Genomic DNA, 144,179 nt, shown 5'->3' with positions numbered 1-144,179 from the left:
CAAAGCTAGAGGTATCTTATGTCTTGATTTCAAAATATATTACAAAGCTACAGTAATCAAAACTGTATGGTACTGGCATTTAAAAAGACATTCAGACTAATGAAACAGGAAACCCAAAATTAAATCCACATATATATTGTTTACTGTTCTTCAACAATGAAGGACAGTCTCTTCAGTACATGATGTTGGGAAAACTGGATATACACATGCAGAAGACTGAAAATAGACCCTCATCTCACATCATAAAAAAAAAAAAAACTCAAAATTGACTAAATACTTAAATGTAAGACCTAAAGCTATAAAATTACTACAAGAAACACTGGGAGAAAGCACAGGCAAAAAAATAAAACAAGAACAGACAAGTGTGATTTCATCAAACTAAAAACTTCTGCACAGCAAAGGAAATAGTCAACAGAAAGAAGAGATAACCCACCTTACAGAATGAGGGGAAAAAAATCTGAAAATCATACATCTGATAAGGAGTTAATGTCCAAAATATTTAAAGTCCATAGCCAGATGGCTCAGGTGGTTGGAGCATCATCCCTGTATATCAAAAGGTTGCAAGTTTGGTTCCCTGCATGTGGAAAGCAACTGATCAATGTTTCTCTCTCACATCAATGTCTCTTTCCCTCTCTCTGTTTCTCTCTGTCACTCCCACCCCACTCCCACTCTCTCTTCTTGTCTCATTAAAAAAATCAGTGGACATATCCTCCAGTGAGGATTAAAAAAAATGAAGAACAAAAAATATAAGGAATTCAACTCAAAATAGCAAAAAAATAAATAACTCAATTTTTTTAAATAGACCTGAATAGACATTTTGCAAAAGAAAATGTAAAAATGGCCAACAGGTATATGAAAAGGTGCTCAACATCACTAATCATTTGGGAAATACCAATTAATACATTGAGGTATCATCTCACACATATTAGAATATCAAAAAGACAAAGGATAACAGGTGCTGGTAAAAAATATAAAGAAAAGTGAAATCTTATGCACTGTTGGTGGGAACATAAATTGGTGTCATCATTAAAAACTAAAAATCGAACTACCATATTATCCAGCAATACCACTCCTCATTCAAAGGAAATGAGATCACTGTCTCAAAGAGATCTGTACCCACACATTCACTATGCATTATTCATAATATCCAAGATATGGAAACAGCCTAAGTGTCTATCAACAGATGGATGAATAAAGAAAACGTGCTCTATATATTCAATGGAATACTACTCAGCCTTAAAAATATGGAAATCCCACCATTTGCAATGGCATGAATGAACCTAAAGGACATTATGCTAAGTGAAATAACCCAGACACAGAAAGATAGATAATCCATGATTCCACTTATACATGGAATCTAAAAAAGTCAAACTCATAAAAATAGCAGATTGGTGGTTGCCAGAGACTAAGGGGAGAAGGAAATGGGGTGATATTGGTCAAAATGTATAAAGTTTTCAGTTATGAAGCACAAATAAGTTCTGGAGAGCTAATGTATAGCATGGTGACTATAGTTAATAATACTATATGGGGGAGCAAAAAAAAGCAGGAATTATCTTCTGGAGGGTGGGCCCCTTCTAGGACAGGCCGCCCCTGCTAGATGAATGTTCTAGGAACCCATCTGTATCAGTGTACCAGCTGGCATTGTTTTGAGAGGCTGTGTTCTGCTTCGGTGAATATTTTTTGGAAGACTCTTTCAGCACACTAGCTCATTTCATGATGACTGATTTACAAGCACTACTGCCCACACCACGCTGAGTGTTCAGCAGGTGTTTTTTTAAATAATTTATTGTTTATGCTATTATAGTTGTTCCACTTTTTCCCCCTTTGCCTCCCTCCACGCAGCCTATCCCCCACTTCCTTAATCAGTCCCCTTGCCATTGTCCAACTTTTGACCAAAAATGGCATGACCCCTGTGCCCCACCCTCCCTATTCACACGATCTTGCCCTGAGCAACTTTTTTTGTTTCCTCAGATAAAAAAGGCCTCAAAGGAAACATTTTGCTAATGTGAAAGAGGAGAAATAAAAAATAGCAGATGCACTAAAAAACATCAAAATTGACAAATTTAAAAACTGCTTTAAGCAATGGAAAAAAAAGTCTCGATAGGTATATTGTATTAAATGGAGAATACTTTGAAGGTGACTGAAGTTTAAATGTAAGGACAAATACACAATTTTTTATAAATAAATTCCAGTTTTTGGGGGGTCCTCATATTATATACTAGAAATTTGCTAAGGGACTAAATCTTAACTGTTCTCACCACAAAAAAATAATTATGTCAAGTGATAGATACGTTAACTAGTTTGATTATAGCAATCATTTCACAATATACACATATATCAAAATATCACATGTATACCCTAAATATATACAATTTTTGTCAATTATACCACTTTAAAGCTGGGGGGTGTAGAAATAAAAAGCAAAATGAGCACCAAAAAAGGGAAAAAAATAACAGATGACAAAAATGTTTTCTTCATTCCAGCTGCTACAGTCCCTCATTTCACTCTCTAAACTTCACTTGGATGTTCCTGTTATGTACATAGTGCTTTAGAATATAAACTAGAATCATCTCTGGCTGGTGCTAAGGAAATAACTACGACCCAGATCTGACAGAGCCTTCCCTAGAGGTCTTCACCACTTAACTGTTTGCCTGCAGGATGAGGGTCAGAATAACCTAACTCACTGCAAGACTAGCCCTTGAAGACTTAAAAAATTGGAATAGCTATACCTATTAGGGCTCTGCCAACTGCCTTATCATTTGTGCACAATGAAAATGAAAACTTTTAATTTTTATGATTATCATTAATATATATTGCATATATTTGTTTCCTTTACAAATAAAAACTTTTCAATTAGTACAACTTAACAAGCATAGATTTTTCCAGTGAAGAAATCTTATTGTCTTCAGTACAGCCACTCATTCTACATGAAAAGAGGTAATATTGGTAAAAGTACTAAGGATTATGTAGACATGTCATAAATGCTGCTATTACATGATAAGTCAAAAGTAAGATTCATGCATATATACTTTGTTGCTAATATGGCATGGTTCTTTCCTCATGTAAATGATTCATCTGTTTAAAACCTGAAATAGAGAGAGTGATGGTGAAGGAGTATTTCAGACTTCCTATCAGGGGAACTAAGCCGGCTCAATCCTCAATGACTAAGTGACATGTGATATCCAGGTAATCAAGTCAGCTCTAGCAAGAATATGAGTTCTGAATCAAAATAATCTATAATCTCCATAAAATAGATCAAAAGTGGGGACCTTTCATGTCCTAAGGAAGATAAGAGGCTCTCTTTCAAAGTGTCTATCTCCCTTCATCTAGAGATGAAGTAGAACACTCCTGACAATTAGACATAAGCATTTCAATGTTTCTGTGTGTACTTGCATAATAGGGGTGACAAAATGTTAAAAGCACCATTTTTATTTTTTATTCAATAATGTGAATAAATTACAGAAATTAAACTTCACTCCCTCACTGATGGAGTCCTTGATCCCTACCCCCAGAGACAGGTTCAGTAACAGGGTAGGGCTCAAATATACAGTAATGATACCTGCTCTGTACATTACTTAGAGTAATTTTTCAGTCAAGTATTTCATGAGTTTTTAAAAGAAACCTGAAAATATCTGCAAACAGCCATCTACAACATTACATAACAATCAATAGGACACAATCCACATAACCTATCAGATACTGAATCTCAATTTTTTTAGGGTGACATAGCAAATCGATATTCACCTTGTAAACTTTTCCCAGCTTTCTTCCTGGGCAAGGGGAGGGGCATTTGAATTTGGTGAAAGATCCTGAATCAGCACAGAAAACATCACCAGAGATGGATGCTTTGTAATTGGATTAAACAATATCACCTGCCCTGGGCTAAAATGGCTTATCTGATAAAGCACAGGATTCTGATATTGAAAGGTGATTAAGGAAATCAGCAGCATGTTAAATATTAAGCATTTCTTGGAACATGAACACTATGCTAGAGGTTACATCATAGAAACAGAATCTTGAAAAGATCTCAAGGTCTTTGTTTCTAAGATTCTGCTAAAGCACAAAAATGTCAAAGTATCTAAATGGGTTCCAGAAATGATTCTAAAAGGAAACGTGATTGCTAGGGTGTGCTTTATTCTCAGATTCCCAGGTATTTTCCATTCCACCTCCAGCACCATTGCCCTCAAATACATTCAGCTTTTGGGAAAAAGAAATAAAGTTAAATCCATCAAATTAAGACTCAGTTTGACTCTGTATGTTGTTCTTATTTGAAAATTTTTCTCTCCCTCTTCCATAATATCATCAGATCTCTCTGGCTCTCCATAATGCTAGAATGAATACAAAGTATACCTATTTATTCCTTAAATACTTTTGAGTACCTACTATATGCCAGGTTCTGTTTTATGCCCCAGAGAGGTTAATCAGTACTATCAGACCCTTTCACCCCTTGTCAAGCTATTAAAACAATGACTTCACCCATATTCTATTAGTTCTGCTTCAAGTCCATGTTGTGTTCCTACATAACTCTGGGGCTGTTTTTTATTCCCTGCCACAGATACTATGTAACTCATATCCCTCTAGCCTGCAAGGATTACAACACCCATAGCACCTAATGAGCCCTTCTCAAACAATAGTGGTCTAATATACTAGTTTCCATTTCAAAAACTTCCATTCTCAACTAACTACCAGCATAAACATTCCCAATCCTCTGTGTGCAACATCCAACTTGCTACCCACCCTCTCAGATATGCTCATTCCAACTTTTAACCACTGTGATCTTGATATAATTCATGATTAAATAACATGTCTTATTTCAAGATAAAATTAAAGATCATAAATTTTATTATTTATAATTGACCTTAATAGCACTAATGACACTCCCATTTATTTGTGGCTTGATATATAGAAAAACATGTTTGCTTATCATGTTAGCATTATTCAAGCGCATTCTTTTCCTTCTGGTTCTCCCTCCTTCTCCTTTTCCTCCTTCACGTCCTCCTCTGCTTTATCTTCTCTTGCTGCGTCTCCTCCTCCTTCTTCTTCTCCCCCTCTTCTCCTCCTCCTTTTTCTTAGAGAACATTCTGAAAGTCCAAATTCTCTATAAAAGTTTTTTCACTACCTTTACAATTAATTATTTTAAAAACCAGTATTGATATGGTACCAGCACACCCCAAAATACTTATATTTTGAAAATATATTGTATGTGTTTATACCTGAAGGAAATTCTCATGTTTCTGATAGTAACTTAAAAATGTTTATGTTCATTAATCCACTCTATAATAGTGTAGAAAATTTCTTATAAGATTACTTAGTAAATGGTAATTGCTATTCATTACTTTAAGTGTGAAGGGTAAGAAACAGGACATGAAGGTTAGAAAGAACACCTTTCTGCTTACCTCTTATACCACTTCTATGGAAGTTGAGGACTTGGAAGATAAAAGACACTCTTCAAAAGAAAAAAATTAGCAAGGGAAGAATTCTCATCTTGGGTTCAGTTAGTGTTGGATTTAGGGAGAAGGAGGTCGGAGGGATTTTTTTTGGAAAGGTAAAAGTCTTTTATCTGTTTGTTTTTATCAGATAGAACACAGAATGCAGAAAACTTGGTTTAAGTCATGGATTGCCTGCTAAAACTCAGCACCTTTGAAAAACCACCCACATCTCTGCAAATCAACTCTTTATGTATGTAAAATTAAAGGGTTATGCTAGTTGGTTCTCTGATCCCCACTCCCAGAATATGTTATTTATGGTTTCTTGCAAACTATACAACTTACTTATATAATGACCTAAGCAGAAAAGTATGTTGAGATCATAATCTCCTCAACCTTCAGTTTGTATCTACTGATATTCCAGGAGTTGGAAGATCTTCTAAGGGCTTCAGAACATTCCATTGGTGATAAGCAGTAACAAAAAAAGCGGCATTAAAAAGGAGTTTTGTTCCATTGAACCTTTGTGCATGATCTAAGAATCAAATAAGGTAGTGTTGGAAGCTCCACTTAATGAACAATGAATTACATTGCATTACCTCCTGGGTAACATTAACAATTAACAATGCAGGGAAAGAATGAAATACTCAGAATTGTGGATGTTTCAAAATAGGACATTATCACCATTTAGATAAATCCACATATAGATGGATATTGGAAAAATTAAAGGTCATTTCAAGTTTTCATCTAGTTATTATACAGAGTCAAAAAGACAGAAGATAAAGGAGGGGGTGGGTAGGTGTTACGAATAGCAGTCCTTGCTTTGATCTGCAGTTCGGACTTGGAGGTAAAAAGGGAGACAATAAAGTACTGTATGGAGGATGTATCCGTTGAGGAAACATAAAGGAAACCAGCCTCATCTAAGTGGAATTCTTCATTTAAATTTAGTAAACACCCACAAAGTATTGGATCTAAACCCTCCATTCCCAGTTAAAAGAATGCACAAAATATTGGTCCATGCATTTTGTGAGCTTGCAGTCAGGTTGGTGAGACAATGAAGTAATGCTCAACCCACAGTTAGGAAAATTATGAAATGATAAATTCTTAGAGATTCACAAATTCAAATAAATCCAGAGAGAAAAAGAAAAAGAATACCATATCTGGAATTATTGGGTTTCCTAAAGAACAATGGAGTAAGTCAAAGCATTTGTATTTACAAAGCATTTGTAAAGAAGCCATGTGCCTGGCTTCTTTAGTGCCCTGGGTTGCCTATGTGATGAGAGGCAACTTCTTCTATATGATAAATGGAAGTAAATGAATATACAAGTTGAGTAAATGAACACTTTAAGTGCTATGGAAGAAAAACATAATACTTGGTAATGGAGATGATGGTAACTAAAGGAGAAAAGGATAGCAATTTTGCCAGGAAAAATTTCAATTTAGGATGGCTTTAGTCTAGCAATAATATCAGGTTCTTCCTGCAGTTAAGAGACAGACTCAATTAGGAATGTGCCCTGTGGGCATTAAGTGCAATTGCCATCCTTGGGACAAACTGCACTCAATCAGCACAGAAAGTATTGCTACTATACATCAAGTGCTTACAGTTCAATTCACTAACCCAGTAAAAGCCCCATAAGGAAGAGCACCTAAAACACTGGTAGTTTCCATTAACAGTTGAGTCAGACACATAAAAATGGATTAATCTGTAGAGTTATTTGCACAATGTAGAGTCTAAAAGAAAAAGAATAGCAGCAGTTGTTTTGGAACCATGCTCCAACTAACCCCTTCCAGGCCCATTCCATTGCATGGAATGGTCTCTTAACTGGTCCTTTCATTCATTCTCTCTACATTCCCAACCTTCATTCTTACTGCTGCTAGACTAATCTCCCTAAAACAGGGCTACAATGACACCTCTACCATGCTCAATAGCATTCCATGATTCTCAGCCCTACCCTATAGTGTCTAAATCCCTTCCTCCATATTTCCTGTCTTATTTCCCACTATAATCTTAGTGTTAAGCTCTTCAAACTGGATTATCTCAAGTACCCAGCACATATCTCCAAGTAGTCATCTTTACCATGGCCTGCTCTCTCATCAAGTTGGACGTTCTCCCCTTTACCTACCCCAACCCCATTGTGAAGGTTTTAGAAATATATTCACAAATATGTTTATATTCCTCTTTTGAGAAGTGGAACATAACTTCTCTCTTTTGAATGTGGGATGCGCTTAGGCTCACTTCTAACCAATAGAATAAAGCAGAAGTGATGATAGTGACCCTCCCAACAAGGTCATAAAAAGGTTTCTCTCTCTCTCTCTCTCTCTCTCTCTCTCTCTCTCTCTCTCTCTCTCTCTTCTTCGCCCCCGCCCCTCCCCCAGATTGCTGGCTCTGGTAAAAGAAAGCCAAGTGCCCTCAGGTAGTCCTATGGGTAGGCCCATGAGAAACTGAAGCCTCCTGACAACAGCCATGAGAATGTGCCATCTTGGAAGCAGACTATCCAAACTGTCAAGCCTTCGGGTTGACTGCAGCCCCGGCCAACAGTTTGACTGAAAACCTTACAAAGATCCTAAGAAGAACCCCCTTCTAAGCTGCTCCCAATTCCTGACCTACAGAAACTGTGGGAAAAAATTATTTTGCTGTTTTAAGCCACTGAACTTTTGGAGTGATTTGTTATTCAGCAATAGATAACTAACAAATAATAATAATAGCTAATAGTAACATAACTAATAAATACCTATGAGATAATTGACCCATTTCCAAGTTTCTAAATTTTAAATACAATTTTTGAATGTATCCCAAAATAAATGCCTCCTCCTCCACACATCTCTCCTGGCCTACTGGATAAAACTAGTATCTAAAGTCAGATAAGGCTGGATCTGCACCTGTTTTATAGAATCTCATCTCTCTGCTATAGTGACAAGTACTACTTGCACATTTTTCTCCCTAATTAGATATTAAGTTTCTCTAGGATCTCGTTCCAAATTTTTCCTATTATCACAGGAATCAAGCACATTTAAAAAATGATGTGGTCAATATTTGTTGAGAGAATGAGCAGCCTGATTCTAAATTAAAGTTTTTTTCCTTGTTTTAGCAGGCGGTGGGCTAGGCAGAGGAGGGAAAAGGGGGGAAAATTGGAACTGTAATATAATAAATAAGAAATTTTTTAAAAAGAAAACCTATTTGTGTTTATTTTTATTTTTTAGTATGGAGTTATGTACAACTGAAGACGCAAGACACAATATAAGAAGCACTTAATTCCTTCACAAATTTTACAAAGGAGAAAATTATTCAGAGAAAAGTAATTATCATGATCAAATTTACCAAACAGATTAGGTGAGTGGAATTAAAACATCACAAGTTTTATATGAGTGCTTGTCCAAAACTGATGCAGAATGAAATTAGAGGCATGGGAATCTAAAGATGATTATATTCCTGCCCAAATAACAAAGTCCTCACCAATTTTTCTCCCAACTGAAGACAGAAACTTTTCTCTTTTACATTGTTTGTGAGCTGACATCATCCCCTAGACCACTTCCATCCTCCTTCCTGTGGTCTCCAATTTGTTTTGTACAATATTAACTAAGAATCAACAGCAACATATGAAAAATGAATAACCATTTTTGATTGTTTGTATCTCACATTCAGGCTTCCCATTTCCTCTTAATAATGAAAAATGTGAAAACTGATTATGAACTGAGCTTGAAATGTTCAGAGAATTTGGCTTTTAAAAATGAAATCACAAAAATTATTATGCTTTTCTGGAGCTCCCTAGATATAATTACATGAAAGGAAGGATTCTTCCTGCCAACCTTCATCTTTGCCATTTGGTAAGAGGACATGCTGTCAGAGCCCATCTCTCTGTTTCTTCTGACATATTTCTAAAGTGTCTACTATCAGTCAATGTTCAGCAGTCAAGGAAGCTCAGAGTCAGGCAGTAATATCCTAAGTAGGCAAATCATGCCTTTCTCTTATGCAACCAGATTTGATCCTTGATCTAAAGCAACCACAATAAACCCATAGAGACATTTTGTACAGGGATAATTGTTTTTATAGTAAATCAGTATCCATGTACAGGTTATTATATACTGTAAAACAACTAATACATTATTTATGTGTCGACTATTACGCACTCTTGGCCTGTAAGACATCAATTCAGCTGACTCCTCTTTCCTAAGCAGCAGTGACAACAAAAAATCCTGAGTTCCTAAGTGTCATTTGTTTCCAGCTTGCTCTCAAATGTTAAGATAGATTTTTTTTCAATTGAAAATTCTAATTAGGTAATAAAACAAGTGTCATATTCTTAGTTTCCAAACTGCATCCTTAGATTTTTTACCACCACTGTTCTCATTTGTTACTCTCAAAATGGGGGTAAAACTTTGAGAGACTGAAAACCCTTGGAGTAGCATTATTCACACAGCCAAGTATTAGATCATAGAGCACTTCTGCATTATTTTCTATACTAGGTGAATGAAATAAAGCTTTAGGCAATAACTCAGGGGATTTAATCAATGTTAGCTATCAATACAGGTGATTCAAGACAATATAATTTTAGCCCTTGGTGTTAAAAATTTTAAGCCTATATTTTCTAGGTAAATAACTCTACATTTATTATTGTCAGAATGGACAAATTTTGTAGGGGAAACTACTTTCTTTCCATCAGAAATACCTGCCATTCAAATCACCACTCTTAAAGCAGCATATTCTATCCAAACCAAACTAATGGACTCTAATGTGCTGTTATTAATTTTTCCCATGGATAGCGAAAACAGGCTCTCACATTCAACCTCTTGGTTAAGTTAATCAATCTCACTTCAAGTCTTATGGAATTTTAACTAACCAATGAAAGTCATCAAAAGCACAGCCATAGATTAAAGCAATGTTTGTCATAATACAACTTCCCTGAAGTAGAAATATGAAGAACCAGGACAACAGAAAAATAGTCATTGAACTACTATTCTGAGGGAAGTCAAGAGGAAGAAAAAAGTCACACAGGAAGTATGTAAGAACTCAGTGAGGTAATTCAGCATTTCTATGAGTGTCTGAGAAACACTATAGGAAAATGACTGCATGCACCTGATGTATGAGTAACAGACACTGACTAGAGGTAATTCTGATGAACTATGTTTTTTCAATCAGATTTTTTTCAAAAGCAATTACAGGTAAACCATAAATATTTTCACTAAAAAAGAAAATTCAGTAACACGCTGGTTTGTTAATTGCTGCACATGCGGACACTTACTATCGGAAGGAAACGTATATGCTGGCCAGCCTGGGATCATGCCTGTGCTTCTGCATAACAACAGTGTCACCCTTGCCCTCACAAATGCACCAGCTTGGAAAACAAATAATCTGTTTATTTTGATTTTTAGTGGGTTAGTATTTAAAGGAAAAAAATGACATTAATACACATAAAATCCTAAAACCATCTCATCTATCACTCTCATTCTGATATTCCTTAGTCTGGTTAAGAGTTACAAGTAAGTATACCATTTCTCAGCAACCTTGAATCTGGCCCTCTAATCAAGCTAAGACACACACCCTTATACAGGTGTGGTACTGCCTTTACATATTTGCCAAAACTATTCTCAACTGACTCTTGTTTGCCAATCAATGAATCACTTTATCCAAGACCAAGACTCTCACTCACTTTTTCTTGTTGATCCCACTTCATTTTACCTCATGGGAGGCAGATTCTAAAGATAAAGATACATTATTTAAAGTTTATTGCATCGATTTGCTCATAAGTAGCTGTACATTACATTCAATATCAGTAACAAAATGCATTGCCCAATCCCTGATGTACTTAAGAAAATTCTGGCTGTTGACCAGTAGCTCCACTGCACTTGTAGGGGCTCACAAGGTCCCTACCCTTTACTTGAAGGGCACAGTTCTAGATACCATCAAGTTACAAAGAAAATTCCTTGGCCTCAATTTTCCCCTATATTTTTAATATATTCTATTTTGCTACAAACTCCTTATACGTCTTTTTAAATCTTTCTGCCACAATGTGGGAAACACACGAATAATCAAAGATGGTCCTTGCCTCATAGACCTTAAAATTTAGAAGAATAGGAAAACAGAAACAATAGAGCTATAGTACAGAATATTATACAATAAGTTCCATGAAGTAGAAACAACATGCTATATAGGTTCAAAAGAAGGAAGAAATCACTTCCATGGGGTGAGGGGTGTGAAAAAAACAAAATAATTAGTGGATAGCACATCTGTGGAATGAGTTTTGAGGTTATATAATGATGTTATATGATGGCAGAGATGTTGAGACAGAGGGATGCCTAGTGGGAAAAGCATAAATAAAGGTGTAGGGGTTGGAAATTAGAGAGTATAATTGAGATAAAATAGTAATTTAAAACAGCAGAATGACAGTTTTTAGGGGTAAGACTTATCCTGTCTAAAAAGGGCATGCCTAGTATATCTAGAGAGATCAGATTGAGAAAGAAACATGTATGTGTTCACAACATTTGTGTAAGTGCTTGAGTGTACCTACAATTTTATTGAAAATATACATGATTATTAAGTGTTCATTTGCAAAATGCAGGGATTGAATAGAATAGTCTACTGCTGTTTACTTTTGCAAAATGGCTGTTTTCTGCTCAGATAAAATCAACCAGGAGCTTGAAAGAGGTCTACTCTCCAGCAAAGATTCAAACTCTCTGTAAGAATCAGGAGACAGAATAGCCCCAGGTCCATGCTCCTGTAGATTTTCGTGTTTATGTTCAGCCACTCTGATAAGGATCAGGCCTCCAAGCTCAGATCAGGCTGCATTTTTGGATCAAATGTTGGAGGAAAATGGAGGACAGCGGAGGGAATCCTTATACTGAAGCTGAGATATAGTAATATCTTCTGGACTCGGTGACAGTCTCACTTTTCCTTACTCTAAGTCTCAATCAGTTTGACTCATGCACATAACTGTTCCTCTCTTCCCTGGGGAGGGAAGGGAGAATAAAGTACAATATTGTAGAGCAAGAAAGGGGTTTTATACACATTTTAATTTTCAGTGATGGAGAATGAATAAAAAGAATAAGAATTCTAAGTGGCAGAGAAAGGTTCAAGGTTAATTTGATCGGCAATATATGAAATGCCACTTACCTCAGGCCATTTCAAATTGCCCCTCATATCTCTACAGTGAATGAAATGATTCTTTCCAAAGACAGGGACATCAATGGATAATGGCTGCTGTTACATATTCATACACCACTTAACACTCTGTAGCTTACTTGGCAGGAACTCTTACAAGTCTCTCTTCACAGATGCCTTGTCAGAGAGGTGAGGTCTGGATTGAGTAAGCTCTCACTGGCATTTCTTAGTGGACAGTACAAGGGGAAGAGAACTTCACCCATGGCATGCAGGTGATCTATGCATCCATTGCCTGCCCTCTCAGTACATTCAGAGAAATGTACGGTCTAAAGACAGTACTTCATATGTCATTTAAGGACCCATTTGTATAACATAGTTTTAACAAGGAGTTCTTCTCAGTACTGGGAAGATAATGAAAAAAAAAAATCATTGTGTGTCTTAGAACAAATAATGTGAGACAGTTCTCTTTCCACATTAATGATTTCCTCATCAAAGAGAAACTAAGAAGAAATTTTTATTTTTAAAAAAAGACTAAAAAGGGAAAGTCGTATCATAATTTTTATGTGCAGTTGAGTTTTCAAGTTGTGATATAACCAACACAAACTTCTCTGGAGCACCAGCCCAAAGAAATTAGGGTTAAGTCAATTCAATACTCATTTGCTCTCCAATGTACATGAGGCACAATGTTGGCAAGTTTCATTTCAGTATAAGCCAGTTTACTCCACACAACAAAGATGTGGACAGACAGAGTTACTCAATACAACCAAAGGAAATCTGAAAAGAATATATGGATGGCTTAGTGCATACTCATTCCACTTTAAAGAAAAATAAAACTCGGGGATTACTTATGCAGAATCATTAACTTCACATTTTTAAACCATAATATCTCCTCTCTCTCTCTTTCTCTTTCTCCCCCTCTCTCTACCTCACTCTCTTCCCCCCATTTTCTCTCTCATTCTCCGTCCCTGTCTCTTTCTCTCTCTCCTCAGTTATTTAGTGATATGGTCAATTGCTGAATTGCTTTTCATGATTAACTCTCTTCATTCAAGGTCAATGACTGCCTTGAGTGTGATGACAGTGCTCAAGGTAACGCACAATTCAGATAAACCCTGAAATGTTGACCTATCATAAGTTCAGTGTAATTAAAAGGTGTGCCTATGCCTAAGCCAACTGTTTAAAACATGTTTTCTAGAAACCTAATGTCTCTGAACTTACACAGAACATCTGTTCATAAATTTTCTTCACAGGCCCATACTTCAGGGTAATTTTTATAAAGCAGTAAAAATTTGTCTCAAATTAATGACAGAAAATAAGCTTGAGCTGATTTTTTGTTAACTTTTAATAGCAACTTCTGATTTAAAATTAGGGGGAAAAGGATTTTCTATTTATATACTGCTGGAGGATGTGAGGTGGATTCAAATATTTTAGGAGTAAACTACTGTCCCATTTGTGGAGTCTGTGTTTTGACATGCAGTGACATTTCTTGAAGAACTGTTCCTTAGTCTTGTTCTGACCACAACTGTTTTCAGTGTGATTGATTTTTTTATTCCTAATGGGATTAGTGCTCTCAAATACATAATGTAGAGAGAGAAAATAAGAGAGAAGCATTCCCTCTGAAACTATTCTAGAATGATCTTGTCTTCCTAACTCTAAATATCATTCCAGGACATAAAGATTCATTTTGGCAATTTATATCTCACAGGGTACTCAAGGGCATTGTCTGAGAACCAAGAGGCAAAATTCTTACTCCATGATTCATCCAGGTTCAACAGTAAATCAACTTGAAATGATTGAAACTGAAGAAGGAATAATGCCAGGAACAAGGAATGTGGCTGGGTAACTAAATTAATTTTGAAAAAACCACCTATTTAAGGGTTTGTAATTTAAAATAGAAAAATATCTAAAACACCTATATCACCCAAAGTGGTAAGGCCAAAAATGAATGTAACTATGTTCTGAGAGAAAATCTTGCCCAGGTAGGGACTATGGTGATCTAATCCTCAATCTATCAGGTCCAGCAACAAGGAAGAAAGTAGAATTATAGTTACTAAATTATTCTGTAATTTCTAATGCATGAGCTCAACTGCATCAATTATGTTATCTTTCTGGCTGTTCTTCAAACTGAAACACTGTTACTCACCTAATAAATGAAAATAATAATACCTATCTACTAGGGTAGCTGTGGGGATTAAAGGAATATACAAGTAAGCCTTAGCACCATGCCTGGCATGCAATAAACTCTCAACAAATGAATACTGCTGTAATCACGCTCACAACTGTCATCTTTCACCATTTAGTATTTAGCCATGAACAATATTTTATTGGAAAAGATGTATATTTGACCATAATCCTTTTCTTCTATTCATCAGAATAGTATGTATTGAGTTGCTGCTATCTTTCAGGTATGAGACCAGGCAGAGGGATTGAATTCCCAGGTGATGGGACAGAGTTGTGCGGGTGCAAGATTAACTGTGGCCACTGGGATTCTAAGACCAAAGACCAGCCTAGGCAGTGTCAGCTTACAACTTCATGGTCTTGCTGGCCAAACTTCTAGACAGAAATGGGTTATTTTGGTTAAAAATGTAAAGCTTTCATTTTAGGAAATCTAAATAAGGTCCCTCTCAAAAAGATCCAGGTGTAATTCCAAGTAAATATGAGCCAAGTAATCATGTAAACAGTCAATTTAGAAGAATCCATAAGTATCTAAAAGTCAGGAAAATGAAAATATAAATTCACAGAATGGAAAGAAGCCTCAGACAACATTAAGCCATTCAAACTGAAGGTGTTTCATTGCCAAAGATTTTAAAAGATAAAAACACTGTCATAGACCTGTCCTGGGTTTAATCACATTGACCCACACTCACCCCTTTTTACACTCATTCTATTCTGGGTGTCCTATGATGCACGTTTGGCTCAAATATATTTGCCAAGACCTTCAACTCCATGTGGATGTTCTAAATGATAAGCACATGTTTATTTTAGCTTTAGCTAACACATTAAGCCTTAAGGAAAAAAAAATGCATGACTGGTTTTTGTGATCTTTAATACTGACAGTGCTTTCCCTGCTTTTAAAACATTCTTTTTGTCTCATTATTAAAACAGCCAAATTTCATTCACTACAAAAATTTGTTAGGTGAAATGCCATTATCCCCATATAATTATTTATAACATTTTAGGATAGTTTTTGCTGCTTTTATAATGACACTAGCCTTTCCAACCTCTCACTTTTACATTTTGAATATTGGTACAAATTTTAAATCTATGGAACCACCCATGGCCAATCACTGCCTTGCATTAAAAATCTTGTACTTTCCCTTTATATCAATTTACAACAATTCTCTCTTTATCATTTGAATATGTCTTATATTTTTTATTTTTAAAAATTTTTCAATTACAGTTGACATATGATGTTAGTTTCAAGTATACAATACTTAGACATTTATATAACTTATGAAGTGATTACCTTAATAAGTCTAGTACTCATCTGACACCATATATAGCTATTACTCTGTTATTGTCTATATTTCCTATATACTTTACATTCTTATAATGTATCCCATACATTTTAAAATTCCATCTTTTATCTGCATTTATTACTAACTTTTCCATTTAGATTCTGCTTTTGTAAGTACTCAAAAAATCCATAGTAATACCAAAGCAGAAGCTATTTATTAAATGGAAATGTTACCAATAATGTGAATGAAGAATAAAATTTAATAGCAAATTGTAGGACTTTTTCAGTACCACGCAGAAAGTGAAGGACTTTACATGTATTATCTCATTTAACTTTAGGACAATTTTATGAGGAACTGGTGTCGTCAAGCCCATTTACAGATGAGAAACTGAGGTTAAGGGACATTAAGACACTGACCAACGTCACATCTAGGAAGAGACAAAATTTAGGGCCCCATCTATATAGCTCCAAGACCTAGACTCTTAAGCATTACACCATGTGCAGAAAATTTTATGTACTCTTTTATGTGTGTGCTTTTGTACAAAATACTTTTCAGTGCTAGGTTAGCCAAAGGAAATCCACACAAAATGGAATAAAGGCTTTGGCACTGTTAAGCCTCTTTAAACTTTCTTTTTTCCTTTTAATGTACCACTTGCTATTGTTTGGTTTCTATTCAATCACAGTTAGAATGCCATAAAAGAGGTAAGAACATAAATGATACTTAAATAATACACACAACCAGAGCAAAAATCCGTGAGGAAAACAGAACAACATGAAAGCAAAGTCTGAAGGCCTTCACCTTTTGGTGGCTGCTGCGTGCCCAGCACCCTGGTTTCATGGCAATCAGCCACATACATACCACAAAACAAAAATTTCAATCTCTAAGCTGTTATTATGGGCCTTGTAGGACAATCTGTGTAAGGTCATATTTGCATAAGTCAAGTGTTCCACAGTCTGTAGACCATCTTTACCTAATGCAGGACTAAATCACTGGTGTGGATTATAATTAACCCTCCAGATTGCCCTAAATGCCAGCCAGCATTCACTTAGAGAAGAGTGGTTGGAATATGGAACAAGTGAAGCATAGAACTGCAGTCAACCTCTCCAGCACTAAAGCCACCAGAATTCACAAATCATTCAAGAAAGAAATATTCTTCTATGCACCAATGTCCTTTTACTTAATAAGTTAGTACAAACAAGGGAAAAGTTAGTGGCTGAATTGGCAACAATGAGAAATTCAAAGGACCTTGCGTAATATCACCAGACTGTCATCAATGCAACACAGACATCCTTTAGTCCAGTGGCTCCCAAACTGAATTTCCAGAATCCTTGGCTTCCTGCTGTTTTAGAAATGAGAGAGAAAGACCCAGTTAGGAGGCTACAAGCTTTCAATCCTTTCTCTTAACCAGTGTAATTTCCCTCTTATTTAACAGGCATTCCAGAGTTTCATGCATGATTTGACTGGAAGGAGTATCTGATGCTTAATATGAAGTTGGAAAACCACTAATTCAGGGAAACTTCCACCTTTTATCTACATGCAGACTGGAACCAAAGTATTCAAATACCTGGTCCAGCGTTCAACTTACCACACCTTGAATCTTCTTCATGCATTCCTTCTTCTGCTTCTTTCCACTCCACCCTGAGATGTCCATTGTCATTTCCCCCAGTTTTAATAAATGCATAAATGTGAGATACACAAATTGTTCCTCCACCAAACCTTTAAAAAGTGAGCAGACCTATGAAACATATAAGGCATGTGGTCTTTGGAGCAGAGGTGTCTTTGGTGAACTGTGCCTACATCCAAATTCTGCACATATAAGGTCTGAGCATGAGCATGTTAAGCTGACTTAATTCCTTCAGCAATTATATTGTTTAGTGCTCTAAGATTTACCAAGAGTATGTACATATCTGTCACCAAAATAAGAAATATTTCATTTTTTGAAGTTGGCCCTTCTGCAGAGTAGTGAGAAATTATTTCTCCTACTGGGAATGTTGGATTTTATGGCTAGATAGGACTTTGCAGATGACCCAGCCCAAGTTTTTCCATCTATGTAGTTTTCAGACTACAAGTAAGAAAACTGAGATGAAGAAATGTTAAATGATGTCATTAGGCCATTAGTATCTAAGCCAAGAATATAGACCACATCAACTAATTCCTGGAACCCTTCTCACTAAACATCCCAGTCATGTGCAGTCACACTTAAACACTGCAATAGGCCTTAATGTTCTTTAAGATTTTGATGAACCCACTCATAGCAGAACACATGTGGATATTTTGTAGCTCAAAGCAAGGCTTCATTGTATGAGTACCTCTAGGGACCTTTGCTATACATTCTCATAAATCCTCATGCTTTCTTTCCTGTTACCTAGCACAATTTTGTGATTCTTATGTTTTAATTTATTTAAATGCATTAATTAAATGCATTTACTTGTTTATTTATTTAATGCTTTTCTACCCCATGAAAACATAAATTCCATGAGAGCCGTTGCTAATTTTGCCATGTTTAACACTGTTATTTCCAGACACTAGTATAAGGGCTAGAACATCGCAGAAGTTAAATAAATGAACAAATGAGTGAATGAATAGATTTCATGATACCCTGAAAATATTCCTATGACTGTACTTACAGTGTTTAAACTATGCATTCACCTTCTATCCCCCAGATTGGAAAGGGTCATCAAAGAACATGTATAAAGGACCCAGGGACAAAACCAAATAGGGGTAGGATTGAGGGCAAGAGGTATAGGTGGATGACGTAGGGGAAAGTGGTGGCAAGAAAATGGAGACAACTGTACTTGAACAATAAAAAAGAGAAGAGAAAAAATAAAAGTAAACTATGCATTTATGTTTGAATGTACTAGGAGCTGCTTGAGAGTAGTGTCTGTGTCCTGCTGTATTGGCAACTAGTGCATGCCTTATTATTTCAAAGATGGCAGCCAATAAATATTCATCTATAAATAAATGTATTCATTCATCAATAAAATCTAATAATCCTAAGCATACAATACATACAATAAGTACTCAAACACACTTATTGCTTAACAGGTAGGTTGGTTGATTATTTGGTTGGCTGATCAACAAAGCTCCATAAAAATAAGATATTTTCATGGTGGAATTTCTAGGGAGCCTCCTAACCATCATGAAATCTAGTATTTTTATGAGAACCCAAAGATATTGATTTGAAATATGATTCCACTAAATTTCATTCTTCTATCTGTTCTTTTCTTCTTTACTATTTACAACAGAAATATATCTACTTTGTGGAATAAGCTTTTACTTCTGTTCAGGACAGTGTACAAAGGTAAACCATTAGGGAACAGGTTAGAGCAGCCTCCCTCTATTTACGTCACTTCAAGTTCATTGATTCATAACTTTGAAAACCAAAAAGGGGACAAAGTTCAAGGTAACCACTTATGACTGTAAGCATCACAGCATGTAATAAAATAGTCATAGAGCTACTGTTTATTGGATTTGAGAAGGTCATTCTGAGTATGGCTCAAGGCTAAGTGCCTAAATGTATCATGGGTAATGCCTTAGATTTGTCTGCACCTTTTAAGAACATCTCTACAAAGCAGGTTACAGCTGTGGAAAAGAGAACACACACAAACTTATACTGATCTTTTCCACTAGCATTTTGGCTTTACTTTTGAAATTTTACAATGTCTATTCCACAAAATAGAACACAACAGAGATAGTTTCTTAACAGCTATTGAGAATTGAATAAGCAACAGGAGTTAGTCTTTCATTTCTACCGTACTCCAAGTGGAAGAAAAAGAACATGGTCTATTTGGAAACTGGTGTTTGTGTGAACATATAGGTGTTTATATATTTCATCTGTTGTTATCCTCAGGCTCAGGGAAAACAAGGGGTTGATGGAAAATTGAGATCAACCACCAATTTTAAATATTCACTTCATGTAATCATCTTACTCTTGTCCTTCACTATTTACCTTGCTATAATGATATATAAGCTACTTTCTCTCCCTGTTTCTGCTCTTCTGTTGGTGAAGTAGTTTAAAAAGCATGAACTTACCATGAGATAGGCACCATGACATGATAAAATGAAGATAAAATAAAGGTCTGAATAATATATAAACTGTCCCTCAAAGACTGCATTGTCAACAGTTATCTATATTGTGGATCTGTCACCTACTGGATGAACTCCTAAATGAAGCATACAATAATCAGAATGTTGGAATTCCCTATATTTTGGGTCCCAGAATGAATCTAAGCTGATAGTCACATGTATAGGGACACATCCCGTGAATTAGTGAGCTCTTCAGGAGCTTATTTGGAAGAGCTACTCAGAAACTGCCTCTTAGAGATGTCATCAAAAGGAAGAGAAGGTAGGCAGAAAGAGCACATCTGGAGGAATGCCTCAGCATTGGAGCATTTTCAGCACAAGTTCTCTTACTGATTTTGTCTCCTGACTCAGCACACACTTAACATCAAACAGAGGCCTGTGGAAAGAGAGAGTATTTTGAGGCCGAGGATGGCAACCCAATGGAAAAGCTATTTCACTAAAACCACCGCTTAGAAAAACACCCCTCTTCCTCTTACCAAAAATGATAATATGATGATGGTGATGATGATGATGATGATGATAAAAGTGAGGGGAAGAATAAGACAGAAGTGAGAGAGAGGCAGTCATTCTCTACTTCACATTAAAATATAATCAGTTTCCATCTCCACAGCTCCATCCTGTGGTTCTGATCTGCAAACATAGCAAAACCCAGAGGCTGCCTTGTTAAAGCTGAGAGGTCACGTTAGCATCTGGCAGTAATAGACATGCTTATAAGAACAACTAGGGAATTTCCAAAGTATTCAATGTCTTAGGTACACATCATGTGGCAAATGAAATTCGACTGGTTCCTGTTACAGTGCCCTCATTTTTTTCCCACAACCCAGGGAGGCCTGAGGAATCTCAGGATACACACACACACACACACACACACACACACACACACACATAACACACGCACATATACACACATATACATACATGTGTATATATAATATATTATATTAATGTATTATAAAGGGTATATATTATAATATTAATATATGTATATATATTAATATTATATATTAATGGGATACATACACATATATATCCATTTAAAATACATTTTTAAAAATTAAATAATGATTAGATATATATGAGTTGGGATCTATAGCCCATATGTTCATATTTAGATTGCAATTTTAAAAAATTTATTAGCTGTCTGCTACATATAGAACACTGTGCTTAGTGCTGTATGGGACTTAAAAGATTTTTAAAATATGGTACTTTTTTATATTGAATATGGTATATTTTTTACTATATATATGCATAGAGTTGTATATGAGAATCCACACTCAACTTCTACTTCTGGAACTCTAGACATTCAGGTCACTGTTATCAACCAAATAAATCAATTTAAAAGGCCTAAAAGTTGCAAAGGAAATTGTCAATAAGTCCCTGCACTTTGCTGTCAAGAAAAAAAGAGTCTTCCTGAAGTCAGAAGCCACAAGGCTTGCATGATATATAAACTAAGTCACTGATGTTAAGTTTAGTGACCTGCATTCCCCTGGCAGCCAACAGCATAAAAAGTGACAACTAACAGCAAGGGAGACAAGATGAAGACACTAAACACTATGAAAACTCCACGTCCCAACTTGAATGATGGGCTAAGTCACCTGCATGACACTTGGGACACAAACGTGAAAAAACGCACCCATGTAGTGTTTAAATAACATCTCTGAGTCATGACAAAGAGGCATGTTGCATTGCCTCTTCTGGTAACCTAGGCAAAATATAGATACATCATATGTAAAATTCTCATAATCTCTTTAAATGTGTATTCAACCAGGGAGGGCAAGATAGCAGAGGAGTGAATGGAAGTCGCATTGACCTCCTCCCAGTACTGATCTGGAATTACAACTAAATTATGGAGAAATAACCTGGAACAAACAACTGAACAATAGCAACAGAGGAGCCTTCTAACCTCAGAGAGACAGAGGAATCAGCTTTAGCACAACCTGACTGGTAAGGAGTGTGATGGAGACTGGAGGAGGTAGGCTAGGCACCCAGGAGTGGTAGTGCCACAGGGATATTTATCAGCCACTTGGATACCCCTGAGAAGAGTGGGGTCTAAACCATAAGCAGGGATCTCTTGCCTACAGTACCAAGACCCAAAAAGTACATAGATAACAGCCAGGTGAGAAAAGTGATAGGGTTGCTCTCTGCCACAAACGAGTGGCTGGAGATGCAAAGAGCCATTTAAAGGGCCAACACATAAATTTTTACTTGTAGCCCCTTACCTTTGGCTCCAGCAAAGGTGGGGGAAGAGTGGGCTAGAGACGCCTGAGGAGAGACTGGGGACAGAGACTTTGGGGAGAGAACTGAGGAAATTGCTGGCAGGATCTGAGGGCTGACTCATCCCCCATATGGCAGCAGCCATCTTGCTCAGGTAGACCACTCCCCTGAACAGCAACAAAATAAGAGGATACAATAACCCTGCCCCTAGGAGGGACTGGCTCTAGCTGGTAGTGCTAAAACCTGACAGCTGAGTACAGAGTGGCAGTCACAGAGAGTAGATACCTGGCTAAAGGGGGTGCAGAGTGGTCTACAGGCACTTGAGGAGAGGCTGGAGATGGAACCTTTGAAGAGAGAACAGAGAGTAGCCACTGGGATCCCAGTGCTGACTCCCCCCTCCCCCATAAAGCAGCAGCCATCTTACTCGGGCAGGATACTCCCCTGAGCAGCAGTGTGGGAGGACACAATAACGCCGCCCCAAGGAGGGACTCAGCCCCACCCTGTGGTGCCTAAGCCTGATTGCTGACAACAGAGTGACGAGAATAACAACTGAAGGAGACAGCCACAGAGAGTAGAGTCCTGGAAGTGTTGAACAATCTGCCTAAGGTCAGACAGGGTCAACATCTGATATCATCAGAAGTATATCCAGGGAGAAAAAAAACAGCAATCTCCTACCATAGAAGTTCATACCACAAAGTGAGGAAACAAAGACAGATCAATTTAAGAAGCAGAAGCAAAAAAGAATAGTGTCACATATAACAGGAAGACAAAGAAACAACCCTCAGTTGAAGAAAATGGAGTAATCCCCAGAAAGAGAATGAAATGAAATAGAGGCAAGTAAACTATCAGATATTCAGTTCAAAACAACGGTTCTAAGTAAGCTCTATGAGCTCAGTGTGCTTAGGGAGAATTACCAAAATCTACAGGGAAACTACAAGGAACTTACTGAAAACTATATCAGCATGAAAAAGGACATAGAAACTATCAATAAGAGCAAGAGGAAATGAAGCATACAATTTCTGAATTGAAGAACACAATAGAAGGAATCAAAAGCAGGTTAGATGAAGCAAAGGATTGAATCAATGAGCTAGAGGACAAGATAGAAAAAAAGATCCCAGAAAGAGCAAGAAAATGAAAAAAGACTCAAAAAGAATGAAGAGGCATTTAGGGAAATAGAGGACAACCTGAAACATAATCATATCTGTATAATACAGATACTAGAAGGACAAGAGGAGCAAGGGACAAAGAACTTGTATGGAAAAGTAATGAGGGAAAACTTCCCTAATTTGAGGATAGAAAGAGTCACACAAGTCCAAGAAACACAGAGGGTCCCATTCAAGAGGAACCCAATGAGGCCCACTCCAAGACACATCACCATTAAAATGGCAAATATCAAAGACAAACAGAATCCTAAAGCAAGCAAGGGAAAACCAGGTAGGAATATACAGGAAGCCCCGATATGGCTAGCAACTGACTTCTCGACAGAAACACTACATGCCAGAAGGGAATGGCAAGAAATACTCCACGTCATGAAAAAAAATGGCCTGCAACTGGAAGACTGGTCTACCCAGCAAGGCTCTCAATTAATATGGAATGTGAAATGAGTTTCCCAGACACAAGTAGGCTAAAAAAATACACCTCCACCAAACCAGTATTGCAAGATATGCTAAAAGGACTGCTTTAAGAAGACAAAGAAAGAGAGTGAGAGAGAGAGAGGGACACAGGTACAAAGGGAAAAAATGAATTAGTACCTATCAATAATAACTTTAAATGTAAATGGATTAAATGGCCCAATCAAAAGACATAGGGTAACTGAATGCATAAGAAAACATCACCCGCACATATGCTGCATATAAGAGACCCCCCCTCAGAAAAAAAGAACTACACATGCTGAAAGTAATGGGATGGAATAAAAATTCCAAGTAAATGGACAGGAAATAAAATTTGGGGTAGCAACACTTTTATCAGGCAAAATAGATTAAAAAACAAAGGCCATAAAAAGAGACACAGAAGAACATTTCATAATATTCCAGGGAAGAATCCATCAAGACAAACGTTGTAAACATACACACATCAGACATAGTAGCAACCAAATATATCCAAATACTTGGAGGACTTCAAGAAAATATAGCAGCAATATGCTAATAGTAGGGGATTTTAACACCCCACTGTTGACAATGAACAGATCTTCCAAACAAAACATCAACAAGAATATTGTGGAACTGAATGATGCATTAGGTCAAATGGATTTAACTGACATGTATAGAATATTTCATGCCAAAGAATTCTTTTCAAATGCACATGGAACATTTTCAAAGATAGAGCACATGATAGGACACAAAACAAGCCTCAACAAATTCAAGAAAATTGAAATTATAACAAGTACTTTCTTGGACCACAATGGCATGAAACTAGAAGCCAACCTCAAGGAAAATACAAAAACATTCAAATTCAAGGAGACTGAATAGCATGCTATTAAACAATGAATGGGTCAGTAAAGAGATTAAAAAATAAATCAAAAAGTTTCTGGAAACAAATGAAACTGAACACACAAGCATCCAATACCTATGGGACACAGCAAAGGCAATCCTGAGAGAGAAGTTCATAGCAATACAGGCCCACCTAAAAAAGATAGAAACATTTCAAATCAACAACTTAACCCTACGTCTTCAAGAACTAAAGAAACAACAACAAACAAAGCCCAGAGCTAGTAAAAGGAAAGAAATAATCAAGATCACAGCAAAGTTGAATGACATAGAGATGAAAAGAACAATTCAAAGGATCAACCAATCCAGGAGCTGATTCTTTGTAAAAATAAACAAAATCAACAAGCCTTTAAGCAAGGAAAAAAAAGAGAGGACCCACGTAAATAATATCAGAAATGAAAGAGGAGAAATAACAACTGATACCACAGAAATACAAAGGATTGTAAGAAATTACTATGAACAATTATATGCCAAGAAATTGGAAAACCTGGGTGAAATGAACAAATTTCTAGAAAAATATAACCTTCCAACACTAAGTGAAGAAGAAGCAGAACACCCGAACACACCGATAACAGCTGGTGAAATTGAAGCAATAATCAAAAACCTCCCATCACATAAAAGCCCTGGACAGGATGGTTTCACAGGAGAATTTTATAAAACATTTAAGGAAGAGCTAACCCTTGTCCTTTGCAGACTATTCCAAAAAGTCCAAGAAGAGTGAAGATTCCCAAACTTTTTTTATGAGGCCAGCATCATCTAATCCCAAAACCAGATAAAGGCACAACAAAGGAAACTATAGGTCAATATTGCTGATGAACATAGACACTAAAATCCGCAACAAAATATTGGCAAACCATATCCAGCAACACATTAAAAAGATCATCCACCATTATCAAGTGGGATTCATCCCAAGGATGCAAGAATGGTCCAATATCGGCAAATTAGTAATGATAACGCATCACGTAAAAAAAAGGAAAGACAAAAATTACATGATTGTATCAATAGATGCAGAAAAACTGTTTGATAAGGTATGGCATCCACTTATGATAAAAACACTCAGCAGAGTGGGAATAAAGGGGGCACACCTCAACATAATAAAGGCCATATATGAAAACCTACAGCCAACATCATACTCAATGGGCCAAAACGAAAAGCTTTCCCACTAAGATCGGGAACAAGACAAGGTTGTCCACTTTCACCACTTCTATTCAACATAGTACTGGAAGTCCTAGCCACAGTGGTCAGACAAGAAAAACAAATAAAAGACATCCAGATTGCAAAGGAGGAAGTAAAACTGTCATTGTTTGCACATGACATGATAGTGTCCATAGAAAACCCCATAGACTCCACCAAAAAACTATGTGACTCAATAAGGAATTTGGCAAGACAGTGGAATACCAAGTCAATATTCAGAAATCAAAGGCATTTTTGCACACCAACAATTAAGTATCAGAACAAGAAATCAGGAAAAACATCCCATTTGCTATAGCAGCAAGAAAAATAAAGTACCTAGGAATAAACTTAACCAAGGAAGTAAAAGACCTGTACTCCAAAAACTACACAACACTGAAGAAAGAAATTAAAGAACACACAAATCAATGAAAGCATATACTGTGTTCATGGATTAGAAGTTTTAACATCATCAAAATGACCATACAACCCAAAGCAATTTATAGATTCAACGCAATCTCTATTAAAATACCAATGACATATTTCACAGATATAGAACAGACGTTTCAAAAATTTATATGGAACCATCAATGACCCCAAATAGATGCAGCAATTTTGAGAAAGAACAGAGTAGGAGGGATCACAATACCTGACATCAAATTTAAAATACAAGGCCACTGTAATCAAAAAAGTGTGGTCCTGGCATAAGAATAGATCAATGGAACAGATTAGAGAGCCCAGAAGTTAAGCCATTTCTGTGTGGTCAATTAATATTCAACGAAGGGGGCAGAAGCATAAAATGGAGTAAAAATAGCTTCTTCAACAAACGGTGTTGGGAGAGCTGGACAACTACATGCAAAACATTGAAATTCGACCACCCACTTACACCATACACAAAAATAAACTCAAGATGGATAAAAGACTTAAATATAAGTCACGACACCATAAAAGCACTAGAGAAGAACATAGACAGGAAGCTCTCAGATATGCCATGCAGCAATATTTTCACTGATATGTCCCCTAAAGCAAAGGACATAAAGGAAAGAATAAACAAGTGGGACCTCATCAAAATAAGAAGCTTCTGCACGGCTCAAGAAAGCATCAGCAAAATGAAAAGGGAACCCACCATGTGGGAAAAAATATTTGCCAATCATATTTTATACAAGGGTTCGATCTCCAAAACATAATATATAAAGAACACACATGACTCCACTCCAGGAAGACAAAGAATCCAATTAAAAAATAGGCAAAAGAACCTGAACAGACACTTCTCCAAGAAAGAGATACAGGGGGCCCAGATATATATGAAAGGATGCTCAGCATCACTAGCCATCAGAGAAATGCAAATTAAAACCACAATGTGGTACCACTTCACAGCAGTCAGGATGGCCATCATAAAGAAATCAACAAACAACAAGTGTTAACATGGTTGTGGAGTAAAAGGAACCCCAGTACACTGTTGGTGGGAATGCAGACTGATGCAGCCACCATGGGAAAACAGTATGGAATTTCCTCAAAAAGCTAAAAATGGAACTGCCTTTTGACCCAGTGATTCCACAGCTGGGATTATATCCTTAGAATCCCAAAACACCAATTCAAAAGAACCTATGCAGCCCAATGTTCATAGCAGCACAATTTACAATAGCCAAGTGCTGGAAGCCACCTAAGTGTCCATCAATAAATGAGTGGATCAAAAACTATAGTCCATTTACACAATGAAATACTACACAGCGGAAAAAAAGAAGGAACTCCTACCATTCCCAACAACATGGATGGAACTGGAGAGTATTATGCTAAGTGAAATAAGCCAGGTGGTGAAAGACAAATACCATATGATCTCACCTATAAGTGGAACATAATCAACAAAACAAACAAGCAAGAAAAATCTAACCAGCAACTTTGAAAGAAAAAAGAAATTGACAGTAATGAGAGGGAAGCAGGGAGGGGAATAACAGAGAAAAGAAGGGGAAGGGTCAAATCAAGGAACATGTATAAAGGACCCATGGACAAAGCCAAAGTGGGGAAGAATTGAGGATGCAAGGTGGGGTAGGTGGTGCAGGGGAATGTGGTGGTGGGAAAAAGAAGACAAATGTATTTGAACAAAAAGAAAAAAGATAAAAATGTATTCAACCAATCACTAAAGGCTAAAACCCAGGAATATTCTTCACAAAACTGTAGTGACACATGTGGAAATGAATACCTATATCTTGCCTGAGTTAAACAGCAAGTTAGGAATAAAACCAAAATGAGAATCCAGGTTTGAGACCTGACTGTGATATGAAAGGGAATGAGGGACCTTAAGAACTCAATGGAAAAGAACAAGATATTCATCTCCAATCTCACACTTGCAGGTAAAATAATTGAGATCTAGAGAAATAAGTAACTTGTTCAAGGTCACAATTCAATAAAGAGTAGAAATAAGAACTATGATCCCAAGGATTCTAGTATTATATATAGTCTTTCCATCAAAATATACTCTTTTCTAAGGTAATTTAATACAACTTATATCCCACAGGCTAAAAACAGTCATTCTCTATTTCACAACAGGTGTACTATTTGAAGTAGCTACAACTCCTGCGCGTCTTACCTAAATAGAGAGAGAATGAGGAAATTGACCGCATTAATTCACTATAAGCAAAAGTACAGCTTTCAACACTTAACGTAGATATTTTTAAAAACTGCTGCCACTTATGTTTCAATTTTAGAGATTTAATGAGAAGAAATTATGTGCTACCTCTCAGGAACAAGAGCATTAAAGGAAATGGGGGACAAGCATATATGCATCTTCCTTCCCAATATTTCAAACATCTATTAAGAACCTACTATGTCTGAGAACTCTGCCTATACTTCAAGTATCCTGAGTTCTTAAACATAAATGGTGCAGAGTCTCAAAAGAGTAACCTCAAATCTTCTAATGGTGCTTGTGAAATTTAATAATTGAGAAGTTAACCAAATCTCATTTATTGCTGCTTTAAATTAAATAGATCACAGTTAATAAAGAAACTGCAAATTAAAGTAACCCAGCAGTCTTAACTAGCAATTAAAATAACTTTTTTCCTATCAAAGGTGAAACCATGTGCTGGAGGACATTTTTGTCATATACATGATAAATGAGCAGTTTTGCTCAGTGAGGAATAATTCTAGTTCCTACTGAAAGATCAGTTTCAATATGAAAATCCTGTTCGCTCAATGTCAAGATTCTGATACTGATTACCCGAAAACACCTGAGTTCAAGAGCCTTCCCTGTGAGAACAAAAGCACAAAGTAGGTGTTCACCTCATTTCTTCCTAAACCTTCAGAGTAGAGAGGGTGCAATTTGGATTCCAATATTATCTAGGTTGTAATCAGAACCTAAATGTTAACAAAAGCCTAAATAAACTGAGTCTCACCCTCCTCACTGGTATTTATGGGCACACCCAACACAATTATAGAAGTATGTAGGAGATGGGGAGCAAGCTGAGAGAAAAATGTTCATGGCAACATTGACTAGATTGATGTCCATGTTCACTTGGCCAGAGGATCCCTAAGGACATGTTGGAAGGGATAAGATGGACTCTGGGAAGTGCCAGTCATCTTCTAGGAGGAAATAAAATGGTGATCCATGAAGCTGGACACAATTCACACATAATGTTAATACAAAGTAGTCAATACCTTGCAAGCTCAGCTTTTTGGAGCATTTCTTCTCAAGTACCTGACTTGCCTCTATATCTTCACTAGCATTTATGGAAAAGGGAGTAGAGGTAGTGAATGGCATATCTAATGAGAAGACAAGAAATAATTACTTATATCAGAAGACAGAAGAAAAGACAGGTAGAAAGAAGGTTAAATAAATAGGTGACAGATATACAGATGGATGGTTGGATGGATAGACAGACAGATGTTAGATAGATTTATACACATATATTTATATCTACATGACAGTGGGCATGGGATGGACCAGCGAATGATTGATAGGGAAGAAGGAGCAAAGACACATTTCTTAGATACCTACCTGGTTCTGGTTGCTGAACTTCAAACTTCCTATACATCATCATCTCATGTAATCCATCTGTGGTGGCACTGCTATTTTGACTATTTTGCAAAAAAAAATTAATTACTAAAAATATTTATTAAAAAACTGTTTATATTTTAAAAAACCTTTAACAGCAGAACATATCAGGGTTAGAGTTAAAACCCAGTTCAATATAGCCACAAAACCCTTGAGTTTTCCAATATCCACACCACTTTTCATTCAAGGACATGCTAAAATTCAGAAGACACTGCATTAGAAAACAGAAGCAAGTTATATAGATTTGCTCTATACCCTCAGATGTACTCAATCATTAAACATGTGCCTTCCACTGAATACTAGGATAAAATGACAGAACAGCTCAAGAGACTCATCATAAACCCACCATAACTTGATGGCAAGTAGGTGAGAAGCACATTTCTGTCCAATATTGTCTTTTAATACCCCTATCCTCCACATTCTGCATGTTCTCTACACCCCTACTTCTCAGCCACTTTTTTATCCCAGCAGTTCTCACCCTTTAAGGTACATGCAAATTGTGTAGGATTTTGTTATAATGCAGATTCTGGTTCAGAAGATCTGGACTCAGACTCAGCAGTTCTAACAAGTTCCCAGCTGATGCTGATGCTTCTGAGGACCACACTTTTTTAAGTAACTAACATCTGCTCTTTACCCCACTGTTAAAGAAAATCAACATGTTCATTATAAACTATTTAAAAACACCCCCTGGGCACTAAACACATATACTATACCTGATAATAAGAAATGTAATGTAAATATGAAAGATTTGAGCTGGATATATATTTAAAGGAGGAGGATCTCTAAGTCATAGGATCCTCCCAACTCTACCTCCAAATTACCCAGGCACAGTTTTATATCAATAAAACAAAGAACTGTGCAGTAAAGAATAGACGCCATCTTGCCCTGGCTGCGTGGCTCAGCTGGTTGGTGTGTTATGCTGCACACCAAAAGGTTCCTGGTTCAATCCCCAGTCAGGGCACATACTTAGATTATGGGTTTACTCCCCAGTCAGGGTGCATATGGAAGACAATGAATCGATGCTTCTCTCTCACATTGATGTTCTCTCTCTCTCTCTCTCTCTCTCTCTTTCTCTCTCTCTCTTGGCCCTCCCCCGTTTCCCCTCCCTCTAAAATCAGAAAGCATATCCTTGGGTAAAGATAAAAAAAATAGATGCCATCTTAATGCTATTTAAATATATATTTACTTCTTATTCATGATCTTTCACCCATTCAATTTTCTCTGAGAGATTATTCAGGTCAGTTTTTAAGTGAGTTTTAATGTTTCCAGGGCTGTAGCTCATTATGAAAATATTCACAGCAGATAGAATCTTGCTTCAGTTCAACACTATATTTGAGCTGGCAGACACAGAAATTGGTATGTGGATATTGTACATAAACATTAATTTAGTATTATGTGGAAGGTTAAATACATAAGCCAGGAAGCCTAATTTAACTCTTAATTCCTTTTTTTTATTTCAGAGAGAGGAAAAATTAATCTATAAGTGTTGATTGATTGGGAGTTTTAGTCTCGTCTAGACAGCAATGGAAAGTGACTATGAACCTAGGACTTTGCAAACTGCAGCATTTGCAAAATAAACCTGATCAACAAATTTCATCACACAGTGATTGATGCTCAGAAAAGAAAGGTTGAAGTGATCATGGAGAAGAATATGTTATCATCTGAAGAAGCAGCTCACCATGCAAAGTAAATAAAAGTGAAAGAATTAGCAAATGTTTTCAGCTCAGAGGTGGACACAAATGAAAAAAAATACACTTAAAATTTTTAAAAATTAATGAGCATTAGTAGACTAACAAATTAGTATTAGTGCATTGCATTCTTAACAATGTACAGAATATCAACATATTTAGCTGCTGTGCTCTCACTACAAATATTGCATGCTGCAAATAACCAATTTACAATCTTGTCATCATTAAAAGGTCACATTTAGCACCCAATGTTCTATATCCAGATTTGAACAGTGCTGATCTTTTTCTAAAAACAAGAGAAACATACACATCTTTCTTTTTTTGAAGAGTAGAAATTAAGCTGAGCAGAGCAATTCTTATGAATTAGACCTGCATCGTCTTCCTGTGACTGTTTTTTCTTTCTAGCTCATATTTACACAATGACAATCACGGCCAAGTTCCATGCCCTAAGCTACAGAAAGCTGACATCACCATCATCGATGCTACTTACATTTAGTGTGTCCATGGAAGGAAATGAAAGGAAGGAAAAAATGTAACATTTGAGGACCTGCTGTAATAAGAACTTAAATATTATATCCAAAGATTCTGGTCAAAGTTCTCAGATCAACCCTTTGTTTTATTTTATTTTTTATTGTGTTTTCCATTACCATTTAACCCCCTATACTCCCTTCCCACCTGTAATCACCACACTGTGCATCAACTCTTTGTTTTACTAATCTTATTTTACAAATGAGAAAACTAAAGGTTAGGGATGTTGGTAAGACTGGCCAGCGTTGCAATAGCTGTTAAGTGATGGAGCCCCATTTATGCTGGTTTATGTACATGCTTTAATCATAATCTTTCTATAGCAAGTGTCAGAATGACCTTCATATCTTGTTTAAAAAAAAAATTGTTGGGCTCCACACTCAAAGTTTCTGATTTAACTCATAAGTTTCCTATTGCTGCTGAAACCAATTACCACAAACTTGGTGACTTTAAAACACAATTTTGTTATTTCACTGTTCTGTGAATCAGAAGTCCAGATACAGCATAGTTCAAGTGGGTTCTCTGCTTAGTTTCACAGGGTTGAAATTAAGGTGTCAACAGCACTGCATTGCTCCCTCGAGCCTCTAGGAAAGGTTCTTTTGAGCTCATACAGGTTGTGGACCAAATTCAGCTCCCTGATGTCACCACTTCCTGTCTGGCTGTCAGTCATGGATTGAGCTTTGCTCTGACAGGCTGCCTGGATTCCTTTTCATGTTCTCCACGTGGCCCCCTCCAGCAAGGCCACCCCCCTCAAATTTTGAATTTCTCTGACTTTCTCTTTTTGCCTATCTTGCTGACTCCAGCCAGAGACAGTTCTCTACTTTCAAGGACTCTGTGTCATTAGATTGGGCTCATTGGATTATCCAGAATAATCTTAAAAGTCCATAAACCTTAATTACATCTGCAAAATTTCACTTATATGTAACATATTGATAGGACCAATGGATTAGAGGGTAGACATGTTGGTTGCAGGGAAGCATTCCATTTACCACAGTCAGTGTAGACTGGGGCTTCAGAATCCTTATTTCCAACAAGTTTTTAGGTGATATGGCTGGTCCAGGGACCACTTTGAGAAACTCTGCTCTAACTTCTACTCCAAGTCTGGCCCATGGCACTACTATCACCTAGAAGCTTGTTAGAAATGCAGAATCTCAGGCCTCATCCTAAACTTGGTGGATAGAGGCTGCAGTTTAACAAGATAGCCAGGTAACTTGTGTGCACATTAAAGTTTGAGAAGCATTACTCTAAAGCAGTGAAAAAAAATGAGAAAAAAAATAAAGTACTGTTTTATTTATTCTCAAAATCTTTTGGAAAGTTACAGTTCCTCCTTTGTCCAGTTATTGCCCTTTTTTTTCTCTTGGCAGGAATGGAGGGAAGTATCTTACCTATAAAGTTGTACTTTTAAAGATTTCTGAACTTCCTCTCTGAGTGGTTTTATTTGCTCATCCCTACTCCCAATTTTAATTCAAAACTAGGGAGATGAGGATCCAAGATGGTTGCAAAGTAGCTAGAAACTCCATCCACTTGCTCCCAGACCTGGACCTGTCTTGCAGCCTAAGCACAGAGCAATCAAGTCAAAAATCCAGCAGAGAGAGAATGAAAGCTTGAGTGAGTGTGTATGCATGCAGACAAAAGCTTGGAGAGAACACAAGGGTGGGCAAGAGCCTACCCCAGCCCATGTTATAGTAGAGCTATGGTGCCCTTCCCAACACCACCCAGGAAAGATCCAGAGAGAAACTTTATCTAAAACTGTTGGAGTTTCTGACAGGTGTTGTCCAGCCCTGACTATGAAAGACTCCGTGATTTTTGGAGAGGGAGAGCACATAGAGAACAGACTCTCCACCAAGGGCTTGGTGCTGCAGCATAGGGGCGACATGGAAAACCTTCTAAAAAGGGAGCTGAAACAAGGCCCAAACTTGCCAGAGACCTGAGACTCTCATGCATGTGTGCACAACCAGAGTATCATTGCTAACAGAGAACTCAGAGTGATAGTCACAGTGAAGGGACTGTGTGTCCCACCCAGCAAAGTTGATGAGCATGGGGTTGTTTGGAGTGGAGAACTTGGGCCCAATCCTCCTGTGAGAGAGCAACAAGCTGGAGTCTTGAAGGCCAGAAGCTGAATGCCTGAGATTTGCTGCAGCCAGCCAGATCCCCTCACAGACAGGTGACCCCAACTACCCCCCAACCTGTGGGATTAGAAGCTCTGTAGATCAGTGAGGCGAGGCTCAGGAGCATCCTGCTGGGTGCATTTATTTCCACAGGAGAAAGAAGCAAAAGCTGTGAAAGGGCCCATAACCAGACACTCCAAGATGCACTGGTCCTTGGGCCCTGATCCACTAAACCCAGTAGAGCAGAGAGAATAGAGATAGGCACAACAAGTGGGGTTTAGGACCCCAGACAGCCTCATTGTCTAGACAGAGCTGCTGCCTGTGCCAAGCAGGAAAGAGCTGCTCCTTTTACACAGATTGACCCCTCACAGGAAACAGTCAGCAAACTCACCAAAAACCATACATTATAGGAAAGAATCTGAGACACATGAAGATGTGTGGAGAGGGGGTGAGGAAACACTGCCACCATCTTCCCTGTAGACTGAATAGTGCCCTTCAAGGGTTACCCAGGGTTGCCACCCACCCAATTGCAACATAGGACCCCTCTGGAGGCAGATGGAGAAGGTACAGGTTATTAAAAGAATCACCACTGGGCCCAGTGCTGATGGCAACCCAGCAGAGCAGAACAGTGGGGTCCAGCCAAATCTGAAGGAGACAGCCACAGGCTGTGGATTGCCGGCAGCCTCAAACAGGCTGCCTAGAGCCAGGCTAGGACACCATCTGACATCACCAAAGACAGATCCAGGAAGACAAGACAGGGGTAAACACTGGATTCTACTGAGATGAATTCCACCACAGTGGTCTTCATGATTTGCATTCTCTCTAGCATAACTTTTGAACATTCATTTCTTTCCCTTCAATTTAGTGTCTATTAAGTCACTAGTTTTTATATTATAATTTATTCAAATCTCTTATTTTGCTCCTCCCTTCTCTTATTCCGCTTTACCTTCTTCCCTCTTCTTATTTCTGCTTTAAATTTTACTTTCTCTCTTGGTTTGACTTGTTTCTATTCCACACTCTTACTATTTCTCCCCGACCCAGTCTCTCAAAACCATTTTTCTTGTCATTTGTCACCTCACATTCTTTTACCAGTTCTTAAGTACCCTTATTCTCTCTCCACCTTTACCAACTTTGCTTGTTGGTTCTGGATACAGTGGTGGTGGTTGCATTTCTTCAATTTTATTTCTAGATCTTCGCTATTTTTGTATTTCAAATATCAAGTTTTACCATTCCCTTCTCCTACTCCATTTTTGTCTTCTCCTGCCCTTTCTTTCTTTTTTCCTTTTAAATTTTAAATTTTCCCTGTCCTAGTCTTATTTTCATTCCTCATCTTAGTATTCTTTCTCCTTCTGTCCTCTCAAAATCACTTCTCTTTCCTCTAGACATCTCCTAAGCTTTCCTTTCTTTCTTTTTTTCCTATTATTCCCATCCCACCTATACTAATGTGTGGTCATTTATTGTTGATATTGCTGTGGTGGATCTTTTTCACCAATCTGGTTCTTTTTTTTCCACTATATTTTTAAAAATCTTTGTTTAAACCTAATGTTATATGATTCCTCCCTCCCTTTTTTATTTATGATGTAAATTTTATTTTCTTTCTCTTTTTGCCTTGTTCCTATTACCAACTCTTATTATTTCTCCTTCCTTTACCCTCCCAAAATCATTTTTTTTCAGTTATCTCATATTCATTTTTCCTGTATTACAATAGTCTTAATCTCTTCACATCTTTATTCATATTTGTTCATTTTCTGTTGATAATGTGCTTGTGGTGGGAGTTATTTTTGTAGGTGTGTGTTTGTTTTCCAGGCTATTTAGTTTTGTTTTGACAGCACCTGTACATGGTGCTATCAGCATACAAAACATGGTGGGTAGTGTGACTCTCAGACAGCCAGCCACAGCAAACACCCACCAAAGAATGGCTCAACAACAATCAAAACCCAACTACAACCAAAAAGTCCACATAAATGGCATAAAGGGCATCCCAAAAGCATCAAGATCAGGAGATCAAGAAGACTGCACCACTGATTCCCAGGGGTCTCCTACCACTAAAGGTCATACTACAAAGACATAGAGTCAAAGAAGACCAATATAATATGCAGAAACAAAGAAGAATCACCTAAAATGGGGAGACAAATGAAAACACCTAATCTAAAAGAATGGGGGAATCTCCAGAAAGACTGCTCAATGAAATTGAGGCAAGCAAATTATTAGAAATTGAGTTCAAAATAATGGCTTAAGGATGTTTGAGAAGCTTGTTCAATGGTTTAGGGATGTCCAGAGAAGTGACAAGGAACTTACTGTGGACTACACCAGCATGAAAAAGAACATAGAAGCTAACAATAATATCCAGGGGGAAATGTAGATTGCAATATCGGAAATGAAGAACACAGTTGAAGGAATCAAAAGCAGGTAAGAGCAAGCAGAAGATTGATTCAGCCAGCTGAAGAACAAGGTAGAAAAAAATCTCACATGGAGCAACAAAACAAAAAATAACTCAAAATGAATGAAGGGGGTTTAAGGGAGCTTCAGACAACATTAAATGTAACAATATCCATATCACAAGGATACCAGAAGGAGAAGACGAGCAAGTGGAAAAAACCTGCTTGAAAAAGTTATGACAAAAACTTCCCTAACTTGATGAGAGAATCACACAAGTTCAGGAAGCACAGAGGATCCCATCAAAATGAGCTCAAAGAGGTTCACTCCAAGACACATCATAATTAAAATGGCAAAATCTAAAGACAAAGAGAGAGTCTTAAAGGCAGCAAGGGAGAAACAGCTACAGCTAACAGTAACATACGAGGAAGCCCAATAAGGCTAACAGCTAATTCCTCAACAGAAACACTACAAGCCAGGAGGGAATGGCAAAAAATATTCCAAGTAATGAAAAGCAAAGGACTACAACCAAGACTACCCTACCCAGCAAAGCTCTCATTTAAAATGGAAGGCAAAATAAGGACTTTCCCAGTCAAAAAAAAAAAGTCTAAAAGAATACATCTCCACCAAACCAGCATTACAAGAGATGCAGAAGGGACTTCAAGAAGATGGGGGGTGTGGGAGAAAGAGAGGAGCACAGATACAAAGGGGAAAAATGGCAACGAATAAGTACCTATAAATAATAACTTTAGATGTAAGTGGATTAAATGCTCCAATCAAAAGACATAGAGTAGCTGAATGGATAAGAAAAAGTAACTCACAAATATACTATCTACAATGGATCCACCTCAGAACAAAACATCTACACAAACTGAAAGTGAAAGGAAAGGAATAATAATCCAAGCAAACAGACATAAAAAAAAAACTGGGGTAGCCATACTTATATCAGAAAAAATAGAATTCAGAACAAAGCCCATAAAAAGAGACAAAGAAGGGCATTTCATAATACTAAAGGGAATCACTAATCAAGAAGATATAACCCTTGTAAACATATATGCAGCCAAAATAGGAGCACCCAAATATATAAGGAAAATCTTGGAGAACTTCAAGAAAGATATTGACAGCAACTCACTCATTGTAACAGACTTTAACATCCCATTATCAACATTGGATAGATCTTCCAAGCAAAGACTCAACAAGGATATTGTCACATTGAACAACATTCTAGATCAAATATACTTAGTTGATCTATACAAAACCTTCCACCCCAAAGAAGCAAAATATACATTATTTAAAATGCACATAGAGCATATTCAAAAATAAGCCACATGACAGTACACAAAACAAGCCTCAAAAAGTTCAAGAAAATCGAAATCATATCAAGCACCTTCTGGGCTTATAATGGCTTGAAACCAGAAAAACATCAAGGAATAAAACTCGAAAACATTCAAATACTTGGAGACCGAAATACATGCTATTAAATAATGAATGGGTTACCGATGAGATCAAGGAAGAAATCAAGAAGTTCCTGAAAACAATGAAAATGAACACAAAACAGCCCCAAACCTATGGGACCTAATGAAGGCAGGCCTGAAAAGAAATTTCATAGTAATACAGGCATACCTAGAAAAGGAGAAAAACCTCAAATAAATAACCTAACCCTACATCTGCAAGAACTAGAGGAACAACAACAAACAAAGCCCAAAACAAGTGAAAGGAAGGAAATAATCATGATCAGAGCAGAATTTAAATGACATACAGACTAAAAAAACAATTCAAAAGATCAATAAATCCAGAAGCTGCTACTTTCAAAAGATAGACATCATTGACAGACATTTAATGAGTCTCATCAAGAAAAAAAGAGAGAGAACCCAAATAAATAAAATCAAAAATGAAAGAGAAATTACAACTGATATCACAGAACTACCAAGGATTGTAAGAAATTACTATGAACAATTATATACCAAGAAATTTTACAACCTGGAGGAATTAACAAATTTCTAGAAACACATAATCATCCAAAACTGAATCAAGAAAAAGCAGAAAGCCTAAATAGACTGGTAACAACTAGTGAACTAGAGAAATTTAAGCAGTAATAAAATAAATAAATTAATTACTTAATAAATTAATAAATAAAATTTAAAATTTTTTTAAAAATAAAACCTCCTGGCACACAAAAGCCCTGGACCAGATGGCTTCACAAGCAAATTTTACCAAACTTTTAGGGAACAGCTAACACCTATCCTCCCAAATGATTCCAAAAAATTCAAGAAGAAGAAAGACTCCCAAACTCTTTTTATAAGGCAGTATTATCTTAGTTCCAAAACAAGGTATAGACAAACCAAAGAAAAAAAACAATAGGCCAATATCACTGATGAGTATAGATGCTAAAATCCTCTACAAAATACTGGCAATCCACATTCAGCAGTACATTAAAGAGATCATACATCATGTCCAAGTGAGATTCATCCTAGGTATGCAAGGATGGTATAACATTTGCAAATCAATAAATGTAATAAACCACATAAGCAAAATGAAAACAAAAATCACATGATCATTTCAGTAGATGCTGAAAAAAGCATTTGATAAAATGCAGCACAAATTTATGATAAAAACATTCAGCAAAGTAGGAATAGAAGGAACATACTTCAACATAATAGAGGCCATATAAGAAAAACATACAGCCAACATCAAACTAAACAAGAAAAAAATAAAAGCTTTCCCCCTAAGATCAGGAACAAAAACAAAGGTGTTTGCTTTCACCACTTCTATTCACATAGTATTGGAAGTTCTAACCAAAGCGATCGGATAAGACAAAGAAATAGAGGAATCCAAATTGGGAAAGAAGAAGGAAAACTGTCATTATTTTCAGACAACATGATAGCGTACATAGAAAAATGTTCAGAAATTGAAGGCATTTTTGTTCATCAACAATGAAATATCAGGATCAGAAACCACGAAAAATTTTCCATTTGCAATAGCAACAGGAAAAATAAAATACCTAGGAATAAACTTAACCAAGGTGATAAGTGACCTGTACTCAGAAAACTATACAACACAGAAGAAAGAAATTAAGGAAGGCACAAATAAATGGAAGCATATACCGTGTCCATGGACTGGAAGAATTAACATCATCAAACTGTCCATACTACCCAAAGCAATTTATAGATTCAACACAATCCCTATTAAAATACAAATGACATATTCCACAGATATAGAAAAAACATTTCAAAAATTTATATGGAACCATAAACATCCCCAAATACCTGAAGCAATTTTGAGAAAAAAAAAAAAAAGGAGGGACCATAATACCTGACATCAAAGATTGTTACAAGGCCACTGTAATCAAAGCTGTCTGGTCCTAGCATTAAGGACACAAAAATAAATTCAAGATGGATAAAAGGCATAAATATAAGTCAGGACACCATAAAAGTCCTAGAGGAGAACATAGGAAGGAAACTCTCAGATATCCCATGCAGCAATATTTTTACTGATACGTCCCCTAGAGCAAGGGACTTAAAGAATTAACAAATGGGACTTCATAAAAACTTGAAGCTTCTTTATGGCTAAAGAAAACATCAGGAAAGTGAAAAGGGAACCCACCAAATGGGAAAACATATTTGTCAATGATACCTTGGACAAAGGTTTGATCTCCAAAATATATAAAGAACTCACATGACTCCACATCAGAAAGACAAACAATCCAATTAAAAAATGGGCAAAGGACCTGAATAGACACTTCTCCAAGGAGGACATAAACTGGGCCCAGAGACATATGAAAGGAGGCTTAGCATCATTAGCCATGAGAGAGATGCAAATTAAAACCACAATGAGATACCACTTCACACCAGTCAAAATTGCCATCATAAACAAATCAACAAACAACAAGGGCTGGTGAGGTTGTGGAGAAAAGGGAAGCTTGGTACACTGTTGGTGGGAATGCAGACTGGTGCAGCCACTGTGGAAAATGTTATGGAATTTCCTCAAAAAACTAAAATGGAACTGTTTTGATCAAGCAATTCCACTACTGGGATTATGTCCTAAGAATTCTGAAACACCAACTCAAAAGAACGTATGCCCCACAATGTTCATAGCAGCACAATTTATAATAGTCAAGTGTTGGAAGAAACCTAAGTGCCCAACAGTAAAGGAGTTGATCTAAAAACTGTACTGCATTTACACAATGGAATACTACACAGCAGAAAGAAAGAAAGAGCTACTAACCTGTACCACAGCATGGATAGAACTGAAGAGGATTATGCTAAGTGAAATAAATCAGGAGGTGAAAGACAAATACCATATGATCTCACCTATAAGTGGAACCTAATTAACAAAAAAAACAAGCAAGAAAAAAATAATCAGCAACATTGAAATAAAGAACAAACTGACACTAACCAGAGGTGATAGGGGAGGGAGATAAAGGGGGAAATGAAAGGGAAGGGTCAAATCAAGGAACATGTATAAAGGACCCATGGACAAAGCCAAAACGAGGAAGGATTGAGGATAGGACATGGGGCAGAGGGCGCAGGGGAATGTGGTGGTGGGAAAATGGAGAAAACTGTACTTGGAGAACAACAAAAAAAAATTTGACAATGGGAGAAGCATAAAATGGAGTAAAATATCCTCTTCAATAAATGGTGTTGGGAGATCTGGACGCCTCCATGCAAAAATTGAAACTACCAACTTACAGTATACACCAGAATAAACTCAAGATGGATAAAAGACTTAAATATAAGCTGTGACACCAGAAAAGTCCTAGGGGAAAACACAGGCAGTAAAATATCAGATGTCCCAGACAGCAACATTTTTGATGATATATCTCCTGGGGCAAGGGAAATAAAGGAAAGAATAAACAAATGGATCTACATCAAACTAAAAAGCTTCTGCACAGCTAAAGAAAACATCAGCAAAGTGAAAAAGGAACCAAATGTATGGGAAAATCTATTTGCAAATAATACCTTGGACAAGGGTTTGATCTCCAAAATATATAAAGAACTCACATGACTGCACTCCAAGAAGACAAACAATCCAATTAAAAAATTGGCAAGGATACTCAGCATCACTAGCCATCAGAGAAATGCAGATCAAAACCACCATGAGGTACCACCTCACACCGGTCAGAATGGCCATCATAAACAGATCAACAAATAACAGGTGCTGACGAGGCTGTGGAGAAAAGGGAACCCTAGTCCACTGTTGGTGGGAATGCAGACTGGTGCAGCCACTGTGGAAAGCAGTGTGGAATTTCCTCAAATAGCTGAAAATGGAACTGCCTTTTGATCCAGTGATTCCCCTGCTGGGACTATACCCTAAGAATACCAAAACGCCAATACAAAAGAACCTATGCACCCCAATGTTCATAGCAGCACAATTTACAATAGCCAAATGTTGGAAGCAGCCTAAATGCCCATCAGTAGATGATTGGATCAAAAAACTATGGTACATATACAAAATGGAATACTATGCAGCAGAAAGAAAAAAAGAACTACTAACCTTCGAGACAGCATGGATGGAACTGGAGAGCATTATGCTAAGCGAAATAAGCTGGCGGGGGGGAGACAAATGCCATATGATCTCACGTATAAGTGGAACCTAACCAACCATACAACGATGCAAGGAAAATAAGACCAGCAACACTGAAAGGAAAAGAAATCAACAGAGACAAGAGGGAAGGAGCGGGGGACGGGGAAAAGGAAGGGAAGGGGAAAGTCAAGGAACATATAGCAAGGACTCATGGACAAAACCAAAGGGGAAGAGCTGAGGGAGGGAAGGAGGGAGGGGGAAAGGGAAAGTGGTGGGGGGTAGGCAGAGACAAACATATTTGAAAAAATAAATTAAAATAAATAGAAAAATCAAAAAATAAAAATAAAAATAAATAAAAAATGGGCAAAGGACCTGAACAGACACTTCTCCAAGAAGGACATAAACAGAGCCCAGAGACATATGAAAAGATACTCAGCATCACTAGCCACCAGAGAGATGCAAATGAAAACCACAATGAGATATCAGTTCATATCAATCATAATGGCCATCACCAATAAATCAACAAACAACAAGAGGTGTGGAGAAAATGGAACCTTTGTGCAGTGTTGGTGGGAATGCAAACTGGTGCAGCCACTGTGGAAAACAGTATGGAATTTCCTCAAAAAACTAAAAATGGAACTGTCTTTTGACCCAACAATTTCACTGTAAGGATAATATCCTAAGAATCCTGAAACACCAATTCAAAAGAATTTATGCACCCCTATGTTCATAGCAGAGTTATTCACAATAGCCAAGTGCTGGAAGCAACCTAAGTGCCCATCAGTAAATGAGTGGATCAAAAAACTGTGTTACATTCACACAATGAAATACTAGACAGCAGAAATAAAAAACTCCTACCCTTCCTAACAACATGGATGGAACTGGAGAATATTATGCTAAGTGAAATAAGCCAGCTGGTGGAAGACAAATACCATATTATCTCACCTATAAGAAGAACTTAATGTAAAAACAAATGGGAAAGAAAAATAGAAGCAGAGGCATGGGACCAAGGAACAGATTGACAGTAACCAGAGGGGAGAGGGTCGGGGAGAAGGAAAAAAAGGGGAAGGGTCTAGTCAAGCAACATGTATAAATGACCCATGGATATGGATGACAGGGTGGAGATTGACTGTGGCTGTTGGAGGTGGGTGGGGAAGGGGAGAACAACAGGGGGGAAATTGGGATAACTGTAATAGAACAAAAATAAAATAAAAGTAAATAAATAAAAATAAAAATAAAAATAATGAGAACTCTCTGTGAACTCAGTCCTGGAAATGTTTGGTAACCTGAAAAAATGCAGTTGTACTTGATTCATTAGGCAAGTTTGACATAAACATCCCTACTTTGGTAACACCTAGGATTTAATGGGAATAGATTTCAAATGATGCTCAGAGGGGTACAGTACTGGCCATCAATCCTGACCAAAGACAGGGTAAGCAGTGACGGGTGCAGCATACTCTACTTTTATTTTGCCACTAATAGGATTTCCTCAGTCCTGGAAAGAGATTCAGCAATATCTAAGTCTCCCAGAGGAGAAGGGAATATCATTAATCATTTTATTGAGGATGTTATTGGTTTTCTGCGAGTTACCATTAGAGGAAAGTGACTGTAGTTAGAATATATTGAAGGAGACTGCAGAATGATGCAGATAGCCTGTTATTGAACACACAGCTGACTTCTACCTCAGCCTAAAAATGCCTAAATCTAATTATGAAACATCCAAAGAAAAGTGGAATATCTCTCAAAATGTAGACATTAACTGAAAATTAATTATCTCAAACTCTCTTGCTTTTTCTTAATTTAAGATGAGATAAAAAGAACAAAATAAAAATGGAAGGATATTTGGGAGTGAAAATGAGAACATGTGAGTGCAATAAAATGTCATTAAGTAAACTCCAATGGTAAAAGAAACCAAATTCATCCTCTCTCTCTCTCTCTCCTCTCCCTTCTCCTATCTCCCCTCTCCCCCGCCCCTCTCCTCTCTCCCTCTCTCCTCTCTCCTCTCTACACACACAATGCTATTTCTTTTTTAGTGCACCAAACTCCAGATTATAGGCCCGTACTGTCAGTTTAAATTAGCTGATTATTCTAGAATCAGCACAAAGAATCATATAAACCATCTCTTGTTCCTAGCACATTCTCTGCATACTTGCACTTGTTCCCTTTTGATTAGATAAGAATATCATGTGTGTTCCAGTACTAACAATCTTCTAAAATATTACCAAATTTTATGTGGGTACTCAATAATAAAAACTTTTGTGTATTGACAAAGGATGTCAGCAACCCAGAAATGTTAATGAGGCACCTGGAAACATAGGCCATTTATACCAGCAAAGAAGCAAAAAGACAATAGCCATTCAGGCATGACATGGCACAAAAGCCAAAAAGATGATAATCACCCAAGCAACTCTTGAGGAGAAAAACAATTCCCACCTCCCTGATCATGCCATCCTTCCCACCCCATTCCTGGAAACTGTTTACCTCAAGAAGCATTTACCAAAAATAAATAAACTAGTTTCCTGAACTCTGAAGAGCGTTTACTTTTAAAAATCTCCTGGCAAAATAGCCTATGTGCCATTGGCCACTTTGTATGTATGCGGGACGTGACACCAGACGACCCTTCACTGGATCCTTGACCAAATGGGCATTAATCAGGGATTTCCATGCAGGCAATAAACCTCAGAAAATTTTTGCCCTGTGCATTTTCCTAATTCCTTTTGATGAAAGTCAGTCTGTGGTCTATCTCTTCTAATGAGCCTAAAATATAATATTTGCATTTGTTTCATATATTGCTACTCAAAATGTTGCTACATATTCTCTTCTGGATTTTCGTGTGTAGGATTCACTGCAGCGGAAGCCAGTACTGCCGTTTTTCCATCTAAGCACCATCATGAAAAAGATTTTCTATTCCTATCATCACCCTCCTTCCATTCTTTTCAGCTCTTCATCAATATAATTGCTCTCCCTCTTCCCTTTCTTTCGCAATCAATCAGTCCTAAAGTCATTGGCAGGGGCAGAGCATAGTGAGAAACTGCAAAAATCAGGAAGGAGAGGGGACCTCAGGGACCTAAATTGGGCTATCAGGGCCCTTCCCTAGGCAAAACCTACTCTTGTTTTAGAATTTCTCTCTTGACATGTTCCCACTTACCAGGCTTGTGGGACCATTGTGGTCCTTTTCAAGTTTTCCTTTTCCCTTGTCAATTTATATTCAACCAGCGCACCTAATGGGTTGTGGCAAAGAATTAAGTTGAAGCACTTAGCAAAGCACTTATGTCATAGTCCTCTATAATGTTTGTAATTTCTAAAAGCTTCTTCCTCAATCTTCTGCACTGAGTCTGTCAGCACCAACACACAATCAGCGTGAGTCAGATTGTGAACTTGATCTCTCCTCATCTCTACTACTTACTAGCTGTTTGACCCTAGACAAGTTCCTTTATCTCTCTGTCTCAGTATCCTCACCTGTGAAATGAGAATGATAATAATGGTGCAGCCTAATCAACTGCTAAAGGATGAAATGCATTTCACCCCTAAACCTATAGAAAGTTTTTAGTGTGTGCCTGGCACCTAAACAGGACTTTCATAAGGGTTAACCATTACTATTGCTCCTTTGAATCTTCCCTTTTATCATTGTCTCTGCTTGCTACTTTCTCAGTTCTAGCTCTCGCCCTGCTTCAATGGTACAAGTGCCACTACCAGCTAACTTAAATCCAGCCTCTAGCATTACCTCCAAGAAGAAGTATCTTTCCCCTGCCATCAGAGAAATCAGTGCAAGTGCAAAAGCCCCATATACCCTTTCCTACTAAAGGCCTTACCTATAGCCACCTTCCCAAACTGTTTGTACGCAGTCACCAGTGCAGGCCTCTTTCCTTCCATCTCTAGCCACCGCACCTCAGCCACCTTTCTGCCTACCTGCAATGAGTGGTCATACAATACTGCTCCAGTTCCTGATGAAGAGGTATAAGTTGATGCACAGCACTGAACCCAGCCTTCAGAAGGGTCACAACTCCTTCTGCTACAATGGGCTGATTCACTGCAAGACAGTGGGCCTGTAGCAGGCAAAGGTGTATGATGGTCATCATGAAGCGGAGATCCATACAGAGAAAGCCATCCACCTCCCATGCATGGACCACCATCAACAAACAACGTCTAGTCCACCCTGAATAGCATCAGGCACAGGAGCCATGAGAGCAAGTACCACCTGGATCTGTGCATGGCTGCCACTCACAGGGCCAGAACCAATCTCTGCAGCCAGAAGCCTGTGATGGTGAAGAAGAAGTGGGTCCACCCCACAAAGCGCCTCTGAGCACCACCTTCCCAAAGCAATAAAGGTGTCAGAAGACTATCCAAACACACACACACACTTTTACAAAACATAAAAATTAATTATTGGAAAATTTAACATAAAAAAATAAACACAACGTACAAGCCCAAAATTTCTATTATTAGATTTAGCAAGCTTAAATACTCCTTCAAACTGCTTTGAAAGTTTCTAAACACTTATTTCCAATTGCTCTCACCTCTTAATGGACCCATGGCAAACAGCTGCTGAACAGAGAACTCTCCTTTCAGAACTCTGAGAAGCATGATTAGGTACCCTTCATTACCTAGGCTCTGGCTAGTTTCCTGTTGAAATTCCACCAACCCAACTCGTGTGTGTGTGTGTGTGCGTGTGTGCGCTTGTTGCTTGGGAGTTGAACTTCCACCAACCCAATTCGTGTGTGTGTGTGTGTGTGTGTGTGTGTGTGTGTGTGTGTGTGTGTGTTGCTTGGGAGTTCCCCCAACATAAAACCTTTCTATTTCTTTCCCATATGCTATTCTATTTTTCCTTCCCATTTTTGGGACCAGAAAACTCCTGGACATCTTTTAAAATCTTATTCAGGTGTTGCACACCCTAAAGTTGTGCATGTCTACTGTTTGGTACTGGATGTGGCTCTATCTCTGACACTGTGGTTGATTATCATCACTATCCCAACACTCATTTGGCTGCCAGCACTCCAGTTGCCATGATCCCTCTCTGTCTTAATAATTATTGACTGCTAAGCCCTGCTACCTCTACCAAAGCTGCTGTAGCTCTAGTGCTTATATATTAAAGGAAAACTTCCCCACTGAGTGACTAAAGCCACTTGAGACTTTTAGAAATCCTGCTTATTCCATTTTTCTATCTTTTCTCCCAGGGTAGCTGAAATAATAAACATGAAAACTGATCCAGAAAATATTTTAAAGGACATGAGCTTGTATCTTAAAAACTTTGCCAAATGTCTATTCTGTACCTAGTATCCAATTGAATGTGGTAAATACAGAAGGAAAGACTCATCCTCTACAGAAAAAAGCAAAACTTAGGGCAGTTCAAGAAATGCTATAATCAGGCCTGGCCAGGTAGCTCAGTTGGTTATAGCATTGTCCCAATACGCCGAGGGTGTAGGTTTGATCTCCAGTCAAGGCCCACACAAGAAACAACCAATGAATGCATAAATAAGTGGAACAACAAATCAGTGTTTCTTTCTCTCTCTCTCTCTCTCCCACCTCCTTCCTCTCTCTTTAAAAATTAATAAAACATTTTTAAATGCTATAATCATATATACAGGTGGTTAGAGTAATTCAAGAAACAGCACACAACTGGTGACACAGATTTTAGTGCTGGTAGAAAGTTCTGCATGGATTTTATTTTTAATATATTTCATTGATTATGCTATTACAGTTGTCCCCTTTTTTCTCTGCTTTATTCCCCTCCTCCCTGTACCCCCATCCTCTCCGGCATTCCCTCACTTAGTTCATGTCCATGGGTCATACGTATAAGTTCTTTGACTTTCCCATCTCCTATAATCTCCCCCTGTCTATTTTGTACCTACCAATTATGATTCTTATTCCCTGTACCTTTTCCCCCATTCTCCCCTCTCCCTCTCCCTGCTGATATCCCTCCATGTGATCTCCATTTTTGTGATTCTGTTCCTATTCTAGGTGTTTAATTTGCTTTTGTTTTGTTTTTCTTTTAGGTTCAGTTGTTGATAATTATGAGTTTGTCATCATTTTACTGTTCATAGTTTTGATCTTCTTCTTCTTAGATAAGTCCCTTTAACATTTCATATGATAAGGGCTTGGTGGTGATAAACTTTAACTTTACCTTACCTGGGGAGCACTTAATCTGTCCTTCCATTCTAAGCATGGATCTTTCTTATTTTGCACATCTTCTGCAAGAGGTATTAATAGCATTTTCTGTCTTTTCAAGGATGTTTGTAAAATTAATAGCTTTGAAAATAGAAATCTCTCTCCTTTTAGAGCAGAGGGAAGAAATGTTTGTTGTGCAGCGTAACAAAAATATTGTCTTCATCCTGGGCAAAAATTGTTCAGGTTTTCTTTCAGCCCGTTTATTATAAAAGTTCAAAGTTTCCTAAACTCAGGGTTTCTCAGCTATGAAGCAAGACCAGTACATGTACAGCACCCAAGGCCTTCTGTAGTACTTGGGTGGGGCAGTTGGGGGGAAAAAGGACACAAGCCTGAAGCACATGCTGCTTGCTCTGCAAGAAGTAATCAAGTCCATTGTCTGTTACCCTTCAGTGTCATATCTTTTACCAGCATCATGAAATTGTGGTGGGCTAAAGGCGTAGCTTGTAAGTAATGTAAATCTAAGAATATTCACACTTCTTGACATTTAGATGGGTCCAGAGAAGTATTTCATGGGTCCTAACACCCACTTGGGCTGAGACATGCTGACTTTTTTAAGTTAGCCACATGGGCACTCTACAAGCTGAAGTGAAGAGCACAGGAAAGCACAAGAAAGCTTGCCCACAAATGCATTTAGGCAAATCCAAGTAGAACAGGTTGACCAGATCATCATCAAGGATTTTGCACTCAGTCATGAAACTAAATCAATGTACAGTAATTCTTCATTAAAGTTGTTGATGGGTTCTCAGAAACTGACATTAAGCAAAACAATGTAAAATGAAACCATTTTATCATAGGCTAACTGATATAAACAAGAGTTAAAGAGATAAGTTCCAACAATGTATTTCTGCCCCAAAAACATTACACAACTTCTAAATAAAGACCCAAAACACTTCTAATATTAAACATTGAAATAAATATGAGCTATATATACATTTTAAAAAGATTAGTACAGACAAGTAAAATAATTATTTAACAACCCACTTTTTCCAGTTCAGGATTGCAGATAGTGAGCTTATCCTGGCATCTCAGACCACAGGGCAGGCATCTCCCCTGGATAGGACACCCTTCCATCTCAGGATGTACTCACAAACACCCACACTCACTCAGACTCAGATATTTATTTATTTATTTACTTATTTATTTACTTATTTATTTATCAAACTAAGGAAGTTTATTGAGAAAGTCACAGAGATAGAAGAAGTAAACCATAGAAGAATTGGGTTTAGGAAACAAGTTACAGAGGCTTAAAAAAAGAACCCTCTGAGCTTAGGAAAAAGAAAGGTAAAGGTAATGCAACTTAAGGGAAGAAGAGGTTTTAGGAAAGGCAAGGGCATGCACTTGAGAGGAAGAGCACCCAGACTGAAACAAGTTAGACACAATTTACCTCATGTCCACATCTTTGGGATGCAGGAGAAAACCAGAGTCCCTGAAGAAAACCAATCTAGACATAGGGAACAGTGTAAACTCTATACAGATAGTAGCCTCACTGAGGAATGATTTTTTTTCTCATCAACATCATAACAAAATAACGTTGATTGAAATGACATTATTTGAGGACCTTCTGTATTCAGTTTGGCCTTACAGTCTGTTTTGAGTTAAAATTTTTAATAGTATAAACCACAGTCTTTGAATTAGTTAATGCAGTACTTCTTAAACTGATGTTAAAGAAAAACTGTTCTGTGTAGTGTTAACTGACGTACAAAGAAAAATAACCTTTCCTTGCCAAATAAAATTTGTTTATTAGCTGAAAACAAAGCTTAATAGGGTTTCTTTTCCTCTGAAGCACTTCTCAATACTTTAACATAGCGATAAATTTTTGAATTACCTAAGAGGACTTAACAGACAGCCTAGTTCAAGCTAATCTGATCAAAAATCCTTTGTTTGGAGATCCATGATCACCATTTCCCAGAATCATTGATCTGCTCCCGCTGATATGAGTAATATTTGTTTAATCTGTTTAAAAATTACTATAGCATTATAAGCAAACAAATACAATTATAATAGAATATAATTAATCTTTGGCTGGACTTGCTTTTAAACAGTGTCTATAAGGTGAGGATTCTGTGGTCCTAAACCTACATGACCTACAAAACGTGAAATTCCACAAAAACTTACGTGCATCTGTTCTCTGCTCTAATGTCAATCTATTAATTGCAGAGATACTTTTAAGCATTTAAGTCATCCATCTTCATTTCTAGTTGACTAAACTGTTCCAATATCAATTTATACAATACTAAATACATATATATATATATATATATATATATATATATATATTACAACAGAGCACAGCAGGTTTGTGATTTACCAGTATAATTCAGACATTATTTACTTTGCCAAATAATGCACTTAGACTTTTATTACAGTCTATGTTATTGAAAATGGAGCATGACATACTCATGTCAATGTGCATGGATATATAATACATATAATAGTATATGTATTATGTAAGTGTGCATATATACCATACATTTTAGAAATACCCACACAATTTCTTTCAACTCTAAAACTAAAAGGATTAGAAAACAAAGAAAGACAAACAAACAAACAAAGTTGATAGCCCTTTGATTCTTGGCCACTTTAGAGCCAAAACAATGCTTCAATCAATATTACAAGCACATACTACCATATAAATGTAAATATTATTTCCTTAAAATTATAGAGAAAATTGATATTTCCCATGAAAAATTCCCAAGGAAACCTCTCTTGGCCAAAAAATATTTAGAAATTTTTGTTATCACCTAATTCAGTCTACTGAAGAACAAATATTCAATGTGTTGGCTGTCTGCTGTTTGCAAATTCATTATTGAATTTCTTAGCCCTAGCAGAATGTCATCATATGGAAGACAGTTGGTCAATGTTTATTGAATCAATAAGTGAATTTTTCACCTTGTAATTGATATGATAACTATATCATACAATTTTAAGTACACTTGCTGATTTCTATGAAATTCTCTACCACCAATCCATTTCACTTAAATGATTTTAAAAAGTTCATTCAAATAACAGAGAAATGCAAAATAAGTGTTTAAATGATTTATCCGAGTAATTACTAAATTATGGAAATCCTGAGAATTATATCTAAAATGAGTTAAAACAATATAATAAACATAGTGTTCTCTTTATATAGATTTTCCACGTAAATTGAAAAGCAAACACATTATAATTATAGTTTTTCTTTAGTAAAATCATTGACAGTTTAACAATACTCATTTATTTCAATTCTTTGAGCTTTTCAGAGAAAGCTGTGTTTATTTCATCTACTCCTCTAAATTTTAACAAAGAATATTTTGGTATTTCAAATATAATGCTGAGGAGCTAAAAACTTGTGCTAAGATCAATAAAAGATTTTAAACCACATATTTTCTATTCTTATCTCCAAATGACTTCCACATCTCCCTTGTTCATGAGCTTTGTTTCTTCACTTACATTGGTTTTGGTGTAGTCAAGACAATCCTCATCTGCAAAGTCCTCTTCACCAATTTACATATTTGAAGACTCACTGCCACACATATCCCTAACTTATTTGTGCTTAGTAGGCTCACATCATGATCTTTTCTACAGAAAGATAAAAACAATTCTGAACCTCAACAATTTTATAATCTATATGAGAAGATAGTCATATACAAAACTTACCTATAGAATGGAATTCATTTACTTATCCATTTGTTGTCATTATTGATTCATTCAGCAATGTTTATTTAACACATTATGACACAGGTTCTGCAAAAGCTATCACAAATACAATGACTAATAAAATATGGTAGTCAACTGTAGTGTTTCTTAGTTTTGCTATGGTATCTCTATCCTACCCTAATCAAGGCCCTATTGTTCCTCAACAGCCAACAGGAAAATTGTCTACAGTTTTCCCCAGAATTTCCAGCCCAAAGACAGTTATTCATTCTTCTTAATGCACAAACTTATTTAAATAATTCCCCTCTTCACATGCTTTTAATCTACAGTGTAAATTTTAACTTTATTAATTGGCAATAATTTAAGGGGCTGGATATCTGGGCCCCAGTCTTAAAAAGCTAACATATTGAGGAGTGAATTGCATTACCCCAGCCCTTTCACATATATTATTTTATATAATTACTCAAGCCTTTTCACATATATTATGTTCATAACACTAGATTCACAGAACATTGTCATGTGTTTCCCCAAAACTTACTTTTCCTCCTGGGCACACCAAAGTCTTTATTTATAAGCCCCTAACATCTAGGTGGAGACATGTGACTAGTTTTTGCCAATGATATAGATAGATTTAGTTTATGTACAGGACTGGTCCATGAAGATCTCTTCATATGATCTCTTCTCCATTCTATGGTGAATTTGGGCATTGTATTTTAAGAATAAAGGCATCCCAGATAAAGTGCTTGAAAGTCATCTTACTGAGACAGGATAGTAAGAAACTAGGAAAATTCCTTGGCAAGTAGAATAGGGAAATGAAGACAGGCAGCTGAACACAATGGCTGAGCAATTTACAGCCAGATAAAAAATATCACCCCCCTAGAGGCAACATCTAGACCTCAATTGTATTTCAGCTACAGGCCCAGAAAAGGAGCAAAACCAGGTGGGTGACACTAGAACCAACCGCAAAAAGACTCCCAGCTTTGCCAATGACCAATTAGTGGAGACCATGACCTTGAAAGGGCACACCTGGAGAACTGATGAATAGTCTAGTGAAACCCTCCCCTGAGACCTCCCCTAAGATTCCCAACTGCAAGAAAGAGAAAAAAGCCTTAAGACAAAGGACCCAGTGAGTGCGCTCTCCCTCTAGGGAACAGCCTGTGTCATTCCCTTTCCCTCCATCTTCCCCTTCTTTCTTCACAGGCACATGTTTCCTAAACTCTTAGGTAACAGGTAGGTGAAGCTTGTCCCAGACTAATCCCCTGACCTTGTCCCCAAGGTCCCCTCTTCTCTGACTTCCCAGTAAGCTAAGGCAGCCCAGAATAGGCTCTCCTGTTACTTCCTCTATGCTATGTCCTTCTTTGTTTCAACATCCCCAGCTTTAATAAACGCATCTTCATAGTCACCTGGACTACTGTTGTTAAATCATTCCTACATGAAGTCAAGAACCCACACACTACAGCTGCGTTTAGGCAGACCTCCTCAGGGCAAGGCCCCTGCCTGGTAACACTAGAGCAAGGCTCCCATCTCACCCTTCCTCACTGCCACTCTCCAAACCAAATTGGACCAGGATGTTAAAAAATGTTTGATTTTTACTGTTTTTTTTAGTTCACATTCATAATTTTATTAGTTTAGATGTATACCCCAGTGACTAGACATTGCATAACTTAATGAGTAATCATCCCAATAAATCTCGCACCTATCTAACACCATACAGAGTTATTAGAATATTATTGGCTATATTATCTATGCTGTCATTTATATTCCTACAACTATTCTCTAACAACCAATTTGTACTTCTTAATTCCTTCACATTTTTCACCCATTTCTCCAAACCCCTCCTATCTGGTAACTGTCAAAACATTCTCTGAATCTATGATTCTGTTTCTGTTCTGCTTGTTCATTCTTTTAGTTCTGACATATTTTCCTTTGTACAACTTTATTTTTTTATCTTATTTTTTTTAGGTTTTTTATTGTTCAAATACCTTTGCCTCCATTTTCCCACCCCCACTTTCCCCTGCCCCAACCACCCCCACCCCCCACCCTCAATCCTTCCCCACTTTGGCTTTGTCCATGAGTCCTTTATGCATGTTCCTTGATTTGACCCTTCCCTTTCTTTTCCCCGTTACACCCGCCCTCCTTCACTCTCATTACTCTAGGTTTGTTTTTTCTTTCAATGTTTCTGGTTATACTTTCCTTGCTTGCTTGTTTTGTTGATTTGTTCCCACTTATAGGTGAGATCATATGGTATTTGTCTTTTACTCCCTGGATTATTTCACTTAGCGTAACGCTCTCCAGATCCATCCATTTGTCACAAAGAATAGTAGCTCTTTTTTTCTTTCTGCTATGTGCTATTCCATTGTGTAAATGTACCATAGTTTTTTGATCCACTCATTTACTGAAGGGCACTTAGGTTGCTTCCTATACTTGGCTATTGTAAATTGTACTGCTATGGATATTGGGGTGCATAGGATCTTTTGAATTGGTGTTTTGAGATTGTTAGGGCTTAATCCCAACAGTTGAATTGCTGAATCAAAAGACAGTTCCATTTTTAGCTTTTTGAGGAAATTCCAAACTCTTCCATAGTGGCTGCACCACTATGCATTCCCACCAGCAATGTACTAGGGTTCCCTTTCCTCCACTACCTTGCCTCCACTTGTTGTTTGATTTCATTATGATAGCATGATGACCAGCATGAAGTGGTATTTCATTGTGGTTTTAATTTGCATTTCTCAATGGCTAGTGATGATGAGCGTCCTCCAATATGGCTCTGGACCCTGTTTAGGTCCTCCTTGGAGAAGTGTCTGTTCAGGCCCTTTGCCCATTTTTTAATTGGATTGTTTGTCTTCTTGGTGTGGAATCATGGTATTTGGAAACACCCCATCTGGTTTCAGGAACTGCGACCCCTCTAACAGGTGAGAGGGCCCCAAGGCTGGAGCTAATCAAGGAGCCCTTGGGAAAACAGGTCACTGAGGAGACAAAACCTGTCCCCCTGGCAAGGCTGCAGCCCCTGCCTCCTCCACCTCACCCTCCTTGGCCCTGGAGGATGGCTGGTCAGTCGATGATGGGTAAGACCCCTTGATGGCAGTGGTAACCTAAGACAGGCACAGCCACATGGACATCAGGGAACTACTTGAGGGACATGGAGAATGGACAAAAACACACTCACCCCTGGGCTTTGCTATGGCCAGAGTCTTCATTCTTCTGAAAGAAGTCTCTTTATCTCTTAGAGGCTCTGCCCCACCTGCCTGGCTTAGACTTGAAACAACATTAAAGGCAGGTACAGCCCTGAACTAGATCAGGTGGCTTAAGGGGAAAATCAGGCCTAGAAGTAAGTTCCTTGAAGTATGCTCTGTTCTTCCCTCAAAAGCTATGATAACCAGCTCATACTGGGAAGGAAATTTACATTATTGACAGACCCTGACCTGAGGCAGATCTCTTTTGTTCCTTCAATTGTTATCTATGAGTTCTATCTGTTTGCAGTAACCATAGTCTTTGGGCATTGATTGATGAGCTTTGCTGTATACCCCTGAAAATATGGTTCTCAATAATCCACTTCAAGAGTAGGGCTCAGGACCTTCTCCACTAAAGGGAAGTGCCACCCCTCTCCTGGCAGACTGAGAGAAAAGCATTTGGAACAACTCATTTTAATTCCCCCAATCCGTGACAACCCAGACCATACACTGTGGCACAGAGTTAATGCCTCCATCTCATCATGGGAGTTTTGTATATATTGTGGAGATCAAACCTTTGTCTGAGGTATCATTGGCAAATATGTTTTGCCATAAAATTGGTTCCCGTTTCATTTTGCTGATGTTGTCTTTAGCCGTGCAGAAGTTTCTTATTTCGATGAGGTCCCACTTGTTTATTCTTTCCTTTATGTCCCTTGCTTTAGAGGACATATCAGTGAAAATGTTGCTGTGTGGGATATCTGAGAGTTTCCTGCCTATGTTCTCCTCTAGGACTTTTATGGTGTCGCGACTTATATTTAAGTCTTTTATCCTTCTTGAGTTTATTGTTGTGTATGGTGTAAGTTGGTGGTCAAATTTCAATTTTTTTGCATGTAGCTGTCCAGCTCTCCCAACACCATTTGTTGAAAAGGCTATTTTTATTCCATTTTATGCTTCTGCCTCTTTTGTTGAATATTAATTGACCAGAGAGTCATGGGTTTATTCCTGGGCTCTCTATTCTGTTCCATTGACCTATGTGTCTATTTGTATGTGCCTGTTTTGATTACGGTGGCCTTGTAATATAGTGTGATGTCAGGTATTGTGATCTGTCCTACTTTGTTCTTCTTTCTCAAAATTGTTGTGGCTGTTCAGGGTCATTGATGGTTCCATATAAATTTTTGAAATGTGTGTTCTATATCTGTGAAACACATCATTAGTATTTTAATAGGGATTGTGTTGAATCTATAAATTGTTTTGGATAGTATGGACATTTTGATGATATTAATTCTTCCAATCCATGAACACGATATATGCTTCCATTTATTTGTGTCTTCCTTAATTTCTTTCTTCAGTGTTGTATAGTTTTGTTCATACAGGTCTTTTACCTCCTTGGTTAACTTTATTCCTTGGTACATTATTTTTCTTGTTGCAATAACAAATGGGACATTTTTTACTGATTTCTGATTCTGATAATTCATTATTGGTGTATAAAAATGCCTTTGATTTCTGAATATTTGTTTCATGCTGTTTTGCTAAATTCACTTACTAGGTCAAGTACTTTTTTGGTGGAGTCTATGGGGTTTTCTATGTACACTATCTTGCAATCTGCAAACAATGACAATTTTACTTCCTCCTTTCTAATTTGGATGACTTTTATTTCCTTTGCTTGTCTGATCATTGTGGCTAGGACTTCCAGTACTATGTTGAAAAGAATTGGTGAAAGCAGACAACCTTGTCTTCTTCCCAATCTTAGTGGGAAAGCTTTTAGTTTTTCCCCATTGAGTATGATGTTGGCTATAGGATTTTCATGTATGACCTTTATTATGTTAAATTATGCCCTCTTTATTCCCACTTTGCTGAGTGTTTTTATCATAAATGGATGCTGTACCTTATCAAATGCTTTTTCTACATATATTGACATGATTGTGTGTTTTTTGTCTTTCCTTATGTTTATGTGATGTATTACATTTATTTATTTGAGAATATTGAACCACCTTTGCATTCCTGGGATGAATCCCACTTGATCATGGTGGATGATCTTTTTAATGTATTGCTGGATGCGGTTTGCCAATATTTTGTTGAGGATTTTAGCGTCTATGTTCATTGGCGATTTTGGCCTGTCATTTTCTTTCTTTGTTGTGTCTTTATATGCTAGATGATACTAGCCTCATAAAAAGATTTTGGGATTCTTCCCTCTTCTTGGATGCTTTTGAATAGTCTGAGAGTGACAGGGGTTAGCTCTTCCTTAAATGTTTTGTAAAATTCTGCCGTGAAACCATCCCGTCCAGGGCTTTTGTGTGTCCAGAGTGTTTTGATTACTGCTTCAATTTCACCAGCTGTTATCAGTCTGTTCAGGCTTTCTGCTTCTTCTTCATTCATGTTGGAAGGTTTTATTATTCTAGAAATTTGTTTATTTCATTGAGGTTTTCAAAGATCTTGGCATATAGTTCTTAGTAATTTCTTAGTATTGTTTGTATTTCTGTGATATCAGTTGTTATTTCTACTCTTTCATTTCTGAATATTTATTTGGGTCCTCTCCCTTTCTTTCTTGATGAGTCTGCTTGAAGTCTTGTCAATTTTGTTTATCATTACAAAGAATCAGCTCCTGGATTTGTTGATCCTTTGAATTGTTCTTTTATTCTCTATGTCATTCAATTCTGCTCTGATCTTGATTATTTCCTTCCCTCTACTTGCTCAGGGCTTTGTTTGTTGTTGTTTCTCTAGTTCTTGAGGCTGTAGGGTGAGGTCATTTATTTGTAATTTTTCTGTCTTTCTTAGATACGTCAGTGTTGCTATGAACTTCCCTCTCAGGACTGCCTTCGCTGTGTTCCATAGCTTTTGGACTGTTGTATGTTCATTTTCGTTTGTTTCCAGAAACTTTTTTATTTCTCCTTTGATCTCATTATTGAGCCATTCATTGCTTAATAGCATGCTATACAGTCTCCATGAGTTTGAATGTTTTTCCCTTGAGGTTGGTTTTTAGTTACAAGCCCTTGTGGTCAGAGAAAATGCTTGTTACGATTTCAATTTTCTTGAATTTGTTGAGGCTTGCTTTGTGTCCAATCATGTGGCCTATCTTTGAAAGTGTTCCATGTGCATTTGAAAAGAATGTATAGTTTGCTTCTTTGGCCTGAAAGATTCTAAGTGTGTTAGTTAAACCCATTTGACCTAATGCATTATTCAGTGCCACAATACTCCTGTTGGTGTTTTGTTTGGAAAACCCATTGTTGACAGTGGGGTCTTAAAATCCCCTACTATCAGAATGTTACTCTGTATATCTTTCTTGAAGTCCTGCAAGATTTTCCATATATGTGGGTGCTCCTATGTTGGGTGCATATATGTTTACAATGTTTATGTCTTCTTGATGAATTCTTTCCTTGAGTATTTTGAAGTGGTCTTCTGTGTCTCTTTTTATAGCCTTTGTTTTGAAATCTATTTTGTCTGATAAAGGATTGCTACCCCTGCTTTTTTTTTTTTTCCCTGTCCATTTACTTGGAATATTTTTTCCATCCTTTTACTTTCAGTCTGTGTTGGTCCTTTGTACTGAGGTGTGTCTCTTGTAGGCAGCATATGTGCGGGTAATGTTTTCTTATCCATTCAGCTACCCTATGTCTTTTGATTGGGCCATTTAATCCATTTACATTTAAAGTTATTACTGATAGGTACTTATTCGTTTTTTCCCCGTTGTACCTGTGTTCCTCTCTTACTCTTTTTTTCATCTTCTTAAAGCAGTCCTTTTAGCATATCTTGTAGTGCTGGTTTGGTTGAAGTGTATTCTTTTAGCCTACTTGTGTCTGGGAAACTCCTTATTTCACATTCCATCTTAATTGAGAGCCTTGCTGGGTAGAATAGTCTTAGTTTCAGGTCTTTGCTTTCCACAGCTTACAATATTTCTTGTCATTCCCTTATGGCTTGTAGTGTTTCTGTTGAGAAGTCAGCTGCTAGCCTTTTCAGGGCTCCCCTGTATGTGACTACCTATTTCTCCCTTGGTGCCTTTAGGATTCTCTCTTTGTCTTTGTCATTTGCCATTTTAATGATGATGTGTCTTGGAGTGGGCCTCATTGGGTTCCTCTTGAATGGGACCTTCTGTGCTTCCTGGACTTGTGATACTTTTTCTCTCCTCCAATTAAGAAAGTTTTCCATCATTACTTTTCAAACAGGTTCTCTGTCCCTTGCTCCTCTTCTTCTGATATCTCTATTATACAGATATTATTACATTTCAGGTTGTCCTGAATTTCCCTAAGTGCCTCTTCATTCTTTTGGAGTCTGTTTTCATATTCTTGCTCTTTCTGGGAGCCTTTTTCTACCTTGTCCTCCTCTCACTGATTCAATCCTCTGCTTCATCAAGCTTTTCATTCCTTCTACTGTGCTCTCCAATTCAGAAATTGTATTCTTCATTTCCTCTCATCTCTTATTGATAGTTTCTATGTCCTTTTTCATGCTGATATATTTTGCAGTAAGTTCCTCATAGTTTCCCTGGAGTTTATGGTAATTCTCTTTGAGCTCACTGAGCTTACTTAGAACCTTTGTTTTGAACTCAATATCTGATAGTTTGTTTACTTGCCTCTATTTCATTATGTCTCTTTCTGGGGATCCTTCCTTTCCCTTCAGTTGGAGGTGTTTCCTTTGTCTTCCCATTATCTGTGAGACTCTTCTTTTTCACTTCTGCTTCTTAAATTGATCTGTCTTGATTTCCTGGCTTTGTAGTATGAACTTCTATGGTAGGAGACTGCTCTTTTTTCCTTCTGGATCTGCCTCTGATCATGTTGGCTGTTGACCCCATCTGACCTTAGGCAATCTTTCAAACCTTCCAGCAATCTACTGTCTGTGGCTGTCTCCTCCAGTTGTTACTCTAGTCACTTTGCACTCAGCAGTCAGGCTTAGGCACCATACAGTAGGGCAGAGTCGCATGTGTTCGTGGTGTTATTGTATCCTTCCACACACTAGCTTCTCAGGGAGAGTGGTCTGCCTGAGCAAGATGGCTGCCGCCGTATGGGGGAGGAGTCAGCACTGGGATCACACCAGCTATTCCCTCAGTTCTCTCCTCAAAGTTTCTTCCCTAGTCTCTCCTCAGTCATCTCCAGCCCTCTGCCCTGCCTTTGCTGGAGCCCAGGGTGAGTGGCTGCCAATAAAAATTTATGCATTGGTCCTTTACAAGGCTCTTTGCATCTTCAGCTGCCAGTCTCTGGCAGAGAGCCACCCTGCCATTTTTCGCAGCTGGTTGTTATCTCTATACTTTTTGGGATCTGGTGCTGTAGGCTGGAAATCCCCACCTATGGTTCAACTCCTACCCTTCTCAGGAGGATCCAATTGGACATTTAAATATCCCTCTGGCACTGCCACCCATGAGCACCCAGCCCAACTTCTCAAGTCTTTACTGCACTCCTTACCAGTTAGGTTGCACTAAAGCTGATTCCTCTGTCTGTCCTAGGTTTTAAGGCTCCTGTCTTGCTATTGTTCAGTTGTTTGTTCCAGGTGATTTCTCCACAATTTAGTTGTAATTGCAGATTATTCCTGGGAAGATGTCAGTATGACTTCCATTCACTCCTCCACCTTCTTGAAGTCTGATTTTTATTGCTTTTAAGTCATTAAGATTTCTGAAGTTTTGTTTTGTTTTGTTTTGTTTTTTTGCTACAGCATAAACTGCCACATCCTGACAGTACAGCCTTAAATGAATTTTATATACTTTTAGAAATGAGAAAACTAAAGTTCTGAATTATAAATGACCCAAATTTATACAGTTGATAAGTAGGACTACAAATTCAGATCTTTATTCTCTAATTTGATATGTCACCTTGGCTGGAATTGGCGTTGCCTAGATCACTGGCGAAACATTATTTCTTGGTATGTCTATAAGGGTGTTTCTAAAAGGTTTCTAAAAAAGATTAACATTTGACTCAATAGACTGGGTAAAGTTTATTCTCACCAATGTAGGCAGGCATCAGGCAATCCTCTGAAGGCTTGAATAGAACAAAAAGTTGGAGGAAGGGTGAATTTGCTTTCTGTTGGAGCTGAGACATCCACCTTTTCCTGCCCTTGGATATCGCTGCTCCTGGTTCTCAGGCCTTTGGAATAAGATCACAACTGGGACTTATACTGCCAACTTTCCTTGTTCTGCAACTTGCAGATGACAGACTATGGGATGTATCAGCCTCTACAATCATGTAAGCCAGTTTCTATAATAATACACTTTTGGATCATTTAAACTTCCCATTTCGTTATTCCACCTTCCTGAACTCATACAATAATGCCCCTTATTGTATCATTTAGCACCAGCTAAATTGATATGCTTTCTGTTCACTAAACACATAGCACACTTCCCCAACTGAAGCCTTGTCCACAGTATTGACCATGAAGAATGCTTTTACTTCATCTACATGCTTCAAAACTCATTCATCAAGCTTTGACTCAATTTGCTTCCTTGTGAAGCCTTTTCTGAGACCCCTAAGCAGAGGAATTCCCCTCACCAATCTGTTCACATAGCATCTTGTCTATCACTTTTTTATAGCTCTTATAATATCATAGGACTGCATTTCTTATCTCTCCCATTAAACTGAAGGCTTTTCAAGGACAGACACCATGTCTTACTCTTCTTGGTGAAATCGATTCTATCAAGCCCTGTACCTTATGTATGAGGTATTCAATAAATGTAAATAGTTAAATTTACATTTTAAAACCCTTATATATTTTAACATATTTTCTACTTCTATTAATTAGTTTGGACTATCCCATCCCCAAAACATAACAGTCAAGATATCATGATGCTTTTCTTTTAAAGTTCTACCTTTGTAGTTGCATTTTAAAGACAAAAGAGTAAAAAAGGACACTGGGCAGTGTTGGTTTCTCATTGCTTTGTACATAAGTCATTCAATAATCATACTGAATGAGTACATGTGGTAGTTTAACTGTTTATCATTAGTACATATATGGACTTATAGTGAATGTCAACGAAAGTCACTTCTATTAACACCGAAGTATAATAAATGCAAAGGGTCTTCTGTACATGGAGTCCACTTTGATCTCATTTTTAAATACAAAACATTAGTTCTGATATTTTTTATTTATTTTTCAGTATATTTTATTGATTATGCTATTACAGTTGTTCCATTTTATTCCTCCCCTTTATCCCCTTCCACTCAGTACCTCCATTCCCTCCAGCATTATCCCCCTTAGTTCATGTCCATGGATCATACCTATAAGTTCTTTGGCTTCTCCATTTCCTATGCTGTCCTTAACTTCCCCCTGTCTATTTTGTAGCTACCGATTATGCTTCTTATTCCCTGTACATTTTCCCCCATTCTTCCCCTTCCCCTGACCCACTGATAACCCTCCATGTGATGTCCATTTCTGTGACTTTTTTCCTGTTCTAGTTGTTTGCTTAATTTTTGTTTTTGTTTTAGGTTCGCTGGTTGATAGTTTGTTGTCATTTTACTGTTCATAGTTTTGATCTTCTTTTTCTTCAATATCTAAGTCCCTTTAACATTTCATATAATAAGGGCTTGGTGATGATGAACTCCTTTAACTTTACCTTATCTGGGAAGCACTTTATCTGCCCTCCCATTCTAAATGATAGCTTTGCTGGATAAAGTCATCTTGAATGTAAGTCCTTGCCTTTCATGATTTTGAATACTTCTTTCCAGCCCCTCCTTTCCTGTAAGGTTTCTTTTGAAAAATAGCCTTATGTGCACTCCTTTATAGGTAACTCTCTTCTTTTCTCTTGCTGCTTCTAAGATTCTCTCTTTGTCTTTCATTGTTAGCAATTTAATTATGTTGTGTCTTGGTATGGTTCTCTTTGGGTCCAACTTATTTGGGACACTCTGAGCTTCCTGGATTTGTATGCCTCTTTCCTTCATCAGATTGGGGAAGTTTTCTTTCATTATTATTTCCAATAATTTTTCAATTTCTTGCTCTTCCTCTTCTCCTCTGGCACCCCTATGATTTGGATATTGGACTGTTTAATGTTGTCCCAGAGGTTCCTAAACCTCTATTCATTTTTTTGAATTCTTGTTTCTTCAATCTGTTCCAGCTCAATGTTTATTTCTTACTTTTGTTCCAAATCATTAAGTCCCAGTTTCCTTCCCTTCACTATTGGTTCCCTGTATATTTTTCTGTATTTCATTTTGTATGGGCTTCACTTCTTCCTTTATTTTTCAGCTTTATTCAATCATTTCTGTGAGAATCCAAATTACCAGTGTTTTGAACTCTGCATCTGAGAGGTTGGCCATCTACTCATCCCTTAGTCCTTTTTCTGGAGTTTTGATATTTTCTTTCATTTGGGCCATGTTTCTTTGTCTCAGCACACCTGCTACATTGTAAAGGGTGGAGCCTTAGGTATTCACCAGGGCAGGGCAACCTACGTTGCTGAGTTTTGGTGCTGTATGTGGAGCAGGGGTCAGAGAGGAAACAATGCCATTTGCTTGGCTCTCACCCGCTTCACTTCATTCTCTTCCCCCACTGCTTACAAGTGAATTGCACCCTTCCAGGTGCTGCCCTGTTGCTGATTCCCAGGTCGGTGGATTTCTGTATGTTCTAGGACACTGTGGTCCCCTCCAACAGACTCTCCTGAGAGACTGGCAGTTTCTTCTAATGTTGTAACCCCAACAGATTACAGCTAGAGGTTCCGAGGTTTTATTTCCCAGCACTGGAACCCTGGATTGCATAGTCTGTCTCACTTCCCAGTTGTTACTCCTGGTTTTTATCTACATGTTACTGCGAGACTTCCCAGTCTACCAGCCACCACTTCTAGTCCTCTCCACCCCAGCTGCCCATCGCCATCCCTGCTTCCAGTCTGGATGACTGTTTCTTCTTTACCTCCTTGGTTGTCAGACTTCCATACAGCTCAATTTTCTGGCAGTTATGGATTTTTTTGTTTTTAAATTTTTGCTATCTTTCTTTTGGTTGTGCAAGGAAGTAAAGTGTATCTACCTACACATCCATCTTGGCCAGACTCTTAATTTGATTTTTAAGTGTACTTGGTAATCTGATTTTCTCTAATAAGCCACTTGATTACATAAAGCTTTACCTCATGTTTCAAAATTAATTGACACTACATTATCCAGAGCTTGACTCAAGAAATTAGAGTAGCGGAGCAGACTATTAACAAGCAGTTAATCTCAGATGGTTGCATAGGTAAACATGGTTCACCTCTTTCCATAATCATATCAAAATTACAACTATACTATAGAACAGCCATCATTAAAAACCATCAGAAACTGAGCTGAATGCAAGTCTGAAAACTACAGAATTAAAGAAGAAACCACATTGGGACTGCTAGGAGAGGCAGAGACACATAACGGGCTGGTCTCACACCCACGAGTGGTGGATAAAAATCAAGAAGGATATTACAGGAGCAAGGGGTCCCAACCCCACCCCAGGCACCCCAGGCCAGGGTTCTAGTGCTAGGAAGATAAGTCTCCATAATTTCTGGCTGTAAAAACCAGTGGGGATTGAGGCTGTAGAAGACAGAAGCATCTGGAATCCCAGAGAGTTCTTCTTAAAAGGACCCATGCACAGACTTACTCATACTACTCCCTCACAGCTCCAGCACAGGTGCAGCAGATTGAAAGGAATCAGAGACATGAGGTGGAACTGAATTATCTGGCATCAGGGTAAGAGCTAGGAGGAAGCTATCTCCAAGAGACAGTGGGAAGGTACCATATTTGAGAGTCTATCAACCTGGCTCATAGTGTTTGTTCCACCCTGGTGATTCCCTGAGATTCTGCCTTGCACAACTTTCAGGCCCACCCAACCTGTTTCCAGTGGCTTTTCCATATAAATGGCTTACTTGGCACATGCTTCATATTTTCCTAAATTCTCTCAGACAAGCAGCATCTAGGTTCAGTGAGCCCCATACCTCTTGCTAAGTTGTCCCAGGCATGGCATTAGCAGCATATGGCTTTGGTTCACAACCTGGCCTTTCCTGGGCACCTCACCACAAACAGCAGCTATCTGCAGGTCACTTTGTAGCTAATGCTGTATGACCATGGACAGGGAAGAGGTAGTGGCTAACCTTGGACATGCCAAAAGCAAGCAAAGCTCAACTACAAGGAGTATGTACACAGCCCACATAGTAATCACAGCTTGAGTACTCAGCTGGGGTAATAGAAGAGGCTGTGCCACTGGGCCCCATAGGACAGCTACTACATTAAGCCACCCTATCAAACCTGGGAGATGTAGTAGCTCTACCTAAAACTAGAAACAAACACAAGGCTGCCAAATCAAGGAGAAAAAGAAACATGGCCAAAATGAACCAACAGAACAAAACTCCAGAAAAGTAACTGAACAAAAGGGATATAAGCAATCTATCAGATGCAGAGTTTAAAACACTAGTTAAACACCTATATTAAACACTTAGCAAGGAACTAGTGAGGACTTTAACAGCATAAAAAGATCCAGTCAGAAGTGAAGAATACTCTGATTTAAATAAAGAACAATTTACAGGAAATCAACAATAGAGTAGATGAAGGCAAGAATCAAATCAGTAATTTGGAACAAAAAGAAGCAAAACAGAACCAATCAGAACAAGAAGAAGAAAAAAGAATCCAAAAAATGAGGATCTGGACTACTTCAATTGTACCATTTACATCATAGGGGTGCCATAAGGAGAATAGAAAAAACAAGAAATTGGAAATTTATTTGGAAAAAAATAATGAAAGAAAACTTCCCTAATTTAGTGAAAGAAGTAGACATACAAGTCCAGGAAGCACAGAGAGTACCAAACAAGGTGAGCCCAAAGAAGCCCATAGACACATGATAAATAAAATTCCAAAAGTTAAATACAAAGAGAGAATCTTAAAAGCAGCAAGAGAAAAGCACTTAGTTACCTATAAGGGAGCCCTCATAAGACTGTCAGATGATTTCCCAAAAGAAATTTTGAAGGCTAGATGGGATTGGCAAGAAATATTCAAAATGATGAGAAGCAAGCACCCGCAACCAAGATTACTCTACCCAGCAAAGCTATCATTTAGAATCAAAGGACAGATAAAGAACTTCTCAGACAAGAAAAGTCTAAAGGAATTAATTACAACCAAACCAGTATTATATGAAATATTAAAGAGTCAGAAGAAGGAGGAGGAGACGAGAAGAAGAAAAGGAAAGAGGAGGAGGAGGAGGGTATAGGAGGAGGACGAGGGTGTGGGAGGAGGAGGAGGGTGTGAGAGGAGGAGAAGAGGGAGAAGGAAGAAGAAGAAGAAGGAGAAGAGGAGGAGGAGGAAGAAGAAGAAAAATATAGACAGTAAAATGGGAACAAGTACATATTTATCAATAATTGAATCTAAAAAACAAAATAAACAAATGCAATAGAAACAGAATCATACATACAGAAAATATTTTGATGGTTTCCAGTTGGTAAGAGGATCAGGGGACTGGGTGGAAAAGGTGAAGGGATTAAGTACAAATTCGTAGTTACAAAATAGTCATGGGGATGTAAAGTACAACATATGGTATAGAGTAGCCAAAGAACATGTATGTAGGACCCATGGACATGGACAACAGTGTGGGGATTGCCTGAGGGAGTGGATGGAGCTGGGTGGAGGGGGACAAAGGGAGAAAAACTGGGACAGCCTTAATAACATAAACAATAAAATATATATTTTTTTAAAAAGCAGTTATTCTTGTTTTACTTTTGTTACCACAAATCAATTTACTTCATCAATATTTACCAACTAAAAATTTTTGCACAGATTAGAGCATGTCTTTATAAATGAATAGCTTCTAAATAAACTTTAGATGCAATTAGAATTATGATACTTATTATAAAGAGCTGTGTCTCTTTCCATTTGCTGCCAGTGACAAAGGTTAAAAATGCCCTCCTATAAAATATCACATAATTAAACAAAGCAATTTTGTAATTACTCACTACACAACTGGTTAAATTCCAAGTTTTATTATTATTTTAACCTACAGATGATCTACTTGTACAGAAAATAAATCTAAAAGATAAAAAAATAGAATTTCTCTTCAGCACAATTTAGTTTCATTCCTATTTCTCTAAATTTGTTCAAGTGCTCTTTTTTATAAATAAAAATAAAAATAGCAGTTTTCTACTCCTGGTATTGCCCTCCTCAGTAACGATGTATAGATGTGAGTATAGAATAACTGGCTTTCTGCTTGAGAATTGCTAAAACCCACCAAAAACGAGAGTTGCAAGAATAATGCCTCAGGATAAGTTGAAGGAACTCATCATAATAATCTGATAGAGATGAAACTCTCTAAAAGGTTAATCTCTATTTCTCAATAGAATCAAATTACACCACTACATAGGGAAATTCCCACCATGCCAGCTTTCTGTGCTGAACCTCTAAAAGTTTCATTCTGAACTGCACACCATCTCCTCATTGTTTTAAAGTGAGAGAGGGACGGCCTATCTTACCAAGCTCCAGATAAATGTCCAGCTACCTCAGGGTCTAGCCCCACTTCCCCTGTCACACTAAGATGAAGGACATTTCCTGTGGATAACTCTCTAGAAAGAATCTACTCTGCACAATCCAATATACTTTGAGATGACCCGAAAAATCTTTTTTAAAAGCCATTCTTCAGAATTTCCAGGTCTCTGGATGAATTTTAAAATTACAGTGTTGACCAAGTACTTTCATCAAATATCCATGATAGACCTTAGGCATTTTGCTGAGCATAGTCCTAATATCTTAACCAAATTTCACCTTTGAGTACATTCACTTGTTAATTATATAGTCCTTTTACTTTGAAAGTAGTATTCTTGCTATAGGCTGTGAACACTTCCCCACAGTACAATGAGTAAATATTCTTAGATTCCAGGAGGATAGATTGAGTTTCTATAAATGAAAAATCAGAAAAATGATGATACCTGTTGAAGTTGCATTCAGATCTCACTATTAGAACTTGATAATAACTTTTCTAGGTCACTTTTACCTTCTGGAAAAGTGCAAAACAGAACATGCTAACCAATGAGTCACAGGGTCCAAGTTCAATGTTCTTTGGAGACTCACCTCCCAGTCTGAGTATTCAGACCAAGAGAGAACAAGGGTCAATGCGTGACTACAGTAGTCTGGGCAGAGCAGCCTGGACTTGCTTTTAGATTCCTCTCTTTCTGGGTTTTGGTATAAAAACACAAGACTAAATTACCTGATATCTACACAAATAAAACACCCACTGGAACTTTCAACTAGAAAACAACTTGAAGCAATATAAAGAGAGCATATATTTATGCATCATTTCTTATGCCACTACGTATATTATAAAAACTAGCATTTTTAATCCCTATGATGAGACTTCTATTTTGTTTTTTGCATGAGAAATCTGAGGTTCTGAGAGATGACTTTGTGAAGGTCACCCAATAAGAAAGTAATATAAGTGAGCATCTGTCTTCACAGCTCATTATCTTTCTATTCAATACTATGGCATGTTGTGTGTATTAGATACCATTGAGTCAGCTCCAATTCCTGGTGACCATATGAGTGATTGATGTCCACAATGTCCTGTCCTTAACAACCCTGCTCAGCTCCCTGTAGACTCACGTTTATGGCTTCTTTTATGGAGTCAATCCATTACTATTTGGTCTTCCTCTTTCCCTCCTGTCTTTCATTTTTCCCAGCATTATTGCCTTTTTCAAGGAACCCTGCCTTCTCCTGATATGCCTGAAGTAGGACAGCTTCAAATTTGTCATTTGCCTCCAGTGATGTTTCACACTTAAACAAGGACCTATTTGTTCATCTTTTTGACAGTCCCAAAGAGCTTTCCTCCAACATTACACATTCCAAATGAATCAGTGGCTTTTTCCCCCATAAGCCTTCTGTGCTGTCCAGCTTTCACATCCATACACAGTAAATGTGAATATGAGGGTGTGGATAATCTTAGCCTTGGTCTCTAATGACATATCTTTGCTCTTGGTGACCTTCCTAATTCTTCTATTGCTACCCTTCCAAGTCAGCCTGATTTCTTGGCCACAGTCTCCATTTGAATTGATGAGAGTAAATCTCAAGGTACATCTTTAACAATTTTGATGTCTTCATTGTCTATATTAGTGTTGCATATTTCTTCTGTAGACAGGACTTTTGTGTTCTTGATATTCAAATTCAGCCCTACTTTGGCAATTTGTCCTTTCACTTTCATCATAAATTCAACTTCCAGTCAAGATGGAGATGTAAACAGACATGTTTCATCTCCTTGCACAACCATAAAGAATTACAACCAGACCTCAAAAACAGATAACACCCAGAACCATCAGAAAATTGAGCTGTATGGAAGTCTGACGACTAAGGATTTAAAGAAGCCACATCCATCCAGTTGGGAAGAAGGCGCGGAGTCGTGGAGCTAGGGTGGAGAGGATGAAGTGCAGTACAGAAAGGCGGCAGAATGAATTGTCCCACATTCACATGTGGTGGATAAAAATTGGGAGGGATGCCTTGGGAATGAACAATCCCAGCCTCAGGCCAGACCATACAGCCTAGGATTCCAGCACTAGCTGGAATGGCCGCGGGGGATGGGGGGAGATAAGCCCCCATTACCTCTGGCCGTAAAAACCAGTGGAGGTTGGGGTGGCAAAAAACTGCCGGATTTTTGCCACTTAAAGGACCTTCATGGGCTTAGAACATATGCAAACCCCATGGCAGCAGTTGGAAGGGCACCAATTGTATATGGGAAATGGATGAGGGGACTGGAAGTGGGGCAAGTGCCTGGCAGGCCTGCAGAAGCCTGACAGAGGCATTGAACCCTCTCTGAGCCTCCCCCACACCCTGCCACACAGAGACACAAAGAAGTAAAGTAGGTTGCCCCACCCTGGCAATTACCCAAGGCTCCACCCCACACAATTTAAAGGTGCCTTACATGGACATGCTACTAAGACAGGGGGTAAAAGCAGCTCTACTTAATACACAGAAACAAACACAGGGAGGCTGTCAAATTTAGGAGGCAAAGAAATATGGCCCAAATGAAAGAACATAACAAAACCCCAGAAAAAGAACTAAGCAAAATGGAGCTAGCCAACCTATCAGATGCACAGTACAAAACACCAATGATCAGAATACTCAGAGAACTCATTGAATATAGCCACAAAACAAAGAAAGAAATAAAGGATATAGTAAGTGAAATAAATAAAAAATATGCAGGGAACCACAGTAGAGTAGATGAAGCGGAGAATCAAATCAATGATTAGGAACAAAAGGAAGAAATAAACATTCAACCAGAATAGGAAGAAGAAACAAGAGTTCAGAAAAAATGAGGAGATGCTTAGGTACATATGGGACAACTTTACACATACCAACTCCAAATCATAGGGGTGCCAGAGAAGAGGAAGATCAAGAAATTGAAAATTTATTTGAAAAAATAAGGAAAGTGAATTTCCCCAACCTGGTGAAGGAAATAGACATATAGGTCCAGGAAACACAAAGAGTCCCAAATAAGTTGGATCCAAAGAGGACCACACCAAGACACATCATAATTAAAATGTCAAAGATTAAAGATAAAGACAGAACCTTAAAAACAACAAGAGAAAAGCAAAGAGTTACCTAAATAGGAGTTCCAATAAGACTTTCAGCTGATTTCTTAAAAGAAACTTTGCAGGCAAGAAGGGACTGGCAAGAAGTATCCAAAGTGATGTAAAGTAAGGACCTACAACCAAGATTACTCTATCATTTAGAATGGAAGGGCAGATAAAGTGCTTCCCAGACAAAGTAAAACTAAAAGAATTCATAACCAAGTCTTTATTACGTGAAATGTTAAAGGGTCTTATTTAAGAAAAAGGAGATCAAAACTATGAACAATAAAACGACAACAAACTCAAAACTATCAACAACTGAATCTAAAAAAACAAAAAAACAAAAACAAACTAAGCAAACCACCGGAACAGGAACAGAATCATAGATACGGAGTTCATATGGAAGGTTATGAGCCGAGAAGGGGGAACATGGGTGAAAAGGTGCAGGGATTAATAAGCATAATTTCTGGGTACAAAAAAGACAAGGGGATATTAAGAATAGTATAGGAAATAAAGAGGCCAAAGAACTTATATGCATGACGCACAAACATAAACTAAGTTGGGGACTGCTGGAGGAAAGTGGGTACCAGGTGGAGGGTGGCAGAGGAGGAATAATTGAGACAATTGTAATAGCATAATCAATAAAATATACAAAAAATGTTTTTAAAGAGAAAAAGAAAAGGTAAAAAGTAAAAAGTTCAGATTATCACTACTTTTCTGCCAGTAAGGTGGCGTCATCAGCATATCTTAAGTTATTGATATTTCTTCCACCAAATTTCATTCCTCTTTCCTCTGAGTTTAACCCAGTTTTTCATATATCTTCTGCATACAGATTGAACAAAATGGGCAAATAAAAACATATCCTTGACTGACATCCTTGCATATAGGAAACTATTTTGTCCCTCCATAGTCTTTCCTGACACTAACTTCCTGTCCATCAGGACAATTTGCCTCGATATTTCTTTCCTTTTTACTTCTGGCTTTGTCTTTTTGCATTCTTCCCTAATAATATTTCTAGTTACAGTCCAGAGTTCTTCTGGCTCTTGGTAAATTAAATTTAACAATGCAAATCTGTTTTTTTATGTGGACTTTAAATCCATCAGGTATGTTATTTATGTTTTATTTTGGCACTATGATTCTTTTAGTGCTCTTCTTCTGCCTTACACTAGTTTGATATTAACAGTTCATGGTCAGTACCACAATCTGTTCCTGGTCTTGTTTTGATGAAAACAATACAGTGTCTCTATCTCCTGGTTCCACATATAAAGTCTTTATGATTTCTATATTAGCTATCTGGTGATGCCCATTTATACAGCCATCTGTCTGGTTGTTTGAGGCATGTGTTTGTGATCAACAGGTTGCTGGCTTCACAGAAATCCATGAGCTGATCTCTTAGTTTATTTCTTACCCCTAGTCCAAATTTTCAACAACATCAGATTCAGCTTTATTTCCTACTTTTATATTACAGTCACCTATAATTACCAACATGTCCTGTTTTGGTGTGTGATCAATTCCTTCTTGGATAGTTGCGTAAAAGCTTTCGATTTCATCGTCTTCAGTCTCCATAGTTGAAGCATAGACCTGAATGATGGTTATGTTAATATGTTTTCCTAGAATTCTGACTGATATTATTGGATCAGACCTTGCATTATAGCCCCTAATTGCCTATGCTATATCTTGCCTCAGTATTAGTACATTCTGGTTCTTGTGAGTTTGTAATATCCAGAGTAAAACATTTTGTAGTAGCCTGACTGGAAATGACCCACTTTGTTCCATTTTAGTTCATTATCACCAGGTGCTGCAATGTTTAAACATTCGATTTCTAACTTGCATACTATGTTACCCTGTTAGATTTTAAGTTCAAATGCTATTTTAACTTCTACACTTTTTTATTTATCTGCAAAATTGCAACATCCCCAAGGTCACACACAGCTCATAATTGCCAGTAATGGGATCTGAATGTTGGTTTTATGTCTCTTTCAAAATACAGCATTCAAAAGAAACTGAACATTTGGTCTCCCTCTGCCAATTCTTTTCTTCCTCCAGTCTCTTTCTGTCCAAAACATGTGGATTAATACAAAGGCACCTTTCCTCTCAGTGACATGCATCCTGTACATCAGAAAGACCTGATAACTGTACCTTCAAAATATTAGCCAAACCCATCACTTCTCTACATCACCATTTCCACCTCTAATACTAATTTCCATCATCTCTAGCTGAAGCTAAGTGATCTTCCACATCCACCCAGTCATTCCAGTAGAGTCAGAGGGATCTTTTGGATATATAGATCAGGCCATATTACCTCAATACTTAAAACCTTTCAGTGATTCTTTATTTAATTTAGCATTAGCTGTCATGACTTTCATAGTCTCTTGTATTAGGGCACAGGCTGAGCTACAGTAACAAAGGAATCCAAAGAAACAATGGCTTAAGTAAAACAGAAGTTCATTTTTTGGTCACATAGCTATACAGGAGATTTTTCCATCTTCGAAATGAAGCCTCCATCTTGGTATCCAAGGCTGCCATTTCAGTTCTCATCATCTTCTAGCCAGGAGGAAGGAATACAGGGTCAAGGACACTCCCCAAAGTTGGTAAAAATCAATTCTATTCATCACATTGGCCAGCACTTAGTCATTTGGACAAGAGATGATGTAAGAGGAACACTATTTTGGCTTCTGCTTGTGTTAGTGCTCAAGGAATAGCTATTCTTTGAATTCAAATGCTTGTGGCCTCTCATTTTGGCCATTTAGTTTTAGGTTCTCCAGAGTATGTCGTAATACAGGAGAAGCAGATTCAGAAGCTAGAATCAAGATGGTGGAAGAGTGAATGGAAGTCACACAGACCTCCTTCCAAGAACAACCTGAAATTACAACTAAACTGTGGAGAAATCACTTGAAACACACAACTGAACAATGAGAGAGGAGCCTTGTAACTACGGAGACAGAAGAATCGGCTTTAGTGCAATCTAACTGGTAAGGAGTACAGTAAAGGCTCGTTAAGGCAGGAGGGCAACCATGGGTGGCATCACCAGAAGGATATTGAAACAGCCAGTTGGATCCCCTTGAGACGAGTGGGGTCTAAACCAAAGGCGGGGATCTCTAGCCCACAGCACCAGAGCCCAAAAAGTACACAAAAACAGCCAGCTGCAAAAAGCGAGAGGGTTGCTCTCTGCCAGAGACAAGTGGCTGGAGATGCAAAAACTGTTTAAAGGGCCAACGCATAAATTTTTATTTGCAGCCACTTACCCTGGTCTCTGGCAAAGGCGAGAGCAGAGTGGGCTGGAAACACCTGTGGAGAGACTGGGGAAGGAGGCTTTGGGGAGAGAATTGAAAGAGTAACTGGTGTAATCCCAGTGCTGACTCCTCCCCCCAGCAGCATCAGCTATCTTCCTCAGGCAGAGATCACTCCCCTTGAGCAGCACCAGTGTCAGAGGACCCAATAGGCCCACCCCAGGTGGGATTGCACCCTGCCTTGTGCTGTCCAAGCCACCTGCTGAGTGCAGAATAGCAGCCACAGCCCATAGATCCTTGGCTAAAGGGGGCACAGAGAGATCTGGAGACACTTGAAGAGAGGCTGGGGATAGAGGATTTGGGGAGAGAATAGAGAGTGCCTGGCGGGATCTCAGTGCGGACTCCTCCCGCATAGGGCCGCAGCAGGAGAGGATCCAATAACCCCACCCCCAGGATGGACTCCACCCCACCCTGAGCTGTCTAAGGCAGCCTGCTGAGTGCAGAGTGAATAGATTAACAGCTGAAGGAGACAGTCACAGACAGTAGATTTCTGGAAGTCTCAGACAGACTGCCTAAGGTCAGACAGGGACAACATATGACATCATCAGAGGCAGAGTCAGAAAGTGAAAACACGGTCTCCAACCACAGAAATTCACACCACAAAGTCAGGGAATCAAGAGAGATCAACTTAAGAATCAGAAGCAAAAGAGAAGAGTCTCACAAATAATGGGAAGACAAAGAAATACGCCCCACTCGAAGAGAACAGAGCAATCCCGAGAAAGAGACATAATGAAATAGAGGCAAGTAAACTATAAGATATTCAGTTCAAAACAATGGTTCTAAGGAAGCTCAATGAGTTCAGTGAGCTCAGAGAAAATTACAAAAAAACTACAGGAAAACTACGAGGAACTTACTGCAAACTATATCAGCATGAGTCAAGGAACATATAGCAAGGACTCATGGACAAAACCAAAGGGAAAGAGTTGAGGGAGAGAGGGAGGGATGGAGGGAGGGAGGGAGAGAGGGGGCAAAGGAAAGTGGTTGGGGGGGGTAGGCAGAGACAAATGTATATGAAAAAATAAATAAATTTTTTTAAAAAAGGACATAGAAACTATCAATAAGAGACAAGAGGAAATGAAGAATACAATTTCTGAATTGAAGAACACAGTAGAAGGAATCAAAAGCAGGCTAGATGAAGCTAAGGACAGAATCAGCAAGCTGGAGGATAAAGTATAAAAAACCTCCCAGAAAGAGCAAGAAAAATGAAAAAAGACTCAAAAACAATGAAGAAGCATTTAGGGAAATGCAGGACAACCTGAAATGTAATAATGTCCGTATAATAGGGATACCAGAAGTAGAAGAGGATGAGGAAGGGATAGAGAACCTGTTTGAAAGAGTCATCATGGGAAACTTCCCTCATTGGAAGAGAGAAAAAGTCACACAAGTCCAGGAAGCACAGAGGGTCCTATTCAAGAGGAATCCAATGAGGCCCCCTCCAAGACACATCATCACTCAAATGGCAAAAAAGCAAAGACAGAAAATCCTAAAACAAGCAAGGGAGAAAGTGGTAGTAACATATAAGGGAGCCCCAATACGGCTAGCAGCTGACTTCTCAACAGAAACCCTGCAAGCCAGAAGAGAATGGCAAGAAATATTCCAAGTCATGAAAAGCAAAGGTCTGCAACCAAGACTGCTCTACCCAACAAGTCTCTCAATTAAAATGGAAGAGGAAATAAGGAGTTTCCCAGACAAAAGAAGGCTAAAAGAATACACCTCCACCAAACCAGCACTGCAAAATATGTTAAAGGGACTGCTTTAAGATGAAGAAAAAGTTTCTGTGAGTACCCAATACTTGATATTACCAATATTTTTAATACTCATTAATCTGATTATGACAATAATGTTCCTTAACTATTTATTGAAACTAAACCTGTTTTAGTATATTTCTTGCCTATTTCTATTTTTTTAAAAAGATTTAAATGACTTTTTGGTATTATTTATCCATTTTTTTTTCAAATACATTTGTCTCTGCCTTCCCCCCACCACTTTCTCCTGCCCCCTGCCCCCTCCCTCCCTCAATCCTTCCTCTTTGGTTTTGTCCATGAGACCTTGCTACACATTCCCAGACCCTCCCATTCCTTTCCTTTTCCCCCATCCCCCGCTCCCTCCATCCCTCTTGTCTCTGTTGGTTTCTTTTCCTTTCAGTGTTGCTGGTCTTATTTTCCTTGCATCTTTGTATTGTTGGTTAGGTTCCACTTATATGTGAGATCATATGGTATTTGTCTTTAGCCCCCTGGCTTATTTCACTTAGCATAATGCTCTCAGATTCCATCCATGCTGTAGTGAAGTTTAGTAGTTCTTTTTTTCTTTCTGCTGTGTAGTATTCCATTGTGTATATGTACCATTATTTTTTGATCCAATCATCTACTGATGGGCATTTAGGTTGCTTCCAACACTTGGCTATTGTAAATTGTGCTTCTATGAACATTGGGGTGCATAGGTTCTTTTGAATTGGTGTTTTGGAATTCTTAGGGTATAGTCCTAGCAGGGGAATCACTAGATCAAAAGGCAGTTCCATTTTCAGCTTTTTGAGGAAATTCCACACTGCTTTCCACAATGGCTGCACCAGTCTGCATTCCCACCAACAGTGGACTAGGGTTCCCTTTTCTCCACAGCCTCGCCAGCACCTGTAGTTTGTTGATGTGTTTGTGATGGCCATTCTCACCAGTGTGAAATGGTGCCTCTTTGTGCTTTTGATCGGCATTTCTCTGATGGCTAGTGATGCCGAGCATCCTTTCAAATATCTCTGGGCTCTCTCTATCTCTTCCTTGGAAAAACATCTACCCAGGTCCTTTGCCCATTTTTATTCATTTATTAATTAAAGGTTTGTAGAGCTTTTTTCCAAAAGAAAAAAAAGAAAATCTATTAACCATGTTTTAGATGTGTTGCAAATACTTTCCTATTCCGTTTCTTGTCCTTTACCTTTTTATATATATATATTACTATATAGTCTTAAATGTTTAATATAGTCATATTATCAATATTTACTTTATAGTTTCTGGGTTTGAATATTTTACTTCAGGTCATGAAAAATATTCGTTCTATTTTCTTCTAAAACTCCTTAGATTCTACATATTGATTTTTAACTCTCCTGAATATTTCTTGTATGATGTGTGAAATAAGGCTCTATATTTGTTTTATTCCAAGTAATAGTGGTCCATGCACCTTATTTGTTAAATAAGCCTTATTTTACCCATTGATTTGAACTATCAACTCAATCATATATTATATTGTTAGACAGATATATACATTTGTCTCTAGAATGCTCATTATATTTCATTAATCTGCTTGATTATTTCTGTGCTGGTGTCATGTTGGTTTAATAGCCGAGACTTTACAATGGTTTTAAGTTTTTTAATATTTTATAATTAACTTTGACATTTAAAAAATAAATAAAATCAATCTGCATTTAAGAAAGAAAGAAAGAGAGAGAGAGATGGATCTCTTACCTTTTGTGAGAACATGGATGGAAGTGGAGAATATTAAGCTAAGTGATATAAGCCAGTTGGTGAAAGGCAAATACCATATGATCTCACCTATAAGTAGACTCTATTCAACAAAATAAACTAACGAGCAAAATAAACCACAGACATAGAAACATGGAGCAAGCTGAAAGTGACCGGAGGGGATGGGGAAAGAGGAAAATGGGGGAAATAAGGGGAAGGGACTAGACAAAGGACATGTATGAGTGACCCATGGACATGGACAACAGAGTGGGAATTGACTGTGGGAGTACAGGGTGAGGGTGGGATGGGTGGAGGGGGATAAATGTGTAAAAATTGAGACAATTGTAATAGAATAAACATGATGTATAAATTTAAAAAAAGAGATGATGTAAGAGATGATAGGTTTGTGTGATATTCCAAACCAAAACTTACACATTCTATTTCTAAAGACAGGCAGAGTAGACATTGTGAACAACAAGCAGCCTTTTATACTTTCTCTTCACTGGACTATTTTAACTAATAATTATATGTTTATTTAGAACATGATTTGTTCAATGCCTGTCTTCTCTTTTGATTATAAGCTTAATGAGGGAGAAACATTTTACTTGTTCAGATCATTGGGATGTTCCCCATGCCTAACACAGTTTCTGAAGTAAATAGATGAGTCATAAAAACATCATGTGTAATTGCATGAGTAGGTAAGTGTCTTTTAAGAAGTGTGCAAACTAATATGTATCCCTTCCTCTAAATATTTTGTCAGAGGACAAAACATATACACTATGCATTTAGTTATATATATCTCAATTGACCCTGCCAGCTCCTAAGCTTTTCCTAATCTTCAGCACTCATTTCTTCCTGAAACACCTTACCTGAAGCTTATTAACACTCATGACAGTATTGCATCTTTCATGACAAATCAACACCCTATTGTTCTTATAATTCTCTCTGCCTTTGTTTCCCTTGTTAACCAATGGTACTTCTGATTGCCTGACCAAATAGGCTAGCTAAGCTTCTTTCATTTCTCTACCAAAGTGAGGCTCTACTCATTGATATCAAGTCATTCTTTCATTCCACAACTATTTGAATATCTACTCTGTTTACTGTACTTGCCACCAAGAATACAAAAATATAGAATATAACCTCATTTTCCTAAGAAACTCAAAGCCTATTTGGGAGGAAGACTAGAAAATAAACAATTTCTATGCAAGGCTGCAGGTGCTATAAAAGAGGTATGTTTGGAAAACTATGGGAACACATTTATTTAGCTCTTGCTATTTCTTCATTGCATCTGATAGTATTATCATCAGAATAATATTAAAGATAAAGAAGCTGAGGCTCAGAGAATTAATTTGCCCAAAGTCAAACATCTTGGAATTAAGAAAGTAGAATTGCCAGTTCAAGACTACCTGATAGCAAACTCACCCTCTTTTCCCTCTACAAAGTCTAATGCAATTCTACTCTATTCTGATACAAGTTCCTACAAGTTCTTCTCTTAAGGTAGCTCCCATTTTTTCTCTTCTCTTTGTCTGCATGCACCTAGCTCAAGCTAGGCCCCCAAAACATCCATTCTAGGAGACTTGGAAGAAGATTTTAGACCTCTTTTGATCTATCCCTGTGTGTTCTATAATGCCACATCTACTGATTTCGGGTAAGTCTAACTAAGTCAAAAACATCAGCTCAGACTCCTTGGGAGGCAAATTTGACTTTACTTCTCACTGAAAGAAGTAGCAAGAATAAAATTCTTGGCCTTTTTAATCAACTTCATGTGGAATGAGACAAATCTAGGTTCAAATCTCAGCTTTGCCACTTACTGTGTAACCTTAAGCCAGTTATTTAACCATTCTGAAATTCAGTACTTATCTGTAAAGTGTTAAAACAGTATCTATTTTATTTGCTTGATGTGAGAAATAAATGAAATTCAGTGTGTAAAATATTATGTACCAGACAGATGCTTGGTGAAGTTTATGTTTCTTTCCCCATCAGGTCTCACCCTTACTTCCAAGTAGGTGGCAGAATAGAGTTTCTATTAGCATTTGTTAAATGAATGAGTGAGTGAAATTATACAATTTATGGATAATTCATCATGTCACTGGCATATTTAACACACTATTCTTCATGTCACTGTCATATTTAACAATGTAGAGGACCTTAAATCATTAAACAAAGTAACCCAAAGTTCCCTGCTGATCATTCAGAACTCTGAGACCTCCAGACCTCTGCTGCCCCAAACTCCACTCTTTCCCCAGACAGATATAGCAGCCTCCCAACTCTCACACTAGCACAGAAAACTGCACCAATATGTAGGATATGCTTACAAGTATCCCTTGCTGGAACAGAAGAGGAGGCTACTGAAAGAGCTTCCAGTGGCCAAACCTAAAGCTCTCTGAGCAACAAAATTAATAAAATAATGTTGTGTTATAACCCAAATTATAAAATAAATACTTATGAGTTCATATAGATATAAATAATTTATTAAATAAAATAATACATTGTGGAGAAGAGACATATACCCAAATAATCCCTTACAAGAGGTGGAGCTTAACTCCTCACTCATTAACCAGGCAACCTGTAGTAATTTATTTCCAAAGAGAACAGTATGGAAAGAGAGAAACTTGACAATTACCACCTGAGCCAAATGATCAAGGTTAAATTAACATCAATAGCTATAAGTCATGTTGATAGTATACACTCTTGATATGATTTGATGAGAATAGCACTTCACCTCTGTGATAATCCTCTCAAAAATCCATAACTTTAATCTAACCATGAGAAAAACATCATACATATCCTAACTGAAATATGAGTACTTGACCAGTACTCCTCAAAACTCTTAAGGCCATCAAAAATGACAAAAGTCTGAAAAACTGTCACAACCAAGAGGAGTCCAAAGAGACATAACAAATAAAGATGATGTGGCATCTTAGATGAAACTCTGGCATAGAAGAAGGACATTTGGGTTAAAACTAAGGAAATCTGAATAAACTATGGAATATAGTAATAATAATGTCTTATTGTTGGTTCATTAATTGTAACAAATGTATCACAGTAATTTGAGATGTTAATGATTATAGAGAAACTGGGTAGAAATAACTTGGGAAATAATTGAATTATCTTCCCAAGTTTCTGTTAATCTAAAATTGTTCCAAAGATTAGGTTTCTATTGGGGAAAAAAAAATGGCCCTTGCTAAACAGTTCTCTCCCATTCCTTGCACAGAAAGTGCTGATTGCCTTCTGTCATAGTGGTCATGCTGGGCAGGCTCAGCCAGAAGTAGACATGTTTCTGTATTTGAATTGAGTGGAGTATGGGCTCCACAATTTGCAATCACATCTCCATGCTAATAAAACCCACTTCCTTCCTGCATTCCCTTCTGTTCATGCACAATCATCAGCCAGCTCCTTGAATTCAATACTTCAAAGTCAGCCTCTCCTAATTCTGCCCCATTTTCTAAGGCCAGTTGCTTTTAACTCATGTTTTATTTCAAATCCAGTATTTTGACTCAATACCACTGTATTTGTTGAGATCCTCAGCACACAGCATCCACACACATTTATAGTTTTCCCAGCCTCCAGCTTCTCTCCAGTTTCAATCAGTCCTCCAACATCGCCAGAATTAGCTTCTCCAAAAAGGTATTTGAGGAAGGGCAACCCCTGCTTAAAATTCTCCCACTCCTTTCCCATAGTATGCATACATACTAGCATGGATAGAAGGTTCTTATGCTCTAAACCAAACCCACATTTCCTCTTCCCTTTCTACCCCTTCCTCTGATACACCTTATATCGCAGTCATACAAGGCTGCCATTGTACTTTCACAAATACATCCTGAGTTCTCAGAACTTCATGCCTTAGTAGGTCCTGAGAGGTCTGTCAGGAATGCCCATGTTATCCCCTCCCTCTCTTTCCTCAGTTGGTGAACACCTCATTCCACAAACCTCATCTCAAAGGTTTCTTCTCAAAGCTTTCTCTGACCCCAAAGCAAAGATCCTCCTTTATAGCACTGTTCATGTGTGATTGCATTGATTTCCACAAAATAGTCTCTCATGCATGAGGCTGCCTGCCACACATTTGTGTCATCCATGCCTACAACAATACCTTTTGTATGGTGGGTACTCAATAAACATATGCTGGATACTTCCACTCAATGACTCCTCACAGCCCTTAAAAACCACACTCCCAGAAGCCCCTTTTTACCCTCATCATGGATGACCACCTCCTTCCCCCATCAGAACCTTCTTTTAAAGATGACTTTGTCCCTGTTCCTTCAGCTGCTGGTCAGCCAGGACTTTCTGCAGCAAGAGTCAGCAGAATTAGAAAATAAATGGCACCCTGAGCTTAGCCACAGGCAGAAGTGCAAGAGGCAACCAAACTGGTGACTGCCTCTCTCCTGTTAATTAAATATGTCTTTTTGTCATTGTTATATCCTGCTGACTCAAGATGAAGCAGCTGCAGCTATCCAGGAGGAAACAGAAGCTGCTTTTCCTAATAACTAAAGCATCTCATTGCTTTCTCTCTGACTAATCAGTTACAGATTCTAGCAGAGAGTAAGAGAGTGCTCCCTGACCAGTCCCAAGCCCATAGGCTGGGGTCCTACTAGCCTAAATAACATGTGAGTCTTTTCATGACCCTCAGAGTCTATGAAATGCTTCTCCAAAGTAGGTAGAGATACCATTAGAAACATTGGTTCAAAAAATGAATAATAAATCACTTAGAAACCAAATTAATAAGAGGAAATTATAAAGTAAATTTCCTCAAGTAAATTATACAAAATTCAAATATGTTCACAAGAGTTGGTATTAAAAAGTAAGCTTTGGTGTCAGCCTCTGGTCAAGATGGAGGTATGGGTAAATGCAGCTAGTCTCTTCACACAGCCACAGCAAAAGCTACACAACTAAGCTACAAAACAATGGCCCTAGCTGGTGTGGCTCAGTGGATTGAGCACTGGCCTGCAAACCAAAGGGTTGCTGGTTCCATTTCCAGTGGAGGGCACATACCTGGGTTGCAGGCCAGGTCCCCAGCAGGGGGCGCACAAGATGTAACCACACATTGATGTTTCTCTCCCTCTCTTTCTCCTTCCTTTCCCCTCTCTAAAAAAATAAATAAATAAAATCTAAAAAAAAAGACCCTGAGTTGTCAGAATATTGAGCTGTATGGAAGACCAAGAACCAATGAATTAAGGAACTTACATTCATCCAGATGATTGGGAGGGGCTGAGATGTGGAAACGTGAGAAAATGTGTGGGGATGTGGAGACATGGAGATGTGGAATGGGCAGTCCCATGCTCAAGTGTGGCAGACAAAAATCGGGAGAAATATCTTGGTAGTAAGAAATCCCAGCCCCACACCAGACCCAGGGTTCCAGTGCGAGGAAGATAAGTCCCCATAACTCCTGGCTATAAAAAGCAGTGGGGGTCAGGGCAGCGGAAGAAACTGGGGGATTCTCAGGCATCTCCTCTTAAAGGGCCCACAATAGACTTAGGACTTATGCTGACTCACTCCCTTTGGGCTCCAGCACCAGAGCAGCAGCCGGAAGGGCGCCAGTGGCATGCAGAGAAAAACTGAAGTGTCTGGCATCAGGGCAAGAGCTAGGGGACAGCTTCTTCCTGACAAAACTCCAGAGGCCAGGCAGCAGCATCGTCCCTTTTCTGAGCCCTCCCCCACACAGAGTCGCAGAGCAGTAACACCACATAGGAGATTCTATCAACCTCATTCACACGGATTGCCCTGCCTGGCAATTATCTAAGACTCTGCCCAATCCAACTTACCTGAGCTTTTTTCTACAATTGACCATACTACTAAGACAAAGAGTCAAGGCAGCTGTACCTAGTACACAGAAACAAATACAAGGAGGCTGCCAAAATGAGGAGTCAAAGAAACATAACCCAAATGAAGGAACAGAACAAAACTCCAGAAAAAAAACTAAGCAAAAGAGCCATAAGCAATCTATGAGATACAGAGTTCAAAATATTGGTTATTAGGATGCTCAACAAACTCATTGGGTATTTCATTGGGTTCATTGGGTAACCCAGGCAGGAATAAAGGTTACAATAATGAAATAAAGAAACATTTACAGGGAACCAACATTAGAGTAGATGAAGCCAAGAATCAAATCAATGATTTGGAGCATAAGGAAAAAAAAACATTCAGCCAGAACAGCAAGAAGAAAAATGAATCCAAAAAAATGAGAGCAAGCTAAGGAGCACCTGGGACATCGTCAACCAACATCTGAATCATAGGAGTGCTAGAAGGAAAAGAAGATCAAGAAATTGAAAATTTATTTTAAAAAAATAAGGAAAGAAAACTTCCCCAACTTGGTGAAGGAAGTAAACATACAAGTCCAGGAAGATCAGAGAGTCACAAACAAGATAGACACAAAGAGGGCCACAGCAAGATGCATCATAATTAAAATGTCAAAGATTAAATAAAGAGAGAATCTTAAAAGCAGCAAGAGAAATGCAGACAATTGGCTACAAAGGAGTTCCCATAAGACTGTCAACTGATCTCTCAAAAGAAACTTCTCAGGTAAGAAGGGACTGACAAGAAGTATTCAAAATTATGTAAAGCAAGGACCTACAACCAAGATTACTCTATGCAGCAAAACTATCATTTAGAATTGAAGCACAGATAAAGTTCTTCCAAGACAAGGTAAAGCTAAAGGAATTCATCATCACCAAGCCATTATTATATGAAATGTTAAAGGAACTTTTTTAAGAAAAAGAAGATAAAACTATGAACATTAAAATTGTAATAAATGTGCAATTATCAACAATTGAATGTAAAAATCAAACTAAGCAAACTAACAGAACAGAAACAAAATAATGATATGGAGATCATTTGGAGGGTTATCAGTTGGGAGGGGAAGGGGGAGAATGGGAGTAAATGTTCAGGGATTAAGAAGTACAAATTGATAGATACAGAATAGACAGGAGGAGGTTAAGAATAGTATAGGAAATGGAGTAGCCAAAGAAGTTATATGCATGACCTATGGACATGAACCAAGGGGGGGATTGCCAGAGGGAATGTGGGGTACTAGATAGAGGGGAAGAAGGAGGAAAAATGGGACAACTGTAATAGAATAATCAATAAAATATATTTTAAACAAAAGATTGGGCACCTTGGAGGCTACCCAGTTCAGTGTTCTATCCAATGTTTGGATAGTTCATCCAATGCTTATGTGTGCCACAGCATCCTCCTAGAGCACTTCTTATAATGTGCATTTGAGTTAAAGAAAAATGAAAATCAAAATAGGAGAAAAAGTTCTACTGTGCTACTCCTCAGAGACCACAATGTGACACAAAGGCAAAACTTAAAAAAGCATCCCATCAAATTCACAGAGCCAGAAAGATCAGAGGTTAGTGGTTGCCTAGGACTGGGGGTGGGGGGAAGGGGTATGAAAAAAACTAGAGAGTGACTTCTAAAGTGCACAGGGTTTCTTTTTTGGTAATAGAAATGTTCTAAAAATTGATGGCAGTGATGGTTGTACAAATCTGTGAGTATACTAAAACCTACTAAACTGTACATTTTGAAACAGATGGAACGAGTTATAATCAATAAAGCTGCTACCAAAAAAGATTTTTTTAAAAAAGTAAGCTTAAAATTGGCCCCAACTACTGAACAGCAAATGAAAATCAAAGCTATCTTCACAGATTATTTTCCAAAGTTTTTTTTTAGAACTCTATATTTTATCACACTAAAGTCATTTATTTTTTTGTACAGTTTATCTAATAATTTGAATTATAGAGCATATGAGTTTTTCTCCTTGTTTTTGTTTTTTATATATATTATCTCCTCTTTTAAGTGGTCATTCTTCTCTTTTAAACATGTTTATTGATTTTAGAGAGAATGGAAAGAAGAGGGAAGAAACATCAATGTGAGAGAGAACATCAATTGGTGGCCTCCCATACGCACCCCAACTGGGGATCAAACCCACAACCTAGGTATGTGCCCTGACCAGGTATTGAACCCCTAACATTTTGGTGTATGGGATGATGCTCCAACCAACTGAGTCACACTGGCCAGGGCAATAGTCATCCTTATTCTTTAATACACATAAAGCCACTGATGAGGGATGGAGCTGGGGGTAAAGATTGGCACCATATTACTAGAGGCCAGCACTCATATTTGGCACCCAGCTATATTGCATATCAGTAAAATTCTTCCCTTGATAAAGGATACTAATATTTTTCCATTGGAACCTAAACCTGTTCCCTGTAATCCTGATAACACTTAAGGTGGTTCTGTACTGAAATGCAGTGAGCATTAAAGGTCAACATTTCTCTTAACAAGTCCTTATCAAATTTTACTTAAAAGCATGCAAATGTCAAAAGTAACTGATATGTTAATAAAAATAAAAATCAAAATAAAAAGCTTTTTTATTTCAATACACTCTGTATTTGATCATTAGATAGCAGTGATGTAAAAAGTTTTCCCCTTTTTTTTGGTCTCCAAACTAATATTTGCAACTGAGCTAGCAGCTGATAATAGAGAGTATGAAAATTTGGGCTGAAATTAAAATGCCAAAATTGGATCTTCTGGATAATGAGAAACTGATTACCTCTATTACTGAAGAGGAAATGAAAACAGCAATAGAGAAATTTACAAGTAGCCAGCCTCCTGTGACGATGAGTACCAACTGGAATAGGATAAAGCATTTGAGGTAGAATCAAAAGATCTGTTATGCAGGATTTATGGGAACTGTCTACTTATGAGACCCATGAAAGCCCCAACACAAAAGCCTTTGTTCTTATAATCTGTCAAATGTACCAACATTGGTGCTGTTTGTTAATTAATTGCACTGTAAAAGAAAGAAGCCTTCCAGGTAGAAAACCAGATAAAATAATTCAGGTTGAGCTTGGTGGTTGTTTCTTGCATGACTGCACTTATTATATGTGCCAAATTTCTAATTTACAAGTGCTAGCAAATAGATTTAGACCTTCCTATGATAGGAATTTATGAATTTGCACACTGTCATTTAAAAGAAGAATATTTACAAAGGTGTTTAAACAAATTTCACTTTCAAGAACTTTAGTAAATGGAATATAAGGCATGAACCTCTCTGTGAGTACTTCAGTTACCAGTAAGAGTGCTCCTTTATCCCTGGGAAAAAATATGTGGTTTACAGATGACTTTTTGCTTCATTTTATCTGTTAACAAAAGTTTATGTTCAATTCAATAGAGAAGTGATTCAAGGCAAAAGTTAAAAGTTGACCATCCTTGGTAACTGTGTACTTCATTTTATAGTAATGCATTTATTCCACTTTTCAAATTAGTTTTAAAACTTCACTCATCAAAATCACCAGAATATATAAGTAAACACTTAACAACAATAACAAAAGACATGAAGCAAATTTCCTTAATAGTACTTAAAAAATGGTAAAGAATAAAATCCAAATCTCATCACCTACAGGTAACTCTGACAGACAATATCCAAACATTCTGTTAAAACTTTGCTGTTGGTTGCTCATTTATTTTTTTTCTCAAACAACAGTCCCACATTGCCTGTGGATGAAGGAAAAGAGAAAATTTTGTGTTATTTCAGTTGCTCCTGAAATCATTCAATGAACAATACAAATATACACTTCACAGCATATACCTGAAAAGGACTTGGTTATGGTGACATCATAGTCTCTCCCTCATTTTTCATCACTCACTTTTTGTTCTGCTTGATCCAGAAAACCCTTAATGCAGATGAACAATTCAGAATTCAGGTTTCACTTAAGGCAAGATTTCCCAAACTAATAGCTTATTTGACCCAAAACTTGTTTTCCCTTTCCCTCTTTTACAATTAAGAAATTCTACTTCCAATGAAGTAAAAGGTAACTAACATATTAAAAAGTCAGGAATTAGCACCCTCAGGTTCACTTCAGCATTATTTACAATAGACATAACATGGAAGAAACCTAATTTTCCATGAATATATGAATGGATAAAGAAAATGTGGTATGTATATACAAGGTGAGGCAAAACTAGGTTTACAGTTGTTCATATGGAAAATAATACAATAATTAATAAAAATAATACAAGATTAAACTGTTTCACTTACAACTGTAAACCTACTTTTGCCCCACATATAATGGAATAGTATTTAATTATAAAGAAGAAGGAAATGTTGCCATTTGTGACAACATGTCTGGACCTTTAGGTCATTATGCTAAGTGAAATAAGCCAGGCAGAGAAAGACAAATACTGTATGTTCTCACTTATGTGTGAAATCTAAGTAAACAAACAAAAAAATGAAAAATCACAGATAAAGAGAACAGATTGGTGGTTGCTAGAGGCAGGGGTGGGAGTGGGCAAAACGAGTTATAGTGGTCAAAAGGTACAAACTTCCAGTTACAGTATGGCAACTATAGCACTAACTCTGTATTGTGTATTTGAAGAAAGCTAACAAGTAGATCTTAAAAGTTCTCATAATAATAAAAAAAACTGTAACTACTCCATGGTGATAGATGTTAACTAGATCTATTGCAATACTCATTTTGCAATATACACAAATATCAAAACATTATGTCCTATACCTGAAACTAACATAATGTTTTATATCAATCATATCTCAATTAAAAAAGTCAAGAATTAGTAACACTGGATATACTTAAGGGTATACTAAGTACACTTACTAAAAGAATCTTTTAGAACATTAACAATTTTGTTATAATACATATTTGACTTATAAACTGATTTTTTGACAACTTCTTGTCCTCATTTTGCATGTGAAATTAACATCTCTATTTTTTCAAATAGCAAAACTGGCAAAATAAAGAACCATTGTAGACTTTTATGATTATAGGAATATATTGCTATTGCTCTTTGCCAAAACTATAATATTACTGGAGAAGTTGTAACAAGAAACAAATTGCTGAGGAAGCTATTAACTATTTAGTATTTCCAGCCCATATGGAAATACTAATAATATGTATTCATGAGGATATGACAGGTATATTTAGTAGGAGACTAATATTTTCTCAGTGTAAGTTGAGGTGGTTTTTTGTTTTGTTTTTAGTGTTTTGGTCAGATTCCCATAAACACCAATGCCTTTCAGAGTTAGTACAGTTAGGTCTTTCTTGTGATATATCTGTGTTTGGAGGATTGCATTCCAGAACCATTTATTATGGTTATGAGAGCTATTTCAGCAGATTGGCTAACCTATCTAAGAAGAAGTATGTGTCCATAGAATGGGAACAGACCATGACTTAAGGTGTAGCCAGCTTTTTTAAAATGTTTAGGGTTTTATTAGAGGCAGGGGTGGGATTTGGGCTCCACACTTGCCACCCAGAATTATCGAGCTCCAGAGCCTATTGAGCCAGACTCCAAACCTAGAGTCAGACTAAAAGGATTAAAATAAGGGTGAAAGCAGACATAGGAGGGCTATGATCAAATAGGAAATGTTGATGTATGTGTTTGTGTGTGTGTGTGTGTGTGTGTACAGCATCTGTGCTTAACTCTGTCAAAGAGGTGGAAATGTCAGAAGAGGTAACAACTGAGCTACACCTTCAAAAGTGACTAGGAGAATGTCTTATGAGTAAGGACATCTCATAAGAAAGGAATAAGGAGAAGTGTAAAGACACAGAGGTTGAGAAAGCCCTTCCAATTGAGGGACAGTGATATTCAATGCGGCTGGATTATAACATGCAAGGTGGGGAAGGTAGTGGTATAATGTACATAAATTTGTGATATTTCTCCTGGGAGATATGAATTATTCTGAAAGAGCATCCTCCAGGACAGGCTTAGAGTTACTAGGCAGATCATGTGACCATTTAGGTTCCGAAAGGGTGACTTTGGAGAGCAGAATGGTATGTCAGCCCAGATTGTGGCTCAGATTCTGGAAGACACTGCCAGTATTCACATCTTAGGTATGCTCTGTTCCAGCTTTGTGACCTTAGACATGTTACTTATTCATCTGTAAAATGGGAATAGTCACAGGATCTATGTTAGCATTATTGTGAAATTAAATGAGTTCATTATTTGTAAAGCATTTTGCATGAACCTAGCAAAGAGTAAGCATTACCTAAATGCTTAGTAAATAAAATAGTGCTTGCAGCAATTAGTGCACTAGCTCTTTATCAAGAAAACCTGTTCTGGATTCCAGGCCTGAAGGTACCTATTTTTTACAAAAAGATACTCAAAGGATCATTGAAGTCTCTGACTCTGGAATCTTAAACCAATTACTTGCTTCAGGGAAGAATTCCAGTCTTGACACAGATAATAATTGAATTGAGCCTTATGTAACAAATTATGGGGTTCATCTCAAAAGTGGTAAGTATCAGGCTCTCCAACAGAAACTGAATGTGAGTCTCTTGGTTTGATTTAGTGGACAGGCAGAAAAAAAAGGCAGCAGACAGATGATTCTCAAGCAAAGCCAAGAGACTTTTTTCCCCAAAGGGCTCTCTGAAAAGCAATTATTCCTTTTTATAGTTTCTCCAAAAAGAAATACAAGGTTATTAAGAACACTTTTTAATTCACATAGCTTAGATATTTTGGGGTAACTATATGTCATAATTACTGAGTTATATGTCCAGGTTGCATATAAAATAAATTGTTGTATGTAGAAGAACAAATGAAAAATGAACTATAATATTCCTTATAATTGCAAAAATATTAAAAATTTAGAGGAACACTTTGCATTGCACTTTGTCTTCAACTTAAACCTGTGTGACATAAGGGTCATCCAACTTCATTTATATAAGTAGAAGTATAGGATCAAGTGAGACAATTTGCTTGCTAAATTTTTTTAGATTTATATTGCTAACTACCGACCTCTATTCAAAATAATGAAAAAGAAAGTATACCAATTTCATCATAAAATAAATGCATATATGCATGTAATCAACAGACAACACTGACTTTTAAATTTAATTGTACTACTTAATATGTCAGGATGAACATTTATTAAAATTGATAGTTATAGTTAGTAATTTTAGAATAAAAATCTCTTACAGATGTGTACAACCTAGACACTTAACATTTCTTTAAAATGCAAGTTAATCTGAATGTTTCAGCATATATGTTTCACATCACACCATCTCTCCTTCCTAAATAAAAATTTACCTATAAAAATAATGGGTTACAAAACCTAGATAAAATATAACTTGTATGTAATTTGGGCTGGGTGGAAGCCATGAAAGTCTATTACCTTTATATATGATATCTAGAGAAATGAATGCATCAGAAAATCTTTCATTTAGTTAACAAATAAATTGTTTTTTGAAAAAAATAAAGTCAGGAAAATAAAAAAGAAGAATCCTCTATAGAAGAGACTAACAAAAGGCTTCTGATGTCACAAATTATATATTCATTCAATATAACTGTTCTCCCTAGCGGGACTTCTAAAAGGTTCAGTATAAATTTTTTAGAAGTTTGTTTCATGTAAGCATCACCACATATGCCAAATGATCCATTAAGGATGCTCCAATATACCTTAAAGAGTTTTGAGTTAAACACTTAGAGTATCGTGGCCTAAAACACTAAGAAAATACACAGCTCGATTTCATTTGATGTAACTCTGTAGGAAGATATTATCCACAGAACATTTGCTGCATTAATGCAAGCATTTATACAATGCCTTCAGAACTATTTGGATGCTTGTGATCCCACTAAACCAAAGTCTATCTATCTTAAGATTTTGAAAAGTTAGTCAGTTCCCACTATTTACACATGGGATCTGCATATACAGAGCATGAATTATAAACATGCCTAGAGATCTCTGTTTTCACGAAGACTTTCTACCACCAATCCAACCCACTTTCCTGGCCCACACCCCCAAGAATTTCTGTCTTAGGTGTTTCTCAAACTAACAATTTCAGGGTTTAAAGTATGAAGCATTGGAATTTTTCTCCTAGTTATCTTGCTCTTATACGTGCTCTTCCACTGATAGTCAAGTGTCCTGGAAACACCTTTAGACCAGAATAAGTGGTGTGTGCGTTCCTGGAAAGAAAACTGATAGCTGCAAGTCACTGAGAATGTCCTGGACTCAAAACACTGAGCATGTCCTCAAAATGTTCTGCCACATGAGCCCCTGAAATCTGTTCAAAGTCAATAGTGCAAAAACATCCCTGGGGATCTTGAACAAGAGCCATGTTGAGAGAGAGAAATATTTGATATTCAAGAGGGCAAAGCAAAAGGTGCATGTCTTAAAGGTATTTATTTCTTGAAGGAATTTTAGACAGCTTACTTTTGTAAAGTACAGTTCCTTCACATTGGTCCTTTTCATTTCCACTCTTACCAGAAATCACCAAACTCAGTTAGGTAAATGGAAAGGAAGCCAAGGAAGGCAGAGACAAATGTATTTAAAAAGTAAATAAATTAATTTAAAAAAAATAAAAAAAAAAAGAACTCAATTGGTCTGAAAGAAGTCAACAGTGATCAGAGATGGCTGTATAGAACAGGTAGGATGTGAGCATTTATCTTTAGGATTTTACATACGTGCAGGAGAGTGAATGATGGCATTCTAAGTGGGTGATAGCAGGGTGAACAAATCATAAAGACAGGAGTTGCTGTGGAGTATTCAAGGAACAGTGAGCACACCAGCTTCACTGTGTGGAAGATCTGTGTTGGGGATAATGAGGTCGGTTGCAGCCAGAGAGGAAAGGCTCTTAAATATTAGCCTCAGAGTGTTGGAATATATCCCACAGAAATTAGAAGTCATTAAAGGCTTTGAGGTCATGAAAACCACACTTCAGGAAGACTGATTTGATAATGATGTGTAAAAGAGATTTGGAAGAACAAGATGAATCATGAAAAACTGGAAAATGGAAAATATCAGTATGACCTCAGCCAAACCTTTCTCTTTAGCTCTATATGTTGACTTAATCTCAGAGGGAGAAACCCAAGTAGAGGAAAAATGAACAACTTCTCTCATCCAGCGTCACTCTCTCCCCACCCCCTAATGCTGTTTCAACCTATCCCCTAGAACAAGCAGCTGGGGAGAATCCCAAGTCCAGTTCTGTGCTCCTCCTCTCTTACTCACTTACTGGAGACATATAACTAGATAAGGAAAAGACTTTCCTTTTAAGGGAACTGGATTCTGCTTAGCTGATAAGGGCCCTTTGAGATTAGTAAATTTCCACCTGGGATGTGGCCAACTAAATACATCTGAATTGCCCTGAATAAAAGGCCTCAGTCTACAGAGGCTCCTTATCAAAGCCACTAATCTTTCTGAGTATTCTTCATGCTATTCACAGTCCTATTGAAGTTTTCTGCCACTTGCCTGTTAAGTCCAGAATGCTGCCTAATGCCACATCAGTCTTGCTGGTCTCATTCCAACCCTCTTTCTAACAAACCTGTGCTCACCTCGGCTTGCTTGACTTTGGTTTGTTTCTCTAACACTGTAGGGTTTCAGTGGCCACAGCAGCTCTGACCCACTTTCCCATAGAGATGCTGTCACCTAAGGAAGTTGCAGCCAACCAGTCATAAGGTGAGAAAGTCTGAAACCCATTAACAGCAACAGAAGGAAAAAGGAAGCATCAAATAAAGCTTGCCTGATTTCTCCTATCAGAAAAGTGGAATTGATAAAGGAATGCAGTAGAAGATAACACAGGTTTTTGAGGAACTTTGTTCCTAGTATAGAAGATAACTCAATAAATATTCTTTTAAAGGAGAAGGTTCATATAAAACAAAGCAAGATTTTAGTCTACATGGAGCTTATGCATTGTCATTAGCCAAAAACCTTCCAAATGATTACTCATTTTAATGCCTTCATAAATCTCTTTCAAAATGTTCCTGAGTATTAACTTCAAGGCCATGTCTGACCAGGATTAGTAAAGCACCATTCACCAGACATCTCTTATCCAAGCTTGGGGTAATGTCTGTGTCAAACCACTTCTCACCATCTCCACTGCTACCCTTTTCAACCACACATGGCTTATTGCAGCATCTACTCATTTGTCAACCACTGCTCACCTCTCACCTACTCTCAACACAACAGTCAGAGGGATCCTTTGAAATCATTGAGCTGTGTTACATTTGTTCTGCTCAAAATGCTCCAGTGGTTTCCTCTTTCACTCAGAAGAAAAAGCTAAGTTCTCTGAATGGCCTGCAAGACCCTACGGATCTGCCCCCATCCTAATCACTCCATCTTCACCTTCTAAGATCTTCCCCTTTGCTCACTGTATTCTAGTCCCACTGTCTGCTATTCTTTTAAAACTCCCAGAATAGACCTCCCCTAGGGGCTTTGCTTTTACTGTTCCTCTGCTAGGAATGTTCTTCCCCAAGATACCCTCATGGCCATCTTCCCTCAATTGTCTTCTTCTCAGTGGGGCCTCTCCTGACCTCTCCACTTAAAAATGAGGCACAACACTCTCACCTAGAACTCCCAGTGCCCCTGACACTGATCTGTTTCTTTTATAACACTTATCACTTTGGTATATCGTCTACTTATTTATTATTTTCAGTGTTAAATGTTGGTTTTATCACACTAGAATGTAAACTCAATGAGAAGAGAGATTTTTCATCTGTTTTGTTATTTAGTTCTAGTGCCTAGAACCATGCCTGGCACCCAATAAATATTTCTTGAATGAGTGTCAGTAAATAATAAGTGAATTTTTTATTGTCAACAGGAGTTTCCTATGTTCAGGTCTTATCCAGAAATAAAAATATAAGACCAGAAGAACTGTGAGTCAGACTACTGAGACGGTTTTCCAAAACTTTGACCTGAGAGAACATATTGGTATTTCTCATTCAGTCACAGCACAACCAAATCTCTAAGAAAACAAAATTATTCATTTTTTTTCCTTTCATCAATTCACCATTTTTTCCTACATCTTTTTCTCAAGAATCTTTGAGTGAAAAGAATTTCAAGTATTACACACTTTACTTCCATTTAAAGATAAAAAGACATGGTTCTTGTTTTCAAGGAGAACACAATCTAGGTAGGATGACTGGAAAGTGATTACATCTGACTAGAGATAAGAGCTGTCTTCCCAGAGGAGGGACATTTGAGCTCAGTCTTGAGAATAAGAACAAGTTTAGCAAGTGAAATATGAGAGGAGAAAATTTCAAATAGAGGGAAGAGAAAGAATTAAGACCTAGAAGCATAAAGGGACAGGAAGCCACTTCAAAGTCTCATAAGACACTTTTATGTATTAATTACAATGGAGTTAAATGACTTTTGAAAAGTATTTTTAAATGAACAAATGTAAAGAACATTATAATTACTTCTATTTTGCAAATGAATTGTACAATCTGTATCTTATTCCTGAGATATCAAAAACAATATAAGATATTAGGGACATTTTCTTTCTGGTTGACCATAGAGAAACTTAATACCAGCATATTGTTTGCTCCTGAATGAACAGGTTGTGACATTGGAAACTCCTCCTCCCTACTTTTGCTATTTTACCAAGTCCCATATTAACTCCTTCACTGACATCATGGACTCTACAGGGTAAAAATGAAGTGCAGGGAAGAGTGTAAAGCCAAAGAAAAATCTAACAACTGCTTGAAACATTTTTTTCCTACTATTCCATTCTGTTTCTACAGTGGCTCATAATTTTGGTAGGTTTTGGACTTTTTTGAGTATTGATGAAAGTTGTGGATATTCCCTCCAGAAAATTGTACATGTGTACCATTGGCCAAAGTTTAATTCAAAGAACAGAATCCACTCAGAAATTGTAGTGTTTATCTTTCCACCCATTACAGTCTGGGAAGGCACACTAGAATGAGAGAAGGAAGTTAAAAAATATAGAAATGGGACAAACAGAAAGCAAGCCTATAAACATCTGCACACATGTAAACATGCATACATGTAAATGTGCCCATGGGCTCCAGGCTCAAAAACTTCTTCATGAAAATAAAGATATTAAAAATGCCAAGCTGGGATGGAAGAAAAAATGGGGAACAAAACACTCTGCATTGAGCACCAAAAAAAAAAAAAAAAAACCGGAATGTAGATATTCTTTCATGTCAGCCTTTCCAGCTTACAAGCCACTCTGCAAAGGCTGAATTGTAAAACCACCAGGAGACTTCAAGATGAGAGGATACAGTCATATCACTTCAGCATCTACTTCCTCATCTGAAAAATGGGTATAATAATAAAACTCTACCCTTTCCACTTCCTGGCATTGCTGTGAAAATCACAAGAGCATATGTGGAAGAGTTCATAAGCTCTTAAGTGCTTACAAATGATAGCGATTATTATTATGTATGATTTGAGCTATAGATCCCCTTTAAGGAATTGATAGTTACTTTAATAACCCACTTGAAAGGAAAAGTTCTTACCTACTGAATTACTCTAATCAATTAATAGTAAAGAGTCCCTAATAAAATCAGCTGCTTCATCATAAGCCCGTAAGTATTATTTGGTTGATCAAGTAGCATTTCCACTAACAGATATCTATTAAATACAGATTAATCAGCAATATTATTAATGAACAAGTATATGTGGATGTGCCAGATGTGCCAGAAGTGCCAGATGTACAAGCAGATTAAGCAAAGGAAACAGGAGCAGGATCTGAAGTTCAACTTCCATGAGAAATGCACCAGCAATCATCATCCTCCCCTATGCCCAAACTTTCCTTTCCTACTTTCTGTAGTATCCCCTTTAGCCTTAACATGATTTTTGCCTTAAAGCTCATGTTGCTTAGCATTAATACAGTTAGACTATAGCTTTCTTTTTGTTAGATGTTAGCTGGTATATCTTTCTCTACCCATTAATTTTCAATTGTTGTGTGCCTATATTTTAAATATGCTCCTTATAAATTACATACAGCTAGCCAGGTGTTTTCATTTTGGCCTTTTAACTGTAAAGAATCTTTAATATCTCTTGATAATAAGTTGTAAGTTTAATGTAATTATATTTATTACACTTATGTTTGCTACTTTACTGTATGCTTTCTTTTCATCTTTTTTTCTACTTTTCCCCTCATATCCTGCTTTCTATTGGTTGTATTATTTTATTTATTCTTTTTATCTACTCTATTCCCTTGGAAGTTATAAGTTCTATTTCTATTCTTTTTGTGTTTGGTGTTTTACTATTTAGACAAGCTGTCCCCATTTCTGGGTACACAAAATAGGGCAGGTAAATTGGGATGATGGGAATGGTGTCTAGGCAAAGTATGAAGGCAGAAGTGAGATACTTTACTTCCAAGCCTGGCCATTTTCATGTTGTGTGATGCTTCACTCACTTCCTCTTTCACAGTATGTGTAAAAGCCATGTGCTAAAGTCAGTGGTGTCCCAAAAGAGAAGAGGCCAGGATTGCTGAGTCATCACTTCAAAGACAGTTACCCTGTCCGGGTTTATTCATTACCTCAGCATAGTGAAAAGCATATTTAAGGTCCAAAGATAATCAGTATATCTAACCTTACATGATTTTAGAATGATTTAAGCTCAGACACCCCTTCCCCATCTTATATATTATGATTGTGCAGTAATTTCATGTCATCTTGACTTTACTACCCTTCAAATTCATTGCCATTGTTGTTGTTTTACTCAGTTAATGCTTATTCATATTTATCCACATGATTACCATTCTCTCTTACATATCATTCCTTTCTTCTGGGTTCAATTTCTTCTTGAGGTAAATTTATACTGATGTTTTTAATCAAGAGTTTTGTTGGTGATAAAGTACTCAGTCTTTCTTAATCTCTAAATGTTATTATTTTACCCTGCACTTAAGATATAGTTTAACCGAGCATAGAATTTTTGTTAACCACTATTTTTCTTCAGCACTTTGAAAATATGATTCTAGTATATTCTAGTATTTATTTTTTGCTTGATAAGTATTCATCAGTTTAATAGTCATTCTTTTGTAAATGAGTTACATCTTTATCCCTAGTTGCTGTTAATATCTATTTACCTTTGATATTTTGAAATTTCATCAAGGTGTGTTTAGGCTTGGATTTATTTTATTTATTCAGCTCAGAACATGTTGAAATTTCTAATCTGAAGATGCTTGTGTTTAATCAATTTTTTTCAAAGTTTCCATCAGCAAGTCTTTAAATATTTCCCTTCCCCTTCTTTCTCATATTTCATTCCAAAATATCTCCTGGAAATATGTTAGACACTCTAATTCTGTCCTTTACGTCTCTAAAACTCTTTTTACTATATTTCTGCCTCAATATTTTTATGTTGTATTCCCTTTTTTAAAAAAATTAACTTTTAGAGAGAGAGAAACATCAAAACATTGATTTGTTGTTCCACTGCTTTGTGGATTCATTGATTGACGTTTTTCTATGCCCTAATTGAGGATTAAACCCACAACCTTGGCATATAGGATGATGTTCTAAAAAACTGTGCCCCCAGGCCAGGGCCTTATGCTGTATGCATGATAATCTCCTTAGATTAATCTTCACTAATTCTCTCTTAATCTATTCACTAACTCTATTTACCTCTACTTGGTCTTTATCTTATTGAGATTTTTACTTTAATGACTACATTTTTTATTTCTAGAAATTCTATTTCATTCTTTGCCAAATATATCTGGACCATTTTGATAGTCTTGTTCTCATTTTGATACTTGATATCTTACTTTATACCTTTAATCACGCTGTAGTCACTGTCTGATACTTCTATTATCTGATGTACTTGGAGCCTAAGCCCAGTGTTTATCTTCTTCACTGACTTCTTCAAGATGGATTGCTTTTAACTGGTTTAAGTCCCAGTTCCATAATTAAACATGCATGTTATTTTAGGTGAATTATTAAATTCAGTTTCCTAGTCTGCAATGAAATCAAGGATTGAAGCACCTATCTCAAAGTATTATTGCAAGTATTAAATGATGTAATATGTGTATGTACCATAACTTTTTGATCCAATCATCTACTGATGGGTATTTAGGTTGCTTCCAACACTTGGCTATTGTAAATTGTGCTGCTATGAACATTGGGGTGCATAGGTTCTTTTGTATTGGCGTTTTGGTGTTCTTAGGGTATACAATACTATGCAGCAGAAAGAAAAAAAGAACTACTACACTTCGTGACAGCATGGATGGAACTGGAGAGCATTATGCTAAGCAAAATAAGCCAGGGGGCGAAAGACAAATACCATATGATCTCATCTATAAGCGGAACCTAACCAACAATACAAAGATGCAAGAAAAATAAGACCAGCAACACTGAAAGGAAAAGAAATCAACAGAGACAGAGGGAAGGAGGGAGGGGGGGCGGGGAAAAGGAAGGGAAGGGGAAAGTCAAGGAATATATAGCAAGGACTCACGGACAAAACCAAAGGGGAAGAGCTGAGGGAGGGAAGGAGGGAGGGGGCAAGGGAAAGTGGTGGGGGGTAGTCAGAGACAAATGTATTTGAAAAAATAAATTAAAATAAAATTTAAAAAATAAATAAATAAATAAATGATGTAATATGTATAAACCCTTATCATATGAACTCAGATCCAAAAACATAACTTTTGTTACTAGCATTAAGCTCTGGATTCTCTCTAGTACCTATAAGAATGCTTGGCACTTAGTTGCTGCTCAGTAAATGTTTGATTAAAAAAATGTAGATGAAAAACTGAAACTGAAACTGAATAATTATCAAAATACTAGTACTTCTTGGGCTATAAATGGCTAATTTATAAATATTTCAAGAACTCATTTATTCATTCTCTATATAAGAACAGCCAGTCTTCTAGTAGTGAGATACATGGTAATGAATAATACAAAGTTCCAGCCCTCTGGGACTATACCCTAAGAATACCAAAACATCAATGCAAAAGAATCTATACACCCCAATGTTCATAGCAGCACAACTTACAATAGCCAAGTGTTGAAAGCAACCTAAATGCCCATCAGTAGATGAGTGGATAAAAAAATTATGGTACATTTACACAATGGAATACTACACAGCAGAAAGAAAAAAACTACTACACTTCGCGACAGCATGGATGGAACTAGAGAGCATTATGCTAAGCAAAATAAGCCAGGGAGCGAAAGACAAATATCATATGATCTCACCTATAAGCAGAACCTAACCAACAAATAAAGATGCAAGGAAAATAAGACAAGCAACACTGAAAGAAAAAAGAAACCAACAGAGACAAGAGAGAAGGAGGGAGGGGTGGGCGGGGGAAAAGGAAGGGAAGGGGCAAGTCAAGGAACATATAGCAAAGACTCAAGGACAAAGCCAAAGTGGGGAAGGATTGAGGGAGAGAGAGGGGGTAGGGGGGCAGGGGAAAGTGGTGTGGGGAAGGCAGAGACAAATGTATTTGAAAAAATTAATTAATTAATTATTTTTTTAAAAAAAGAAATTCAGAATCTCAGTATGTCTTGGGTATGGATGGATCCTTGTTACTTCAATCCTATCACTGCTATGGCAATGGAAATAAAATGATTTTCCAACCAAAAAAATAAAAAAATTTCCAGCCCTCATGGGATTTGCATTCAGTAGGGAGGAACTGATAACAAAAAATCATCTATTAGAAAAATGATGTTCATGAAGGAAGGAAGGAAAAAAGGAAGAAAAGAAGGAAAGAAGGGAAGGAGGGAGGGAGAGAGAAAAGGAGGGAGGGAAAAAGGGAGGAAAGGGGGGAGGAGGGAAGGAGGGAGAGAGGGAGGGGACAGGAATTGGATCATGATTAAGGTTTAGTCAGAGAATTAAACTAAAGTGACATGTTGGAAAGTAGTTAGGTTAATACTTTACATTGAGTGGACTTACTTTTTAGTGACAATAAGCTGAGACTTGAAGGGTAAAAGGGAACCAGCCATTCGAAGATGTGAATAAGAGCATCTAGGCAAATGGGACAATGAATGCAAAGGCTCTTAGGGAACAGGCTTTGCTCTTTCAACAAGCACACAGACTAGTGTGTTTAAAATGCAATCAGATTAGGAGGAGGATGTTCTGAGATAAATTCTGAGAAGCAGACATGGACCAGGCCATCTGCTTTGTAAACCAGGATAAGGAGTCTGGAGTTTATTCTACCAGTGCTGAGAAGCCATTGGAGAGTTTGAGCAAGAAAATGTCATCATCTGAGTTCTGTTTCTGAAATATCACACTGGTTGATGGATGTTTTGAAGAATTGTTTGAAGAGATGCCATAAAAATGAAAGCTGGGCAGTTGAGTACTTTCTAGATGATCTCCAATTTACTGAAAACTGTTGCAGGAACCACCACCACCACAATGAGCAGGGTGCCTACACACGAAGTTCTGGTCTCATGTGGCCACCTGGTGGCCAACATTGGAACCGTTTGATCCTATACCCTCTGAAAATACCCAGATGCCAGAAAATCCCTGAAATCTTGACTTGGTCTCTAGTCAAATTTTCCCAAGACCTACTTTTTAAAAATACCTGTTATTCAATTTAGTTATTTTATTTTTGTTTTTGCAAATATGAAAGCAGTCAGTTCTTTTTTTTTTTTTTTAATTAATTTATTTACTTTTTAAATACATTTGTCTCTGCCTTCCCCCACCTCTTTCCCTTGCCCCCTCCCACCTTCCCTCCCTCAGCTCTTCCCCTTTGGTTTTGTCCATGAGTCCTTGCTATATGTTCCTTGACTTTCCCCTTCCCTACCCTTTCCCTGCCCCCCCCTTCCCTCTTGTCTCTGTTGATTTCTTTTCCTTTCAGTGTTGCTGGTCGTATTTTCCTTGCTTCTTTGCATTGTTGGTTAGGTTCCGCTTATAGGTGAGATCATATGGTATTTGTCTTTCGCCCCCTGGCTTATTTCGCTTAGCATGATGCTCTCCAGTTCCATCCATGCTGTCGCAAAGTTTAGTACTTCTTTTTTTCTTTCTGCTGCGTAGTATTCCATTGTGTATATGTACCATTATTTTTTGATCCAGTCATCTACTGATGGGCATTTAGGTTGCTTCCAACACTTGGCTATTGTAAATTGTGCTGCTATGAACATTGGGGTGCATAGGTTCTTTTGTATTGGCGTTTTGGTGTTCTCAGGGTATAGTCCTAGCAGGGGAATCACTGGATCAAAAGGCAGTTCCATTTTCAGCTTTTTGAGGAAATTCCACACTGCTTTCCATAGTGGCTGCACCAGTCTGCATTCCCACCAACAGTGGACTAGGGTTCCCTTTTCTCCACAGCCTCGCCAGCACCTGTTGTTTGTGGATCTGTTTATGATGGCCATTCTGACCGGTGTGAGGTGGTACCTCATGGTGGTTTTGATCTGCATTTCTCTGATGGCTAGTGATGCAGAGCATCCTTTCAAATGCCTCTGGGCCCTCTGTATCTCCTCCTTAGAAAAGCATCTGCCCAGGTCCTTTGCCCATTTTTTGATTGGATCGTTTGTCTTCTTGGAGTAAAGTCGAGTGAGTTCTTTGTATATCTTGGAGATCAAACCTCTATCTGATGTATCATTAGCAAATATATTTTCCCAAATGGTTGGCTCCCTTTTCATTTTGCTGATGTTTTCTTTAGCCGTGCAGAAGCTTCTTATTTTGATGAGGTCCCACTTGTTTATTCTTTCCTTTATGTCCCTTGCTTTAGGAGACATATCAGTGAAAAAATTGCTGCGTGGGACATCTGAGAGTTTCCTGCCAATGTTCTCCTCGAGGACTTTGATGGTGTTGCGACTTATATTTAAGTCTTTTATCCATCTTGAGTTTATTTTTGTGTATGGTGTCAGCTGATGATCCAATTTCAATGTTTTGCATGTAGCCATCCAGCTCTCCCAACACCATTTGTTGAAGAGGCTGTTATTGCTCCATTTTATGCTTCTGCCCCCTTTGTCGAATATTAGATGTCCATAGAGACCTGGGCTTATTTCTGGGCTTTCTATTCTGTTCCACTGGTCTATGGGTCTGTTCTTGTGCCAGTACCAGATTGTTTTGAGTATAGTGGCTTTGTAGTAGAGTTTGATGTCCGGTATTGTGATCCCTCCTACTTTGTGTTTCTTTCTCAAAATTGCTGCGGCTATTCGAGGTCGTTTATGGTTCCATATAAATTTTTGAAATGTCTGTTCTATTTCTGTGAAATACGTCATTGGTATCTTAATAGGGATTGCGTTGAATCTATAAATTGCTTTTGGTAGTATGGACATTTTAAGGATATTAATTCTTCCAATCCATGTGCACGGTATATGCTTCCATTTATTTGTGTCTTCCTTAATTTCTTTTTTCAATGTTGCATAGTTTTCTGCATACAGGTCTTTTCTGTCTTTGGTTAAATTTATCCCTAGGTACTTTATCTTTTTTCGTGCTATATCGAATGGTATATTTTTTCTGATTTCTTCTTCTTCTATTGCATTGCTGGTGTACAAAAACGCCTTTGATTTCTGAATGTTGACTTTGTATCCTGCTGTTTTGCCAAATTCACTTATTAGGTTGAGGAGTTTTTTGGTAGAGTCTACAGGGTTCTCTATGTACACTATCATGTCATCTGCAAACAATGATAGTTTTACTTCCTCCTTTCCTATTTGGATGCCTTTTATCTCTTTCTCTTGTCTGACCGCTGTGGCTAGGACTTCCAATACGATGTTGAAAAGAAGCGGTGAGAGCGGACATCCTTGTCGTGTTCCCGATCTTAGTGGGAAAGCTTTCAGTTTTTGTCCGTTGAGTATGATATTGGCTGTAGGTTTTTCATATATGGCCTTTATTACGTTGAGGAATGCCCCATTTATTCCCATTTTGCTGAGTGTTTTGATCATAAATGGGTGCTGTACCTTGTCAAATGCTTTTTCTGCATCTATCGAGATGATCATGTGGTTTTTGTCTTTTCTTTGATTTATGTGGTGTATCACGTTTACTGATTTGCGTATATTGAACCATCCCTGCATCCCTGGGATGAATCCCACTTGATCGTGATGGATAATCTTTTGAATGTATTGCTGGATGCAGTTTGCCAATATTTTGTTGAGGATTTTAGCATCTATGTTCATCAGCGAAATTGGCCTGTAGTTTTCTTTCTTTGTAGGGTCTTTATCTGGTTTTGGGATCAGGGTGATGCTGGCCTCATAGAAGGAGTCTGGCAGTCTTCCCTCCTCTTGGATTTTTTGGAATAGTCTGAGAAGGACAGGGGTTAGCTCTTCCTTAAATGTTTTGTAAAATTCTCCTGGGAAACCGTCTGGCCCTGGGCTTTTGTGTGCTGGGAGTTTCTTGATTACTGCTTCAATTTCCACAACTGTTATGGGTCTGTTCAAGCTTTCTGTTTCTTCCTCCTTCAGTGTTGGAAGATTATACTTTTCTAAAAATTTGTCCATTTCATCAAGATTTTCAAATTTTTTGGCATATAATTGTTCATAATAGTTTCTGATGATCATTTGTATTTCTGTGGTATCACTTGTTATTTCTCCTCTTTCATTTCTGATATTATTAATTTGGGTCCTTTCCCTTTTTTTCTTGATGAGTCTGCTTAAAGGTTTGTCCACTTTATGAATCTTTTCAAAGAACCAGCTTCTGGATTGGTTGATCCTTTGAATTGTTCTTTTTGTCTCTATGTCATTCAGTTCGAAAGCAGTCAGTTCTTTTACTTCTTTTCGTTGTAAGTAAAACAAAGTTTGGATTACATTCAAATGGACCAGTTTACAATCTCATTAGTAAAATTTATTATTAATCACAATATGTTGCATGGAAAAATAAGTATCAAGTTATCCCTGTCCTTATAAACTACTTACAAACACTTCCAGAACATAACTAAGGGGTAAATAAGATAATTTATGATGTTGCTTAACCAAGGAGACTGGAAATCAATCTCCTGTATATATTTTTAGCTCAGAATGTGGACCTAGATGTGTAATCATAACATCTGGAACAGCTGGTATGTGCTGAAAGAAGTTCACAATTTTTTTTCTTAAGAAAGTAGCAATTTGAAAGATGAGGCCTTGTTTCAAATGGGAAAGCTATTTATAACTAACTGTTGCCAATTTTTGAAACTAGCTCTGGCTAAATAAGTATATATTCTCACACATCCATACACACACTGGCTTTTTTAACAGTATAATAGTCAAACAAAAAACTCTCAACTTTTTCTTCACTAATACAAAGCATCTCTTTTATATTAACTTTAAAATATGACACCAAGTCCACCAACTCCCTTTGACAGGATTTTTCACTTTCAATAATGTCATTAATTGCAATGATACAAGGACACCCTACTTCATTACACTGATACTCTCTTGTCAGTCAAATTGAAAGATCTTAAAAGCCATGCTTATTCACTCCACTTTTTTCAGGAAACTTTGACACATTATAGCAAGACTCTTAACAATTTATTTGCTAGGCATTAAGATATCCTGCTTCTAGGTGCAGTTGAAGCAGTGAATTTTTACCCTAGACATAATTAGATTGACTCTTACTTTGGGGATAGTTTTGGTCCATTCCCATCAAAGTAAGATCTGGATAAGAGGTAGAAAAATTCATCTTTCTGGGAAAATTAATTAAAGTGTGATTTTTCAGTAGCTGTTAGTGGACTATAATAAGACAAGCCTGTTGAAAACCACCATGCTCTTGGTAATGATCTTCTTTTTCCCAGCCCAGACTTATTGCTGAATTATCCCAAAATACCTCCTCTCATGGGCATACTCTACATGAAATGAGTTAGGGGTCTTAGCCCTTTTCTTAGCAGAGAGTTGTGACAGAATCTTTCACCACCATCGGCAGCAATTAGCACTAATTGGTACCCCAGGCAGCCGTGGAACAGAAAGGTCAGTGATGGAGTGAGCAAGCAGAACGAATTACCCTTTCGCCTCTGGAAGTGAACTTATTGGTTCTATGTGAAGCTGCTCTGTTCCTGCTATCTCTGCTGGGCCTAGGAGGTGGATTAAGGAGAAATTCATTCTCTAAGGCTGTCGAACAAGAGTATTAGGGAAGGTCAGTTCACTGAGTGGGCAAAACAAAGCTGCTGAGTTATGACAGTGAACAGCCTTAAATAGGTCTCCCCATCTTCGCCCCATTTTTACCTCACTCCTTCCTATCTCTCCCTCTCACTTTCAGTTTCTTCCTATAATATTAAAAATCCAATCGAGGCAAGTGTCCTGTCAGCATTTTTCTCTCCCTTGCCACAGAGCCCACACTGTTTATATTCATTACTGTGTCACTCAGTGGCTGGGAAGAGATGTTGTCATTTGTCTTAGATTTGCTTCTCTACATACTAATCCTACCTACTTCATGAGTGATGAGGGGGTTGGTATGAAAATAAGTAAAGTAAGACCCATGAAAAACTTTTAATTTTATAGAATATTAATTCTACTAAGTGACCATGTGTTTGTCATTCTAACATCTTTGCCTTAGCTACTTTAAATCAGCAGTTTGAGAAATTCTTGAGAGAACTGTCAGGGAACAATTAATAATCTCTTCCTCTGCTACAAGGAACCACCATATGACTTGGCATCACTCACAAGAGAACAGAAGGCAAAAGAATGTTGGCTTTCTGCCACCTTACAAAACTTACTCCTCCCTTTCACTTAACCCAGATGCCAGCACTTTTCTGAAGGCTGAGCAGAGAGAAACAGAAAAGGGAATGGGAATCTGATAAACAGAATCACAACAAATAAAGCAGAGCATCTAAGAACAATAAGACTAAAACTAAACAAAACCTATTTACTTTCCAGCTTTGCATGACTTAGAAAATGCTTTTTATATGAGTTTTTAAGCATATACTTGGGAGAAAAGAACTAAGAGATGGCTGACCTAGAAATAATTCAGCCTTGCAGAGATATCTGAGCCCAGACATTAACCAAAGCCACAAGGGACCCTTCAGGACCATTTATAACGAGGTCAATATGTCAACTGGTGTTACCCACCACTTACTCACGTTTTTGTTGGAATTGAAAGATTAGCCCAGAAACAAAACCACCAGAAGAAGTGTGTAAAAAGATAAATTTGTTCTGCTTAGCCTTCATTTCCTTTCCTAGAAGGAATTCACATGAAGGCAATGACATCTTTTTATCTCAATGACTGGCAAAACACTTAATTGCTAATGCTCAACACTGTTTGCAATATGACAAAAGATAAATAACTGAATGGCCACTTACAGGCTAGTAAAGGAATAGAATTTATAGCAACTAATTGAGTTCATTCCATGCAGCCAAACTGATGCTCTTGGCTAAGGTCCAAAATTAAAGTCTCTGGAACAAAAGGAAAAATGAGTAACACTAGCTAAGGAGGCGACATTCTTTAATTTACTCAAATCAGCAAGCATTTATTGACATCTATGATGTGTCAGACTCTGTGCTAGGCACTTGGGCACAAGAATTAAAAACATAGACTCTCCCTTAGCTAGAGTTCAAGTTTAGCTGAGAGGGTAGAGATGAGAACAGATAATGACAAAGCAATGTGAAATTGTGGTCCAGGCTACATCAGGAGAGGGGTGTTTAGAGTGGAGCAGTATCTGAGGTGGGTCATAGTAGAGGCAGCAGGAAACAGAAATGGGAATGGGGTTCCAGGTTGAGAGAGCAGACAGAAGAGCAAGGAATAGCCTATGAGAGAGCACTGTGATCTTGGGAAACGGTAAGTAGTTCAACAATAGCTTTCTAAGAGAAACCAAATGTAATAGAGAAGAAAGGAGGCAGAAAAGAGAGGAGAGGGAAAGAAAAGTAATAAAGACTGAGAAAGCATGAGTAAGAAAGTTTGACAAGAGTCCGCCTATCTGCCATCTAGAAACAGGGAACCATGAAAGAATTTTAAGTAGAGGAGTGACCTGATTGGATAAGCTGGAGGAAAACGTACCCAATTTGGTCAGCTTAGTCCATGTTCATCTTGTTCCTTATTCAGTGTGTGTCCTTCTGGAAGCTTTGAATGAATAAATGTTTGTGGAGAGATCCTATAAGATTCTGTTTTTAAAAAGGAAAACTGTGGAGAAGGGGTTGGAGTCGATGAAAAGTAAAGTCAGGGAGACTGATGAATATTTTAAGGGTAATATTTAGGAAATAAAATTGATAAGCCTTGAGAGAGAAAATGGACTTGAAAATAACTCTGAGTTTTCTAGTAGGGCAATTAAATGTTTATCAGAGGAAGACTAGAACCTCACTTTGTCATTCCAAAGAAGAGGCACTTAGCTCTCAAAATTTTGATTGCCATTGAACTATTATACTTAAAGACATAAGCAAATGGAATGTTTCCTGTCTATTCCAGAAAATAGAAATACTTTAATACTGATGTGTCTCACAGAGATCAAGGAAACTATTATCTTCAAATATTATAATTTAACAAAGGTATAGTTTTAGGTTTTCTGTGTCTATGGTATATGAGAAAGCAAACGTAACATTTAGAATTAAGGATGAAAATTCATTTCAGTGATAAAGTTTATCAGGAAGTTCACTCTTAACTTCCTGATCTTAAATGCAATTTCAATTTTATCTCATCTAAGAAGAGTGTGCATTAGTTTTCCAATTGAAGTAAGAGCTCAAAAAGCTGTGCAACCACTTAAGGTCCAGAAAAAAGGAACGATGATAGAAAGATGAACCACACTTCATATGGATATAAGACAGACAATGGTGGCAGCAAATGTCTGGGCCAGTGTTGGGCCCCTCCCATGGCCTTGCAGACAGTTGCTTCCTCTGCCCCAGCCTTGGGGATCCAGGCCTGCACGTTATTTGTTTTGCCTTTTGCACCCATCCAGAGAACACACTTTCAAATACACAGGCAGATGGGTGGACATAACTTTGCAAATAGTCCCTTTCCTACTGCAAAGTATACCTCAATATCACATTTTCCCAAGCTTTCCCTTAGACATTTTAAATACTCAAAACAGGGTAAAATTTTTCAATTTATATTTAACAGAGACTCCACTATACAAGAGTTCTATTCAATTCCAAGAAAAGATATTTTTAAAAGTTATAAGCTGCTTAAGTACGGTTCTGCACAAGTTATTTCATTTGGTTTTTAATATGTATCAAAACTATATAACCAGCTCTAGCAAAAGTTTCATTTTATGCTCTCACTCTCTTTTTTCTCACAATACCAGGAAATTAAGGATAAAATGTGCATTAATATTTATGTTACAAATGTAAACACAAGGAAGACAGAAAGTATTTGAATATGGTTCTCAAAGTTATTTTAATTTATTCATGTTGTTCTCATGCAAAATGACATATTCTCCTTTATTTTTTCTAAATATGTAGTTTATTGGGGAACGGATGTGTGGGGATAAATCTCTGCAAAGAAAATCTTTATTTTTGCTTTGGTTGACTTAAACCTGTAAACCAATAAACTGAATTATTAAATTGTTTTAACTAAACATACAGCAAAGAGCTTAATTACTCTCATTGTATTTCTTGGTAATACTTATCAAGATAGCTAATCAAGTTGTAATGGGGTGTAGAATGTAAGTCCCTTGAAATTAGAAAAACAGCCCCCACACTCCTTAATTGGGGAGAGTGGGAAGTGGATGATACGTCAAATAATAATGGCAAGTTATTAGTCATGCCCAGAAGGGAAGAGGGCGGCCACTTAGGGCAAATTGTGTAGTGACTGTGAAAATGCTCAGATACTCATGACATAGCCAGGATATGGCACCTGCACAAAAGGCAGAGGGCAGATGCCCACCTCAGATGCCATGCATCACTGGGAACATTCACCCTGACAAAAATGGCAGCCAAAGGAAGGTAAAAAATACAGGGGAACTGGCAAAAATGGTACATCACAGGAGGGGCCAGAGATAAGGTCACGCAAGAAGTTCTGGGCCTAGCATTTAAATGAGGGCGGGCTATAAGAGAAGAGATCCGCCTCAAACTCTGGTGTATAAGGGGAGAAGCCACACAGTCTGCAGTTAAGAAGAGGTCTGACTGGAAAAGAAGGCTGCAGAGCCTTCTGATGGAGTTGCCGGGGACATACCTAGCCACCTGGATTTGTGAGAGATACTTGGAGCTGAACTGTGACCAAGAATGCTCATCTGCAGACTTCTGCATCTCTGAAAGATGGGCATTCTGAAACTGGCCTGGTTTGACAGAGAGGCAGAACTATGTATTCTTGGGTGGTTTTAAATGGAGCAAGACTTAACAGTAGAAATCTGCCATTATTCTGAATCTGTATAACCTTTAAATAAACAACCCTTTCCTTTTTTCACCAAACTCTTGCATTGGAAGTCACACTTGCTGGTGGCAGGCAGTTGAACCCCACAGCTATTCCAGAACAACATTGGTGGGGTTCTGTAACAAAATAGACTATTCATAATCTACTCTGCCTCCACAAAGCCATATTCTTCTTTCTCTTCAATTTGCCACCTGAAACATACCAAAGATGATCTAAAGCATGGGTAAATTTAAATCCCATATGAATTGTGCCTGACATTTGTATTTTGCTTTACATTCAAAAAGGGATTTCTCTAACAAACTCTCTTATAAGTGAATTTGAAGAAAACAGAAATGAGATATGCAAACTGAGCATCTTGCACAGTGCCTCTCTAACGGAAGACAATTAAAGACATCATCCTACTTAGTTCTACCCGGACTGGATTTGTTAGTGGCAAAAAATTCCCTCTTCCTAAGTCCTGAAAAAAAACATTTTAAGGATCTACCTTCCAATGCAACAGACTTCTTGACATCTAATCACAGCTGCCTGGTTGTATTGCTTATAGTCTATTAAAATTCCAAATCAGTTTATTAATGTCTTTATGTATTCTTCCATGAATAAAAAGAAAAATTCTAACAGAATTATCCTTTTAAATTAGTAACAGAACTGGAAACAATCAAAATGGTAAGGCACAAAAACCTGGAGAATTTAAATCGCTACCAAAGGAGAGAAAAACAAAAAAATGTTGAGGTCAATGTAGCAACAACCTCTCTCCTAATAAAAAGAAAAATGTCCTGCATGCAGATATTGACCAAGATAAAAGAGAGAAATTATGTCTATTAAAGACTTTTCACCTGAATGGCCATTTTCATTTGATGATCTTTAGCATTGTGAGAAAGTTAAATAAATTTAAGGCTACAAATTTTATGTGCCTATTTCCACAAAAGACTTGAATCAGTTTAAAACAAGATAGTATGGTGGATGATCTTTCAAGAGAAATAATTTTTCTAGAAGGAATTAAAGTTAGCAAATAAAAATCTTTCCCTGATACCATTGTGGAGGCCTATGCTCTCCTTTGAAATCTAGTTACATTGTCAATAGAAAAGTTGCCACATGAGGTATCTGCAAGGAGCTGGACATGAAACATAGGCCCCTGAGAACACTGTTGAGGGCTACAATTACTCCCTAGAAAAGTCGGTCACTTCTGTGGTTCATCAGAAGAATCAGAGTCCTATAAATGGTGAAAGAGCACTACCTGCATAATAGTAACAATATCAACTGCCCTGTGTTAAGAACCTTCATTTTTTCAAGACCAAGCAAGTCTCTGGAATTCTTGAACAATCCAAAGAGTAGAACCATGATAAGACTAATATAATATATTCTGCTCACCCTCTAGACTGAAGAATATCAACTTGTTTTTAATGTTTTTTTTTTAAGTGAGAAGCATATATTTTTATACCAATATTGTGTTTTAATAGTAAAATATAAACAAACCTTGGAAATTCACCTCAGATAAAAAGTGAACATACATATGCCAACTCTAGTGGTCAATACGGCTATCTTTGTCTCCAAAGTATTTTGAGGTAATCAGACTGTGTTAAATTGTAAGTAGGATTCCTTTTTAAAAGGAAAGTTCAAAAGCAGGTTTATTACTATGACTTAACTTCAGCTTTCTGAAGAAAACTCTAATGGTTTTAAGAAAATATGAATGTGGCTTTCAAATTCCCTAAATGAATCTAAATATAGTAAAGGTATTGAATGCCAAATATAAGGATCATATTTCTTCTTGAACCCTTAATCTGGAAGCCAAGTTCAGATAGGTACCTACAATTTCCCAGCTACTCCTGGTGGATGACCACTCCCTCTTACATATTACTCAACCCTTGCATGGGTTTGAGTAATTTCATTGGTTACTAAAAGGGAAAAATTGGATTATTATCTTGCAAAGCAAATAATTCTTTCAGTTTATACAGGGTAAGAATTTTCACAAGAAATCCAGTGTATCATAGTCTCCCTGGGTAGGGCTATACATGTATACCAATGTATTATCTGGTACTACTTTTCCTACAGACCAAGTAAAGTCAGATTCCTAGAACCAATACTTCTTGATTCTGTCCATATCTATGATGTAGAGTCACTGCTTTTATTCTATTGCTAAAGTATTGAGTAAATTCAGAAAAAGTTCTCTCCAACTTGGTCAAACCATTTTAGCACACCACTTCAAGTTTTGGAGACCAAACTTTAAAGGAGATACTGAGGAACTGGAGTATATCCAAGGAATATAATCAGGAGAATCAAGATGGCAGAGGAGTGAGTGGAAGTCACACTGACCTCCTCTCAGGACCAACCTGGAATTACAACTAAACTGTGGAGAAATCACCTGGAACAAACAACTGAACAATAACAAGAGAGGAGCCTTGTAACCTCGGAGACGGAAGAATCGGCTTTAATGCAATCTAACTGGTAAGGAGTGCAGTACAGACCTGAGAAGGCGGGCGGGGTGCCCACAGGCGGCAGCATCAGAAGGATATTGAAACAGCCAGTTGGATCCCCCTGAGAAGAGTGGAGTCTAAACCAAAATTGGGGATCTATAGTTCACAGCACCAGAGCCCAAAATGTACACAGAAAACAGCCATCTGTGAAAAGTGGCAGAGTTGCTCTCTGCCAGAGACAGGTGGCTGGAGATGAAAAGAACAGTTTAAAGGGCCAATGTATAAATTTTTATTTGCAGCCACTTACCCTGGTCTCTGGCAAAGGAAGGGGCAAAGTGGGCTAGAGATGCCTGAGGAGAGACTGGGGAAGGAGGCTTTGGGACGAGAACTGAAAGAGTAGCCAGCAGGATCTCGGTGCTGACTCACCCCCCATGGAGCAGCGGCCATCTTGCTCAGGCAGAGACCACTCCCCCTGAGTGGCACCAGCATCAAAGGACCCAATGGCCCCACCCCCAGGTGGGATCCCACCCCGCCTTGTGCTGTCTAAGCTGCCTGCTGAATGCAAAACTGGCAGCCATAGACAGTAGATCTCTGGCTGAAGGGAACGCAGAGAGGTCTGGAGACACTTGAGGAGAGACTTGGGAAGGAGGCTTTGGGTAGAGAACAGAGAGTAGCCAGAGGGACCACATTGTGGACTCCTCCCCCATATGGCAGCAGCAGGAGAGGACTCAATAACCCTGCCCCCAGGAGGGACTCCGCCCTGCCCTGAGCTGTCTAAGGTGGCCTGCTGAGTGCAGAGTGAATAGATTTAACAGCTGAAGGAGAGAGTCACAAACAGTAGATTCCTGTAAGTCTCAGACAGACTGTCTGTCTAAGGACAGAGAGGGTCAACATATGACATCATCAGAGGCAGATCCAGAAGGTAAAAACAGTGGTCTCCAACCATAGATGTTCACACCACAAAGTCAGGAGATCAAGACAGATCAACTTAAGAGGCAGAAGCAAAAGTGAAGAGTCTCACAAATAATGGGAAGACAAAGAAATATGTCCCACTCGAAGGGAAAGGAACAATCCCCAGAAAGAGAACTAAATGTAATACAGTAAAGTAAACTATCAGATATTGAGTTCCAAACAACGGTTCTAAGGAAGCTCAATGAGTTCAGTGAGCTCAGAGAGAATTACCAAAAACTACAGGGAAACTATGAGGAACTTACTGCAAACTACATCAGCATGAAAAAGGACATAGAAACTATCAATAAGAGACAAGAGGAAATGAAGAATACAATTTCTGAATTGAAGAACACAGTAGAATGGAATCAAAAGCAGGCTAGATGAAGCTGAGGACCAAATCAGCGAGCTGGAGAACAGGGTAGAAAAAAGCTCCCAGAAAGAGCAAGAAAATGAAAAAAGACAAAAAGAATGAAGAGGCATTGAGGGAAATGCAGGACAACCTGAAACATAATAATATCTGTATAATAGGGATACCAGGAGAAGAGGATGAGGAAGGGATAGAGAACCTGTCTGAAAAAGTCATGATGGAAAACTTCCCTCATTGGAGGAGAGAAAAAGTCACACAAGTCCAGGAAGCACAGAGGGTCCTATTCAAGAGGAATCCAATGAGGCCCACTCCAAGACACATCATCACTCAAATGGCAAAAAGCAAAGACAAACAGAGAATCCTAAAGCAAGCAAGGGAGAAAGAGGTAATAATATGTAAGGAAGCCCCAATACGACTAGCAGCTGACTTCTCAACAGAAACCCTGCAAGCCAGACGGGAATGGCAAGAAATATTCCAAGTCATGAAAAGCAAAGGCCTGCAAACGAGACTGCTCTACCCAGCAAGTCTCTCAATTAAAATGGAAGATGAAATAAGGAGTTTCCCAGACAAAAGAAGGCTAAAAGAATACACCTCCACCAAACCAGCACTGCAAAATATGCTAAAGGGACCGCTTTAAGATGAAGAAAAAGTTTCTATGAATACCCAGTTCCTTTCAGAGTTGCCAATACTTGATATTACCAATATTTTTAATGCTCATTAATCTGATTGTGACAGTGATGTTATTTTAATTATTCCTTCACTATTTATTGAAACTAAATCTGTTTTAGTATATTCCTTGCCTAGTTATTTTTTTTAAAAAAAGTTTTAAATGAGTTTTTGGTATTATTTATCCATTTATTGATTAAAGGTTGTAGAACTCTTTTCCAAAAAAAAAAAAAAAACCCTATTAACCATGTTTTAGATGTGTTGAAATACTTTTCTATTCTGTTTCTCGTCCTTTACCTTTTTTTATATGTATATTACTATATAGTCTTAAATGTTTAATATAGTCATATTATCAATATTTACTTTATAGTTTCTGGGTTTGAATATTTTACTTCAGGTCATGAAAAATATTCGTTCTATTTTCTTCTAAAACTCCTTAGATTCTACATATTGATTTTTAACTCTCCTGAATATTTCTTGTATGATGTGTGAAATAAGGCTCTATATTTGTTTTATTCCAAGTAATAGTGGTCCATGCACCTTATTTGTTAAATAAGCCTTATTTTACACATTGATTTGAACTATCAATTCAATCATATATTATATTGTTAGACAGATATATACATTTGTCTCTAGAATGTTCATTATATTTCATTAATCTACTTGATTATTTCTGTGCTGGTGTCATGTTGGTTTAATTGCTGAGACTTTACAATGGTTTTAAGTTTTTTAATATTTTATAATTAACTTTGACATTTAAAAAATAAATAAAATCAATCTGCATTTAAGAAAGAAAAGAAAGAAAGAAAGAAAGAAAGAAAGAAAGAAAGAAAGAAAGAAAGAAAGAAAGAAAGAAAGGAAGAAAGAAAGAAAGAAAGAGAAAGAAGGAAGGAAGGAAGGAACGAAGGAAGGAAGGAAGGAAGGAAGGAAGGAAGGAAGGAAGGAAGGAAGGAAGGAAGAAAAAGAAAGAGTGAAAGAGAAAGAAAGGGAGAGAGAGACAGAGATGGAACTCCTACCTTTTGTGAGAACATGAATGGGAGTGGAGAATATTAAGCTAAGTAAAATAAGCCAGTTGATGAAAGACAAATACCATATGATCTCACCTATAAGTGGACTCAATTCAACAAAATAAACTAACGAACAAAACAAACCAAAGGCAGGGAAACATGGAGGAGGCTGAAAGTGACTAGAGGGGATGGGGAAAGAAGACAATGGTGGAAAGAAGGAGAAGGGACTAGACAAAGGGCATGTATGAATGGCCCATGGACATGGACAACAGAATGGGAATTGACTGTGGGAGTGGGGAGTGGGGGTGGGATGGGTGGAGGGGGTAAAGGGGAGGGAAATTGAGACAACTGTAATAGAATAAACATGATTTATAAATAAAAATAATAAATAATAAAATAAAGATATAAAGAGCTCCTTATTGAAAAAAAAAAAATATATATATATAATCAATGATTGAAAAAGAACTAGAGATGTTTAGCCTGAAAAAAGACAAACTGTCCTATATTCCTCTCATTGCAATTTTATAGAAAAGGTTTGTTTTGTGTAGGAAAGAATTATTTGTTTTTGGATATAAGAAGCAAGCAGATTTCTGCTCCATATATAAACACATTTTCTCATAATTAGAATATATTGCCTTGTCGGAGAGAGCTGTCCCATCCCTGAAAGAATTTTCATTCACCATCTATCCGTTAGCAATACCTTAGAAGGTTAATTTACACTAAATAAGGGGTAGGACTCCTAACCTGTAAGGTAGCTTTAAATTCCAGATTCCTAATAATCTATAAATTTGGTTATTTCATAACACATTATACTTTAAAATTTTTGTATGAAAATCCTGGAGCATTTTTGGAGTTATTAGTTTCTTCTAAAGCAGTCCAATATGCCAAAAAACACTTAACATGATCTGATCACTCTTGGGTTTTTCCTTTAGCTTGACACATCTTACTCTCAGCTGAGTCTTCCTTTCTAACACCTGCCCACCACTTTGTGAAAATCAGAACTCTCCTTCTGGGATGCTGAACTTCTTGGATTCTTAAAAAACGGTGTAGTGACTTGTTCAGCAAAGGACATAGTTTGTATCTAACACAGGAACATTTCAGTTTCTATTCATTAGATAAACTAATATTCTAGTACTGAGGTGAGTTAGAATGTTTTCTTTCTTCCAAAAACAGTTAATCTGTATTGACTGAGCTCAAGAGGAAATGTCTGAGGCTATGTCTGAGGTGTGTTTCAGTACAATTGGAGGTTTTCACGTGGATAACTCTCCATTTACCGATTACATGTAATGAAAAAACTTGGAATTCGTAAGTGATTCGGTAAGTCACAAGCCATGAAGAATGTAAAAAAGGCCAAATGAGAGACAATCTGAGCATGATTAGTCATATACACCAAACCAATACTTCCTCCAAAATACCAACCAACGTATTTCTGCACAAGAATGTGCCCATCCAGCCTATGGGTTCTAATTCAGTGAGATGAAGTAGGGCCAAGGAAACAGCATTTCTCTAAAGCTTCACAGGGATTCCAATTGACAACCAACATTGAGAACTACCGCTCTGAACCAGCATGAGCGTGCTCTCATATTAAGAAAATGGATACCCTTCCACCCTCAGTTCCAGAATTTTCTAATTGCTTTTATTTTAAAATTATTTTTACAATGATGATGATGAATTCCAGTTTTTAAATTAGTTCATGGAAATTATCTAGTTGGAGGTATCAGTATGTTAATTTCATGAAAGAATATGACTAATTCATCACAAATTTGAAAAGAGGCCCTAGCTGGTGCTCAGTTGGTTAAAGCATTGTCCCAATACACCAAGGCTGCAGGTTCATTCCCCAGTCAGGGCACATACAACATAGAAGAAGAACAAATCTTTCTCATTCTCTCTCTCTCTCTCTCTCTCTCTCTCTCCCCCCCCCCCTCTTTAAAAAGCTGAAAAAAAAATACTATACCCCACTTCCAAAAAATAAAAACACCTCAACGATGCCCACATCTTCTAGCATATCTAGCAAGAGAAACAAGGTTCTTGTCCAGATACATATCTCAATAATGAAATCAGTATTATTCTTAGTTAAATTCTCCTGCTCCCATCCCAGGCCTGACAAATCCCTAGCACCACCAGAAATCCTACCCCAAATGCTATCACTATTTGTGTATATCATAACTTCCCTCTAAAGACAATCTTAGAGTTCAGAGTTGTCTCTTCTATTAAGAGTATCAACACATTTTTTAATTAAGACCCTGTCTGAATATGGAGCAAGTACATGCTGTAGCAATAAAATTAAACATTGTCACTGTCTGTTCTTTAATAACTTACAAGTATTTTATAGTCAGTCTCCAAGCTAGGATTTTAAGAAATATCCCTTTAGTCTTTGTGAAATAACCTCACGCAATTTTCCTCACTCTCCCTTCACTTCATAGGCTATTTATAACTGTGCTTAAAGTGTTAAACTCAAAATGGATATAAATGGTACACAGACATAAGAAAACATTAAATGTAAGCCAAAAGGTTATTCTCTATCATACATTGTTGAATAAAGTTGTCTTCCCAACAACTCATAAAGGATGAAGCCTACAGAAATTTACTAAGGGTGTTCACGGAAGGTCTCATGGGGAAGAGTCCAGGAAGAGGGTACATTTTAAGATGTAGATCATCAGATACAATAGAGAAAATGAATAGAGGAGACAAAACAAATAGATGGACACATCTCCCTTATGTGCCAAAATACCCTAGAGTCAAATAATAACTCTGAAGTGTAATGTGACAACAGTGGTCCTTAAAAGTGTGGTCCCTAGACCAGGAGGATCGGCATTACTTGGAATCCTGTTAGAAATGCTCCAGATCTACTAAATCAGAAACACTGGGGCTGGGGCCCAGTTGAACAAGCTCTCTAGGTGGTAGTGGTACACTCTCCAGTTTGAGAATCACTGTATTACAAAAAAGAACATCAAATTCTGACAGGTCTGGACAGATATTTTCTCTTAGCCTATAAGAATCTAAACTCCTCTTCCCACCCCACCAAATACGGTCTCTTCTGGCTACCTCTCTCCATCCTCTCACAGACTTCTTCTCTTCCCTTCCCTCCTATCCTCTTCTCAAAGGTGCACGCACACATATGCAGGCAGCCAATGAACACCTGTATAGCATTCACAGAACTGAAAACCAGCCCTTATTTTTTGCCTTGGAGACTATTTCATAATGTATGCACAGTGCTGAGACAAGGGGTAGAATTTAAACAATCTTTAATTAAGGAGAACAGCACCACCTATTTATCATATTATACTATTGTGCACTTACCCCTTACTGTTTTCAATGCATTTGCGTATAATCTTTGATAATTCATTTGTTTAAATCATTTCTTTTCTTTCCACTCATTAAGAAGGAAAAGTGTATTTTACAGACCACTGGGGCCTCCCAGTGGCAATCTTTGGTAATTTCAGACTTGGATTTTATTCTGGGGGCTTTGGGGGAAGAGTATTCAAATCCTTAGCTTGTCACCAAGCTGGTAGAAACTTATGATAGAATCAAAGCAAGCTTTGCATGTGAGGCTGATGCTATCGAATCCAAGCTGAACTTTCCTTGGATGTTCGCTTCAACTTCTGCATTTATCAGACTCCATACTCAGTCACTTGCTTAGGAGAGAAGTCAGTTAGCAGGCTTCAGGCTCTGCTGGGGAATGTAACATCAACCAAAAACACATGCATTAAAGAGACTATAAAGAAAATTATCTTACGACTCCTTTTCCTCAAAAACTTTGAGTTTTTCTCCGTAGAATTTCCATTCCTACCCTCTTGCCTTTGAACTTGTGACTGTCTAGGGTAACTATGAAGTTTTAGATACATCATTTTTCCCTCCTCTCAATTCTGGAACATTCTGTGGCTACTTTGGCTCATGTTGCTCTCCAATGGCAATTGGCACAGTCAGTCCCCTGAGCTTGGCCTTTGCACAGCAGTCTCTGACAGCTTGCCCTCCTCTGACATCATGGAAGCAAGCTGAGCTGCTCAAACCGGCATCAGCTTACATCCTGTCACCTGTTGGGGCCTTCAGCCAAAGTTTGAGGACTTGCTCAGCAATATCCACCTCACAGAACCAAAGTGCCTGTCATCTAAAGATCCTCAGGCTAACAGAGGCTGAAAGGCATTTCCACTTAGCCAAGCACTTTGCTGCAGACACACTAGTGTACTTCCAATCTCTTGGTCAGAGACCCTTGGCGCTCTTCTTTGGCTTCAGAAGGCTGCCCTGTCTGACTCAATACTGCCCTCACCTTGAAAGATTGCTGAAAGGTGGTTTCTGGGAACTGGTGTGCTCACATCACCTCAGGGCTTACCTTTGTGCTGTTGCAGTGAGTTTACCACCTAGTAACAAACCTATAAACATTAGCATCATTGACAGATCTGGTGATCTTTTAAAGTTCAACCCCACCCCTTGGCCCTTTTTGCTGAAAAGTCACCTAAGGGCATCCTACACTTCCTTTGCTTCATTCTGCCTGAGCCATCTTGCAGGAAAAAAGATTAGATTTTTCTTCCACATCAGCACCCTTTATAAAAGAGGGCTTCTGTTTACCCTCACACTGGCTATTTTTTAAGATCACTACATATCTTTAAATTAATTACCTAATATTTGCCCAATATCCCTTGCAAAGAAAAATGTATTTCAGTATTTTCTAGATACATATATACATTTTTAAAATCATACTCTTCGTGATATATTGTGAAAAGGAGCTCATGCGGGTTCATCTCAATAGTATCCCACTTACACTAATTTGTGCAAAGGAGGCAAATGGCAATATTCACTAAAATGGATTACTTCAAATTAGAACAAAAATGAAATTTAAGATTTTTTGCAGGGCTCAGAGTGGGAAATGAACACAAGGCAGTATCCGAAAAGAGAACAGCTTCGGTGCCATAGAGACCAAGGTTCCCATCTCATCCTACACACGTTTTGAAATCTCTTAATTCTACTGAGTCTCAGTTACTTCATATGTAAATTGCACTAATAGCTCTAGAATTGCCAGGATTCAGAGATACTATTATGTGAAATGTCTAAAACAGAGTTGAAAGCAGTGAGTATTCCATAATGCACTTATCATTTCAGCAAGCTGTAGAAGCTATAATTTCTCCAGTGAGTAATTTATAAACAGGTCACTCTTGGCTGTCTCTAAAGTTTCTTACATGTTGTTCTGTCTAGAATATGTCCCCTCTCTCCTCTCTTCATCTTTTTTATCCAGCTACAGGTTACTTCTCCAGGAACACCTCACTGACTCCCTTGCTGATTAGGTTCCCTCCTATCAGGACACCTAACACTTTGTAAAAATGTCTAGTTTTCCTGAGAGAACTGACTTCCCTGCCTCTGACCATTTGCATTATGCTGTAAGTCTCCAGGAGGAGAGGTTCATCGACCTTGGTCACTGTGTGCAACCTCTGCTTGTCATATTGTGGATTTTCAATAAGTATTGAATGAGGAAGGAAGAAAGGAAGGAAGGAAGGAAGGAAGGAAGGAAGGAAGGAAGGAAGGAAGGAAGGAAGGAAGGAAGGAGGGAGGGAGGGAGGACAACCATTAGATCACTTTCTAGAGAAGAAAAATATAATCCAAAGAAAGTAAAATGTAGTTAAATTAGGTAGTTATTTTGCATTTTTATAATTGCTTTTAAGCCTCCTTGAATTACTTTTAAAAAATATGAAATCCATACCCAACAACTTTAGTACTTTCTGTGCACCTTCACCCTAAGAATGCTGCACATTCTTATATGTTATATTTAAGAATTTTAGCTTAATTGTTGTAATAAATTATAATCTTATGATTATTCCTCAATTCCTCTTTTTAATACATGATTATTAAATGTGTTTATCATATTTGACACCCTCCTGGTTCTTATATTGACTATTTATTAAATCACAGAGATCCTAAAGAAGGAGGAAATCCTTGGTAGAAAAATGTTAATAATTTACTAGTTGCAAACTGTACTTTTACCTCTGAACACCAGGTAGGTAAAAAACATTACTCATGTTTTTTAATCTAAGAATGTCTTACATTTTTATGGTTTGTTCTTTGGGCTTATTTATGATGGTTTGTGACAAAAAAACAACCTTTGACATTATGATTTATATTCTACCACCAAAGGAAATACAGAAAGAGATAAGAAACCCAAATTAAGTCATGGCACAAAAAATAAATTTAAAAATCCAGTGATGGTAACTTATAATTTTATTTATTTTTTTCTGATTCATAATTTTAAATTAAAACAAAAAATTAGTATAAATACATGGCTTGTGGACAATGAAAATATGGACATTTTTAAAACCAAAACTACAAAATTTAGCATTTAACAAATAAGTAATTTTCAGAAGCTTTGTGCCCTGTATTTGTGACATTTTGAAATATGCCCTGTTTTAATCATACTTGGTGTGTGCTTTTGTTAGGGAAAACCAAACAATATTTTTTGGTGTGGTAAAGTTAGAAAGATATCTAATATTTTTCTATTTTTTATTAATTTCATTTATAACAAAATTGACCTCAACATCTGTTTTCATTTTTAGTGATTCTTTTAAATTCCTTGATAGTTGAGTGCCAATTCTAAAACTTGACTGGATTTCAAAGAAAGACAATTACTTAGAAACAAAGAAATTGCAAGGAAAAACTCCAGCCTTTGAGCTTTGCCAATAAAAGCACTGTTCTTGATACAGGCCAAAGGTTAGTTAGTTCAGTAGAATAGGCAGTCAATTGGGTGTGCCCAGCCCAACTGACTATATTGCACAGCTATACACAATCTGGGTAAATCCAAGTAATGTCCAGTTCAAGAACTCATAATTAAAGGAGTTAATATGAGGGAGGACCCCCCATAATGGAATTTATTTATAAACATTGTATATTTATTCTTACATGTTTAAACTTCAATCACCTTCAAAGTACTCTCCATTTGATGCAATACTCCTATCAAGACATTTTTAAAGCTGCTCAAAATAGCTTTTGAACTTGCCAGTTTTGAAGACTTTTAGTGTTTTTGCCATTTTTTTCTTACCTTTTCCACATAAGCAAAATGTTTCCCTTTCTCGATGTTTTTTTCATGGGAGGCAGGGGGGGCATTGCTCGGGGTGAGATCAGGTGAGCAAGGAGGGTTGGGGCAGAGGGGCCATGTTGTTTTTGGTCAAAAACTGCTGAACACACAGAGGGTGAGGGCAGGTGTGCTTGTAAATCACCCATCATGAGATGGGCAAACTCATTGAAAGAGTCTTCAAAAAAAATTCAATGAAGCCGAATATAGCCTCTCACAACAATGCCAACTGGTGCACTGATACAGGTGGGTTCACAGAACACTCACCTAGCAGAGGAAGCCTGAACTACAAGGGGCCTACCCTCCAGAAGATAATTCCGGGTTTTTTGGATCCCTCTAGAATGACCACAAAATTAATTGATTCTAACTAAGCTACCAAATACATAACTGTCTCATTAATATAAACACATAATTATACAGAACACTGTCTTTGATTTTGTATGGAACTTGAAAGCAAAGCAAATATTGAAAATGAGCTTGCAGGTCAATATTCTAGACTTAATTTCACATGAGAAGCACAAAACACCAAAGCCTGGATGTGGAAATCATTTATGAATTATTTTCTGGCTTCAAAAAGAATATAAAAAGAATGAGTTTCACACACAAACACACCCTAAATGTTTATGGTTTTTAAATTTTGCTTTGCCATATCCCCCTACATTTTGCAGAAGTATTTTCTTTCTCTGTTCCCAAATTTGTTTCTGATTACCTTATAATTTGGTAATTTGGAAAAAATGCATATATTTGATAATTTTTTCATTCTCCACATGCAGATTTCCATGAAAAATAAGTTAAAATGGAGTCAAAAAGGTATAGTATATTAATTTTCTTCTAAGCTTATCAATTTTCTTACTTAGCTGATCTACCTCTGGTTAACTTAATCTTGTATTTCTAGAACCAAAGGTCCCAGCTTGTTTTCAGAATTAGTACATCAAAATCCTACCCAGTGAACATGCTTTATTTCCAAGGGATATTCAGAAATTATTTACCTGCTCACATACTAATGACACTGCTTAAAATAAGTTGGACATAGTCTCTATATATAAAGACCAGTTATTAGATATTCACAGAGAAAACCAAGCTCCTGGAATCTGAATATTTAAAGGAAAAAAAAAGGAACATTCCATTCTATTATGCTTCCTCATTTTTATCTTTCACAATAATGAGTTTACATTAATGGCTCCAAATCTGTTAGGAAATTACCCAATGCCACAATTTTTTATTCAAAAAAGAGAATCAAATATATATAAAGAATGAAAAACAATTTCTAAATATTCTGGTAGGCAAAGTTGTTACAAATAAAATAGAATATATCAGTAAATTCTAAGGAGGAAGAATTCAGTTTCCTAAAGTCAGTTGAACAGTCTGGGACACGAATACTCCATGTTACATGTATGTAACATGTAAATTTTAAGCTGCAGAGTATTACCAGCAAGTTAGTATGTCTGCTCTGGAGTATTAACTATACTGTGATAACTTCTACTTAAACCTCAATAATCAGTATGTTTATTCTTTTAGAAACCCAGAAATTTACTGCAAAAATTGAATCAAGGTTTTCAGCAACGTAATTTCTTTAAAAAGAAAAAGTCAAATAAAAGCAAAAGTCACTGTAAAACTCTCCTAGATTAAATTAATTTACAAATCAATTCCTATTCATAAAGGGAAACCATAAAATGGAAAAAGTCTACTCAAATGATAGCTTTTAAAATTATTGTAAAATTGAATATAGAAAAGAGCAGAGAAGCCACAGGAAAAAGAATGACAGAATGAAGTGAAACAGGAGAGGTACAATGTGTGTGGGTTGGTGTTAAAATTTGCAAGTGAATGCTATAAACAGAATAAAACAATGGATATTCAACACTGTGTTTGACACAATGACACCAAGAAAGAACTATTATTAACCATATGGTTGGTTTGGTCCTAACACAGTCTTTGAAGGAAGGACACTATTCTACCTAAAAATAGCTTTGTAGTGACAGTCAAACATTTTTCGGAGAGGAGCCATTTTTTCACTTGTTACCCCAAGATTCCTCCTGCTGCACCTAAAATATTCTGGAAGCCTTTGAGGCAGCTTTGAAGAAACTTGGACCTTTACTGACCAGTTCAAAAATCACTGTGGTAGCAAATACATATCTCAGAGTTAACAGATACTAATACAAATTCTGGTGGTGGGGGGGAAGAATCTTGAAAAATACCTGGAATACAGATATGTCTGATTTCTTATTGTTGGACAATATCAGGGCTCAGTCCTTGCTTCCTTCTGTGTATTCACTCTTGCTCCCTGAATGAACTTTACAAACCACCTCTGAGCTTCTGCCTCTACTTTTATGTCCAGTAGCTCTGATCAAACACTTAAGAGTCAACCTTGACCCATCTCTCTTCACATTCATATTCAATACGGTAGGAAGTTCTATTGGCTTTAGCTTCCAAACACATCTAAAACTGACCATTTCCCTCCACTTTCAAGGCACATTCCCTGCTAGACTGCCATCTTCTCTTGCTTGGAAGCCTGCGACAACCTCATAAAAAACAGGTCCTTTTGCCCTTGATAAGTATTCTCGAAACATCACTTGGAGTGGTCCTTACATGTGGTGATATGGTTCTCTCTTCTAATCCAAAGCATCCAGTCATTCCTTTGGCACAGGAGGAGAAGCCAAAGTTCTTTAAATGACTTTAAAGGTTGTGATGGAACTGTGATGTGCTGCCCAGATCCCCTGCAGAATGAGTTATTACCTCACTCCTGAGAGATGGCCTGCGGCTGTCAGTATCTTCAGGATTTGCGTCCGCTGAAACAAGTCACCTCACCCAAGGTCACAGAGCCTTCTCAGGGTAGCCAGTGAGTGAATAACATGGAGTTATCAAGATGTCTCAACCCAACCTGGGACACCTCCACAAAGCCACTCTAGGTCCAGTACAGCATATGAGGATCCGCTTAGGCTGTGGCTGGGCTTTTATTGAAGCTTTATCTCTACCTTTGTCCTACTTGCTTCTGCTCCTTTGCACAGGTCTTGATTCCAACAGCAATCTCTAACAAATGACCAGCACACCAAATTTTACCTCAGAGTCTGCTTCCAAAGAACCCAGACTGCAACACAACTCTTACAGCCTCCCTGGCTCACCCTGCTCCAAGCATACTGACTTTGAGGATTGATATGTTTCTGCCTTACTGTCCTTGCATGGCTGATCCTTCTGCCTGGAACACACTTCTCCAGATAACTGTACTGCTACTTTTCTCTTCAACTTCCAGCTTTGCTTAAATGTCACCTTTTAAACAGGCCTATTTTGACCATCCAGTAGAGGCAAAAATAGAGAAAATGATTTAAGGAGGACCAGTTGTCATCATTTCCCACTGCATTTAATTACTTTTCAGGGTATTTAAATGCTTTCAGAACGACTTTACTCGCTTAAAAAAGAGTGAAAATTATTGTTTTAAATACACAAAAGCAATATAATGGTAAAGAACACAGGCTCTGGACTCACACAAGCCAGGACCTGAGTGCCCCATCACTGCTACTCTGCAGCTGCATAACCTGGACAAATGACTTCACATTCTCAGCTTCAGTTTCTTTGTCTGTGAAATAGGGATAATATTACTTATATTTCTTAGAAGGGTTGTGAGGATTAAATGATTATGCATGCAACAGGCTGTGAAAACTCTAAAGGACCTCATAAATAATAGGAATTATTAAGAGATAGCCCTATGAACTGCACATACCAAAAACTCCACTGGGAACATATTCGCATCCTGGCTTACAGATCAGGGTTCTAGGACATAATTTTTTAGCTCTACTCAACCCTGAGTGGTCTGAGTGCTCCCAGCAAAGCTGGAAAGGCTGGGTGTAGGAGAACAAGTATCACCCTAAGGCACAGTGGTAGCCTAACAAACAGTACTGGGGACATTGAAAAGTAGTTACCAACAATACACTCTTGTTACATGGCACAAAATTCTAATTATTTGCTCTCCTTGCACTGAATTTAATTACTTAAGATTTATTCTAATCTCTTAAGGCCCATGTGAAAAAAATCACATAGGATTTCAAATATCTAGATTTATATATGTTCATCAGAAAAGCTTTAAACTTTGAAAACAGCCTTTGGTTATTTGAGATTAGAACCTAACATTTTAAAGTGTATTTTCAACTCAAAGTTTTTATATTTATTTCTGTTTCTGTGATAAAACAAATAATAACTATATTTGGCTTAAAAATAAAACAGTAACTCCTACAAAATCCCAACTGTTTTTATGTTTGCTTCCATTCATTTTTCATTTACTAGAGTGAAATGTCCTTGCCTATAACCTCAAATCCACAAGCTTGATTGATTTCAGAGGTTGTGCTGGAGGCCCACCCTGCCAAGCAGAGATGATAGACTGCCTATAAGCTTGCACTAAAGAAAACCACAATAATCTAACATTTACCATTATATTATATATCTGCCCTTTCAGATTTATTGCAGATCCCTCTATAGTCCATTTCTTTATTTCTAAGGAGAGAATCAAATAAGCTTATGTTCAAAACAATAAGAATGTTCATTTTAGAGATGTCATTATTAAAAACCACTATTCTACAGTTACACATTAAAAATAACAATAATTGTACTATTTATTAAAATTACAATAATAATAAATAGTGATGTGGAGGGAGGAATAAGGAAAGCAGACATTGTCCTAACCAATAACCTCATAGTATGGTTGTGCCATCCTCCAGATCCATATACTCTATCTTGGAAAACCCCTAACTGGAGTGTAGCAAAAGTGTGTGTGTGTGTGTGTGTGTGTGTGTGTGTGTGTGTGTGTGTGTTCCCCTTGGGAAAGTCAATGCTACATCAGATTATCAAGGGTCTTCTTTAAAGTTGTAATCTACTAAAAATTATCTTTGCTTTCCAAATCTGCCTTTGAGAATATCATGCATTCCTTCAATTTTTTTTCATAGCTTTATACAACTTAATATTCAAGCTAGGGAAACTAGAAATCTCCTCTAGGTCAAACAACTCCTTAAATCTATCTACAAATTTATTTTCTTTCTCTAACCTGAATTTCATGACCCAGAGGATGATGGTAGTTTCTTTGCACAGATGGTCAAAGGTAATGAGGAGTTCTTCCAGGAAAGGATGAGCATAGACAACATCAGCTGCCAGAATGTAGTCGAAATTGTTGGAAGACCTCGGGAAGTTCTTCTCTAACTCTATACCCCAGGAGAGTTCTTTAACCTGAGGCAAATGCTTACATTTCATTTTGGTGTTTCGGGAAATATTATATTGCAAGTTTCCAAGCAATTCAGGTAAATCTGTGGCGGTCACATGTGCACCTGTGAAACAAAGGGATGTAGGAAAAGAACCATCAAGGGATGAAATAAACAATCAGGTTTCCAGCCAATATGCATCTTACAATTTTGCATAACTGCTAGTCTCAAGGAAAAACCAGTCAATACACACAGGAGAGAAATCACTTTCAAAAGGGATGCTAGGGAAGCTTTATGCCTTCCCTTAAACAAAAAATTAGATTCCCAATACTTTTGTACTGTATTGCATTTTTCTGCTCTCCTGTTTTTTTATTTGTTTTGTTGCTGTTGCTGTTGTTATTTTCTATTTTTCCACTACTTGCTAGGAGAAAAATAACCAAGAGAAAGGGAAATGCTAAATATTTCGTACCCTCATGGGAAAAATCAGAAGTCATTGTTGAAAGATGGTCAGGTCCTTCCCTAAAAGAACCCTCAGCTTCACTCCTGTGAAACTTAACAAGAATATACAACATGGGCATCTTATCATTGACTAAGAAGCACTCAAGTGTGAGAAGTGGAGGAAGGAAAGAAGACTTTCTGATGGCATTACATTGAAAGTTTCATGATACCCATGTTTATGCCCAAGTTTTCAGCTTGATCCAATTTTAAGTGAGTCTTCCCATCAAAAAAAGTGTTTAAAACCTAGCCACAGCATGCATACAGTGCTCATGTAGCCAAAGATCACATATCTTTGCAAATAAATCTGAAAGGGCATTCTGTGAACAGAATGCTCAAATGAAGAAGATATAAACTATTATCAAGTTAAAAATGAATAGTGGTGGTTATTTTCAGGAGGAAATTGTAAGGGGCAAAATTGTAGAAAACAATAACCAATAAAGTGTGGTCCTTAAAGTAAACTCTGAGCAGGAGCAGAGCCTGAAAATAATTTATAAATAAATCTAGGTTTGGTCAATTCAATACATTAGACAAAAACAGATTCAGGTAAGCAATGGGAAAGCAGAACTGGAAGAGAAGTCTAGTTCATCCAAGACCAATTTAGAATGCATTTCTTAATCACAATGGCAAGTTTCTCAGGCCATCAATTGTATTTTGTGGGAAATGTTAAAATGGGAGGGGAAATAGGCACATCATTTGTTGAATCTTCAACTCCAATGTGGGTGGGTCTATCATTTTCAATAAATCTTTTTATAATTCCAAGGTAAGGAATACATCACTACTTAAAGTGAATATAAAATATCTAACTATTAATACCTTCATGTCTAGAGGGATGAACACCACCACTTTTGGAATACTGACTAAAGAAAGCTTTCACCTTTTGATATTTGTGTCCAGATTTACAAGTGTATTGAAAGGATGATTCTTTTTAATGAAACAAGTGACTTTCCAGACACAAATCCTTCTCCTGGATAGGAAATCCTTCAGATATAAATTCAATAGTCCTTTAGGCTCTATCCATACAAAATTGAATGGTAACTGGGGAAAAAATACAAGACTAAGAAATTAAAATATATATATTTGGGGAGGACTTCATGGGACCTATATTTTCCCAGTATTCAGAAAGCTGTAAATTACTGAATCTTGAATTCTTCTCCAGATTTTAGAGTGGTAGGTGTGCACTTCTGAAGATGAAGGAAATTGAGACAGCTTTGGGTAGCACACATCAGAAAAAACAGCTAAATTAAGGCAATGAAATCTATTACAACAACAACAAAAAGATTGAGCTGGAATAGGCTGAGGCATACATAGAGACCATCACACACTTAGTTGAATAAGAAGGCTCTGGTGAGAGAATGAGAAATTGCAAAAGAAAAATGAAAATGAACTGAGAAAATAAATTCAAGGGGAAATACACAAATTTAGAAGCAGACATGATTTTTATGTGAGTTCTAATACTCTTCTATTCTAACAGGTACTTTTCCATAAAAGCATAGCACTTCAAAGCCCAAAAAGAATATACAGCTAAATGGAATATTAAAATGAGCTAAAACTTAAATAAAGAACATCAGAGTCAGCAGCAGTAGATTCTATGTATACCTAGTATTTCATGCATCTCCTCTAGCAGTCAGGATACTTAAGTGCACCTCCAAATTAGAACACATTTGTGACTTAGCACTCCACAAGCAGAATTAATACTTCACAGAAAATTCTGAAGGAAACCAGTGAGATGAATTAAAAATTAGTAGTTTCTTGATGAATCCCATTCAATTAAGGAGTTAAAAATAGGACCAGGTCATAATGCACTGGACAGTAAAAGCAAATAACAATATGTGATCATTAAATTATTCAAATCCCATTCAATCATAAATACTTACCAAGTAAACTTGCCACAATGGAGACTAGCCCTGTCCCAGCTCCAATTTCAATCACATTTTTGTCAGTCATATTATACTGTTTTACATTTGTTTCCAAAAAATAGCATAGAACAAGGGCCTATGAAAGTTTTTTTTAAAAAGAAAGAAGGAAAGAAAGAAAGAAAAATAGTGTTTGGCCATTAATAATAGAATGTACAATTAAACTTTATTAGATGACTACCCTACTAATTCTATGACATGTATGTGTGTGAATTTGTGTATATACATATATATCACTACAGAAAATTATCAACAGAAGTACATCATCCAATGGCTCAACATTTAGGCTAGAAAAAGTCTTTGGGAATTGCGGAGAGAAAAGAGAAAACAAAAAATATGGACTTCAGTTGCTTTCTTTGATTATCTTTTTTTTTAATTGTTCAAATACATTTGTCTCCATTTTCCCACCACCAGTTTCCCCTGCCCCGCTCACCTCCACCTCCCACCCTCAATCCTTCCCCACTTTGGCTTTGTCCATGGGTCCTTTATACATGTTCCTTGACTTGATCCTTTCCCTTTAAAGAAAGGAATTTCTAATAATAGTCATTTCAAAAAAGTGTGTGGAATCAAAGCAGATAGTGGTGATGGGTCTGCACCCTTCATGAGACAATTAGTAAAGGGAAATATTTTAGCATATTCTCTACATTGACACTGGTAAACATTTCATTATAATTGTTTAAGTCAAATGGAGTCAGTTAAATGGAAATGAAATATTCACTATTCCAAACTCTTAGGGTTGCAAAAACAACCCTCAAGGTGTAAACAACATTTTATAAAAATTAATCCTACAAGTCAGAAGAAGAATTAACTGGTAAAAGCATTTTCCCAACTTCATGATATCTAAATTTTACTGTTTGAAGTCAAAAATTAGAGCTATAGAACCTATTTTCTTTTTCCAAATAGTAAAAAATAATGAACAAAACTGACTGAAAATTGAAATGTAGCAAATTTTGTATGAAGTTATACCGATGGCCAAACAACAGCACCATAACAATCCATGGCCTCAGTAATTCGAATCTCATGACCAACAAAATGAAATCCCTCCCAGGAAGTGGCTGTTACTAGAGTTGGCACAAAACATCTTGCCATGATCTCTGCAACCACTTTCTTATCATCACAGTCTTCTCTGTCTCCTGAAAGGAAAAGAAAAAGGCAATTGTTGTGGCTATGTTAATAAAACCATGAAAAATGGAGAACCTGATGGAAATATAATGTTTCTACTTATTCTAAGTTACTTTTGCATATTCATTGACTTTAGGTGCAATGTACTGGCAAGGTAAATTATTTGAAAATGACTCATAATATAAGCTGACATTTCATACATCAGGATGACATCTCCCCAATTTTCACTAACATTGAAATCACCACTGTCCATTTCTGCATTTTTATGTGAAACAAATGTTAATATTGTTTTTTAAGGTAATATATTTTAAGGCAGTCCAATATGTTCATCTAGAACAAAAGAAATATTGATAATGGAGAAGAGCCCAACTATTTATATTGGCTGCATAATGTAATTTCAGTTATTTCAGTAACATATACCCTTTAAGACCTGCCTTTATTCATATAAAAAATATTTACCACCACCCAACAATGTAATCTTGTATTATTATTACTTATTTTTATATCATTATTTTGGGGCAACCCTTGGCACCATAGCATCCACAACATTCCATAAGGTTAATAAGCAACATTAACTATTAGTTACCTAGCACTTTCTTCACATGCTAGACCATGTTAAATACATTGTGTATATTTCATGTAACTTTTGCACAAACCTTAGAAGATATGCATTATTATTTGCACTTTTACAGATAACAAAACTAGGACTCAAAGAGCTTTATTATTTGACCCAGTTCACAAAACTTATAAATGAAGGAGCCAAAAAGAAGCTCCGTTTCTGGTTGTTCCAAAACCCCCACTCTACACTATTAAAAACATATAATTTAAAAATAACCTTCCCTGGACAGTGTAACTCAGTTTGTTGGAGTGTCATCCCATAAACTGAAAGGTTGGAGATTCTATGCCCAGTCAGGGCACATGCCTATGTTGCAGGTTGGGTCCCCAGTCTGGGCCAGTATGAGATGCAACCAATTATTGTTTCTCTCTCACATCTCTCTCTCTCTCTCTCTCTCTCTCTCTCTCTCTCTCTCTCTCTCTGAGAACAATGAAGAAAAAAATGTCCTTCGATGAGGATAAAAATTATAATAAAAAGAACCATATAGTCCCAAAGAATTTGCAAACTAGTTAATGGAGCAAGATATACATCTCCCTCTAAGCTTTCATTTCTTTATTGGTAAAACAGGATAGACAGAAAAATATACACCAAAAAGTGTTGGGAAATTTAAATAATTGATATGTGTGAAGTGCTTAGCACCCTGTCTTATTACATAGGGCTCAATAAATTAGTAGTAGTAGTAGTAGTAGTAGTAGTAGTAGTAGTATAGCTGTTAATGATTTTTTGGTTAGGTAACTAAATGATAAAATAAGATAACCATGTAATCAAAAGTATTAGATTGTGTTATATTGGATGTACAACTGAAAATTCCATAGTCACTCAGAAGCAGAGAGTAGAGTGGTGGTTGCCAGGGGCTGGAAGGTAGGAGAAATAGGGAGATGTTAGTCAAAGGGTACAAAATTTCACTTATGTAAGATAAAAAAGTTCTGGAGATCTAATATAACAGCATAGTAATAATAGTTAATAATAATGTATTATATACTTTATTTTTTTATTTTAATTTATTTTTTCAAATACATTTGTCTCTGCCTCCCCCCCACCAGTGTCCCTTGCCCCCTCCCTCCTTCCCTCCCTCAGCTCTTCCCCTTTGGTTTTGTCCATGAGTCCTTGCTATATGTTCCTTGACTTTCCCCTTCCCTTCCTTTTCCCCGCCCCCCTTCCCTCCTTCCCTCTTGTCTCTGTTGATTTCTTTTCCTTTCAGTGTTGCTGGTCTTATTTTCCTTGCATCTTTGTATTGTTGGTTAGGTTCCGCTTATAGGTGAGATCATTTGGTATTTGGTTTTCGCTCCCTGGCTTATTTCACTTAGCATAATGCTCTCCAGTTCCATCCATGCTGTCACGAAGTTTAGTAGTTCTTTTTTTCTTTCTGCTGCGTAGTATTCCATTGTGTATATACTCTAAATTTACTATGAGAGTAGACCTTAAGTATTCTTACCACAAAAAAAGAAAATGTTAACTATATGAGGTGATGGATATGTTAATTAGTTTGATTATGGTGTTCATTTCACAATGCGTGAAAAAATTATACATCTTAAATATATATAATTCCATTTGTTGATCATACTTCTATAATGCTTGGAGGGAAATTCTATAGTTAAATAAAGAAGGGGGAAATCATCGTGGCACTATGGTAGAGGTTACTCAGGGATAGCTTCATAAATGAAATGTGTCTTAGGTTTAACTTATCTAATGTGTGATTTGCATTGATAGAGAAACTGTTTATTCCTTATACCAACCCTTAAAATCCAATGATCTTTTAAGTCTTTTCTTTGTTCTTTGCCATTTCCCCTGCCTCAACCCTCATGAATCCAGGCTCAGAAGAAAAGGTAGAAAATAAAGACAAGGTCAAGCATAAAAAAGAAACAGTGTTATGAAACTGAGAAAAGGAAAATGTTATTCTTTAAAAGAGAAAGAGATCAGCAGAAAAGATTCATTTTAAAACCTTAAGCCAGAACATTTGTTCTTTGGTTGTTCCATTTACTCTCTCAACAAAACTGTATTGAAGACCTGCTATGTACCAGGCACAGCGCAAGATGATGGGAAGACAGCACTTAGCCGGACAGACATGGTCCCGGCCCTTGGGAAAAGGAGAAATGCAGACACAACTGTCTGAATTTCAGTAATACATGTGGCACCTTATGACATCCCCATGAAGAAACTCTGAATTGAATGCAAGTTAGATTTTCCACAACACCCCTTAAGTACTTGGCTTTGATGACCACCTGGATAAAACTTTCTAATAAATGGGTATCCACAGCTTTCCTCTGATTGACATTTTTGTTACTGGTTTGACTGATAATATTAAGAGCATGATCAAATACTCAAGTGATATAAGAGTAAGAGGAATTATAATAGAAAACTAAATATAAAACAAAGTATCTTAATTGGCTATACCAGTAGATTGACTTAATATGAAATTTGAAAAAGACTAATGTAAAATCCACATTCAAGCTGAATTATTTGGAGCCACAAGCTCAATATGAGTCAAAAGTAAAATACCATTATCAAAAAAAGGTAATATGCCCAGGCTTTTTAGCAATGTAATTTTAAACAAGGGAGGTAATGGCTCTGTTCTATTTGAAAGTGGTCAGGTCATGTTTGTAGCCCCATATGCAGTTTGGAGAGTCCCATTTTAGAGGACCACTGAGAAACTGGAGCAAATGGGAGGTGACAAATCTTGACACTCAGACGTATGAGGATAGTTTGGGGAGCTCAGCATCATAAAGAAGAAACAATCTGAGGGAACACAAGAGTTTTCACAAATTTGAAGGAGCAGCAAATGAAAGAGATTGTGTGTGTGTGTGTGTGTGTGTGTGTGTGTGTGTGTGTGTGTGTGGTTTGTGTTCCCAGAAAGCAGAATCTGAACCTATATGAAAAAATTACAATAAAGCATATTTTGAACATTTTTCTAAAAGTCACACCGTTTCAAAGCTAAAATGGCTCACCCCAGAAGGCAGTACGCAATTAGTTCCTAGAAACTATGAAACAGAAACCAGAAAACCATTCTTTCAAGAAATTAGGGATGTTTGGTCTTGCTGGACTAGGACCACTGTACAAATGAATTTCTATGATAAAATAACTACATTCCATCATGTACAGAAGTGCTGTCATAGAGAATTATACTAAGGGAATGTAGGAGAGAAAGTTTAAAAAAAGCAGATGAAAGGGAGCCAGTAGTGGAGAGAGAAAGAGAGAGAGATATCAGACTTTGGAAGGGAAGTGAATGAATGGAAAGATTCATCAGAAGGCCAAAGAGATGTGTTTCAAATCACAGGCTAAGAAATTCATTCATTTATTCATTCAACAACTATTCACTAAGTACTTACTAAACTCTACACACTGTCTAGTGACTGAGAATTTAAAAAAAGGGTATAGCCCCTGTGCTGGTGAAGCTTACAGATGTGCAGAAAGGGACATACAAATGGACAATTACAATGCTATCTGAAAATTGTTAAAATAGAAGTGAAAGGGAAGCACAATGAAACAGAAAAAAGAGCCCTACACCAGCCTATGAAATTCATAGATGATTTCCTGTTGTGAATTCTGTGATCTCTTAATAGAGTCCTGTTGAGGATCCATACAAAATCAAGTGTTCCCCCAAAGAACTCCAACTTTGCTACACCCCACAGGAAGGGTCCAATATCCCACCCCACTCTACCAGCACCACAAACACTGATCCTTGGTAGAGACAAAGAGAAACCAGAGATGAAAATTAGATATTCTTCAGCAAGAGCCCCCTCTTCTAATATATTTCACTATCTTTCTAGATAGTATCTTTCTAATAGATTTCACTATCTTTCTCCTTAAACAATGGCATGCATTCACATTGGAAGAGCTCTAAGAACCAAATAATATTAGTGATGTGTTTTATTTGAACTTTAACTTTCATTTCATTTGTTTACTTGCCTTGCTAAGATGGAGTGGGGGGACAGTGTTTGCTGTGAAAGTTCTTTAGGGAAAAGCAGAGAACATTAATTGCTTCCTTGACCTTCAGCTGAATATGCCCTCTTGGGCTTCCTTGCAAGCTCCTTATAAATGCAGCACTTCTTTGACAAGTCACCTAAAGTATCAGGGATTAATAGATGTTAGAGTACACTAAATCCCAGGAGCATCTCCTGAAGTTCCAATCTTTGATATAAAAACTTTGCCAGTGAATATTTACTGCTCCAAACTGACATCTTTGACTGAACTTTCTTTTAAAGGTTAGTCGACCAGATTAGTGTTTTTCCTCTAAAAACTACAATGTAATAACAAATAATTCCTATTTTCTGACTGCTTTCTAAATAAAGAGCTAGTTATTTCTTTTTAAGAATGACCACATTTTTACTTTTATAAGGCTAACAGATTTGAAATATACATGTGAATATATTATTATAAATGAAAATTATTTACACCTTAAAATAAGGTCTTCAAAGAAATTTCATGAAACAACAATAACCACTATTAATTGCATATTCATTCTAAAAGAGCACAATTCTATGCATTATATATGGTAATTCAAAATTAGTTATCATCTAAAATGATCATATGTTATACAGAAAACATTATCATGTTGAATAAAATTTAATTGATGTTTTATATGAATATTCTTTTGCATTTAAATACTATTGAATACCACAGTCATCCATAAGAAGTAACACCCATAAAAATTAGCACAATTTATACCAAGAAACCAAAATATACTAAACTTAGCTGCTTAAAATAATTTGTCTATAAATTGCTTTGGGTAGAATGGACATTTTGGTGATGTTATTTCTTCCAATCCCTGAACATGGTATATGCTTCCATTTATTTGTGTCTTCCTTAATTTATTTCTTCAGTGTTGTATAGTTTTTGGCATACAGGTCTTTTACCTCCTTGGCTAAGTTTATTCCTAGGTATTTTATTTTTCTTGTTGCTATAACAAATGGGATTTTTTTTTTACTGATTTCTGATTCTGATATTTCATTGTTGTTATACAAAAATGTCTTCAATTTCTGAATATTGACTTTGTATCCCACTGTTTTGCCAAATTCACTTATTAGGTTGAGTAGTTTTTTAGTGGAGTCTGTGGGGTTTTCTATGTACACTATCATGTCATCTGCAAACAATGATAGTTTCACTACCTCCTTTCCAATTTGGTTGCCTTTTATTTCTTTTTCTTGCCTGATGGTTGTGGCTAGGACTTCTAATACTGTGTTGAATAGAAGTGGTGAGAGCGGATGACCTAGTCTTGTTCAATGCAATCCTTATTAAAATACCAATGACGTATTTCACAGATATAGAATAAACATTTCAAAAATTTATATGGAACCATCAATGACCCCAAATAGCTGCAGCAATTTTGATAAAGAAGAACAAAGTAGGAGGGATCACAATACCTAGCATCAAACAATATTACAAGACTACTGTATCAAAACAGTCTGGTACTGGCATAAGAGCAGTCACATACATCAATGGAACAGAATAGAAAACCCAGAAATAAACCCACATCTCTATGGTCAAATAATATTCGACAAAGGGGGCAGAAGCTTAAAATTGAATAAAAATAGCCTCTTCAACAGATAGTGTTGGGAGAGCTGGACGGCTAAATGCAAAAAATTGAAATTCGACCATCAAATTACATCATACACAAATATAAACTCAAGAAGGATAAAAGACTTAAATATAAGTCACAACACCATAAAAGTCCTAGAGGAGAACATAGGCAGGAAACTCGCAGATATCCCACACAGCAATATTTTCACCAATATGTCCCCTAGAGCAAGGAACATAAAGGAAAGAATAAACAAATAGGATTTCATCAAAGTAATAAGCTTCAGCCAGGTCAAGAAAACATCAGCAAAATGAAAAGGGAACCAACTGTATGGAAAAACATATTTGTCAATGATACCTCAGACAGGGGTTTTATCTCCAAAATATATAAAGAACTCACATGACTCCACTCCAGGAAGACAAACAATCCAATTAAAAAAAAAGGGCCAAGGACCTGAACAGACACTTTTCCAAGGAAGACATACACAGAGCCCAGAGACATGTGAAAGGATGCTCAGCATCACTAGCCATCAGAGAAATGCAAATTAAAACCACAATGAAATACCACTTCACACCAGTCAGAATGGCCATCATTAAGAAATCAACAAACAACAGGTGCTGGTGATGTTGTGGAGAAAAGCGAACCCTAGTCCACTGTTGGTGGGAATACAGACTGGTGGAAATGCCACTGTGGAAAACAGTTTTGAATTTCCTCAAAAAGCGAAAAATGGAACTGGCTTTTGACCCAGCAATTCCACTGCTGGGCTTATACCATAAGAATCACAAAATACCAAATCAAAAGAACCTATGCACCCCAATGTTCATAGCAGCACTATTTACAATAGCCAAGTGCTGGAAGCTAACCAAGTGCCCATCAATAAATGAGTGGATCAAAAAACTATGGTACACAACAGAAAGAAAGAAAGAGCTATTACCCTTCACGACAACATGGATGGAACTGGAGAGCATTATGCTAAGTGAAATAAGCCAGGGGGTGAAAGAGAAATACCATATAATTTCACCTGTAAGTGGAACCTAATCAACAAAACAAACAAGCAAGGAAAATATAACCAGCAACATTCTAAGAAAAAAGAAACCGACAGTGACAAGAGGAAAGGAAGGATGTGGGTAATGGGGAGAAGAAGGGAAAAGGTCAAATCAAGGAGCATGTACAAAGGACCCATGGACAAAGCCAAAGTGGGGAAGGATTGAGGGTGGAAGATGGGAGTGGTTGGGGCAGGAGAAAGTGGTGGCAGGGAAAAGAAGACAAATGTAATTGAACAATAAAAATTTTTTTTAATAATTTGTCTAGATATGTAAGATTTTATTATTTTATTGTTCAAATACATTTGTCTCCATTTTCCCACCACCATTTTTCCCTACTCCACCCATTCCCACCTCCCACCCTTTATCCTTCCCTACTTTGGCTTTGATATGTGAGATTTTAAAAGCAAATATATACACACAGACAATTGTCTCCATCTTAAAACTTTGCTATTTTTCAGCATTAACTTCTATGTAAAGGTTTGCAGGCAATGATATTAATAGTAATTATTTGGTTAAGCCAAAAGATATGTTTGATATTAAGTTTTAAAAATATTACCAACCATTTCAAATTTGAGGACAAGAACCTCTGAGCTGGAATCTAACAAAAAGAGCTACAAAAAAAACCCAAAAAACTCTTCACTATTATAAGGGTATCCCTAAAGTAGCCTTGTTGTAGTAAAAGTGAGAAATCTACACGCCAAACATGACATACAAAGAACATGTCCCTGAAAGTCTGCACTATTAGTGAGACTTCCATAGTTATTTGTTGAATATGGGATTGGATCTTGAAAGTGCATGCATAGTTATTTGTTGAATATGGGATTGGATCTTGAGAAAATTAAAAAATATGCAAATATCCTTTGGTTTTTAGTTATGATTTGAAGAGGGGTTGCCTCAAAAAGTTAATAGCATTATCTTGCAATAAAATTTAATTTACATTTATGAAGAATAATTTTCCTATACACATCCTCCCTTGTTACCTAGCACTCAGGCCCCAGGACAAATAACTAAAACCAGGTAATGTTACACAAAATGATGAATCTTGGTTTTTTATGTGAAAAGCAGAAAATTCCTGATATCTGTACCATTCGATAAAAGCTATCTACTATAATCTTAGAGTATTGTTTTATTAATGAATTTAATATTGAAACATAAATATTAAAATATATTGTAAATAAAACATAATCAAGACAGTACTACACTTTTTTTGCTATCTTGAGCTTATCTATTTTAATGCTTTTTGATATTAAAAAAGTCTTAACACCATTTCCTGCTATTAAATCTTTGCTGATAGTGAATAAGTTTACCAGGTGTTCTTGTTCTCCTGAGAATTAATTATAAAGTGAAAATTAGCAAGATTCTGCCAGATTATGATGATGATTTTCTTAAGAGGAAAATTCAACAGAGAACTAACTAACTTCCAAGGCTGAATTGCCACAAGCCTTCAAATATAGAGGCTCTATCTGTATTCTTCTCTTCTATACTTTTAAGGTCAATAACAACAATAATAAACAGAAGGGTCAGGTCACAGACATACACCCAAAAAATCTTTACTAGCTATGACAAGTGAATTTAAGCTTCCATTAGAGGGCTGTCATGAAAACCTGTCAGGAAAATTTTTTAAAACCCTCAACTAAATGAAAGAGACTGTCATTCAGTTAAATCTTCTATTCAAAGACAAATGTCATTGCTTCTTAGGAAATATCTAGAGATTAAAAAGAAAAAAGATGTTAAAGATATTTTCAGATTAGTAAATGGTCACAGGCTAACCTGAAAGATAGAATTCTGAATGCCTCAGTAATGTGAAGGTCTTGGGTCCTTGTGTTGAATTTAATTCCTGAGATTTCACAAACTTGTTTAGTCTACATGTCTGTTTAATTTCAAGAATGTTCAGAGTTGTCACTTTAAACAAGTGGATCAAATGATAATATATTTAAGAAGAAATAAAATTCTTCTTTTACTGAGACTCCTCAGGATGCAATTGGAAAAAAAAAATTATTTGTACTCAAAGTTTGCTGCTGGGATCACAGTGGGAAGAGACAAATAAACAAATGTCAGTGAAGTATAATAAGTGCAATGAAAGAAATATTTCTAAAATGCTATGGTAAGCATCACTGGTTGTTCAGATTAGGAGAAGCATTCTCAAGGAGACATTTGAGCTCAGTTGGGGGGATGAGGAAGATGTCAGGCACAGAAGGGAGAAAGCAGAGTCAAAGAAGAGGAAACATCCCCCAAGGCTGCAGGAAGGCTGGTGAGCCATCAGATATATGGGGACCTAGTGCATGTTGGGGTGTTGTAGAAATAAGCCTGAAGTAGCAGGCTGACAACAGATTTGCAGACAAGGCTGACTTTTGTTCTATAGGTTGAGGAGGAGCCAATAAAGATGTTAGAATAAGAAATAACATGATCAAATTTGATAATTAAAAACTTACATCTGGCAGCAGCAGTGAAGGGTAAGTTAGACGTTAATTAGAAGACTGATGCAATAATCTAGATAAAAGATAAAGGAGTCTGAACTAAAGCAGCAGCATTGGGTCTAGAAGCCAAGTATGAATTTGAGCTTTTGAAATGGTAGCAGGCTTCCCCTAAGGGCAACAATTGACATTCAGACTTGACACTTAAACCTGACTTTTGAGGACATCTAAGACAGATGGTTATACTTAAGTTACTTTTATTCAATAGATGGAAAATTTATTAGTCCTATTTAGCATATATAATAGTTATTCGGGTTACTTTTAAAACATGTGAAATGGGTTGATGAATAATTCTCACTTTAGAATTATACGTGTTATGGTACTCTAACTGATATATTAAACATATTGCTTCAGTCATAGTCTGATGTCTCTTAAATAGCAATATAATTACTCAAATAAACTTTCTTCTTTGTATGTTAAGGCAATGTTGCTTCTAAAAGCTATTAATCCAACTCTATAAAAATTTATGAAGATTCTTGTGAAAGATTTTTATGTGATATCACTAAGTAATAAATTATACTTCCTCTTGAAAAGACTCAGCTGACTGGTGACCAGAAAAACAAGATCATCACCAATAAGCAAATTTCAAGTCTAGTCAGTTATATTAATTCATTAATTCACTAATTTATTAAGTACCCAAACACTATGAATACAAAGATAGAGCAGCATATAAGTGCAATAATACAGACTTAACTGATTAACTCACATAAAAAGTTCCATGTCTCAGAGAACTTAAGAAAGAATGACCAGAGCCTTGATGATTATGAGTTTGTGAGTAAAATAAGAGAGGGAAATACATGCCATACATAGGAAATAACATGCATAAAAGCCCTCTGGCAAAAAAAAGACTCTTGATCAATTTTTTAATTTGGGAAACCCTGAGATCTAGAATGTATGATAAGCTGTGGTAGTAGCATGAGATAAAAACACTTTATGCCACGCTAAGGAGTCTTGACTTTATCTTATAAGAACTAATAAGACACTGAATAATTTTAAACAGAAGATGAATATGGCAAGATTTGAATTTTTTAAAATATCATGCAGGCTATGGAGAAAACTGGAGAGTATAAAGAAAGAGAGCTAGCCCAGGGTGGGGGCAGTCAGTTAGAAAGCAGATATAATAATCAGGGGAAGACATAATACAGACCTGCATCCAGGTTGATGCTGTGAACAGGTGATGAGGTAAAATCAATGAGATTTAATGATGAAGGATGTGAGGAAAGGGGAAACACTAGCATGATACCAGGTTTCTGGGTAGCCAGGGAAGTGTCATTGGCATAAATGGAGATAGAAAATGTAGGTAAACAGGCAAGTTGGCAAAGGAAAATTATTTTTTAATGCATATTTTAAAATAGGTGGCATGAATTGCCAGCCACAGAGGTATGCCACTCAGATTAAGAGAACCTTCTACGGGGAGCATAACCTCCCAATAGTGCCAGATGCCACCCCTTTGGCTCCTCAGAGGCTATGCTTCCCCCTAGGGCTGCCTACTAAAACCAGCCAATTCCCCTTCCATAAAGGACACGCCTCTAGTGAGCAACTTTTGTTCAGGGACTCTCCTTGGCCTACCAGAGACTTTCTCAGGACTGTGCTTCAGTCAGAGGCTCTTCCTACCCAACCTGTTCTCTCTTCTGAGAGGTATCAGACATGCATCATGGTCAGAAGGTCTCTCTGATTACTCCTGTTCCTTCTTTATCCTCCACAAAGGTTTCTCCCAATATGTCTCTTGCACATTTAATCACATTTTCACATCTCTTTTATTGAAGTAGCCAAACCAACAGTATGTAGGACATCAAAGAAGCACACAGAAGTTACAAATTTAAGAGTTATTGTGCTCAGGAATCACTGAGCCTTGGGTTAGGATGAACCTGCTCCAAGGGTGGAGATCCTAAGGAGCACACTGCTAGTTTATAACATGTTAGCTACCCATGCTAACAACTGGACAAGTTGCTTTTGGTGAGAGATAGACATCATAAGATATCTGGAATAGTTAATGTGGATGAGTTATTAAACAATTTAATTTAGCATTAGAAACCATAGACAGAGGAATTTTTTGCATCCACCATAGTCCTAACTTTAATCTCTGTATTAACTAAGTGACATTTTGCAACTTTAGGATCTTCAGGCCAGAGTTGAAATAGAAGAACTGGGCTATGGATTTGCTCCCTCCTTTCCAAGCACATGATACTAAGTATAAAAGAGGACAGGACAAGTCACCATCCTTTAGTACTTGAGAACTGAGTGTTCCTCTGGTTAGTGAAAGTCTTTCCAACAAAATGCCATTTGACTCTACCCCAATAATACACACTTAATCCCCTAAGCACTGTGCTGTGAACATGTTTTTAAAGCTTTAATTGGCCATAGATGATTATGGGGTGTGATTATTCATGTTGTAAAATATTTTAATACTAGTTCTGTCTCAACCTTACCTTGAACTTCTTTTGTTTCCTTTGTAATTTGCCAAATTATTGTACACATGGTTGGTAACAAGCATTGTTGATAATGATGTAATTGTATTCATAAACTACACAGAAATTGCTTCTTCATTCAAATCATTTAAATAGCTGAATTCTTTTAGTGATTACAACTTTAAATGTTTAGGTTTACAAAAATCATTACAGCAAAACATTAATATTTATGCCACACAGTTTGCCAACACTGGGCAAACATCCAGCTCTGGTGGCCTAGAGATAAGCTCACCTAGGTGGAGGCCACCTGGTATGCTTAAATAAAAGGAAAAAAATAGGACTACACTTCTTTAAAACACCCACAGTGTTTAGATAAAGGAGAGAGAGAAAGAAGCCAAAATAACTAAATTTATACTACAAAAACATGGTAATAATTCTTCTAGTCTATGTCAAGACTGTATGTTTGTACTCTTTTTCTCAAAATAATGGGGAGAATTATATTACATTATCTGGGAAAAGGCATACTATTTAAGATGATGTAAAAATGGTGCATCCATTTAAATAACTACACTGGTAGTAGAATTCAAACTTAAATTCTCCTTTTACCAAGAGGTCAAATTACAGTATGTATATGCCTCTAACTAATACATCAGAGAGACCATAAACAAAAGCTAGAAATGTTTTTATAATCTAAAGTCATCTTTCATAAAAGCATTAGTAAAATCATGTAGTTTTGCATAAGATTTCTTATCTCTTTTACAATCTTCTTATCTGAAATGAAATAACTCAGAGATCATAATTATGTGTTTAGCACTTGGGAAAAATTATACCACTTTTGCAGATTAAAAAATAAATACTTAGCAAGTCTATGTATTTAATTTATTTTCTTCAAAATTATCTCTAACATATCATCAGGTATAGCAGTAAACATTAAATATTATTAGAGATATTTACAGGTTAGCAAACATAAGCCAAGGTATAATATGGAATTGATAAAAGTCCTAGCTCCATGTAAGACATTAAATAAACATTGAAAAGGCAAGTTTTTATATTCTGTTACTTGTTTGTCGTCTTACAACTGGTCAAAGTACATAAAGAAACATAAAATTATTTACCTTTTTGAGCTTCTGGATCCATTAAGTGATGAATTAATGGATGACGATATACTGATGTTTTCTTGATAATTTCTTGAAAACTAGGCAAATAATACATTGAAATATCAAATGGTTGCAATTAATTTAAAATGTATTGAGTGTTTTCATTTACCTAATAAATTTTAACTTTAAATACATCAGGGAAATTATATTAAAATCATATATTAATGAATCATGCTTTAAGGAATACCATAGAAACACTAGTACAAATCAAAATTCAAACAAAGCCTTCAGAGTCAGAAATTTTAGAAGCTATTGGAGAAAAAACACATTCTTCACCAGAGACTGTCTCAGCTATCACAAAGAAAGACATCATCTTTACATTGACTAGTTATATAGTGATCCTAAAAGAGGTAATTAAAATATTAGGAGAAAATGGGTTTCATTCATGTAGTAAAAACCATAGTATTAATTTAAAATAAAGCTTTCTACATAGCAATAAATTCAAAGTTCACATTGTTCCCATCAATGTGTCATTAGCGCATACCCAATGTCACATAGCCCAGGTGCCAAATGGGCTTTTGAGTAGCTTCTACTTTAAAGAATCCATACCATCTCAGCAAACATATTTAAAACTGAAGAAATAAAAGTATTTTATGTCTCTCAAGTAGAGTAT

At 37.2% G+C, this 144,179-nt stretch overlaps 1 protein-coding gene and 1 long non-coding RNA gene across 2 annotated transcripts; both read right to left on the bottom strand.

The window, feature by feature from the left end:
* Positions 1 to 85,654: 85,654 nt before the first annotated feature.
* Positions 85,655 to 126,406, bottom strand: LOC129071203 (uncharacterized). The gene is made up of 3 exons (XR_008529220.1): positions 125,118 to 126,406; positions 86,931 to 87,015; positions 85,655 to 86,836 (listed from the first exon to the last, which is right to left on the bottom strand). It is a non-coding gene; the product is annotated as an uncharacterized LOC129071203 (long non-coding RNA).
* Positions 126,407 to 126,539: 133 nt separating this feature from the next.
* METTL21C (methyltransferase 21C, AARS1 lysine) lies at positions 126,540 to 143,621 on the bottom strand. The gene is given in 4 exon segments (XM_054574379.1): positions 126,540 to 126,943; positions 129,190 to 129,307; positions 130,195 to 130,361; positions 143,525 to 143,621. Coding segments are annotated over 4 exon segments (786 nt in total).
* Between the last annotated feature and the right edge of the window lie 558 nt (positions 143,622 to 144,179).

This window comes from Pteronotus mesoamericanus, unplaced genomic scaffold, assembly GCF_021234165.1.
Source record: "Pteronotus mesoamericanus isolate MK-2021 breed Mesoamerican mustached bat unplaced genomic scaffold, CSHL_Meso_final contig_26, whole genome shotgun sequence".
NCBI lineage: Eukaryota > Metazoa > Chordata > Mammalia > Chiroptera > Mormoopidae > Pteronotus > Pteronotus mesoamericanus.
This window is presented reverse-complemented; position numbering and strand designations above follow the sequence as displayed.